Below are 127,009 nucleotides of genomic sequence, written 5' to 3'. Positions count from 1 at the left end.
GCATAACAACGGATCCACAGATCTGGCAGCATAGAACAACATAGGGTCCCCTTATCTTGCGGATCCCTGCCCTGCATAAGCAGGTCCTCTGCCCCGACTCTCAGTGCAGCAGTCCATGTGTTGGTGGCCCGCGTGTCCATCTGTAGGCTCAGCTAGAGAAAAGTCTGCCTTCTGAGTTGGCCCTATGAGTTCTTGTCACTAGATGATAAGGGCCCTGCTTTTTGTGGGGTTAGCCTGAGGCTGTCCTCAAATCTTACACTGCAGGCAGCTCTTTACCCCTGGAATTTCTCAAATGTGACTGCTTACTTCAAGGAGGCAATGACAGTGTCTCAGTGCAATCTGATAAACTGGTCTTAAAATCACTGGAGGCTTTCTCTATCCTTTTTGCTGAACAGTATTCTACTGCTAAGTCACAGGTCCTACCCTCAAGGACAGGGGATGATGAAAAACATGAACATGGGTGCAGGCAATCACAGGAATCACCCCAGAGCTACTCTGTCATATCTGCAGTTTAAACAATATATTTGATGTAAACTATAAAAGCACACACAGCCATTTAGTGATATGCTTGCATGCAATGAAAGTATAGAGGTGTGAATACAAGCTCTGTTCTCACGTGAGGCGGGAAGGTGATATGGAAGAAGGGAACGCGATTGTGGAAGCCTTCAGAAGGACTCTGAATGTATCTCAGGGTTGTATTTCTTAAGCTGTTGGGTATGTTCATGATGTCCACTAGGTTGTTCTTCAAAATGTTTTTCATTTGAAAATGCTTGAATTTCCAGATTAAAAGAAGAATGATGGGGGTAGAATGGGTACAGTACTTGCCTAACGTGTAATGCCTTGCCTGTTTCATTTGGCCTTTCATTTCACGCTAGCATAGGGTGTTTAGAAGGTGAGTGTAGGGGGAGAGGAAAGCGGTGATGAAAAAAAAGTATCTGCAGGATCAGCCTTCAAACTTGGCTGGCTTCAGGCTCCAGAAATCAACTTGTGGGCTGGAGGTGAGTTCAGTGGTAGAGACTTGGCTAGCGTGTGAAAGACCCTATGTTTAACCCTTGTAAGACCGGTGTCACGAAGAAGACCCCAAGGACTCAGCTCTCATGTAAGAACAAAGGGGTTTTATTTTCCGTGCGCACAGGGTCCTCCAAACAGGTGGGAACGGAGAACCCCTTACTCGAGCAGGGCTGTGCCTTTTAAGGCCTAAAACCACAAAGCAAGCAAGCGTTGTTACAGAAGCCAATCATAGCGATTAGAGCAGGGCTGATGGTGAGCTGTCCTCAAGGGATTGGGTTTCTTTGTGGGGCGAGGGGGGTGTCTCCCGAGAAGGGGTGGCACTTCTTAGGAACGTGCGTGTGTCCCATGACTGAGAAAACAGACTGTTTATCTCAAATGGCCCGGAAACACTGGGTCCTGTGGGGGTGGAGCTGCACATAGTTTCGAAACTCGCACCACAAGGCCTCCTGAATAGAAAAGTCTAACAGCAATTAACAACCTTAGTTACCTTACTTTAGCACCACAACTGTTCTATTTGTAGAGGGCAACAATGGTTAGCATATCAATTAGGTAAGATTTTACAATTCTTTACAGAGGAGAGCATTGATTAACATATCAATCCTTTGCCCAGAGGAAAAGGAAGACACACATTTACAGTAAGGCCAAGTTACAGATATTGCTATGATATAAACGAAGCTATTTTTGTGAAGAATGTACAATCTAATACAATCTGATGCAATTAACACAGTTTGTGACGGGGCTACCGGGTAGGGAAGACCTGGGTTGTCAGGAGCTATTACCTCAGGCCTTTGTTTTATGGCCTTTAGGAAGTTAAAACTTAACCTAGTTAGATTTGAAGGGAGAAGGGGAGGGGAAGCAGCAGATGGAACGAGCTTTCTTGGTCTCTTCACCCTGAATACTTCCAAAAATAGAACCTTAAAAGGAAGACAGAATTAACTTGTCAACTCAGTTGTCTTTGATAACACAAAGCAGCTGCACTAGAAACTCAAGGGGCAAGGCTCCCGTTTCACTCCTTTATTAACGGCCGGATGTGTTAGACATTGCAAGAACTTATTATAAACCTAAGCCCCTCTAACTATGGCGCCATGAAGCCTGTTCTGTATAAGCACCACCTACTGCTTCCCCTCCCCTTCTCCCTTCACATCTAACTAGGTTAAGTTTAACTTCCCCAAAGGCCATAAAACAAAGGCCTGAAGTAATAGCTCCTGACAACCCCCTTCCCTACCCGGTGGCCCATCACAAATTGTGTTAATTGCATTAGATTGTATTAGATTGTACTATTCTTCACAAAAATAGCTTTGTTATATTTGTATCATAGCAATACCTGTAACTTGGCCTTACTGAATATGTGTTTTCCTTTTCCCTCTGGGTAAAGGATTGCTATGTTAATCAATGCTCTCCTGTGTAAAGAATTGTAAAATCTTACCTAATTGATATGTTAACCATTGTTGCCCTCTACAAAGAACAGTTGTGGTGCTAAAGTAAGGTAACTAAGGTTGTTAATTGCTATTAGACTTCTCTATTCTTTGCTAAGGAAAACAAGATTTCTTCTTATCTAAACTTGCTTGTATGCAGGGAGACTTGCTTGTTGGCACAACCCTTACCTGATCTTGCTCTTCCCAAGACGTGTAATCACCATTTCTGTTTTGTAGTGCACCACACCCCCATCCCCCTCCTTACATTGTGTGACCAGCAGCTGTTTGTGGATTTACAAGATAAAAGCCCTGACTTTTAGCTGTCAGGTGCTCAGTCTCCAAATTGGCTCCTGGAGGCTGCGTCACCAGGCCTGGCTTAAAATAAAGCCTTTGCTCCCCAAATTTTAATTTCTTGCTTCCTTGGATTTTATACTGGGGTCTGAGTTGTCACAAACTCATGTGAGAAACACTGAATCTACTGGAAGAGAAAGTAGGTAGAAATCTTGAAGACATAGGTGTAAGTAGTGAGTTCATGAGCAAAAGCCAGAATGCATGGGAAATACTTTAAAGAATCAACAACTGGGATCTCATTTCATTAAAAAGCTTGTGCACAGCTAAAGAAATCACCAAAAAAGTAAAAAGATAACCCACAGGGTGGAAACAAAATTTAGCTAACTGTTCCTCAGATAAAGGATTTATATCTAGAACATGTGAAAAATTGACCTCTTTGTCCAATCAAGGGCCTGTATGAGCACCCAGAGCTCAGCCTGTTGAACTGACCAACGTGGAGGAAGAGATCCAGCTGGGAGCATCTCTTTGGTTGTAGCAACAGTGTAGTTGGCCCTTGTGTTGTCCATCTTTAACAGCGTGACTTCTGTCTGTGAACAAGGTGTGCTCATCATCTGCTGGAGACTCCATCTGGAGGTCAGGGTGACTGGTGAGGCAATGCAAGGCAATTGTGGTCAGGCTGTCCGAGCTCTATGGGCTTTATTATGATACACAATTTCTTTGTTTCTGCAAATCTGTTCAAGACTAGGCCTGTCAATATAAATTATGATTCAATGCATGTAACCAATTATGTAATGTTTTGTTACTTACTTTGCACCCCCTCCACACACACTTCTTTTTTTTTTTTTTTTTTTTTTTTTTGGTCTTTTTCCTTTTTATCGGTACCGGGGATCGAACTCATGACTACCTGCTTTCAAGGCAGGCACTTATGCCACTGAGCTAAATCCCCAGCCCCTACACTTCTAAATTGTATGTAAGCTAAGCTCTCTCTCTAAATTCAGCACCTTTGTGGAATTATCCTACAACAGTCTGCTGTCATGAAGATCCAACAGCTCTCTTAAATAAAGATGAAATGCTACCTTTTAAAAAAAATTGAAAAAAATCAGACTTGCCAAATCCAAAGGCCCAATCCAAAAATTGATTTCTGAGATGAATACATATTTCTTGGATGAAGACATAACAGATGGCAAATAAATATATGAAAAAATGTTCAACATCAGTGGTCATTGAGGAGATGCAAATTAAAACAGCACTGAGATTCCAGCACTCCAGAAAGAATGACTGTTATCAAAAAGAAACCAATATAAATGCTGGTAGGGCTGGAACTCTTCTCCACTGTTGGTGGGAGTGTAGACTGGTACAACCATCATGGAAATCAATATGGAGATTCCTCAATAGGATTACAGGTGCCATTCAACCCAACTATTCCCCTTCTGGGTATATCCACCGAAGAATTAAAAAAAATCATACTATAGCAGTATATAGGCACACACATTTATGGCAGCAAAATTTGTATTAGCTAGATCTTGGAAACAACCTAAATGCCTATCCACTGAGGAATGGATAAAAAAGATGTGGTATTTGTATATGATGGTGTACTACTCAGCCATAAAGAAGGATAAACTGGAGACTTTTATAGGTAAATGGATACAACTTGAGACCATACTACACAAAATAAATGAGACCCATATATGTAACCATTGTATTGTCTCACTAGTATGAGAAACTGAATGAGTAAATAGGACCCAAAATGTACAATAGATATTGTAAATTGAGAAGAAACTTTTCAAACGAAATGACAAACTGTGATGAGGGAAAGGGGAAAGGAAGAAAGGAAAAAAGGAAAAAAGAAAAAATATATTTATACACAAGATAGTTAAACAACTAGTTTCTCTTAGTTCACTGAAAAGAAAGATTTGTGCTAATATTGTTAGGACAAGATATCACGTACTCTGAATAATTACTAGGAAGATAACAATACACAATGTATTAATTATTGTTACTCTCCTACTAATCTGTTTTGAAACTGCTTTATTGTTGTTTTTATTTTTTTCTCTTTAAGATAAAACACATACTTTATTTGGGTCCTTCAAGATCAGTATTATTTCTTCTACTTTTATGGATAAGGACACTGGAGAATAAAGTGAATGCTTTTTTCCAAGATCCTGAAGGAAGTTAGTGAATGGCTGTAACTTGAGACCCTTATTAGCTACATAAAGTCTGTAGCTATAGGCATCTCACTGCTGCAGTGAAGGTCAATTTGGAGATCAGATAGTTCTCCCAGATTAATGTAATTTATTACTTGGAGAAGTCCTTGAGCCAACTCCCAAGATCCTGCTCTGTTGCCACATTTCACTCTTTAAGCCCTTCTCTTGTTTAAAAGCCAAACAAATATGGACCGCTCAGAGAAGTTCTTTGTCTCAGCTCCTACAGAATCTTAAATTTTGCTTAGAGGATTTTATTCCGTCTGGAACCCTAAAATCATACCATTTATCTCTTTTATTTAAGCCTTTGCTGTCCACTGGTTTGAGAGGTTGCAGGCCTGATCAGTCCGAAATAGTACTGTAATTGTAATATGTTGTCTTTTGCTTTTTTTGAAAAGATACCTGAAAGAGGAATAGCTAGTTAAAATGAATTTCAGTCTCAAGTATTTAAAAACCAACTTTCAAAGTGATTACACTAGCTACCTTTCTCCCTAGCAACCTTGCCAATTTTTGTTTTGTTTTGATTTTGAGTTCTTGATCTTAAGCCTTCTTCTTGGAGAAATGGGATTTCAATGTTGTTTTGATTTCCATTTCTCACATGGCCTAATTTTTTCATTTGTTAAGTGGGAAGAGCAACTTCTTCATAGATTTTGGATGTAAATTAAGTGACATGACTTCATGGAGTGTTATGACCTGTGTCTAGATGTCTCCCCTGAAAGAGTTTTAGGCACCATGAAAGAATATAAAGTAAAAAATAGCCTTTATTCCAAGGACGTAGAGAGGAGCCCATGACCATAAACAACCTGGGTCCCTTTGACCTGAACGTGGGGCATGGGATATATATATATATAACCTCTGACTGGGTGGCACTTAGGGCAGGCATTGGTGATGCACGAGGAGCTGATTGGACCTTTCTTTGTGTGTAAACAAGAAGGGAAGTTGCAATTAAGGCTGAGGAAGAAGCAGGAAGTGGTAAACGTTTCTGTGTTAGACCACCGCCATAACAGCACAGTAATTTTTTCTACATCAAGAACCTTTCATCCCCAAAGCCTCATGCAGCCATAGATGGGGTTTATCGGAGGTGGCTGGACCTAGGGTGTGTGCTGCTGGGATCAAGGATGCTATGCTAGGATGTGAGGGCTACCAGCCCTAAAAGCGGGCAGCCTGTGTACACTATATGGGACAGAAAGAGCTGTGATTGTCCCTTGCTGCTTACTGACTTCTGCCTGCCAAGAACTGTTTGTCCTCTGCAGTGCTCCTCTGCAATGCAACCTGGCTGTGGAACTGGCTGACTGTAAATTGAAACCTCTATTAACTGTGAGAGAAATAAACCTTTTCTCCTTTACCTTTGGGTTTTGGGTATTTTGTATTGCAACAAGACAAAATAATTAAGACATGGACCATTTAACAAAGTGCTTGACATGTGGTAAATACTTGATACATGCCTCCTGTCATTTAATGACTAATATTAACTAGGATGGAAGGATGGATGTTGGGCTTGGATAAGGATTATTATATTGTTTACATTCGGTCTAAGTAATCTAGCACAGTTCCTATATGGAACAATTAACTTACTCTCTTTACGTTTCAGTTTTCACAGCTGTAAAAAATAAAAAACCAAACCAAACCAAACAATCCAGGTGTGCCTTTGAGTAATTGAGTTCACAAGTGGTTGTATGGCTTCTGTTCTTGAGTCTGCATGGTTAATGGACTTTTTATAATTAAGATATTTTAAAATCAGTCTGTTAGTGTCTGCTGACTGATCATCAGTCTACTTGCTAATAGATTTGGCATCATGGTGTAGAGCCGGGAACTGCAGGAGTCTGGGCAGGCTGTGCTCTGGGGATTTGGTTGCTTTGAAGCAGAGGCTCAGCCGCTGGTCAGATGGAAACTGAGCAAATTCTTTTCCAAGAAGAAATAGCAATTGTTCGGGTGTAATGGGACTTGTAGAGAAGAAGCATAGAGAGATTAGTTTTTCAGAGCTCATCCTTCTTGTGTTAGGTGTCATATATTCTACACGGGACTTCTTACATAGTTCCTAACTTTTGAAATAAGAAGACTAGTGCTTGTTATGTTTTTACTCTTGTCCTAACTGACATCTGTCCTACAGATTCACGGGGCAGGAGCAAAGGAACAGGTGCTTTGAAAGTCAAGTATTTCAGCACCTGACCCAATATGACAAAGGGTGCAAGCAGCAGGTGGAACACGAATATTGAACTGAGCTTCATTTAAGGAAAATTGACCTCGAGTGTTTCCCACTTCTGTTGTTCTATGTTTGGAAGACAGAAGTCTTAGAAGAGAGGCCTTGAATGCAGTACAAGTACTTGCAAAGCCCCCGGCTCTGTCAGTCGCAGCCGGCTGTGCAGGAGTGGTTTTGAAATAGCAAAGCTGAAGATCCTCTTCAACTGACACTTTGATCTCCCATCCGAGACCCTTCACTTTGAGAGCATTCTCACGGCTCCCGGAGTCTCTCAGTAGAGTTCTTCAAAGTGCTTATGAATTTAAGAGCAGACGAGAAGTATAATTTTTTTTTTTTGCAGTGCTGGAGATTGAACCTGGGCCTCAATCTGCCAGCCAAGTGCTCTACCACTGAACTACATTCCCAGTCCACAAGGGTTTATATTTTAAACTCCAAGTGAAGCCACATAGTTTTCTAATAAACACATTGTTTTCTTCTTGATTATATGCATTTATATATTATTCAATAAGCATTAAATGTTTTTAAATGTTCAAGTCAGGTAAAATAGCCTATGCTACTTAAATGTCAGCTTTGAAAATGTATTTCTTCCCTCTCTCCCTTTCTTATTTCTTTCTTTTTAAAAATTCATTCCATTCACAAACTACTACACCGAATAGCTACTACATGCCTGGCACAGTTCTGTGTGCTGGAGATACAGATTTGAGTGAGATGAAGTTCTTGGTCCTGGGGAAAATTCCAGTTTGATGGGGCAGATAGACACAACAAAGAAACAAACACATTCCATAACATCAGGTTAAAGGAGGACTGTGACAGAAAATAAAACCTGACAAGACTGTGTAAGTGCTGGGGAAGGGAGACTGTTTTAAATGAGACGTCAAGGTCGGTCTCTCTTACCAGCATAGTAGGACAGGCACTGGAAAGAAGGAAAGCGTGAGCCCTGAAAATATGTGAGGAAAGGCCCCTCCCAGCCCATGACAGCGGAGCCCTGCATTTGAGGGACAGCAAAGAGGCTGAGGAGAGTGGGGAGCAACAGGCAAGCCGGAGGGTGCTGGGGAAGGAGGCTGGAGACAGAGAGCCAAGGGCCCAACCTCCCTGCCCCACCCCCTTTTACAGTGCTGGGCATTGAACTGCCTGCATTGAGCTGCATCTGCCCTGTCCCCCAATCTCTAAGAGAAGTTCTTGGTAAGTTGCCGAGGCTGGCCTTGGACTTGGGAGTCTCTTGCCCCAGCCCCTCATGGGTTGGGGTTATAGGTGTGTAACCCTGTAAAGCCAGAGGACTTAGGACCTAAGTTCATGACTGATTTAGGACTTACAGTTCATGATCTTATTCCATAGGGGCATTTTTTCCCCTGGTACCAAGGATTGAACTTGCAGCCTCATGTTTGCCAGGCATGTGTTTGTGCCGCTGAACTATATCCCCAGCCCCCATGTGGTTTTTTTTTGAATGGCGCATTAGCGTGATCTGGTTGATGATGCAAAAAGCCTACTCCGGCTGTCACGAGGAGGCAGTGCTGAATCAGGGAGAACCATCAGGAAGGCCTTACAGTAGTCATGGTAGCAGGGGTTAGGCAAAGATGGTGGAATTTGGGAGATGTTTTGAATCCAGAGCCAACATTGCCTAATCTATTAGATGGGAGGTGTAGGGAGCAGCTGAGCTGGAGATCAACTACACCTTAGGGCCTAGGACAAGGGGCTAGAGAACATGGAGCTCCAGAGGTGCATCATGTGAACAGGTTGTTGGGACTAGAGCAAAGCCAGTTCAGCAGGTGTCCAGCCGTGTGCTCCTCCCTGTTACCTACAGTACTGATAGCTCTAAGAATGTTTCCTTTCAGTATTCTCAGCAAAACACAGGCCTTGCACTTTCGGGCCCCACCACATGCTTCCCCATTTTACTGTGTATAAATAAGGATGCAGGGTATGCTGGGTTGTCACTGCCTCTCCACTGCGGAGCTCAGGCCCCACCCGGCCCCAGCTTTCCTTTTAATGTGTGTCTAGTTCTCTTCTTACTCTTCCATCGCCACCTCTCAGAATCTCACTGAGTCACAGCAGGGACCACTGAAAGAAAAAGGGAAATCAAGATTATTTCTGAGTTGCAAAAATTCTCAATCTATGTCTCCCTTGTGTTACCATGTTTTTTCCTCTGTATTCCTTCATTTAATTGTGGGTGCTACAGTCAGACAGTCAGATGAGGACACTTGTACTTGCATGTGTAGGTGGGATTCTTAGAAGCAGAGAGCACAGCAACTGCCAGGCCTGCAAACAGACGTCTCTTACTGCTCTTCCAGCTCCTGCTTCCCAGGGAGGGACCAGGGCCAGTGCCACAAGCTTAGACTTCCTTAAAGCAGCAGGTGCTCTGAGATGCCAGTTTATCAACAGGCTGTTGCTGTGTAACAACTCTCTTTCCTATGACTTGAATGTGTTCCCCCTCCACGAGTTGGACTCCTAGTCCCCAGATTCATAGGTTGATGGTGTTTGAGGTGGGGTTTGCAGAAAGAATGAGGATGGGATGAGTTGTGAAGCTGAGGTGGGATTAGAGGCTTTTTGAGAAGAGTAACCCAAGTTCACAACCCTCCTGGCTCTTCTTATGCGGTGTTCTCTCCTGATTATGACACGAGACCTTATCAGATGTCATCCTTCCCGATTCTGTTATTTATAAATTACCAAGTTTGTAGTATTTTGTTATAGCGACAGAAAAGGGGCTCTCTGAAATTCAGTGGCTTAAAAGAGCAAGTATTGATTATTGCTCAAGGCAATGGCTGACCTGAGTCCGCAGTCAGTCGGTTGGTTACTGGCCTTCTGCTGGCTGTTATAGATCAGCCTCACAGATCACAGGTCAACTAGCTCTCGGCCAGATGACAGGGCAATTGAGCCATTGTTCTGGTCACCCAGGAAGTTGTTCTGGTGTTGTTCTTATGGTGGCTGGGCAGGTCCTTAGGCAAGGACCTTGAGACATGGGCATGGGACTGTTCCCCATCATGTCAGCCACACTGTGTGGCAGAACATGCCACAAAGCCAGCCTTACGTTTTCTTCTTTGACCCACATGTTATATAGGGGTGTCAAGTTTGATGTCCATAAATTTGAGGATTTTTCAGTTATCATTCTATGATCGCTTTTTAGTTAAATTCCACTGTGGTCTGAAGGCATTATTTGTATGGTGCCTATTTTTTGTTTATTTTGGTTTATTTGGTTTATTTTGTTTATTTTCTTTATTTTGTTGAGACAGTCTCACTATGTGGTTCGGGCTGGCCTTGAACTCACTGTGTATCCCTGGCTGGCTTCAAACTCACAGTGATCCCCCTGCTGCAGCTTCCTGAATGCTGAGATTATAGGTGTGTGTTAGTCTCAGGGCCCTTTCCCAGGCGTCACCCCTGGGGAATCAGCCCATTCCTCCACTCAAGATGCCACTTGTAGTGACTTTGTCCACTACTTTATTTCCCTGACCTGAAAGGCAGATGAAGATGAATGACAGGCACAGAGTTGGTTTAGAATGTGGGCAGCCAGGCGGTGCTTGTTCCTTTTTTTTTTTTTTTTTCTTTTTCCTTTTTTTTATTGGTAACGGGGATTGAACTCACGACTGTCTGCTTGCAAGGCAGGCGCTTATGCCACTGAGCTAAATCCCCAGCCCAGCGGTGCTTGTTTCTAAACAGAAGAGTCCCAGACCTCTGACTGGTCTACTTTTATTCACTCAGACATGGGTTTAGGCAATTAAAGTTACATAAGATCCATCTGTTTCATATTATCGATTAATCATTGCTCAGGTAAACACCTTCATCTCAGTTGTGTAAGCTTTCCATGAAACCTCCAACAGGCCATCACCCCTGAAGGTGCCTTTCTCCTTTGTGCTCACAGGGCAGGCCAGTTAGGTCTTAACCTTCCTTTCCCATTTCCCATATCTGGTGATGCCTATTGTTTTAAATCTGTTGAGGTGCATTTTAATGAGCATATGTCTTCTGATGTGTGTGTATGCCTGTCTATTGGGCACATACCTAGGAATTTCAGAGTGACAAAGCATATGTATATTTAGCTCTAATAGATATCAGCAGTTTTCCAAAATAGCTGGGGTAATTACACCCCCACCAATGGTGCCTAAGGGTTCCATACTCCATAGCTGTGCCTTTGCTTGGCATTGTCAGCTCTGAACTTTGTAGCATTTTCAGTGTGTGTGCAGATGTACACTGTGCTCATTTGCATTTCTCTGGTAACTGAAAAAGTTAAGCAATTTTTCATGCACTTAAAGGCTCTTTGGATTCTTCCTTGGTGAAGTACTATATTTACTGGATTGCTTATTTTTCTTATTGCATTGTAGAAATTCTTGGTATTTGAGACATGTATCAAATGCATGAGAATTGAACCCAAAGCCTTTTGCACCGAGTTACATCTCCAATCCTTTTTAAATTTTTTGAGACAGGGTCTCACTAAGTCACTAATTGCCCAGCTGAGTTTCAACTTCTGAGCCTCCTCCTAGAGTGATTGAGTTTCAGGCATGTGTCACTGAACTTAACTCTTGAGCTATTCTTTTTTTTTTTTTGTCTTTTTCCTTTTTATCGGTACCAGGGATCGAACTCACGACTGCCTGCTTGCAAGTCAGGCGCTTATGCCGCTGAGCTAAATCCCCACCCCTTGAGCTATTCTTGATAGGAATTCTTTTGTTAGGTGAAACTTTCCTGAAAATATCTTCTCTCACTCTAGATTTTCATTTCATAATGGTGATTTTTTTTTTTTTTTTTGGTACCGGGGATTGAACTCACAACCTAGCGCTTGCCAGGCAGGCACTCATGCCGCTCAGCTAAATCCCCGTGTCTTTGATAAACAGGATTCCTTATGTTTCATGCTATTCAATTTTCAACTTGCTCTTTGTGGTTGATGTTTTCTAGAAGCGGGCACTAATCTTATGAACCATTTTTACGGAGGTGCTTGACAGGAGCTCTGCAGGGCCAGGCTTTGCAGGAGGCAAACTGGGGCCAGCAAATCTTACCCCACTGGCCCTATAGCTGCCCCACAGCACTCAGGACCCGGTGGGCACCTCTCAGACTTGGACAGAGGAAGTCCGCTCCCCACCTCTCCCTGGTCCAAGCCCTTCCAAAGTCTTAAATGACCACCCTTAGTTTATCACCTAGACAAGGGCAAAATAACTTTAACTGGGTTATCTGGATTTGGAGGGCAGCACTCTGGCTGTAGTTTTACTTCAGCACTTATGTAATATGAGAAAATGCCTTAGATTGGTTAGTTCATAAACAACAGAAATTTATGGTTCACAGGGAAACTGGGAAGCCCCCAGATTCACACTCGTAGGGCGGAAGCCATCCCTACCTTGATCCTGGGAGCGAACCAGGGCCTGGGGCATACTGAGCAGCAGCTCCCTTTTCTAAAGCACTAACCCCAATGCGGAGGACCCAGCCCTTTTGACCAAACCACTTTCCAGAGCTTTTCCACCCCAGGGCACCAGAAAGTAGGACTCAGCATGGAAGTTTGGGAAGATACAAATATTCAGACCATAGTAGTCAACAGAAGTAAATGATTGTTGTAACTTATATAAACTCCCTCATAAGTCTCCCCGGAGGCAAGAGAAAAATCAAAGATAACTCTAAGAGCAGAAGAGGATGTCTGCCTGATCTAAACTTGCTTGTTTGCAGGATAACTTGCTTGTTTGCAGGATGTGCCTTCCCCAGAGGATGTCTGCCTAATCTAAACTTGCTTGTTAGCTCAACCCTTACCTGAACCTTGCTCTTCCTGAGAAATGTAACCGCTGCCGTGTTCCTGTTCTGTAGTGCACCGTGAAAACGATTGTGCATTGTGAGACCAGCAGATGCTTGCGGTTTTACAGGATAAAAACCCTGCCCTTTAGCTGTTAGGCACGCAGTCTTCCATATTGGCTACTGGAGGCTGTGTCGCCAGGCCTGTGCCTTAATAAATTAATTTTTTCTTCCCAAATTATTTTGCGGGCCACCACAATGATCATGTTGTTCAGTCTCCGAAGAAAACCTTTTATCGATGCCCAATCTCAGCTTAGCTTGCTCATAAAAAGCTCAAACTTTCCCCAAACAGTTGGCTCTAAGATGCAGTCCTAGTATCCTGTCCTAGTGTCCGAGTTTCCTGTGATTTCAGAAGAGGGCCTCAGAGCCGAGGGTGGCGGTCCATGCCAGCAATCTCCATTGCATTCTGAGAGGTTGAGGCAGGAGGATTTAAAACCAAACCCAGCCTGTCAGTGACACCCTGTCTAAACAAACAAATGAACAACAACAACAAAGACAACACAAGAAATGGGCTTTCTAGAGGGGCTTTCTGGAAGAACTTTCCAAGAACTTTGCAGAACTGTGTTCGCAGGCCGGCTTCCCGGGATGCGTCCGCGGAGGGAAACCGCGGTTCCGGCAGACGAGGGTCCCCTTGGGTTTTAAACAGGGCGTCGGTGAAAACCTGGATCGAGGATCTAGAAGCCTGCCTGGCCCGCGGGGTGGCGGTCTCTGCCTGTTTCATTCCCGGGCAGCCTTTCCCGGTCTTGCCTGGGGCCGGGGCGCGCCCTGGAGGGCAAGCCCCGCACTGAGCTCCGGTTCCGGTCCGGTCCGGTCCGGTCCGGTGCGGATCCGAGGTGACCTGGCGGGGCCGGAGCTGAAGGTGTCTTTTCTGTCCCGCGGCTCCGGACGCGCCTGCTCGATCGGCAGCCGGGGACCCGCCTGTGCCGGGAGGGAGTGAGTGTGGGGCGGCTCGGAGCCCACGAAGCCCGGCCGCGCGCTCGGGTGGCTGCGGGGACCCAGCTGGCAGAGGCGGGGAGGACCTCGCGGGAGGGGAGCACGCGGGCCGGGGAGCAAGGCCTCGCTCCCTACCCCGCTCCCCCCAACCCCGGCCTGCGCGCACTGCCTAGCAGACAGAGTCTCTTTGCCCACTCATGCTTCTCTGCTGATCGCTGGACTTTCGCGCTGAACTAGGCCAGTTAGTAGCTTCCACTTGTGCCGAGGCGGTCGTAGCAGGCGTGGTAACTTGGAAAGGCCCCAGTTGCAGGGCCAGTTATTCACAGCCCCGCCAGGACATGGCTGTTTGTATACCCAGTTAGGGCCCACAGAATACAGCTCACTTGTGCAAGATACAGAACATTGCTGTGATATTCAAGACAGTTTCTCGGGCTTTTTAAAAATGATTCTTTGGTACCTAGCAAATGTCATACAAGTGACTTTTTCTTAACACTGTTGCGACTCACCGCCCAGTGACCCTGACTCTGTTGGGCAGAACACGTGGTGTGACTTGGATTATTGATTTCATTGTGAAATGTGTGCAGCTCTGGTTGAGTACATGGTGTTAATTTTGTCTTGGGGACCTTAATGCCTTCACACGCGCTGCTCTATTATAAATGTGGCCCACTCTCCCTCCTTCCCCAAAACTTCTGAACGGTCTTGGGCTTGCTAGTGGTGCCACAGTACAAGGTAGGATCTTGATTTCTCCTCAAGAGGAGGCCTGGCCGTCTGGGTTGAATAAACAGCCTAGATAGTTGCACACGAAGTTTCCAAGCCAGCATGAAGGCAGCACCTTATCCTCACTCAGTCTTAGAGCTTTCTTCTCCTGGCTCCAGCCAGAGGCCGTGTTGCAGCATCAGAGGATCAAGTCGGTTCCACTTTTGGAACTGCGGTGCTAACTCTTCACTAGCTAGCTTCCTGCTAGATGGCAGTATGTAACAGAGGATTAGCTGTGACCTGCACCGTTCCCGCCCTACTGTCACTTATCTTTTATTTTTCAGTGAGAAAGAGAGCAGTTGTGAGTTTCAAGCTTCTTGTTATAAATAAAACATTTTTGAAAGCTTCAGATTAGGGTTACACTTAGGAAATAAGGAAAAAATAGTTTGGACAGTGTTATATATCTGTAAGTGTTGCTCAGGATACACCTATACAGTATGCAGTATTCCAAGTATTTACAGTATACAGTATATACAGTATACAGTTTTCCAAGCTGTACTTAAATGGATTTTTTTATAGTATTCGGAATGTAAAGAGTTAATTTCATCAAGAAGCGCTCTATCTTACTTTATTATCAACATTCTGTACTAAGTATTTGTTAGAGTGGCCCTGAACAACTGTTTTTGGAAATTGGAAGAAGAAAAATACATTTATTTACAGTGTTTTCTAGATTTTTAAAAATTGAATAAAATCTCAAATTCCTAAAGGTAATGCTGAATTACTGAGAAGAGAATGGGCTGGCATTGTAGTCCAGAGGAGGAGCAGCTGCCTAGCAGTTAGGAGAGCCTGGTTTTCATCCCCAGACCAGACACACACACACACATGCAAAATAATTTTGAACTTGTTATATTCAAATATGTTTTATTTTTTGTTTCTTAGTTTGTGTTAGCTTTTTGTATCAGGACAAAATATCTGAGAGCCAGACTTCAAGGAGAGGTTTAATTTGGCCCCTGGCTCCGAGTTCATGGTGGGTTGGCTTTGAAGCAGAGATTTTGTGGCAGAAGAAGCGCACGTTGGAGTGAAGTTGAGCCCCAGCGATCAAATTATTGTGATAATTGTTTTTTTTTTTTTGTCTTTTTCATTGTTATCGGTACCGGGGATAGAACTCACGACTGCCTGCTTGCAAGGCAGGCGCTTATGCCGCTGAGCTAAATCCCCAGCCCCAATAATTGTTTCTTTGCTAGGTTAATCTTTTTTCTTTGAAGAGCTTCTGCTCCTGGACACAATTCACAGGCTTAGAGAGCTCCCTTTTGGGAAGAAACTTTAGAACACTGCCTGGTCTAGCCCTTAGACATGCGAAATATTAGCCATATTATGTGCTGTTTCACCAGTCTTTCACCTGAGCCCTCTTTATGGAAAAACTAATGTGCAGCAAAAGTAAAAGATCCATTATGAAAGAATGAAAAACATATTAATGTGAGTAAATATAATAAAGAAAATCGGGTCAAAGTGGAGACTGGTACCACCCATCACGTTCATCAGGTGCCCTAGGGCAGGCATAATTAAGGGATTCTTCACCAAATAAGCACATAGGCTGGCTCTGTAATAATACTCCGTGGCTGTTTTCCACACACCGTGAGGCAGCTGTGGAAAGTTTCCCGAATGTCAAGGGTGGCAGTGCACTACTGTACTTGGAGTTTTCGGGGAAGTTGGGACAGCAGGATTGAAAGTTTCAGTCCTGCTTGGGCAAATTATTGACTCAGTGGAACCCCGTGTCAAAAGTAATAGTTAAAATAGAACCGGGGATGTCACTCAGTGTGAAAGCCCTGGGTTCGGTCCACAGTATCCCACTGCTCGCCCAATCCTCCAGCTTCTTGCTTTCTTTCCTTGCTGTGGCAGAAATATGTACAGGATGATGTGAGTCTATAAACTGACTTGGTCTCAGGAGAGAGAGGGTTTCTGAAGCAGCCTCAAGTCTCAGAGGGTGACCACATCAGAGAAGGAGGTATCTCAGTGGGCAGGGAGCCCTGGATGGGAAGCTGCATTGCAGGATTAACAGGAACAATGAGGAGGAAGCTAGAAAGGAAGCCAGACAAACAGGATCAGGTTCCCTTAGTCTAGTTTTATATCTTTTCTTTTGTGGTACCAGGGATTGAACTCACGACCTTGAGTTTGCCAGGCAGGTGCTTATGCCGCTGAGCTAAATTCCCGGCCATCGTCTAGTTTTGAAGCTACCAGAGTTTGAGCTTTATCTTTGATCTGGGGATCTTCAGGAAGCTATCAAAGGATTTCACTCGGGGTGAGATGCCCAATCAGCGCTCTAGGGGACATCTCAATATATCGGGATGGTGGAAAGAGAATCAGCCTGGGAAGAACATCGGTCTTGGACTTCAAGAGTGACTAGGCAGGAACGAGTGAGGGGTGACGATGGGTACGTTGAAAGGAGGTAGTTAAATGTGCCAGAAGCGTGATCCAAAGGCTGTAGACATCTTCCCATCAGCCCACCAGCCTCACCTTTTTCCAAGACAGCCAGGCCTTTACGGGATGTTCTAAAGATTTATACATTGTAAAGACACTCCTTGGAAGAATCAAGCCTATTTGAGAAATTACACATTGGTGTGTGTAAGTTAAACTCGATTATTAGGCACAGTCCGTCTGAAAGCCCTCCTTTGTATTATCTTTAGTTCAGTGATGAGAATTTCCTCCCCAGTTCCTAGAGGAGACCCAAGTAAGGGAGCTTTCCTAGAGATCCCTACCTTCTGCCTGGCCTTTTCTGTCCATGGGAAGAAGAAGGGGAGGGGAAAGACACACCAGCAAGGTTGGGAGCAGGTCTGGGTGTCACATGGTTCATCTTAATTGGTTTCTCATTGTGCACGCGGAGACCCAGGGCAGAAATCCATCTCCTGGTTCCATTTTTCATACTCTTTACGTATGTTTCAAACTGGTCCTGCACCCTTGAAGCTGGCAACCTTAGCCTGAGTTCTCTTTGAGATGCTCAGTCTCTCTTTTCTTCTTTTCATCTTGATTTAAAGTCAGAAACTGGGAATTATTTTTAGGATGAGAGTGCAGCTGGTTTTGGTGAGGTGATACTTTCAGAGCATGAGGTAGATTTGCTCAGCTCCAAACCTCACTCACCAGGAAGCAGGTGGCCAACCCCAGGCAGTGCTCGTAGGCTGTGTAGTCATTGCCAAGTTGGTTACTGAGAGTTCAGTTCAGACATTATCTGCTTGGTTAGCTGAACAAACACATCACTGTGTCCCAGAAAGAAATATTCTGGGACCTTTTCTTGAAGGCCTCCCAGATTCATCCTGCAGGTGATGAGGGAACAGAGGAAGCTTCCCTCTTGGAGTGCCATTGAGTTGGACATTGCTTATCTTCACGGGACTGTCTGCAAGGCCATCTATCCCTCCAGAGGAGGGGGTGGGTGACAGCCTCCTGGGTAATTAATACCATATACTAGATTGACTGCTCTAATGTAAAATACATGTTACTGTGTGGTTATAAATTAAAATAACATACTGGGATCTACTTTCTTTTAGTGGGTACTTTTGATCACTGCTTGGTCCCTGAGACCCCACTACACTTCTGGCTTTGGGAATATAACCCAAGGGGAGTTTCTCTGGATACAAGAAAATTTATCACCTTGAATTTTTCTATTGAGTTGATACAATCATATAAAGATCTTAGAAGGCCCAAGCTTTTATGGTAGTATTAAAAATGTCCAAAACTCTATCCTCAAATTCTCTCTACAGCTTTTGTTTTCCCTTATCCTTAACTTTTTGTGCTCTTAAAATCCTGTCACTGTTCTGCCATCTCTTTCTTTTCTGCCAGTCTTAGAATTAGGTGACCTGATTTCTGGCAGAAACCTTAAAAAAATGTGAGCATATGCAAATTGCTTAAACTTGCCGAGGGTCTGTTTCCTTATTTGTGGGAAGTCTGAATAATAACGTTTACCTTGTCTAGTTTTTAAATTGATTATAAGTAAGATTAAGTGAAATGGTAGATCTAAAAATCTTTTGAAAATGGTATAATTAAATTCTGAGTTAAGGTGGTAATACTTTATTACTTAATCTGGGTTACATTAATTACAGTTGTATTGCAGCTGTACTAATTATAGCTGTATTAAATTGCTTCAGTACATAAAATAAGCATCTGATAACGTTTCTGCTGTAAGGAAAAAAATAATGAGGCAACATTTTTTATTTACTACAAATAAACTGACACTTATGAAGACTTAGTAATGTGTCCAAATTTATGTTATGTATAAGTGACGGAACCAAAATTGGATCCTAATATAGTAGTTCTGCTAGCACCTACTGTATAGAAGTTAAGGTACATTTCAGCTTCTTGGGGTTTATGTTCCTTTTTTTGTCTTATATCTAAACCGACATCTATTTTACGCAGACCTTTTCCCCCTCTGATCTGTGGTTCATGAGGGCAACCTGTGATTGTGATTCCTGGGGGGAATTTTATACTACTAAGATTGAAAAACAGAAAAGGGTACATAAACTTCAGAGCCATGCTGGTTTCAATTAGTGCTTTTCAAAGTCAAGTTCTTGCAAAAAGAGAATTGAGATGTTCTGTATATGTACCACTTCCCCATGATGAATGCAGTCGTTATGTACCACAAACATGTGCTGAACTAACAGCACCTATGGCAATGTCATGAATTTTAAGGAACCCAAATTTTAAAAAAAGTTAAGATCTTGGGAAAGTTACTTTACTGTTTTCAAATGCAGTTTTTTTTTCACCATGAAAGGTGAGGATAGCACTTCCTGCTTCACAGGAAGATGGGATCAGCTCATGCCTGCTGTGAGCTTAGGAAAGGCTTTGCTTAAAATAGGTCACTCAATAGTATGTAACAACCTTTCTTCTTTTTGACATCCCAGGTGATGAGGAAAGACATTTTATATAAATTCAACTAGCTTGGGCTGGGGGTTTAGCTCAGCAGCGTAAGCGCCTGCCTTGCAAGCAGGCAGTTGTGAGTTCGATCCCTCCTAGCGATAAAAACGAAAAAGACCAAAAAAAAAAAAAAATTCAACTAGCTTATACTTAAAGGCACAATAAAAATCATATTTCAATAAAACAGGAATAAACATTAGGCATTTATTATGTTCCATGATATGAAGTAAGTATTTTGTCAATTTTTTTTTTTTTTTAATGGGACCACAGATCAAACTCCCGACCTGACGCTTCCCAGGCAGGCGCTTGTGCGGTTGAGCTAAATGTGCAACCCCCTGTTTTGCAATCTTGTAGGACTTCTCACTAATTCTGATTAGGTCCTATTCATGTCTGCTTTGGAAATTGTGTTATGGAGAAGCTAGGTTAAGCCACCTGGGGAACTGAGATTTGAATCCTGGCAGGCTGACTCTGTAGCCCATTCTTACGGTTACTATAGTTTGGTAATTTCATAGGTGAAAGAAGAAAATATACTTTCGGTAATTTCTGAGAGCAAGAGACATTGTGGTGTCACAAGAGAAAAATATCATGGATTTCAAAGGAAATCAGAGCCACGAGAGAAGAGTACTCCGGAGTTTTGTATCACTTTTAGAATTCTGAAATTTTGCCCATGACGTTGGACTTTTCAGAACCATTCAGTGCCTTTTAAAAATTTCTTTATGAGGTTGTGTGCTTCAAATGTGTGAAACCCTAGTCATGTTGGCCAAACAACCCACTGCTTTATTGCACTGGCCATCATCGAATTAACAATAAATGAGTAATTGGATTTCTCTGCTCCATGACCTTCAACGTATCTTTGGGGTGTATTGGGGTGGTTGATCATTATCCAATTTTGTTCAGCCTGAGCCTTTACCGTCTTCCTAATTTTTGTGGGAGCGGTGGGTGGTCCTGGTACTTTATTTTTTTCCAGGCCTCCTTTATGCTAGCTGAGTAACCAGCCACGGAGCCACACTGCAGCCTTGGGTCCTGGTGATTCCTACTCTGCCTCTCTACTCCTTTGAGACTTAGGAGGAAGCAAGTTCACATAAATGACTTCTGGGATTCCATCTTCTGATACAAGAAAAAATGAAATGAAAGTAGAATTCTAGATTTTGGGTCCTGCCTGTAGGGTAGGCATGCTCTCATGGACTAGGTGGCCTCTAGCAAGTCACTCCACTACCCCAATCTCAGTTTCCCTTCTCTGTGCACGAGGTGCTAGGAATCTGTGATCCCACAAGTCTGAAACTTCTGTGTTCCTGCATGCTAGCCCTGGGAGACCACATTTATTCAGTCTTCTGGAGCATGGCTCATGCTAAAGTTTTCCTGTTCATTTGTTACAGCATTTGTCAATGCCTTCTTGCCTGAAGAATCTCCGGCTGCTCTGATGATGGTTTAAGAGGACTGCATGCTGTTCTTTCTCGATGCCACTCCGGCCCCCTCGGAGCTTCAGATCTCAGTCCTTCATGGAGACCAGGTCCCAGCAGGAATGGCAGTGCAGGAAATTGGCACCCAGATGGCACCTCTGCGTGAAGTCATCTCGGGCCATGGGCTGCCACATGGACACCTGCTAGGGGGGCCAGTCCTCTGTCAGCCACGCGAGGCCAGGCAGCATGGCACGCATTCAGAGGAGGAAGCTTTTGGCCTTCTGCCTGTGCGCGACAGCTACTGTCTTTATGCTCGTCACACTCCAGGTACCAAGGATTCGGGGTGTGTAGTGTGGATCCTTCATTGTCATCCCAGTTCCGTTCTTATGAAACTTTAGGTGCTTTACTTTTATGATTAATCCTTTAGGATCAGGGACTTTCTGTAGAGTAAGGCAAGGAAAAAACATCTGTTTTAAACAGGTCAAACTGAAGTTTATTGAATGAGTGTGGCAGGTGGAAACAAAATCATTGAGCTAGGATGTCAGTCTGTGTGTGACTGGTACAGCACTGGTTTAGCAGAAATTATAGTTCACTCTATCTTATGGCGTCAGGGCTGGGTGGCTCCCTCAGGGTCTCTTATGGTCATTGCTTCAGAAAATGACAGTTTTGGAGAAGCAAGGACTATTGTGAGAATAGTATTTGGAAGATAGTCTATATCTTATAATAAGTACAGAATACAAACAACTGCATGTGTAAATTTATTGACATGTGAACAGATCAAGGACTGTGTTAGGGTGAATGAACGGGAAGTATTTCTCTATTTTTCCTACTTAGTACTTACAGTGAGTTTTTTTTAATTAAAAAATCTTTTTCACTAAAGAGAATAAAACCAAGCAAAGTAAAACACAATAAAGCCAATCAAAATAAAATAGTGAAAGTTATATAGGGCTTCAGAACAGCATAATAAGAAGTCAACAATGGTTACCATAATGCCTCTTGTTATTTCCAAAATTGCTGTCCATACTATTAGCATAATAAAACCAAACAAAACAGAGCAAAATAAAACCAATCAAAAGAGAACATTGAAGAAAACAAAACAATATAATGGAACAAAGCAAAAAAGTGAGAATAATACTGGATTTTAAAGACAAGACAGAAAGAAATCCCCCATAGATGCTATACTGTGTATTGTTATCCTCTAAATAGATGCTCACAATACTGGCTTTAGGGCCATAAAGTCAGTCAAACAATACGAGCATTAAGCTGTTTTTGTGTCTGAGTTGCTATCAGCTCAGCCAGTTGCTTATGGGAGTGGGAGGTGGTGTCTTCTTGTCATCCAGCTTGTGTGCCGGCTTGCTCATGGGAAGGACAGACTGGCTTCCTGTTTCCCTTCCCACCCCAGCATGGCTGAAATGGGAAGGGCAGTTGGCTTCTTTCTTACAATAAGTTTTAACTTTGTTTACTAATCTAAAATCAAAATAATTCCATAGTGATAAAAGTGTATATATATATATATATATACACACACATACACATATATGTATATATTAGATATATTCTTCCTCTATTCAAACGCCAGCTGTTCATTTCACAGCCTGAAGTACTTCTACAGATGATTTATGGATGTGAGTAGTTCAGGTGTGGGACTGATGGCAACTACAGTGTTCTCTGGGCTCTTAAGTCTGCAGCAGCTCCTTTTTCTGATCAGGATGGAGTAATGCAGTGCTGATAAGCGCAGGGTGGGAATCCAGTGAGAGGAAACGTTTGACTGCTTCATGGTCTGTCTTGGAGATACCTAGGGGCTGGGAAGGAGGAACTAGGGTTGTCGGCTTCTCTCAGTGGGAAGTTTTCAGGGGGGGTTTGATCTTTCTAGACATTTGCTGTGGCACTTTACCCAGTTCTGAGAAATGCCTGCGTCTAAGCTAAGGACCCCTCTTTTCATGTCAGAATAGGTTTCCTTGGTTTTTTTTTTTTTTTTTTTTGTCTTTTTTCCTTTTTATCAGTACTGGGGATCGAACTCACGACTACCTGCTTGCAAGGCAGGTGCTTATGCCACTGAGCTAAATCCCCGGCCCCTAGTTTCCTTGTTTTTGAAGGGTGTGCCAGTTCTAAGTGTCCAGAGCATGAGGAGTCGGCTTGAACCTTGGAGCTAAACCGTAGTGTGGCCATCAGAAGGTTTCTCAGTTCTCACTGGCACATTGAGTGTTTCAGTGTTCAGCCTGGTGGTAATGTTATCATAAAAAAATTTTAAAACACCCACCAGTGGAAAAAGAAAGAATGGTTATACATTCAGAGCCACATCTATTCTTAATAGTTTATGAAGTAGGTAGATAAAATAACTTGCCATGGGAAGTAGGATAAAGGAAAGAAATATTAAAAATAAATCATGTTAAGGATCTTCATTGGTTTGCTAAGATTGTCCTAACAAAGGACTGCAAGACGGGCGGCTTGAACAACAGACATTAACTTCCTCATTGTTATGGGGGTCCAGGAGTCACGTTAAGCGGTTAGCTGGTCAGTTCTTCTGAGGTCCCTCTCCCCTCTCCTTGACCTACAGATGGACATCTTCTCCCTGTGTGACCATCCTGTTGTCTGTCTGGACTGGTCCATGTCTAAATTTCCCTTTTTTTGTGGGGACCCTAAGTTATATTGGACTGAGGCTCTAATGATCTCACTCAATAACCTATTTCAAGACCCAATCTCCAAATATATCCACGTGCTGACATACTAGGAGTTAGGGCATCAACATGTGAATTGTTGGGGTATACAACTTATCCCTCCACACGTCTGTGATATAATTTAATGATAGCCTAAACATGCAAATGTATGGTTACCTAAAGTTTAGCTGCAAGGTTATTCTCTAGAGGAAATCATTTGTGGTGTATAGATTTTCCATCTGCTTTTAACTATATTTTGTGTATAATGTCTATAAATTCTTTGGGGTATGTAATAGATATATATTATCCTTATTTTTGCTTACTTTTTAGTTGTACAAATAGTTCATGAATTTTGGAGTTTTTCAAAGCAAATCCTAGGCACTGCATTTCACCTGGACATATGTTAGTATGATTTTGTAACACATAGAAACATTTAAATTTTCACATAACCACATTATTAGTCTCTAACCCAACTAAATTAACAATAATTACTCACTAACTTCTATATCCTGGGCATGCTAAACTTTTCCTAGTTATCTTTAAAAAGCCTTTTTAAAGCAGATTAGTTTGAATCTGAAATAAATCCAACACATTGTCTTAGGTTGATGTCTCTCAAGTTTTTTTTTTTTTTTTCTTTTAGAAAATTCTTTTGCCTTATCTTTTATTTGATGTCATGGATTGCTTGAAGAAACGAGCTTATTTTTCCTTTTGAATTGTCTAAATCATGGAACTGTCTGATTTTATCCCCATGATTTCAATATTTTCTTTTATCTACCCCCATACTTCTTATAACCTGGTAGTGCTATCTGTGGATAAGTATATTTTTGAAGGCTATTTGTCAGAAAAATCTGTTCATAACACAATCCTTATGATTTGTAAGTGAAATTATACTTTACATAGGAGACATTGATCAGAAGTGTGGAACAAATATTATCTTTGAAGTTATATCCCATGGCTTTTTAAAAGCCTTTTTTTTTGGTTGCTAGTACTGCAGGTCAAATGAAGATAGTTTGGGACTGTGAGTCAGCTCTCTTTCTGTCAAGCTTCTGGGGAAGAGCCACCTTATTATATTATAAAAATGCTGAGAAAGCTATTGGCAAGGGTTAAACTAATAATTTTCAGGACCATTTTGCTGTTTTAATGCAGATTTGTGTCAGAGGTGATCCATGATTTTTTAAAAGCAAATATAATTTCTTACTCCTTTAGGAGTACTGCTAAATGGCTCTCCCTCAGTGGTTCTGAATATTTTTATAGGCCTTGGGTCCTTTTGAGAATCTAACGAAAGTTAGGGCTTTCCCCAGGAAGTTACAGACTCCATTGCCACATCAGCGGCCGACCAGTGGCTCTTTCCTCAACCCGCTGAGTTGCTCATGGAAAAGACATGGCCCCAGGTTGTTAAAGAAGGACTCCAGAGGGAGCATTCTCTTTGGCTGGAGGAGGAATTAGTGGCCATTCTTGGAGTCCTTAGCAGTGATGGTGAACCTTTTAGAGACCCAGCGCCAGACTACAACTCAAAAAACATTTATCATAAAGTGCCAACATTGCAATTAAACCTGAATACTGAGGTTTTACTTTAGGAAAAAAAAATAACTCATACATTAACATCCTTTATCTTAAAAGAGAAAACAATAATGCACATATCCCAAGTTGGCCAGCATGGCCTCAGAGGATGGTTCTCCATTTACCAAAACAGCAGATCCCCGAGTCTCTGCTGTAAAATGGCTTAATATTTGCATATAACCTATGCACCTTCTTTGTATACTTTAAAGTATCTCTGGATTTTTCATAGTACCTAATACAATTGAAGTGCTATGTAAATAGTTGTTACATTGTTATCATTTAAGGAATAGTGATAGGGAAATGCATCAGTTGCATTCAGTATAGTTGTGATTTTTTTTTTCTTTTTTGACTTTTTGAGACAGAGTTTTGCTATGCAGTTCAGGCTGGCCTTGAAGTGACTTTATAGCCAAGTCTGTCCTCGAACTCGTGGCAATCCTCCTGCCTCAGCCTCCTGAGTGCTGCGATTACAGGCATGTACCACCATGCTTGACCCTAGATGCAGTTCTTTCTTTGAATATATTTGAGCCATGGTTGGTGGAATCTGTAGATAAAGTAACCTGTGAATATAGAGGGGTTGACTGCATAAAAGTGCTTAATCTGCTCTCTGGGTTTCAGTCTGTCTGTCAAGGGTTCAGGTACACATAAAATGAGGCAGCCTTTTGCTAACACTGTAGCAATGCCATGTCAATGTCAAATTTTAAAATTTAGCACAGAGGTAGACCTTTGGAGGATGGCTGCCCCCTAGTTTGTGTCCCATTCACTTTGCCCTCCCCTGTAGGGTGAGCAGTCATAGACTAGCCTGGGATAGTTAAAAACTGCAGTCTGATGTGGAAAGGAGTGGGAGGCTTGTTCTCAGTGGACGGCTGGGTCCCTCAGGACGACTCTTGGGAGTGTGACTTTGGATGCCACTGCATAGTGTCAGTGCTGTGGTGGGTACAGTTAAAAATGTTACACTCATATTTGACTTCTTCAATAGTAGTAAGAGAAGTCAGTCGGTAATTTATAACTCATTTTCCCTAGTGTGTAATCTCTGGTAGTAGACAGGCAAAAGCTCATTTATGATGAATTTCAAGGGACAGACCCATTGTGGATACTGTATCTGTGTATGAAGTTGGGTGGATGGATCTGTGATCCCATGGAACTATTTGGCATCCCCGGAGGTATACGTTTTGGGGGCTGCATCCGTGCTGTAATCCACAGACCTGTGGAGATGTCACTTACGTGGCAGAAGGGACTTAGCAAGTGGGGTTAATGTCACGTATCATGAGTTGGAGCATGGCTTGGATGTCAGTGTGTCCCTCCCAGTTCATGTCTGGACGTCAGCATCCCCAGTGCAGCAGGGTAGACAGGTGGCCTTGATTGCAGGATCGTGCGAGTCATCTCGGGAGCGGGTTTCTAATAAGAGCATGAGTTGGCGCTCCTTCCTTTCTCTTGAGCTCCTCAACCTTGGACTTCCCAGCCTCCAGAACTGTAAGAAATAAGTCTCTATAAATGATTTGACTTTGGAAGGAAGAAGAAGAGGAGAAGAAGGAGAAGTTAAAAAAAAAAGATGTGTTATGTACATGTACTGTCTCCCCATGATAAGTGTAATCATATATGCAAAGATGTACTAATAAAAATATAAACAACTAAAAAAATTCTAATCTTGGCTTTCATTACAAATGTAATGTGTAATGGAAGTATTTGTATTTCATTGCAAGTATGGAAATTATCCTGATTAAATTGTGGTGCCCAGTATAGTCACATGAATCGTTAAGAGCAGAAAACCTTCCGTGGCTGTGGTCAGAGAGGGGTCAGGATGGTCCCAGAGGGACGTACTGCTGGCTTTGGTGGGGAGGAAGGGGCCACAGGCCAACTTTAGGGTTGGCCTCTAAAAGATAGAAGAGTCAAGAAAATGGATTCTCCCCTGGAATCTCCGGAAAGGAACGTGGCCCTGCTGACCCTTTGATTTCAACTCAGTGAACCCCATTTCCAGCTTCTGACTGCCAGAGTTGTGTAATAATAAATGTTGGTCGTTTCAAATTTCAGATTCAACAGAAAGTGAACAAGGCACTCCGTCATCCAGGTGACTGGCAGGTGTGCAGGAAGAAATTGATAATAACTGTCTTTGACTTTCAGGTTGTGGTTGAGCTGGGAAAGTTTGAAAGGAAGAAGTTTAAAAATTTCCATTTACAAGATGGACGTACCAAGGTGGAGGAAGAGTCTGACCATCTTAATGTGTTTTTTAAGAAACAAACACTGACCTTGAATAGGAAGCAAAAGTTGGAAGTTGGCGACCACCCCATCATGCTCTGGTGGTCCCCTCTGACTGGGGAAACTGGGCGGCTGGGCCAGTGTGGAGCAGACGCTTGTTTCTTCACCATCAACCGAAGCTACCTACACCATCCCATGACCAAAGCACTGCTCTTCTATGGTAAGTAGGCGTTCTTCTCTCTCCCTTTGCTCTCAGCTGACCCTACAGCTCTGACCCTGCTTGTCTCCCAAGTAGGAAGTGTTGGCCTGGAAGATGGTTTGGGCCACGTGATTTCCTGTGTTTGCTCTGTGGAAGGCCTGATCATTTAGCAGACACAAAAACTAAACAAACCTGGCACATGTCTGTAATCCCAGCACTCAGAAATCTGAAGCAGGAGGATTGCTATGAGTTCAAGGCCAGCCTAGGCTATATAGCAAGTTCAAGGCCAGCTTAAACTACATTATGAGATTCAGTCTCAAAAAAACCAAGCTAAACCCAAACAAAGCCACAAAAACAGAAAAGAAGAACTAAATGAGTCTGCCCAACATAGAAGCGGTTAGCTCAGCTACTTCGGTTTTATGAAGAGAGACAGGATGTTTTCTCCTGTCTTCACAGTTAGGTCTTCTGCTTACTGATTTTGCTGTGAAATATATTGGGTAGTGCTGATACTGTGAGATCTATTAAAAATGTCACTTGTAATGAAAACTATGTGCTGTGGGTAGTGAGAAGGAAGAAATGGAAGGATTCTGGCTCAGGGAGCGGGAGGGAGCGCACTGACACAGGAGATTCAGGCTGGCCATTACAAGGTGGCCCGCTTTCACAGAGTGGCTGGTAGGCTGGGGTCTTGTTCCTTACAATCTCAGTCCCAGTGTCGTAGCTCTGATTCAGTCCTAGCTGCAGGGTGGTCTCATTTTCATGGAACGATCCTAGGTTCCCGAAAATGGCTGGAGACTTCCAGGCATGATTGAATGTCTGCACACTTCCCATCCGGAAAGTCTCAATCTTGACTGGATAAGACTGTATGTCCACCCAGGGCTAATTAACATCATTTTGCCAGCTTTTAGACAGACACTTCCTAAATGATTAACATATCTGTATGCAGAGCTGAGAAGAGATTGGACCCAAGATTCGCAGTAACAAAGCATAAGACTTGGAAGACAAAGTTTATTTTGCTTTTAGTCATATATTGGGTGAGCTCAAGTAAAGCAGAGTAGTTCATAGCAAAAATCAAGGAGATTTTGATTGTTATGGCAGATGTTTAATTGTTTGTAAGCCAATCAGAACACACAAGATAATGCTATATTTGTGGATGTTATTTTCAGAGATCACACATAGAAGAGTATCAGTTGTTGCTGGAGGGGAAAAGCCAGTTGGGCTCATACTGCCTGTTGGACCCCTCACACTCAGGCCCATGCATTGTCTTGTGTGGTGTGATGTTTTGCTCTCCACTCCATTCTCTGGAAATGTAGTGTGGATAGCCTCGGTTTGGTTCTACTTTTTACTGTGGTGGGGACTCAGTATATGTGGTTGCCAGGAAACCTACAAAGCTATATTTAGCTTGTTGACTTTTCTAGGACTCCAAGTCTCTACCTGTTCCTGCACTTAGTTTCCTTAGCATCCTCAGAGTAGGTGTTTCTCTCAAGGGTCTCCTTGTCACCCAAATTCCTAGCACACTGACGTGTCAACAGAAGATCTCAGGCCCAAAGTAAGTCTGAAACTTTTGTAGAACTGAGTGTGTACCCTGTTTATTGGTAGGACATTTGAGTCTCTGCAGTCTGGCTCCAACCTGCTTTTCAAGCCTAATTCCTGTGGTGCTACCAACTAAACCTTATGTTTAAAAATCAATGGAATGGTGAAGGAAACTGGTTGGGTACAGCACAGTTCTGAGTAAAACGTAAATAAGGACTGAAGGATATGTTAGCACCAGACCATAGAGGACCTTGAATGTTGGCTCGTGACTTTGTCTTCAATTAGAGGACAGTGTTGGGAGTCACTGAAAGTTGAGTCACCTTTAAAAGTTAACTTGTTACATCTAATACCTGTGAAACATCGATTTCTGATCCCCCTCCATCACTGGATGTTATTACACTGTGCATCCACTATACGCCAAGTACAGTGGCCAGCATGGATAGACCAGATAAATAAGGTAACTATGACATTTGATTTTGTACTCTATGGTCTTCTTTTCACTAGTATATTATATCAGGGACATCAATTCATCTTTGCATCTCCCCCCATTCTTGTGTATCTAACAAGGGGCTTTGTACCTGGGAGATATTCAGAAATACAGTGTCTTGGAGTTGCAGAACCACTGAGAGTGAAGCCTTTCTTTGTAAACATGAAAAGACGGAGGCTTAGGAAAGGGAGGCGTGTGCCGGGGTTGCCAGTGGTCAGGGATAGAGCTGGGCAGGGAACCAACAGACTTTTTTGTCTGAGGGTTCCACATTCTTTTTTTAAAAATTAAAAAAAATTTTTTTAAACTAAAAAAAGTTTTTTTTTTTAACCACCAAGTACATCAGAAAAGAAAGTGACAAAACACCCCCACATCTTTCCTTGAGAAATTAAAAATAAAAGGCAGAATGAAACCAAAAACAAGGTTCCACATTCTTACTAAGTAGGTCATTTAAACTGCAAGTGGGACTCTGGTGCAAGCAGAATTAAAAAGAGGCAGGAAAAATGATGGAGGTATGCAGAGCTGACCTAATTACAGGAAAATGAAACTCCAAGCATTATGGGACCGCGGAACTTCTTCGTAGCCTGCTGTCTCTGTGAAAGTTACTCCCTCTGTGGGATAGGTGGAATACTTCCGTGATAGAATGAATTAGAGAGAGAACTGCTTATCTTTTCAGTTAGTTTCTGTACTTTTTTTTGGTGGTACGGGGTTGGACTTCTGACCTCACACTTACCAGGCAGGCGCTTATGCCAGTGAGCTAAATCTCTGGTCCTTCAGTTGGTTTTGTAGAAAGGTCCTGGAGGGAAAAAGAAGTGAGTTAGTGCTGTGTCTCACTGGCTCAGGAATGCGGCTCCTGGCTCCTCTGCGTGGACTGTGGAGGTTATGGACAGGAAGAGCATGGAATTGGGTTTCTTCCGGGCAGGACCATAGTCCAGCTGGAGTTTGACCCTTGGGTGTTGGCGGGAGTCATAGTGTTTCCCCCAACCTGTTGGAGCAGACTCTGTTTCCCTACCCATGGTTTCTGGGTATATTCTTAAAAGTGATTTCATTTGTCTTCAAAACAGCCTTGGAGGTAGGAATTAACAATATGTATTTTAGCAAAGAGGAAACTATGAAGCCAAGTTAAAGGGCTTCACCTAGATCACATATGCGGGTGGTAGAAACTCAAACTACTCCTGATGGAGAAGTAGAAGATAATATAATTCAATTTATATTTTTAAACATGTAAAAAAGCCAAGAAAATATGAATTGATTCCTTAAGTCTTGGAAAAGGAAGATGAAGATATGCTTCTGTTACCTCCGGGGCTGGATACCCAGCAGGGATGGCAAGTGTCTGGTGCTGAGCTCCAGGAGGTCAGCGTGGCTGCTTGGGGGCTGCGGGTTTCAGCCTGTTTTGTATCAGTTGGATGTGATTTACTGTCACCTTAGCTAGTTGTAGTGGATTGGTAACTGGTGGTCAGCTTAAACACCAGCTGAACTGAATCTGCATGGTAATGAGTATAGATGGCCCATCTGAGCACTGCTGCCAGCATAAAAAGGAGACCTGGAGAGGAAGGACAGCGTTGTGGGTTCTCCTCAGGGATGTTGCTGCTGTTTGGAGCCATTGGTTCTCCTGGAGAAGCTTGTCACTCTGGCTTTCTGGATATGAACTTAGCTGTTATCATCAGAGGAGCTTGAGACTTGTTGAGAACAGTTGCGGTTCAGTTCAGGGGAGCTTTGGTCCTTGAGCATTGCTTCCTGCCTCTAGAGGGAAAGATGTGTGCTGTGCTGTTTAATCTCCAGGAGAAGTTTGTCACGCTGGTTTCCTGATGTGTACTCAGCTGTTGTCGTTGTCAAAGGTGCTGAGGACCTCATTGTAGCTAAGGATGGCAGTGGGCTCTCGGTTTTCAGCTGAACTCAGACAGGTTATTGCCATGGAATCCAGGCCCTTTGCAGCATGCTTCTCAAACCAATCTCTCAAGTGGACAATCGATATAATCTGACAGATTATGGGACTTGGAATGCAGAGGTCCAACATGAGTAGTTTGGAGAGGGCTCCAGGAAAGATGAATGTGTAAAGAAAATCTGGCATTAACACATAATGGAGTGCTAATCGGCCATAAAAAGGATAAATCTGAGTCATGTTAAGTGACATAAACACAAGCTTAAACATCACATTACTTCTCTTAGATGAGAAACAAAAAATATACATAATTTAAGAAACAAAATAAAAGATCAACAATAAGATTCTTTGTAAAGGGAATTTGGAGATAGAGGGACCAGGGAGGCAGGGGAAAGGAAAGAGAAGAAAAAGAACTAAGACCTGTTAAGTACATAGGTCTACTCTTTACAAGAAGATAAACATATATTCAATATGCACTAATAAAAAATAAATATTTTGAAAAGATTATATACCTGTGTCCTCATGGCAGTCTTTTGCTCACATTATTACCTTGGCTGCCACATCTTACCTAGAGCTGTAGTCAGGGGTTGCAAGGAGGACAATTATATACAGGACACATAATTTATAGAATTATTTACAATGGTCACCCAAAGACTCAAATACAAGAAAGTGCAGGAAATCTCTCCATAACACTAACCACCTATAAAGTCCAGCCGAGGGCCTGGATTCCATGGCAATAACCTGTCTGAGTTCAGCTGAAAATCGAGAGCCCACAATGACTCATGCAAGTCTATTTCATGGATCTGTGCTTGGAAAGGAAACACAATCATAATGTACTGGTTCAGTGCCGCAGTAAACAACATTTATATTTGTAATAATGAAAGCACTGGACACAGACAATAGAAAAATGAGTGAGGGAGGAGGACCAAGATGTAGAGCAGAGCACAATAAGAAATAGTTAAATCTGTTTAGAACAGCAAGACAGTAGGACTGAGAAATCAAGAAATAGCATATTGATTGAAGTGCTATTTTTGAAGTATAAATGCAGAGACGGGCCCCCCAAAGAATTGGATACTACGCTCTGGGGAAGGGACGGGGAGTGGGGCTCAGGCAGGACATCACCTGCAGAATTTCACTTTCAAAGCTCTGCAGGTATCCCACGTATATAATGCATTGATTAACAGAGACATTTTGTTTGAGGAGATATTTCAGCGCAAAGGCAGTAACAAAAATTAGTTATATGATTTGTAGGCTTTTTTGCTTTATAAAACACCTTTCAGGAAAAGTGTTAATCAGGTATAGAGGGTAGTATTTCTTACAACTAACATACCTGTTCCCTCCCCTAAAAAGATGGTGTGTTACCATTACTTGATCTTTAGTTTTGCTATTAAAAGCAATTCTGTGTTTTGTTAGGTTTAGTTTTATACAGTGAGGAGGGCTTTAGGAAGTTCTGGGTGTCACGCTGGGCTGGGGATTTTCTCAGCCTTGTTCTGACCTGCTGCTTTCTTCCTTCTTAAGTGCTCTGTTCTGTATTTCTTGTGTTTCCCTTAACAGTCTGGAAGGAAGCTGAGAAGTGAGGAGTGCAAGACTGACCCAGGGGCTGCTGGGCACATTTCTCCGTGCCAGCCTCAGCCATTCCGGCCAGGGAGGCGGTGCTGGCACTGTCCATGGCTGGCAGGTTCTCTGATCCCTGCAGATCCTCCGAGGCACGCCGTGATGTTTTGGCGAGCCTGCCTTTCCGGTGGATGGCACTTGGCCGCAGCGTTCACCATGGTTTTGATCACACCTTGTAAAAAACACAGAAGAGAACTTCTAGACCTGCTCCCCAAAGTGGCAAGATCCATGGGATCTGTGTTTTTAAAGTGAGGAGGATTATTTTGAGGGAGATTGATGGCACAGTGTCTTTCACTGTGAATTTTTAAAAAAGGTTTGAACATTCACTATGTATTTCAATCACATCTCCTACAGCTAGCATCGAAGAAATGATTATTATATTCGTAGTCTCTGTCAGGTACTGGGATTATTAAATAAAAATTTGCCTTATAGCATGGAGCTTATGAAATATGTAAAAAGGGTGCTGCCAGAGAGGGGTAATTTTTTTCACTGCTGGGCATGGAACCTCAGGGCCCAGTTGGAGCCTGAAGGAGGGCATAGTGGTGAGGTTTGAGTTGGAGGCCAGCAAGGCCATCAAGGGTGTCATCTCATGAAGGAAGAAGTTGGGTGTTTTCAGTGGTGGGATTGAACTCAGGGTCTTACGCATGCTAGAGAAGCATTGTGGCTGAGCTACACCTCCAGCTTCAAGAGGTTTGATATATTCTGAGTGTTATCAGGAAACGTCAGAGGGCTTTAATCAAGGCTAATGTGGTTTGAGTTGTATTTGGCTTGGTTTTAACTATGTTTCAAAAACCTTTCTCTGGGTTTCTCCTGGAGGCCAGGTTGGAATGGGAGAGCAGAGGCAGGAGAGTTTCTGTGAAAGCAGTGGAACTGGTGATGCCCTGGATTAGGTTGGGGGCTGTGAAAGAAGAAAGCAATTGGTCGATTTGAGATGCGAGTTGAAGTCAAGATTTGTGTTTTACCGACGGCTTATGGTGCCTGTGTTCATACATGCAGGTGTTCAATGAGAGAAATTAACTGAGTTTGTTTATTTAACTCCTTGGCCTCTTGGACACTTTGTTCAGCCTCACCACCTCTGATCCATTCAACTTATAAATGCAGTCATTATTTTCCTTTTTGGCAGGTGAAAAAGTCAGTAAATTGTTGATCACTAAATATTTTGATTCTACAGACATGTACATATTTAATATGTCACTTTCCTGAGTATGGGCATCTAAATGTGACATCCACACATGTGGTAACTGTATTTCAGTTGTATGTGCTTAAAATTTAAGTATGCATCTGGTAAGGAGTTGTGCAGTTCACTGCCCACAATTTTCTTCTTTTTAATTTTTAAAAGGAATGTGATCAAGTTTTTATTTTAGTTTGTTAGTATATGTTTGGTGTTTTGTTTTTGATTTTTTTATCGGTACTGGGGATTGAACTCACAACCACATGCTTGCAAGACAGGCGCTTATGCCACTGAGCTAAATCCCCATATACCCCTAGGGTATATGTTCATATTTATGCACTTTACACTTATCTTGGGGAGTGGTTCCATGGATGTATTACGCCTTGTTTTTCTTCTTTTTTCTTTAATCCCCTTTGCCTTCCCTTTCTTGCGCTCCTCCCTCCCCCTGGTTCCCCATCACCTTTTTCTTACTTGTTGATCCTGTTTGTTTGGATACATGTTGCGGCCTATAGTATTTACATTGATGGGGTTATGGGTTCCTGAATTGCACATGTTTTTATTCTTCTCTGTCCCCCTTCCCTACCCCATCGCTCCTGCCCGAGACTTTCAACCTCTAAATATATTAATATGGATTTGTGAGATGCCTTCATTTTACTAATGAAGCTATTGGCAGTTTATCAGTCTAGAAGAAAGACATCTATACACATTATGTGTGTTTTAGAAACATTAATTGTGTGAGTTTATGATATTTTTCTTAGTAAGAGTCTTTTTGAAAGCATGTAGACTTGCTTTAGTTTTTTTTAACTGAATCTCCTTTCTGAGCACCTGATATTCCTTTCTTTGTCTTGGCCTGGTTCACTACAGCTAAAGTTTTTTTAGGATGTGGTCCAAGGAAGCAAGAGCGGGTGATACCTCCCGGGTGTCACCTGGGAGGTGTCACCAGGAAGTTGGAAGAGGAATGCAAGATGGAATAATCTCCCCAGAAAACATAGCTGGGGGAAGACACACGGAAACATGTCTTGGAGAAGGAATACAGGGAATTTATTTTCCATTTCTTTCTTGTCTTATCACTGCTCAGAATGTGCCCGGCACTTTGGGCCATGTCGTTTGGTCCCTTGGGCAGGCTGTGGACAAACCAGACCCAGGGCCAGCACCTGCAGCGCCGTCAGCAGGCCAGGCTTGGGTGCATGTGCTGGGCCAGCCTCTTGGCAGCTGCCCTTCCGTGTTGGCGAGGCAGCTCCCAGAAGAAGGAAAAGCCCTGTCAGGTTAAATGTGAGCCCCTCAGCGTACGGGGGGCAGTGCTGCCGGGGCGGTGCCACCATAGAAGGTGGGAAGACATCAGTGATCCTGCCCAGGGGCTCAGAACCTCTTCTCTCTGGCTGGGGGGAGCATGCCGGTGCTGGCACTGGCGGTCTTCATGGAGGCGTCTGTGACACCAATCAGAAAACCAAGGTCTGGTCTGGTCTTTCTTCAGTGTTGACAGGCGTCAGTGATGATGGGAAGGAAAAGAGAGGTCACTGAATTTCTTCCGTATTTATTTACTTGTTTGTGGTGGTGGTGGTTGTCCTCCTGTTCCTCCTCTTCATTCTCTTCCTCCTCCTTCCTCCCCCTGCCTGGAGCTGAATTAAACCCTAGGCTGTAATTAGCAGGATGCTTCCTGGCCGCTCCATCCTCTCTCACCCCACACACTGCCGCCTTCTCTCCTCTGTGGTCGCCCTAGGTGGTTTCAAGATAGTGAGTCTAGTGGAGGTGACTTGGAGAGAAAGAGAAACAGAAACAGGGAAGAATGAAGAGCAGGTGAATCAGAGGATGAGATTCAAGGGACTTCTTTAAGTACTGTGCCTCTTGAGGACCTGCTGCAGGGCTTACTTTTTGAAAAGAACACTCTGTGAATGATTTTAAATGCACCCTTAAGCTACAAGGCAATTCATCAAAGTTTAAAGCATGGTGAGTTTGTTTTGAAGGGTTTACTTAAAGATGTTGGTTATCCTCTTTATCACCCAGAAAATACTTGTTTAGTTTTAAGAATATAAATCAGATTAACCAAACTATGTTAACTAATGTTTGTAATGGTAAACAAAATATTGCAATTTGGACAACTTTATAATAGGTTATCTTTTTAAAAGTATTCTAGTAGGCAAGCTTTTGTTGACACTTTTATATAAGCAGTATGGTCAGAATTTCTGTATAGCAGGCACTGTGACGTGGAAGGAGCATTGGTCTGGGAATCAGGAGGTCCCAGTTTGAATTCCAGCCTTAATACCATTCATGTGACCAATCTAGAGTAGCAGTTTCCAAATTCAAATCCAAGTATATATCTGCGAAAAAATATATTTACCTGGAAAAAAGAAGAGAAAGATATTTTATCTTTCATCCTCTACCAAATCAGAATCTCTAGAGGTCTAAGAACCTCTATTCTTTATGCAACTTTCTAGGAAATGATGCGCTGGCAGTCTGTGGGGAGATGCTGGGGACAGTTCTTAGGTGATCTCAAGGCGGCCTCCGTGGCTAATGTTTTTATGACTTAATACAAACTGTCTAAGTTTCATTAAGGGAATTTGTAGAAATATGTTTGGCCTTTCCTCTTGTTGTTGCTCTTATATGTCTGTGATTTATTGGGTGCTATTATTTGGTAAAAAAAATTGTAGTATTATGTCGTGTGAAAAATAAAATCCTTAAAGAAGGCTTTTGCCTTCTGACAAAGTTTCCAGGAATTTTTGTGTTGAAATTGAAAAAGTACAACTGGATCTATGAATTTTATAGATTTTCCCCCTAGGAATTATGCATTTAAGGCCTTCTTTTAGCTCTAAAACTGTGCAATTTATTCTTTTTTTTAAGATGCTGGGGATTAAACTGAGGACCTTTTGTATATCTAGGCACATGCTCTACTGCTCAGCTACATCTCCAGACCTAAACAGAATGTATTAGTTTTTCGTCACTATGAAAATGTTTTGAATAACTAATGTGTAAGGACAAAAGGTTTGTTTTGGCTCATGGTTTTAGAGGTCTCAGTCCATGGTTGGTTGGCCACAGTACTTGTGGACCTGTGGCAAGGCAGTACACTGTGATGGGAGCAAATGAGAGAGGAATCTGCTCACCTCGTGGCCATCAGAAAGCAAAGAGAGAGGCAGGGGGAAGGGCCAGGATCCAAATATCCCTTCGGAGGGCCTGGCCTCAGTGGTCTAACTTCTTTGCACTAGGCCCAATAGCTGTGTAGGTGGTTGACTAGACCATCCACATGAAGGACTTTGGAGGATCCTTACTGAAACCATAGCATAGCATCTGCTGATTTCTAGAAGTTCAGGACTAGCAGCCCCTGCTTAGAATAAGGTTCCTTTTTTTTTTTTTTTTTAAAGCCTACAGCACCCGGTAGTCCCAGGCGGTCTCCCATCCAAGTACTAACCAGGCTCGACCCTGCTTAGCTTCCAAGATCAGATGAGATTGGGCGCGTTCAGGGTGGTATGGCCGTAGACTAGAATAACGTTCTTAATGCTTAACTGAGGATGAGTGGAAGCATGTGGGTGCTGGAAGGAAGGGCTGCAATTTCTCCCCTACTATCCCTACTTAGACCTGGAATGCATAGTCTCTTGGGGGACTTGTGCTTGTGCCTGTGAAAGTATAAAACCATTGAAACTCTGAGGTGGGAGACATTTGACTCAGCTGTCTGCCACAGTGTGCAAGTTGCTAGTTTCCCTTGGAACAGTCTCTTTATTCTTCTGTGACCAAAGACTATCAAGTTCTTGGTTTCCATGATACAAATGTGTAGCAAATGATTGACTTTCGTGACTAATATTCTTTTTATTCTCAAAACAACTAAACAGAAGTGTATCTTTCATACCTGGCATCCAGAAGTTCCCAAGCTTCCTACTTAGACCCTAGTTTGAAGCAAAGGCCAAAGATTACACTCTTAACTTCCCAAACTTTCAGCCTCTAAATTCAGTGTTCCACGCACTGCATCAGTGTGTGGAGAAGAGGTGAGGGTGTAGAGATGAAGTGAACAGTTTTGATTTTTATGGCAATCTAATTATGCCCGTTTTTCTCACCTCCTCCTTTTTTTTTTTGGTACTGGGGATCCAACTCCTGACCTCACGCTTGCCAAGCAGGTGCTTACGCCACTGAGCTGCAGCCCTAGCCCTCACCCCCAAATTTTTGATCTCCTTAGCCAGTGCTGCGTCTTCAAGGATGACACTGACATGTCTGGGGTCTGTGCACCGTTATGCTTATGGAAGTAGTTGGTTTTCTCTCACACTTAGAGTGGAATGGTAGCTGGTAATGACGTTGGGGGTGTAGGATATGGCGAGTTCTGTCACATTGGAAGATTCACTAGGTTTCAGTATGAACTGGGTTGATCCTTTTCTATTTCAGTTAAGATCAGGTGTTTCTCTTCTTCATTGTCTGTACCCATACTGCCCCTCTTTGTTTACTGGTCAGTGTTTTTGTCTTTTTCTCCCCTCTTCTTCCTTTTTCCTCAGTTCCAAGTAGTGTTATCATTAACTATAGGAAGTATATATCTTCTTTGGACACCCTATCATGCTGTATGTCACATTATCACTTGCAAGCAAGAAGATGAAAGTTCCTTCACACTAGCTAAACTGTTATTAAACAGTCAAACTGTCAGAAAAAGCTCGTTCCTGATGGATGAATGGAAGCATTTCTAATTTGATGTTTCCAAGCTTAGCAGAGATAATGAAGCATGTTTCAGCAGGGAGTGGGTGGGGTGAGGACTCCATAACTAAATCTTATACTCCAGATAACTGGAGAAAGTTGATGGTTTAATGAAAAAACTTTAGGTCTAAGAGTCGGGAAGCACAGGGCTAAATTCATGTCTGTAACAGTGACATTGCCACGGCTGCTTAATCTCTTTAGCTGTCTACATTTTTATAAAGTGAAGGTAGTAAAACAGATTCTTCAGGGTCTTTGTGAACTTTAAAGAAAGTTCCTGAAAAGTGTACATATTGCAGCAGGCAGTGCACAGGTCGAATGCATCATATCCTGAGACTGAATGTTGTATTTATATACAGGTAAACTGATATATAATAGTAAACAGCAGTGATAATGGGATTCTATACTACTGTTTGAAAAGTAAACTAATTGAGTGTTTGTTGTGAGTGGGTTGCTGTCTCTTCTGTTGGTCCTAGGCATCTACTGTTTTCAGAACAGGACTGTTAGTAAAGAAAAGTTTGACATTTGTAATAATGTATTTTCTGTAGGATAATAATGGGCACCTAAATCCAAAGTATTCTTTTTGTATGTAAGAGAGAAAAAATAAATAGAAACAATGATACAGAATTTCAAAATAGGTTAACACGAAATGAACAATGGCTAATATATTGCATATTGTTATCTTTGAAGTAGTTGCTCAGATTATAAGATATAAGCAAGCAAAATTGATCAAACAATATAAGCACAAACTATTCAATGAATATAAAGTAACTAGTAGTATACTTACCTTAGCTATCTTGTATATATATTTTCTTTTTCTTTCCTTCTTTTCTCCTTTCCCTTCCCATTTGTTCTTTCCTTTTGAGCAGTTTCTTTCCTTAATACAATATCTGTTGTAGATTTTGGATCTTATTTACTCTTTCAGTTTTTTACACTAGGGAGACAATATGATGTTTACACATTCCAATTTAATTAATTTCTTTTATGAGAATGATTCATAGTTGCATCCATTTTCCTTTAAAAGTCTCAGCCTAATCCTTCTTTATAGCTGAGTAGTACTCCATTATATAAAAATACATCCTTTTTTATCCATTCGTTAGTTGATGGGCATTTGGGTTGTTTCCAAGATTTAGCTATTACAAATTGTGTTGCTAGGGCTGGGGATTTAGCTGAAAAGCTCAAGTGCTTGCCTGATAAGCATGAGGTCATGACTTTGATTCCTGGTAAAACAAAACAAAACAAAACAAAACAAAACAAAACAAAACAAAACAAAATAACCCAAATTAATCACTAGCTACAAATCGTGCTGCTATAAACACAGGGGCATATATATCATTGTGATATAATGTTTTTAATTCTTTTGAGAAAATACCCAAAAGATGAGTAGTTAGATCAAATGGAACCTCTAGTACTAGTTTTTTGAGGAATCTCCACACTGATTTCCACAATGGTTGCACCAGTCAACACTTTGACCAACACTGGAAAGAGTTCCTTTTCCCCTCACAGCTCTGCCGGCATTTGTTATAGGTTGATTTTTTGATGATAGCCGTTCTTTCTGGCATGAGATGGAATCTCAGTGTTGTTTTAATTTGTGTTTCTCAGATGACCAATGATGTTGAACATTTTTACATACATTTATTTGCCATTTGTATTTCTATATCTCAGAAGTGTACATTCATCTCAGATGCTCATTTTTGAATTCGGTCTTTGAATTTGGGGGCCCTAATTTTTTTCAGTTCTTTATATATTCTGCATAGAAGTCCTTTGAAGGACAGTTGACTATTTTTTTTTTTTAATTTAAAGAGAAAGAAAGAAAGGAAATAAAAAAAACAAAGCAATAAAAGGGTACAAATAATACAGAATTTCAAGAAAAAAATAATACAGTAAGATATCACTAGTTAAAGGACAGTTGGCTAATTTTTTTTTCCCACTCTGTGGTTTTCTTTTCACTGTGTTGTTGGTTTGATATGCAAAAATTTTTTTAATAAGATGAGTTCCCAGTTGTTGATTCTTTGAAATATTTTCTGTGCAGTTTGGGTTTTGTTCATGAATTCTCTGCCTACCCCTATGTCTCCAACACTTCTACCTACCTTGTCTTCAAGTAGATTTAGTGTTTCTGTTTTATTATTTTGATCTTTGATCCATTTTGACTTTAGTTTAGTGGCTGGTAATAGACATGGGTCTATTTTCAGTCTTTAGCGTATGGAAAGCCAGTTTTTCTAACAGCATTTTTTTTTTTTTTTTTTGGTACCGGGGATGGAACTCATGACTATGCACTTGCAAGGCAGGCTCTTATGCCACTGAGTGAAATCCCTGGCCCTAGCAGCATTTATTAAAGGGGCCATCTTTCTTCCAGTGAATGTGTTGGGGCCTTTGTCAAAGACAAGGTGGCTGACTATGTTTGTAGTTGTGTTTGCACTTCTGGTCTGTTCCATTGATCCCCAGGTCTGTTTTTTTTTTTTTTGCCAGTATCATAATTTTTTTCTTTGACACTGGGAATTGAACTCAGGACCTCATTCTTGCCAGGTGGGTACTATGCCACTGAGCTATATACTCAGCCCTTACCACACTGATTTTATCACAGTAGCTTTGTAGTATAATTTGAAGTCAAGGACTGTGATGCCTCTTGCCTTGCTTTTGTTGCCTATGATGGCCTTTGCTCTTCTAAGTCTCTTCTGTTTCCAAATGAATTTTAGAAATGTGTTCTCTAGATCTGTGAGGTATGCTGATGGTATTTTGATCAGGATTACATTAAATTTGTATAATAGTTTTGGGGGTATGGCCATTTTCACAATTGGTTGGTTCTTATCTGTGAGCAAGGCAAGGACTTTGCATTTTCTGATATCCTCTTTGATCTCTTTTTTTCAGAACGCTGTGGTTTTCATTGTATAGATCTTTTATTTCCTTTGTTAGACTGAGTCCTAAGTGTTTCATTTTTTCGAATGCTATTGTTAAGGGTATGGTTTCCCTAATTTCTCTCAGCGAGTTTGTGGTTTGTGTATAGGAATGCTGTTGATTTTTGAGTGCTGATTTTATATTTAGCTATACTACTGAATGTGGTTATTAATTCTACAAGTCTGTTGGTGGAGTTTTTGGGGTCGTCTCTGGAGAGTATCATGTCATCTGCAAATAATAATTTAACTTCTTCTTTTTCTATCCTTGTTCCTTTTATTTCTCTCTCTTATCTAATGGCTTTGGCTAATGTTTCTAGAAGTATACTGAATAGGATGGTGATAGTGGACATCCTTGTCTTGTTCCTGATTTTAGAGTCAAAGCTTTAGTTATTGTCCATTTAGTGTGATTTTGATTGTTGGTTTGTCATAGATGACTTTTGACAAATTGAGGTGAAAACTGTTCCAATTTTCTGTAGAGTTTTTTTTTTAAAACCATGAATGACTATTGGACTTTATCAAAAGCTTTTTCTGCATCTATTGAGATGATCATGTGATTTTTGTCTTTGGCTCTGTTGATTTGTTGTATTACATTTATTGATTTGCATATATTGAACTATCTCTGCATTCCTAGGGTGAACACTTGGTCATGGTGTATAATCTTTTTGATGATTTGTTGTATTCTGTTTGCTAGTATTTTGTTGAGGATTTTTACATCTATGTTCATTAGACAGATCTTCATGTAGTTCTCTTTTCTTGGTTGGATCTTTTACTAGTCTTGGTATCAGAGTAATACTTGCCTCCAGGAATAAGTTAGGGAGAATTATTTCTCTTTCAGTTTCATTAAGGGGTTTGAGGCATGTTGCTGTTAAATCTTCTCTAAATTTCTTGTAGAATTCAGCCATGAATTCATCAGGACCTGGAATTTTCTTTGTTGGTAAGTTTTTTCTCATTACATTTTCGATTTCATTTACTGATATTGGATAATTCAGGATTTTTATATCTTCTTAATTCAGCTTTGGTAATTCCTATGTTGCTAGGAATCTTCTCATTTATTGTGAGTTTTCTATCTTATGTAAATAAAGAGTTTTGAAAGAGATACTGATGACCTTCTAAATTTACACAGAATGTGTAGTGATTTCACATTTTTATTTCTCATTGCATGAATTTGAATTTTTCTTTCTTTTTCTTGATAAGATTGGCTAGGGGTTTATCAAATTTATTTATTCTGTCAAAGAACCAACTCTTTGATTCATTAATTCTTTGTGTTTTCTTAGTCTCAATTGCTTGAATTGCTGCTCTGATCTTTATAATTTCCTCCCTTATATGGACCTCGTTCTTGACTTGCTTTTCTTTTTGTAGAATCTTGAGGTGTAGTACTAGGTTGTTTATTTGTGTGCATTCCATTTTCCTGATGTAATAATTCATTGCTATAAATTCCCCTCTTACAACTCCTTTCATTGCATCACACAGGTTCCAGATGAATTTACATATTCATTTTATTTTAGATAGTTTCTTCTGTGACACTTTGGCTATTCAGGAGTGTGTTAATTTCCTTGTGCTTATGGAGTTTTTGCAGTTGCTTTTGTCATTAATTTCCAATGATCAGGTAATATGTATGGGATAATTTCAATTCCTTTGCATTTACTTAAGCAAAGCCATATTCTGTGGGCTAGTATATGGTCTATTTTAGAAAATATCCTGTGTGCAGCTGAGAAGAATGTATATTCTGATATTGTTGGGTAGAACAGTCTGTAAATGTCTACTAAGTTCATTTGTTCACAAGTTTGGCTCAGTTCTGTTCTTTTTTTGCTGATATTTTGTCTAGTTGATCAGTTTCTTTGTGATGATAGGGTATTAAGGTCCCTGGTTACAATCATGTTATTGTTTATTGATTTTTGTGTCTATTAATATTTGTTTTGTACAGTTTGGTGGTCCTGTATTTTATGATTGCTTATCATATATATATATATATATATATATATATATATATACATATTTATGATTGTTATTGCTTCCTCTTGAAGCTTTCCCCTAATAAGTATGTAGTGATCTTCTTTATCTCTTTTGATCATTCTAGGTTTAAAGTTTACTTGTGTGCAAACAGAATAGATCCCCTGTTTTTTTCTGAGTTCCTGTTGCATGAAGTATTGCTTTCCATCCTTTGACTTTTAGTCTGTAAATTTCTTTTTGAGTTAAATGTGTTTCTTGTATATAGCATGTTGTTGGATCTTGTTTGTTGATCCATTCTGCAAGTCTGTTTCTTTTGATTCGTGAATTGAGGCTATTTACATTAATGATATAACTGATGTACATTGGTTTGACTTTGTCATGTTTTCCTTCTGTTGAGTCTTTACTTTTCCTCTCTGTTTAATTGTTTGAACTTCTTGGTGGTTTCTGTTGTTGTTCTTAGAATTGTGGTCTTTTTTTTCCCTCTGTCTAGAATATCTTTCAGTACTCTTCATAGTGTTGGTTTATAGGTCATAAATTTCTTCAGTTGTTTGTTGACATGGAAGTGTCTTATTTATTCATTAATTTTGAAAGATAGTTTTATATGGAACATCAGTCTGGGTTGGAAGTTGTTTTATTTCAGCATTTGAACTACTTCACTCCAAGTTCTTCTTGACTTGAGAGTTTGCTTTGAGAAGTTTTCTGTGATTCAGATGGGTTCTTTTATAGATGGTTTGTTTCTTTTCTCTAACAGTTTTTAATATTCTGTTCTTGTGCTAAATTTCTGGGATCTCGATTCTTCTATGAATGTAGGTGTATTGTGTTATGGCTATTTGGAGTTCTGTATGCCTCTGCTATTTGTATGTCAGATTCTTTTCCCATGTTTGGAAAATTTTCTGCTATTACTTTTGCAAATAGTTTCTTTTTATGTCATTTGTATTGACTCCTGGGTTTTCATTGACACTAATTATTCCTATATTATTTTTCTTTCCATCATTTTGCAGCTGCTGAATTGTTTTTTCCTGATCTTTTGTTATTTTCAAGAGATCTTTCATGACTGCTAGCTGTGATCCTGCTTTCAAGGTCTGAACGTCCATCTTCAGTTTCATTCAAGTGATTTTTCCAGATTTCAATGGAATTTTTAATTTCCTGGATATCTATTTGAATCCATTTCATATATTCTGGTTCTTTCCAGTATGGGATCATTCATGGTTTCCATCCTTTTCCTGTTATCATCTATTTTTTAAAATGTATCTCTAGATTTGCTGATCAATTTCTTTATAAAGATTGACATTTCCTTTTTTACCTGAGGAATTATTTCTGATTTCATTTCCTCTATTGCCTCATGGATTTGTTTCTTATTCTTCAGGGATGTCTTCTGTGTATAGGAGATGTTTTGTGTGAGTCTGTCACAAGATCCTACCTTCCCAATTAATTAAGAGTGGGGTATTGGTGTCTCTTGGCCTCAGTCCTCAGTCCTTTGTAGACTGGCAATAGCAACTGTGGAGTAACCTTGATGCCCATCAAAAGACAGATAGATAAATAAAAATGGTGTACACACAAAGTGAATATTTTTCAGCTGTAAAGAATGAAGTCATGTTCTTTTTAGGAAAATGAATGGCACTTGAGACCACAGTGTTATGACAAATAAATAAGTTAGACACAGAAAGTTAAATATAGCATGGGTTTCTCACATGTGAGAAACATAAAATATAAATAAATAAAAATGTAAAGTCAAAGAGAGATGGTAGGAAGCAAAAAGGTAGCCCTTTTGGAAATGGGGAATGGGATTGGGGTAAAAGGAAGGTAGGGAGGAGGGGTAAAGGAATGGAAAATAATCACGTGCGTGCTCCAACATGATTATAACCATTTTGAGTTGCAAACATAACATTCATTTTTAAACAAGTTTGTGCTGGAAACCTAGCCCCTGTGCATACAGCAGTGTTGAGAAGTGGGATCTCATGAGGGACAATAAGGTCCCAAAGCCCCTGCCCTGGTGAGTGGATTAGTGTCACTGACTGAGGAGTGGGTTAGTTATCTTTGGAGTGGATGTGTTGTGAATGTGAGCTCAGCCCTGTCTTGCTCCATGCTCTCCCTCCATCCGTTGCTTACTTGCCACGTGGAGCCTCACTGAGGGTAGCCCAGCCCTTTTGGACTTCCTGGCAGCTCTGTGTAAGCTCCTCAGTTCGTGGCATGCTGCTCGAACAGCACAGAATGGACCAAGAACATGCGGGGTTGAGAGTACTGCCTTGGAGGTGACCCAGGCTGGTGGCCATATGCAGATCACATAGACTTACAGCCTCGCTCCACACCTCTCTCTTGAGCGCTGTATCTGAGGCACTGCTGTGGGTCTTGGTACCCATTGGAAAGTTCACCGTCACCAGTGTCCAGCTGTTTATGTGAGTCAGGAAACTTCAGAGTCATTGAGGCCTCCTCTCCTCCCCACTGTGTGATTTCTAATCTACCATAATGTTCTTTTCATTCGCTGATGTTTCCTAAATGCTGGAGGATGTTTCCAAAATGTCTTCCAATAGCTTCTCTCCTCTTAAGCTCTACTTGAAGCCTCTGCCTGCAGACTGCTGTGGCCTTTTGTTGAGACCCCCAGGGCCCACCTGCACAACTCCGCTGCTGCTGTGCCTGCTTCCTCTTGCATCTTCTTTGCTACCCTGGATTTCTTTTGGTTCCTTGCAGTTACCTTGCTCCTTCCCACCACACAGCTTCTGACAGCACACGCCGCTTCTCCCTCTGGAAAGTTCCTTCCCTCCCTGCTCTGCCATTTCCACTTGTCCTTCAGTCTCAGTCTGTGTTACCAGCTCTATAAAGCCCTCTGCAGCTTTCCTGGCAGCCTCACACGCTCTCCTAGCATTTTGTAACACTTCTCAGGTGGTGTTCCGCTTACTTACAGGATTGTTTGACCAGTGACTCTCTTTTCTAGGGTTTTGCAAGCTCCATGATAGAGGAGGTCCTTCCAGACTAGCTGACTAGTGCATTCTGTAATTTGTGTCCCCACTCCATCCACTAGGAACTGGCTCTATGATCTTGCAAAGAGCTACCTCCTCAGCTCTTTTGGTACAGGATCTGGCTAACTTGCCCAGGCTGACCTTGAACTTACGACCCTCCTCCAAAGCAGCTAGGATTACAGATATGTAGCACAATGCCCAGTATCACTACTGTATTTGTAAAACTGTGCTCAGTTTTACAAATACAGTAGTGACTTTTTGTTGTAAAAGCAGAAACCTGACAAGAGGGGGCAGCAGAGAGCTGCAGGAGTGCAGACCTCTGTCTCTGAGGTTAGTAAATCAGGTTCCTCTGTGCAGAATAATCTGGTGAGGTTGGTATTTTCCTCATTTGAAAGATGAGGGTGCTGTGCTGAGTTACAGTAATATGTTTCAAATCACAGTCAGGTGGCTAAACTACATTTTTAACTCTTAACTCCTTTGGTTCAAAAGCTCATGCTCTTTTTCTTATTTGCTAGTGATTTTTTTTGGGGGGGGGATCAAACTCACGACCTCACATTTGCGAAGCAGGCACTTACACTGCTGAGCTAAACTCCCAGCCCCTTGCTGGTGATTTATAAAAAGATCTTGACAGTGGCTGCTTTTCACTTATTGTGCCTATAGATAAGTACTCTCTTTTTACCATGTCAGTCAAGTAGTGTGTGTTTTCCTATGCCTGAAGGCAAATAGACCTCTTTAAACTATGTGTCAGTTGGTAGGTTTGGAATTATATGCCAGGGGCTGGGAATACACAGCTCAGTGGTAGAGTGTTTCCTTAGCATGCTTGATACGCTTGAGGCCTTGGTTTGGATGTCCAGCACTAGGAAAAAACTACTAGAATTTGTTATCCCTGTTCATGTATTTATTGGTTTTTGAGACACTGAACCACTGTTTCAGGTTGATGGTTTGTAATCACTGCCAGCCAGGACTCAGAGTTTGAAATGCCCATGTTCTCTGTGGCGTGCCTCTGAGGTCCAAAGTTGTCAGACTTGTACTCAGTTTTTATTGTGAGGTTTTCTTGGCCTAAGGGGATACCAATGTGGGGGACTAGGATCTCTGCTCACAGAGGAAGAGCCAATGTTAGACTGACTTTGGAGCTTATTATACAGCTACCGAGAAGGAAAGCTTTTGTGAGCTTGTCTAAGGAAAGAGTTTGGGGTGGGACAGCCATCCACTCTTGCAGAGGGCACTGACCATCCCGCCCTTGTGATTAGTTAAGCTAGAGGGGAGGTCTGCAGCCTTGGAGCCGCACAGCGACCACTGAGAAACCAAAGAGCTGGTCAGTGGCAGCCAGGTGCTTGCTTCACCTTACAGCAGAAGAAAATGTCCTGGAACTGAGTGCCCAGCCTCTCGGGAGGGACACCTGTGACTTTACCCAGTACTGATTAAAGGAATACATTCTTCTCATTGCAAAGAGAGAGTGGTGAAAAGACGGTGGCTGTTACCATGTTTGGGTTTTTTTGTGCTTTTTTCCCTTTTGGGAGACAGTGGGAGGCCTTAAGGTGGGTCTTTTCTCATTTACTTTGCCTTCCCCCCCAGAATGACTTAGGTGATGTCCAGCTGTGTGTCCGTGTCTGTATTCATTTGATAATTTGGTTAGAGAAGCTGTACATAAGAACTGTCACTGTCTTATAGGAAGAGCACTTCCGGTTGCCCACAGAGAACTGGATGAGACCGGACGGCCAGCCTGGCTTGTCCGCTGAGTGCCCTGTTGTGGTGGATGTCCATCCGGCACTGTATTTAGTGCTGGAAGCAGCTACTCTCAAGGAGCTGAGGACCAAAAGTCCTTTTTCTCACCTGAAGACCCATGTGTTTGGGCCTTGGGACACATTTCACTATTATTTAATCACTAATTAGGTCACTTACCAAACCATCTGAGTTCATCACTGAGCTATGAAACTGTGAAACTAATGGTTCCCGCCTGGATTCCTGGATTCCTGTAGGAGCCTGGCCACACAGGGACAAAGATGACCCAAAAAGAAGCTAGAACTGGGCGTGGCAGTGGCACAGGCCATTAAGGTCAGTATTTGGGAGGCAGAGGATCTCTGTGGGTTCCAGGCCAGCCAAAGTGAGTTCAAGGTCAGCCTGAGCTGCATATTTAGAAAGTCTGTCTCAAAAAGACAAAAACAGCCAAAACAAAAATAAGGGAAAACATGGTACTTGAAGATGTGAGTGAGTAAATTTCTAGCATATGCAGGCTTAAATTACAGGGTGGTTTTTCTTGCATGAGAAACACATGGTAAAAATAAAGAGAAAAATAAAAGTAATAGGAAGTAGAGACAGAGGTCATTCTCAAAGGGGATTGAGAAATGGAAGGGGAAGGATAGGGGATGAACAAAAAGAATCAGAGTGTGTTAAGTACACATGCCTACTGCAGACGAGAAGTGTAAATATTAGGTACTAAATACATGTACTAACTAAAGTAAAATTTAAAAAATTTCTGGTATACAATATTCAAGATGGTTTCCCATGAGGTGGCACTAGAGGGCGCTGTGCGTAATGAAACATCGTGATGGAGCGGGTGGCTGAGCTCTGCCCTTTCCAGGGATGCTTTTCAGATGCTCCACTGTCGCTCCTTAGAACTTATTTTGTTAGACGGAGGAAAAAGGTTGTTAAAGTTGTTACCATAACAAAAATATCTCTTTTTTTTACAATTTTTTTTCTTTTTTTATCGGTACCAGGGATCGAACTCATAACTGCTTGCTAGCAAGGTAGGCGCTTATGCTGCTGAGCTAAATCCCCAGCAACAAAAATATCTTGAAAAGACAAAAAATTGTATCAGTTTAGTTTCACCAAAGTGATACTGAAAAAAATAGCTTTAAATTTAAAAAGCAGTTCATTTTCTTCTGGAATTTATGTTCATATTTCTAAATGTGTCCATACTTTTATTCCTTTTTGTTTCTTTGCTATCTTGAGACAGGGTCTTGCTGTGTGATGCAGGCTGGCCTTGAACTCACCCAGTAGCCTAGGCTGGCCTTGAATTATTTTTTTATTTTTGATACTATGAATTGAACTCGGGGCCTTGTGCTTGCCAGGTAGGTGCTTGTGTGGCTGAGTTTCCCTGGCCCCATACATTTATTTCTTAAGGCAAATAGTTGTTTATTTTTAATAAATTTCCTCAGCCGCATGTATTTCTGCAGTCCTCTAATTAACATAGACAAATTATATTACATCTGAAATCCTTGATTACGATATAAATGGTTATAATCTCAACTTTTCACGACAATTTTCATATACAAACAAGAACAGATGGGATGATAAATGTCATTACATTCTTCACTCAGTTTCAATAACCATCAGCTCCCTCTTGTTTGTGTTTGACTATTCCTGGATATATCCTGCTCCTCCCATCACTTTAAATAAGTGTTTAAAGTACATACATATAATGTTTCATAAACATATCACCTCACCAGTGTCATTTACATTATTATTACTATGAAAATATTACTTGGTACACGATTGCATTTCCATTTTTATATATTTTATCTAAAGTTAATCATTTTAAAAAACTTCTGAGATTTTTACTAATTATTTCAGTGCTCTATCAGATAGGTCACACTTATAAATATATTTTAGATAAAGTAGTTACAATTAATAGTCTAACGTGCTCACCTACCAATTTTATTTTACCCCAAGGGGTGAGTGGTGCTCAGAACTCCTCATTAAAGTCCCCCTTCTTTAAACTCAATGTATTACTCTGTGGCCATGATGAGCCCTGGAGCTTCACCATCCTGAGGAATTTCTGTCTTGCGCTTATTCTGTTTTGTGATGGATCCCCCATACCCTCAGCCTCACATCTTCTCCTGCTTTGATTTACTCCCTGTGAGTAATGATAGCTGGTCTTCTAATCATTTCCTCAGAAGGGTGGAAGGGAAGTTTGGAATCAGACATTGTTTTCCTTGGGTCGTCAAGGTTTTGCTGCAGTCTTCTAGATGTGCAATGTCGTTTTGATTGCATTTTATTTATAAGTGAACTTCAGGTGAGTAAATCACACAGGCCACTTTAGGTAAGGTGTTGGGAGCCGCGGCCGAGCCCGGTCGCCTTACTTGGCGGACGTGAGGCCTGTAAGAAAGAGCAAAGCCTGAGCTAGATTACCCCTCCCATCGAGTGTGCTAAGATGGTGCTTATCTCCTGCTTCCTGCTTGGTAAACAACCCGCTCTGTAAGATAGTCTGCCTAGCAACAACTGATGTTAGCCAATCAGCCCGCATCGCGCGCTTTGAACTGATTGGCCACTGTAACCCTATAAAAGTGAGTGCCTCTCCCGCCACGAGAGAAGAAGCACGGAAGGAGCCGCGGAGAGCGGACCGGTAGAGGCTTCGGGACAGACTGTAGAAAAGAAGCACGAAAGGAGCCGCGGAGAGCAGACCGGTAGAGGCTTCGGGACAGACTGTAGAAAAGAAGCACGGAAGGAGCCGCGGGGAGCGGACCGGTAGAGGCTTCGGGACAGACTGTAGAGAAAGAAGCACGAAAGGAGCCGCGGGGAGCGGACCGGTAGAGGCTTCGGCCGGGAAGAATCCCGGGGCAGACTGTACGGAGAGGGAAAATAAAGAAAGCCCAGCCACTGCCAGATCTTGTCGTGTGTTCTTCCTGCCGGCCGGGAGCGACACCGACAGTAAGGTACATGGGGTTGTGCATTTGGGGTCGACCTGCTGTCTGTGTTGAAGGAAAGGCACCGTATATACTAACTAAAGAACACTGGTATCCGGAATTAAATTAATCTTTATTTCAGTTCATTGCTTTCTGTACCTGGTAGTATTCTGCTTCTTATCCCTTTCTAAATAACCAGTTTCCTAAAAATTCATGCTGACATGATGTTACTTTTTGCCTATTTATTTTTGTTTTTTTTTTTTGAGACAGGGTCTCAACATACAGTTCAGGCTGGCCTCATGCTCACATGTATCGGAGGCTGCCCTTGAACTCATGGTGATCCTCCAGCCTCAGCCTCCCGGTGAGTGGTGGTGTTATAGGCCTACCACCCACCCTGGCTGGTGATGTGATTGAGCTCTAAAATGGCCCACAAAACCTCATATGTGTGGCAACTGACGGTATTATAGAAGCTTAGGGACTGACTTTATATTAGGAGAGCAGGTTACACGACACAAAAGGGTGTATCTCCCTTCCTGTCCCTTCCTATGACCCTGTCTCTGTTTCCTGTCCACCACCTGAGGTGGGCACCTCTCCTCCACTCAGACCCTCCCACCGGGCCACTTCTGCCTGAAACCAGGCAGCATGGAAGGACTGAAACTCCTAAACTGTGAACCAAAACGAACTTCTCCTTTTAGTTGTGGGTGTCAGCTATCATGTCCCCGGATGAGACAGCGATTAAGATACACAGCCTCTTTTGAGTCTTTTCCTTCCATGGCATTTAGTAAATCCTTTAGTCTGGTGGCTGTGTAATTCAGCCCTGAATATGTATCTACTGGTGTGTGCTTAGTCATGTCTTCTTAGGGTACGTATGGGGGTAGAGATGGGGAATTGAACTCAGGACCTCACACTTGTCAGGCAGGCGCTGTGCCACTGAGCTAAATCCCTAGCCCCAGATACATATTTTTGAAATTATCAAGTGGATTTGAGCTCTTGGTTAGTTCCCTACATTTTTAAATTTTTTCCTCTTTTCTATCACTTTGTCATTTTATTGTGCTTTCTAGATTTTTATTTTTCCTATACTGCCTTTTTTATTTTTATTTTCTCAGAACTAGAGATTGAAACCCAAGGCCCTTGCACTGAGTTATGTATCCCTAGGCCTTTATATTAAATTTTTTATTAGTTACTGAGTTGCCCAGGCTGGGCTGAAACTTGGAATTTTCTTTTTTCCCTCGGCCTTCCAGAGTTCTTGAATTACAGGGTATCACCACCACGCTCCTATATTGCTTTTAACTTCTTTAATTTCTTGTATTTTTGTTTTGTGGATGTAATAAAGCAACGGCTCTTTGGTAAAATCAATTCTAGTACTTAAATTTTTCCCTGCATTCTCTCTAATGGGTTTTGGGAGAAGCTGACTGTGTCTGCTCTCCACGCAGGAGACTGATGTTGGTACAGTTCCTGTGGGTATTTCTCTGTGGCGCTGTTTCCCAAGGGAAGTGTCTGTGTCACACATGCTGGGGACTGGTGGGGGAAAGTTCCTGAGGCTTCTTCTTCTCTTGAGCCTTCTGTTTATAGTTTTGTATCTCAGCCTGCCTCAGACTGTACCTGATTTAACCGAATAAGGAGACTGGTTCCAGGACCCTGCGGAGTAACTGTCTCCTGGCTGGGAGGTGCGTCGGTCACAGGCTGTGGTCATGGGCACTTGGTTCTGCAGCTGGATTTTTTATTAACCTAACCCTTTATCACGCCACCCCTGCCTTCGTGGTCCCGTCACTGCCTGGTCCTCCACTTGTCCAGGCTTCCTGGGGTGCATTCACCTCCTCTGCTTCAGGGTACTTTCCGCCTGTGGATCTGCCTGCTCCATCATTTAAAAAACACAGTGAAATCTCTCGCCTGAATCTCTTCTCTGTAGTTCTGTGTTCTCTTTTTTTATTTTTTCCCATGTGTGGTGGCTTTACTGGGGTTTGGGGACGAGGAGAGAGATAACTAGTACTTTACTGGGAGACTGAAACATGCTAAGCACCCTGAACCAGGCACCGAGTTCAGTACCGGTGACTGACTCAGCTGTGAGGAATTGTTAGAAATAGAAGGAAACAATTTAGTGTTTGTAAAGAGAAGAAAGAAAAGTTTAGTCAAGTCAAAGGAGATTAGACTGTTAGATTTTGGTTAATAACTCTAGAGTTTATAACCCCTGAAGGGAAGCGACTGCTATAGTGTGGTCTTGGGGGCCCCCACGGAGGCCCACATATTTGGTCCCTATTGTGGCCCTGTGGAGGTGGTCGAGTCTCCAAGGGATAGGTAATAGTGTGTGTGGGGGGTCTCTAGGTCATTTCATGATGTGCCCTGCAAAGGGAACCCAAGCTCTTTGCCTTGCGTTTCCTTTGCTTCCCAGCCATGAGGTCAATGGTTTTGCTGTGTTGTATGCTCCCACCATGAGGTGCTGCAACATGCCCAAAGCAACATGGCCCCCCAGCCATGGACTGAAGCCTCTAAAACTGTAAGCCCAAGTCAGCCTTTCTCTTTGTAGGTTGATGATCTCAGGTGTTTGTTGTAGTAGTAGAAAGCTAACACAGATACTTATAAAACAATACGTAAGAATTGAGTTTATCCTTATATCATATTCTTCTATTTAGTCCATTTTATTTAATCCTTTTTTTTTTTTTTGACATTACTAGGGATTGAATTTACAGCCTTGCACATGCTAATCAATTGTTCTGCCATGGAGCATACCTCCAACACTTATTGAGTTCATTTTAGAGGATGAGATGTACGTATGGTAGCAATTATGTTTATGTATTGGAAACAGATTTTTTCCAATATAGCATTATGGCAGAGTGTACTGATACCTTTGCATGGCATCACTGCTGCATTAGTCACTTAAATTCTGACTTACTTGGTTCAGTAAGGATCTTTGCTAGAGTAACCAGAGAGGGATAGAGATGGTGGAAGAGAAGGGAGACATTTAATAGTTTTCAACATATGAGTGGATCTTAGTCAGCTTGGGCTACTGTAACAAATTACCATAGACTGGGTGGGCTGCATAAATAACAAGTACTTGTCTCCCTGTTCTAGAAGCTGGGAATGCCAGTGCCAGTGTAGCTACAGATCCCACCTCTGCTGAGGGGCCCCTTCCTGGCCTGTGTTCCTGGTGTGACCTCGTGCAGTAGAAAGATCGAGAGCTCTCATGTCTCATTTGCTTGCAAGGACACCAATCACATCCTGAGGATTCTACCTTCATGACCCTGTCTAAGCCTAATGACATCTGATAGATCCTTACCCACAAGAAGCATTGCCCAATGGCTTAACCATGAATGGGGGAGGGGCACAGTATTCAGTACTATACTGCCAACATTTTGGTTTTGAAAAAGAAATATAAAGCTGGGCATGGTGGCACACTCCTGAAATCCCAGCACTTGGGAGGCAGATTGTGGCAAGTTCGAGACCAGCCTGTGTTACAAAGTGAACTAAGGCCAGCCTGAATCGTATAGTGAGGCCCTGCTTCAAAAGCACCAAAAAAAAATTCTATATCTATATCTATATAAGGGGGCAAGATGGTATGCACCTGTAATGCTGTAACATTGGGAGGCTGAAGTAGAGGAGGATCACACATTCGCCAGGCTTCCTGAGCTCAAATCCCAGACTGTGCTCCTGCGGTGAGGCCGAGGCCTGGGACAGAGCGGCTGGTATCTTCAGATTCTTGCTTTCTTGCGTGACTCTGAAGTAGCTGAGGTGTGGATCAGATGGCTCAAGGTCCAGTTCAAGTTGCCCAGTCTTTACTGAATACCAGTTTGGGGGTTTTTGACCCCCAGTCAGCCTTGACTTACCCTTAATTCTCAGTGCTTGCCTTTTGTTTTCCTTGGCCCTGTGTCTAATGTGGATGATAAGATTGGAGACCCGTCCACAATACTTAAGTTGGTAATGCTGATTTGGAAGGAGCAGCGTTTGGGGGATGTGGAGGATTTTGCCTTCCCAGGTCTCCGCACTGCAGAGGGCGCACGCGGGTTCTGGAAGGCTGGGTTTTAAGCACAGTGTGCCGTGATTCGATCTGTGTGCTGTGCTGAAGGCGCGGTGGTGTCTGCATGGTGTGCTTGGGAGATGTGACCCTCGCTCAGTGTCTCGATGTCTGTCTGCAGGGAAAACGCACCCAGCTGCTGGCCAGAGGTGTGAGCCGCCGGGCAGTTGGGCGAGAGCGCCCAGGCCTTTGCGTTTCAGAGCTCTCTGCTGCCGCCCAGCGGCAGACAGTCCCAGAGCCTCTTTTCCAGCCTGCCCTAAGCCGGGATGGGGTCGTTACTCAGCTTTAGTTTGGCCGTGTTGTTACTTCAAATCCACAGTGAAGATTTTTTTTTTTCCTTTTAGAAACACAGATTCTGAGCCGGGCGTGGTGGCGCACGCCTGTAATACCAGTGCTTGGGTGGCTGAAGCAGGAGGTTCTTTGCGAGTTTGAGAGAAGGTTGAGCCACAAAGTGAGTTCAAGGCCAGCCAGAACTGCATAGAGAGACCCTGTCTCAAAACAAAACAAACAAACAAAAAACAAAAACAAAAACAAAAAACCACAACAACACGCCCCCCCCCCCAACCAGATTCTATTTTCTTCCTAAGTAATCATGCTAACGCAGTTTTTCTTTGGCTGTAAAGCTATTCAGTACAGTTCAACGGGAACATCCTTTCAGCCTATCTGCTAGGGAACAGATGAATAGAAACCTGCAGCTGTAGCTCCCTGCTTTACCTCGGCCTCGTCCCAGGGTGCTGTAGATGAAAACTGCTGAACATTTCCCTGCCTCATGCCTCTATCCTGGTTTTGTTATTCTGCCTTAATTTTCTTACCTTGGATCAGCAAATGTGGTGCTTTTCACATAACGTCACTCAGCAGCTCTAATCCGCTCATTCCTTTCATGCAGACTGCGTGAGATCTCCATGGTGCAGTTAGCTTTCCTAGCCGCTAGCTCCGAGCTACTCGGGGAGGATTCGTTTTCAAGGTCTGGCATCTGCATGGCCCAGCCCGTCACACCCGGCGCTGCCCGCTGTATTATTAGACCGAGGGGACCCGTGGACGTTACCGTGGAAACCCATGCTGCGTGGCCAGCTTGGGGTCTGGCCCAGGCCTGCGTGCCAGCCGGCTCTGGGATTGCAGAGGGGAGGCGGCTCTGGTGCTTTACTGGGCCAAGATCTCTTCCGTTCGATTGAAGAGTCAGTCCAATAACTTCCCATCTCCATCTGGGAAGATGTTTGGCTCGATGGGTTCAGTGCAAAGAGCTGCTTTGTTGGCTACGGGAACCTGCGGAGAGGAAGTGTATGTGCGCGCACACACCCAAAGGCTCATGGGTCTCCTCCCTGCCAAATATGTATCAGGCATTTTTACTTGAGAAGTTTTCAGAACAAGTTCATAAAAGGTTCCCAATGTGCTGCTGGAAGGTCGGACTCCTTTCCTCTCCCACAGTCCCCGCAGCAGGCCGCAAACCTCTCCCCTGGGCGCCCTAAGTTCTCTTTCCTGCTTAGCAACACAGCGGATTCTGCCATTTCCAGCCTCCCAGACCACCCAGCCTCTGGGGAGTTAGGATCACAGAAGAGGCAGAGAATGAAATGTGATGGTGTCCTTGGATCAGAGAAGCTAACGCTCTGAAAATCAAACGTTTAAGGATCGTTTCCCTAAGGAGGTGCCTTTTGATTCACTGGAGGACATGTTAGAATTCTCTGGTCCCCTACTGGGTACTTTTGTCCTTCTATCTTGAGTCCATACCTTTATCCTAGTAATTAGCCAACATTCAGAGTCTATTTTTTTTTTTTTTTTTTGTCTTTTTCATTTTTATTGGTACCGGGGATCGAACTCATGACTGCCTGCTTGCAGGCAGGTGCTTATGCCACTGAGCTAAATCCTCAGCCCCAACATGTCAGAGAAAGTGTCAAGATCAGAGCAGAGACCACCTCCCGCACCAAACCCCTTAGCGTTTGTTTGGGTGAGTTCCCGCAGGTGGGATGATCTCTGTTTTAGAAGCTGCCTGTGGGGTGTTAGACACAGTGGTGGCCGTGCCCCTCCCCTCTTGTGTCTGTGCTGTGCTAGTCTTTTTATGAGTTCTTAGATGCAACAATGACAAAAAAGCAAGACAGGGCGTTAACTGTGCTTTTCCAGAGATATTTCCAGAGAAGGATTCTGTAAGCTTTCCCTTGTTGGAGCACTGCACAGATTCAGGGTGCATTTTGGATCGATTTTGGATGAGGAATTGCGTAATGTGCTGCTGTCCTTTGAATTCTATAAAAGTCAGGTTGAAAGTGACTATAGCTTTCATCTGCCCACGCCACTGCCTTACTCAGGAATCCTGCCCACAGCATCCCTGAAGATGCTGCTCCAGACTGTCCTGTATCATTTGAGTGATGGACCATCTCACTCCTCTTTCTAAAACCCAACACTTTTTTTTTGAAAGAAATTAAATTGTATTTTTAATTGATAATATTAAAAAACAAAATTGTACCTAGGAATGGGAATAGCATATTTCAGTGCCTATAGACATTGTGTTCACAGTCAGATTGTTTAAATCATATTAGTGTTTAAGTTAAACCTGTTTCCTCATTTGTCATTTCTGGATGGTGAAAGCATTCAAAACCCTGTCTCCTAGCTTTTTGCAGTGTATAGTACATTTTCATTATCTGTAGCCATCCCATTTGAAAAGCTCTAGCTCCTTATTCTTCACTGACTCAGCTGCCGATTTCTCTTTCCCTCTCTCTCCCTCCATCTATTTTCCCTGCCTCGGATAACTGCCATCCCACTCCCAGCTTCTGTGAGAGCAGCTTTTTTTTCCTAGTCCACGTATGACAGTGATCTTGTAGTACTTATCTTTCTGTGCCTGGCTTGTTACATTGAACATAAAGATCTCTGTTTCTACCAGCCTTGCAGCAAAGGATAGGATTTCCTTCTGTATGACTGAAAAGTCACCCGTTGTGTGTATGCACTACATTTTCTGTGTCCCTTCATCTGTTTCTGGCCACGTAGCTGATTCTGTATCTTCCCTACTTTGAATAGCACCTCAGTAAACATGTAGGGGAGGCACCTTTTTGGTTAAAATGTTTTTAGTTAAAATCAGCTCTTTAAAGGTGAAGTGTATGTATAATAAGTGAATGCATTTTAAGTCTACTGCTAGACAAATACATACTGTTTGCATTTAGGTCTTGTATTTATTATAATATTGTAAGCACTGCTCCCAACAAGATACAGAAAATTTCTCAGGAAGTTCTTGAGCCCTCTGTGAGACCATCTCCAATTTTTCCTCCCCCTCTGTAGCGTGGGATGGGGGCTGACCACACCCAGCCCAGCCACGGGCTTCTCCTGGCTGCACTGAGGTTACCAAGGGGCCAGGCAGTTTTCCTTGCTTTGGCTGGAGTGTGAGCCTGGGAATTGCTAAGTATCCTGAATTGCCTAGGACTCAGCATTCCTTGGTTATGGGATTTTCAGTGGTAAAGCTGGGTAAATCCTAGCTTGAGATGATTTGGGTCACCCCACCTCTTTTCAGGAAATACTAAAAAAACCATTAAGGTAACAGGGTTGGATCTTCTAGTGAAAGAGCCAGAGAAATGGGCATTTTGTGACTCTTTTACCTTACATCCTTCAGCTACAAGGGTTCCAGATTGGGAAGAATCCTCTGGAAATGAAACCCAGTTATAGAATTTGCTAAGGGCTTATGCTTACCCAATTTCAACTGGGTTAAAATTTTTCTACATTCTTTATAGATTAGTTTTCTATTTTATTAGAGACATATTATGTTTTATTACTTTTCTGCCTTCCAGAGTACTATTTTTTAAGAGTCCCAGCTTTGCCAACATTTAGTTTTTACATATAATTGAGGTTAGGAAGTACGTATTTGGAAGCACAACAATTAATAAATTAATGTGTTGCTACTTCAAGGTGCTTAGTTTGATGAACTCCACCTTGATTATCTTTATGTCAATTTAATTCTTTAAAATCCAAACAATTTATAAACTAAACTGTATCAGGCATGTTTTGGTGAGGGCACCTCAAGTGGATGGGTGCTAATCTCTCTTTTACCTCTGAAATAATCCATTAGGTGTGTTAGTAGAACACATTCACCTGCTGATGATGGTAAGCTGTGATCTTCCCGTTTCTCTTGGGATGGATGGAATCTCTGGCAGTGTACTGTGCCCCGTAATTTCTTCATAAATTCTGAAATACGATAGTCACATAGGCAGGCGGGATTCCAAGGGCAGTATTTCCCAAGGACCAGTAGGGAGGATGTGGCCATTTTAGGAGTATATATGTGTCTTTACATGTTTTATTAAGTTTGTGAATCTTTTACGCTTCTCTTCAGAGAGATGTTTCTGTGTTTTAAAATTTTTTTCGGTTTTTAAAAAATTACAGGAATAATGCATGAATATATGGCTTGCAGCAAAACCAGACCAATGAAGAAGTCTCTCAGGAAAAGAGGAAATTTCATTGTCATTTGCACAAGCTTCATCCTGTTCCAGCTGATCACTATCCTTTAAGAATTTTTATGCATAATTGAGTTTAGCCTGTAGTTTTGTTCATTTTTTTTTAGAACTGAATCCTACCACATATATGTGTGTGTGTATTATTTTCAATTTAAGCATGCTCTGAAGATTTTTTCCTGTTGGTTTTCATTTTAGTTTATTATTTTAAAAGTATGTTGATTCTATAATATAGATTCACCTAGATTTATTTAATCATTCCTCTATCAAGGTTTTTTAGGTTATTTTTTAAAATTACGTTGTGAGTCAGCTATCTTTGTGCCAAAATACCTGAGAACAACTTACAAGGCTCATGGTTTTAGAAGTTTCGGTTCCTGGTTGCTTGGTCCCATTGCTTTTGGGCAGTGCTGAGGCAGAACATCTGGTGGGAGCATACATTAGAGCAAAACTGCTTACTTCATGGTGACCAGAAAGCAAAAGAGGAAGAGGAAGGGTTCAGGGTTCCGTGTTTCCTCCAAGGACCTGCTGCTAATGACCTGACTCCTTTTCATTAGTTCCTCCCTGGGTAGGAGCCCACACTTCCAAGTAGTGCCACAGGCTGGAGACCAAGCCTTTACTTAGCAAACCATAGCAATCACTGTAACGGTCTCTGCTCACAGGTGCTATTATGTCTCCAGATATCTGAAGTGCTGTGTCAATGCATAAATTAAAGTACAGTTTTGATACCTACTGTAAAATTGGCCTCTGAAAAGACTATACAAATTTCCCCTCCATTTCTGAGTGTTGTTAACACTTAAAAGTTTGAAGTAAAATAAAAGTAGATAATTAAATTATGCAAGCTCAAGCATCAAACTGGTAACTTTCCTTGCCTTTAACATATTTGGTTACTTACTTATACATTTGACAAGCTTACAAAGCTTGTCAGATGAGTTTAAGACATTTCACTTATGATTTATTTGGTAGTTGTCGTTTCATCGACTTAGCATGAGCTCAGGACTAGAATGTATCAGTGTTTTCCTGTGTCTGACTGCTAAGATATTTCTATAAGATAAATGAAAATGTGATCATCATGGAATAATCAAGAAATTACCTCCAGCCAAAATGTCTTCCATAGTTCAGGTTGAGTCCAATTGTTTAGCATTTCTTTAGTATCTCATTTTCCATTCTTTTAACTCATTCATTTGCAAATCATTGACTTTTTATATTTTTTGCAAACACTAACTGGATACTAAAGCATTGCTTATATTTTATTATTTTTAATGAGACAATAGTATGACATATGAGTCTACCATCAAATATTATCATAAATAATCAAAATGAAAGTGTCACCCTTAGAGTAAATGACATGATAGAGTTCCTAAAACAAGGTAGTTTGTTATCAGTTTGTTTCACCACTTTCTCCTCAATGTAATCTTTCCTTTCGTGTTCACAAAAATCCGTTGCCCTTGTTGGGTGGGAGCACATGTGGTGAATTCTAACAGCTAGGAATGTGAACTGAAAGTTTTCTTTGCTTGTAATGAGACTGGCAGAACTTTCAGATGACAGTTATATGGAGACTGGATCCATATGTCAATGCTTAAAATTAATTTTAAGATTATTTTTAGAATTCCCCGTGAATCCACATTTGAGCTATGTCCCCTTGACAGGTAATTATTGCTAACATACTCTTCTACTTGTACTCTTGCTTACACCTTACATCTTATTGCCAGAATGTCTTAGTTTTTTTTTTTTTTTTTTGTTACTGAGACAAGGTACCTGACACCCGGAGTTAAAGGAGGAAAAGAATTATTGTGCTGCTCACCGTTTGTAGATGTTTCGGTTTCTAGTTGGCTCGCTCCAAGGCAAAGTGGCATCTCAGAGGAGAAATGGTTCATGGCAGGCTGAAGGCAACAGAAGCAGCAAGTGACAAGCGACACAGCAGCCCTCTTGTTGGCCCTTATATTCTGCCCAGGGTCCCGGCCATCAGAGTGGTTAGCACTCACACTCAGGGAGGGCTATCTCATTATCCACACCCAGAACTGTCAGTGAGTCAATTTAGGAATCACACACCCTTGATCCCAGCATCACATGCTTAATTCCAGGATCACTGTAGATCCAGCCACCTATGGAAAGCCCCACCTATGACTGCATGAAGCTTTGGGGGACATCTGGGCACAAACCATGACGTAGATTAAGCTAAGGTCTTACTGTTTTATGAAATAAGACCTGATGATACATTTATTTATTTTCTGAATATCTTTGACTGCCTAGTGTATTGCTGGAAGCACGTTAATTTCTTCAAGTGAAAATGAACACATTGAAAATGAACACATGGATTTCCAAGGAACTTCATGACTGGTGGCAGCTAGATGCACACTCGGTTGCCCTTGAGCATACAGGTTTTCATGAGAGAATGGCATAGGGAATAGCCAACAGGAAGTATTGTGAAACTTAGGAAACTCTACCTACAGAAATACGAGCTTCTTGGAGTCTCACAGCGGTAGCAGCTTAGCCTGTTTAGAAAAAAAAGCAGAAAAAGTCTTTTTATTTTCCAGACTGCTTCTTTTATTTTATTGTGTTTTTGAGACAGGGTCTCACTATGCATTTCTGGCTGGCTTTGAACTCACTCTGTAGCCCAAGCTGACCTCATACTCTTGTTGATCCTCTTGCCATAGCCTCCTGAGTGCTGGGATTACAGGCATGAGCCACCATGCCTGGCCATGCTTCTTAAACACCAAAACATAACATCATACAGATACTCCAAACATTGGGCCACCATCTAATGCCATCATCCTTCAGATGCCCTAGGCTCCAAGAATCAAAACCTTGACTAAGAGTGGCTTAGTGATACAAATATTTGTTAAGTAACTCAAAAATTTAGGCAGCCTGGTCTGTTTTGTTCCGTGCTCCAAAACATCGTTGAAGACATGGTTTTCTGCTATTTCCCCTCAGGCCGGTGAGGACTTTCCATATGGTGACATGACGGCTGTGGTAGGTGAAAGCTCTGTGACTTTATCCATCCAGGAACGTGCAACACACCCCAAACTTTGTTCCCTCTCCGTGAACCTTGCTCTTCGTCATGTGCTGTGCACCGCCCTGTGTGCCTGCAGCTGCTTCCTGTGCTTTGTATCACACAGGAGCTGTGGCCTTGTCTGACAGGGATAAACTGACCATGGAGCAAGGAAACTTGTGTATTAGTGTCCCTTGATCAGGGTGTGTATGGCAATTTTTCATTGTTTTTATTATTCCTTTTTTGGTACTGGGGATCAAAGTCATGACTTTGCATATGACAGGCAGGCATTTGTGCCACTGAGTTAAATCCCCAGCACTTTCATTTGTTATTTTAAAGCTTATTCTTTTCTTTTTTTGAGCCATAACCTTTACAAGATAGGGCTTGGGGGACAAATCTCATCTTACCCATACTATTAGCCATAAGAATAAATTGATCTTACTGTAATTCCTTTTTTTCAAGACATGTTGGTAGTGCTCTATCGGATTGAAATAAGCATGATCCTATTTAATCCTGCTCATACATACCACACACTCACATGCACATACTTGTTCATACACACGCCTGCACGTGCTCCGTAGAAGCACAGGTGCACGTGGGGAAAGCCGCCTGCACTGAATGCTGGTTTTCTTTAGGAAGGTGCTGGGAATGGCTGCTCTTCTTCCTCTTGCCTTCTATCTCTTTCTTTATGTTTTTGAGTTCACTACAATTTCTTTTATTGAGCATGCATTGTTCCTAGAAATTTGATGAAAAAAGCTTAGATAAAAGAAAAAACATTGGAAAATATTTATGTCCTTTACTTTAGGCTTTTACTGTCTTACTTTTTTTTTTCAACTACTCTAGGGTAGTTGAATTTTGTTTGTTTACAGAATTGAACTTGTGCCCATAAAATATAATTTATATGTTGTATTTCTAGAGATCCTTGATGTAGACTTAACATCCATGGTCAAAGTTTTTGTTGCTGTTTCATTCATGAGACAGGTATGTTAGGAGATCAAACTCTGGACAGGGAGCATCCTAGATGTGGAGGACTTTGGAGGTCAGTGCTGTCCTTTGTACCCTCCACACTCTCTCACTCATCAAGTAGACAGGGATTCTCAGATATTTAAATGCAGTGGAAAACAGGTTTAAGAAAGAGTTTATTTTTCCAGGTCATAGCTTCCAGCTGAGGTCAAATGTGTGGTAAAGTGATTTGCCTGTTTTCATGTACCTGGAGGTAGGCATGCATTGAAAAAGTATTAGTATCTTAGTCACTAATTTCACAGAAAAATCCCTCGATTTAATTAGCTTGAAGACTGACTGCTGCATTCACTATTGGCTTCTGCAAAATGCCCTTCCAGCCAAGGCTCTAAGGCAGACACGCGGATAGTATGCCCAGAAATTCTAGTTGCTATTGAAGATGTCAGCGGTATTGAGTGACCTTTAGCATCTTTGAAATCAAGATGTATTTGGCAGTTGATATGCCACCTGTGGATTTTGGTAAGCTGTGCAGCAGCAGTGATGTAACTGTGAATATGTGAGCCAGCACCAACTGGGTTGCTCTTCCATCTGGTCCAGTGGAACAAAGAGAACTTTTGGTATTTCCATGAACAAAGTATTTAGGGACTAATTGAGGAAGAAATTATGAGTGCAGTTGGTGTTTTAAAACTTTCTTTGACAATTTCTGATAACATCAAGAAAGCATTAATATTAAAATTTTGTGATTAGTGTCAGCATATTAGTAGCTTTCTCATTGCTGGAAATAAAGGAGGAGAGATTTAATTTAGCTCATGGTTTCAGGGGACTCAGTGCATGGTCAGATGATTCCAAGACAAACATCATGGTGGCTGGGAAGCAGAGTAGGGGAACAGTGCCAGAGAGAAGGAGGCCAGGGACCAATGCAGGGTAGTGCTCAAGGTCACGCCTGTGGCCTCCTCAGACACGCTAGAGTGTGTTTCATCAATATTCTGGGAGGCTTCCACGCCAATTGAGTTGATACTATCAAGGTTAGCCATCATAGTGGCTTAGAAGAAAATCTCAGAGATGGTAGTAAAGCACTCTTCCAAGCAGTGCTGTGATGCTGTCTTAATGTAGAGCAAAATATTGTAAAGGAAAACATAAATGTCAATGACTTTTTAAAACATTTTTTTATGAGACTGAGTCTCAGTATATGGTTCAAGCTTGGCCTCAAACTTGTGATCCATTTCCCTGAGCTTCCTGGTGTGCCCACCTCACTTGGTAGGGATTTAAAAAAATGATTCAAAAGAGTCAGACACTAAACAAATTTTGATCCTTTGATCAATTTAATGTATTTTTCTAACTATTCACAAAAATGACGATAAATGGTTAAAAAGATCAATCAGTAAATTTGAAAGGGCTCTTTCAATAAATACAAATAAAAATACAGATATAGTAAAACACTGTATCATAATTTTATCGGAACTTTCCTGCCTTTACTCTTTCCTCCTTCTCTCTCTTCTTTTTTTTTTATCCTTTCTTCCTTTCTTTCTTTCTTTCTTTCTTTCTTTCTTTCTTTCTTTCTTTCTTCATTCTTTCCATTTATTTTTTAAAATGAACATACAGGAACCTACCACCTGCACGGTTGGGGTATGGGCAGGGAGGTTTACTTTTCCTGTGTAATTTTTCATTCACTTTATTTTTAATCAAGGCTATCTCTGAGGTTACTGCTTTTCAAGACTTTTATCTGACTGTTGGTTGATACTGTAAGTGACTTATTGATGGTACGCTCTCTTGAGTTTTCAGTGTTAAGCGTTATTGTTGACTCCCTGTCTTGGAACACGAGCCCTTGTCTCTGCTGTCTCCAGCACACCCACATGGACCCTTCTTGTGTTTCACCCTCCGCTTACATCACCAGATTTGATAGGTCAGTGTTCAGTCTTTACATTATTGTGTCTTATACCAAGGATATTTACAGATGCAACTGAGAACTCAGTGATTACTTTTCTCATGTGCCCTGAGTTAGTAATTGAGCTTTACTTTTTTGATTGCTGGGGTTTATATGTGTACTTATCGGTAATTCAGCCCCAAACTCTTTGATAGGCAAATCTAGTCACTCCTCTCCTTCTCCTGCCATGACTGTGTGACCAGTATTACTCTGGTTTCAATCTCAGCTAATGGCTTAACATTCACATTCACAATCATGAGTTCTCTTGGGGCTTATTTTATTTATCTTTAAAGTTCCAGAGTTCCTAGCTTCATGTTTCCTGAACAGCAGAAGTCGGTAATATTGTGGTAATATCGTGCCTTTTAGAAATGGCTGCTGGTCTCAGCTCCTAGTGTCTGTAGTAGAGTCACCAGAAAGAGACACACGGAAACACATTAACTTGGCTTTTGGTCAACTCCCTGGAAAGAGATTCCTCAGCCTTCAAAGCTAAGCAGCCTTCTTGGGAAGGTTTCTTGTTAGAGTCCAGCAGAACGCGATGGGCCTCTCAGAGCTGGCTTTGCCATTCCGTAGATGTCCCCTCAGCCACTTTCCTAAGTAGAGGCCAGTGCCTGAAGCTGGAAACTCTTGCTCCTGCTCGCCTTCCAGCTTGTTCTGTTAACAAGACTGAATTCTAATTTTTCTAATCATTTGAAGAAACAACTGATTTTGTGCTTGCACTTAGAAGCTGTCAGAAGTGCTTTAATTTGCTTGCTGGCTGTAACAGGGAGGTAGCACTTTTTAGCAGAGAGCTCAAACACTGAGAGTTTGAGCTCTGTGAAACAAGCAACTTAATTCACAGCAGGAAATGAGACTTAGAGAGGTCACTGTGAGTTTAGTTACAGCTCAGGTGACTTACAGTTGGAATAATGTGTGAGCTGTCATTTTCTTATAAGTCGTAGTTTGTGAATTGCGTCATAAATTTTAACATCTTTTGACCATGGAAGTTTTGGGTTCAGATGAGTAAAAGGCTCTGTAGTAAAATCTTTCAGCAACAGGAAAGTCCTCATCTGTTTTCATATGTACATCTCAAGAAATACTGTGGAGAGGATTTGAAATTCATGTTAAAACTTAGAATGTGGTTAAACACAGGGGACCTTTCCCTGGAGACCTTTATCTCCACCTGACTTTTCTTTGTACCTATGTGGGTCTTACTGTTCTGTATACTTTATTTCACAGCACAGGGAAGGAATTTACAACACAGTCTGAATGAAGAAAGTGGTTTTGATTTCAAGTAATTTTAACAGCCTCATTTTCTGATTTTATATTTTTTCTTAGGAAGTGTGCATTTTTATGTTTTCACATTCTCACCAGATGGACTAAGAAATAAACAGGAAGGTGACTCTGAGGGAAAATAGAAACCTAAGATTATGGTTAGAAAGGGATAGAATTTTGAAAAATGCAGAGTATTTTTAGAAATTTAAAGGAGCCAAACAACTTGAAATAAAAACTTGCAACCAGAAGTCCTAAGCTTTTGAAGTGGGCTTCTGTACTATTCAAATTCTTACAAGAAACAAATTTAGGTATTTCAAACAGGAATGTATTACAGGAATAGGCTGTGTAGAGGATGAAAGGCTGTTAGGGCAGAAGAAGGAAGGAGAAGAATGTGGTATAAATGAGTACTGGGGTAAAGCACTGCCTCCCTGGGCTGGAGAAGAGGCCAAGTAGCCTTTCCCGGGGTGCCCAGGCTGGCTGAGCCTGAGTCTCTGCTGTTGGAGGCTCCTTCTCTCCCCTCCCTCTAACTGCAAGCCAGTTTGTTCAGGGAACCTGAGCAGCGACGACGTACTCAGCCTCATGCAGTATAGAGCACAACACAAAGGGTGGGAATGGAGTGGAGCAGCTGATAAACCAGTGAATGGCCAGCTTGAGAAGTGCTGCCTGAAAAGGCCTGCGGTCACTGTGCTGTTAGAAAGCCAGGTTTACCTGGTCGTACTATAATCTTAGGCAAACACCATTACAAATATTGAGCCTTGTGTTTGAAATCCCAAAGGAAGTCATATCAGGAGATACTTGGTATACTTGCAAGAAGTTAATCTCCACCAGAAGACATCGACTTTGAATTCTTTGCTTTAGTGATGAATTTATATAAAGCCCTGATGCACTAAATCACTTTGGTACATTTTTCTTTTTCAGCAAGATTTTTACAGCAAGATTTCCCATGTACTTCATTATGTTTTGGCCCTCACAGGAATTTCGAATTGCTACCTTTCAGATCATTGAAAATAGAATTGTGAAAAATTACTGCGTATAGCATTGGCCCACGTGTGAAAGCTTAAGGGCCTGGCAGACAGTGTCTCCCCGTGGCTGTTCTTCCATGGGGTCTGGAGGCAGGTGTTGCAGTGGCAGGAGTTTCTGCAGGTTTTTACTCGCTTCATTGAGGTGAGGGTGCTGTCTACCAAGGTTTGTGATTATCTCGTTTCTGTGTACTTGAGATCTATTTAAGAAAGGGAAACACAGAGGAAGAGTTATGCTCAGATGTGGATCATCTAGTTTAAGAGATTCAAATCAAGTTTGGTGCTGATATCAATGGAGAAAAAGAAAACCAAAAAAAAAAAAAAAAAAAGATCAGACTTGGGGAAAGATGATTATTTTAGTCATGATAATTATTTGTGTGCTTGTCTGTGGAATAGGATACTTCTGAAAAGCTCTTAGATGTCTGGTCGAAGCTTCACTTCAGGTCAGAGTTTGGATGACCTATAAATTTAGGATCTAGTTAAAATTTGAGCAGGGGTATAACAATAGAGTACTTTAGAATAAATCTCTGGAAAGGACAAGAAAGCCTCCAAAAGAATTAATTGTTCCACCTGTTCCTCTCCTCCAATCAGATTGGATCCCATTCCTTCTGAAGTTTCAAATCAGAATTCATGGTGTTGGTGTGAAGCATCGCTAATATGTGTCAGGTCCCTGTTTAGTTCTTTGCATGAATTCGACCTGCAAGTAGCTTGAACTACAAAGTGGAATCTTTGACCTTAGCCAGGAGAGTTTCCCATGGCTTTCCTCCAGCCATGCTTCTACACAGGGTGAGGGGTCCAAAGGCTGATATCTCATCCCCACTTGTGGCCAGAGCCCATGCCTGTGTTTGGAGGTTCCCACCACATCCAAGTACCCAGGTCCCAGGATTCCTTGTCCCAATGGCCTGGTTCCACTTCCAGAACCTAAGCTGGCTTCTTCCCTGGTTTATTTTCTTAAAGGCAGACTGGGCTGTGGGTGCGTGTCCTGGAACTTGAAGGTTGGCCAAGTGGTGACTGCTGTCGTGTGAATTGTGAAACAAAAGCGTACCAGGGATGTTGAGCATTTTTCATATCAATACTGAGATTGTGTCTTACTCCAGAATGAATGGTAGTGATCAAAAAAATCAAAAAGTAAATGTTGGCATGGCTGTGGTCAAAAAAAGTTGCTCCTGTGTGTTCAGTGGGTATGTAAACTTGGTCAGTTATTATGGAAATCAGTATGGAAGTTTCTCAAAGAACTAAAACTAGAGGTTGCATATGACCCAGCTGTCCCCAATGTCCCCAAATCACTGAACACATCATCCTTCAGTGATACTTGCATACCAATCTTCATAGCAATACAATTCACAGTAACTGGATCCTGGAAGCAGCCTGTATACCCATTAACAGACTGGATAGGAAAACAAGGTGTCTATATATAATGTAACACTACTTGGCTATTGAGACATTTGTAGGAAAGTGAATGCACCTGGAAAATACAGCGTTGTGAAATAAATCAGACACACAAGCATGAATACTATATAGTATCTCTCATTTGACGAAGGTAGAGTATAAACTAAGAGAAAAATAAAGGAAGGAGACAAAGGGATGGGTCTCACCCAGATGGAAGGGGTCTGGGACACTAAGGGGGATGTAAGGGAGGGGATAGGAAAATGGGTAGATAAACCAGGAACAGGATCCTAACATGAATGTGGACATTATCTGCCATAAACATGAACTAGATTATTAATATCAATAACAAGATTATTAATATCAACAAGAATGACAAGGGAGAAGGAGAATTCGAGAAATATGGAAGGAGGGAGGAGGGAAAGAATTGAAAAATAAATAAGCTGTATTATATACATGTACCAATTCCCCAAGATGATTGTAAAACGCGTGTACTGCAAACATGTACTAATAAGTAAATAAGAAAAGCTTTACCAAACACTTGTTAAAACAGCAAGACATTTTATTTGTGCTACTGCAGTGGGACACACACACACACACACACACACACACACACACACAGAGAAAGAGAGAGAGAGAGAGAGAGAGAGAGAGAGATTGCAGTATGAAACTGACCTCAGCTCTGTATACAGCAAAGGCACCAGGGAATTTGTAGTCAGCCAACAGAGCAAGGAGGCCTCCTGCATGGAAAATTAGAGTACATCAAGCTTAGTGGGGTTGTCACCAGACAGGCCTGGGCTCGGGTAGTCTGTGTAGGAGACCAGGAACTTGGACAAATATCCAGGCTCAGAGATTCTTGCTCAACTAGTGTAGCAGGATTCTTTCTTAAAACTGGTCTCAGTGGAACAAGGTTAGCTGTGGAGGGCTTTAGAGAGTCTGACTGACATTTGGCTGAGGAGGAGGCAGGCTTGTTGGGATGGAGGAGGACTTGTCCTGGGGTGTCCCTGTCTGTGTGCATGGACTGATCCCTTGCAGCCAGGACTGGGCCTGGGAGGTGGAAGGGGGCACCATGTAACAGCACATTCTGCCTTAGGGCCCTGCAGGCTGAGAGGCCTCTGCATCCATGCCTGGCCTGCCAGTGCAGCAGGCTCCTTAGAGGAAGGCAGAGGACTCGTGCCAGTGGGAGGAAGCAGAGCCTCCAGGAGATCTGTAGCACAGGGAAACTCAGAGGCAGTGCCCTGGGAGCACGTGGGCCACGGGGAGAGGAGAAAATGGATGGATGGCTCACCCGTGGAGGTCCTGAGTGCTGGAAGGGAAGCTTTGCCTGGCTGGGTGAGAGTGAGAGCAGTCCCATGTCGAGCCCCTGAGAGAATCATCATCTTTGGCAAAAACGATACTGATTTTTAATGTTGCCCATAACTATTCAGCTTCTATGGCTTTACATAAATACATACACAACACACATGTACTTTTAATCATGAATGCACTACATGCAACAATGGAAGCATAAAGCATTCAACAACTTGTTAGATTGATTTATAGCTTTTACATATTAGGCATGTGGTATGCAGGATTCTATATGTACTCTTCTTGCCTCTTTTGCACGTTAGGAAGGGGACTAAAGTAGTGACTGGCCCACTGAGCAGGCTCAGTGAGAGTTTTACAGGCAGCTGAGTTAGAAATATTATAGGCAGTCAGACAGGGCTGGGCCCTCAAAGGAGCGAGTGCAGAAGTTGAGATACCTTGCAGCTGTGGGGGAGACAGACACCTCCGCTGTATGCCAGGCCTCAAGAGAAAAGATGAATAAAATGCACCTACATACTTTCTAAGGATAAGCATCAGAAATTGGTATTGTAAGTAGGTCTCTATCACTCTGAGGAAGCCTGGAGTCATCATCCCAAACCCCCTACAAAAGACTCACTGCTCTTTATGCATGCCCATTTACTATATGACTGGCTTCTCTATTTGTCCCTGATTTAATCAGTTTTACCTGAACAATTAATCTTATTGGTTGGCCGTAGTTCTGTCCCACCTTATGCCCATCTGTCTTGCGAGTTCTCAGATGGAGAAACCATCTTGCACCTGTCTCCATGATTTTTTCTCTATGAAAATCCCTAGAAAAGACAGTCTTTGGCAACCCACTCAGGACCCTTTCTGTCTGTCAGACAAAAGCTTTGTGTCTCTCAATAAATATATTTTGCTCTTAACTTTCATTGGTCCTAAAATTCATTCTTTGATTTTTGAGAACACGAACTTGTGTCTGATGTCTAGTAGGTTGGGAGTAGAACTGATTTAGCAGTAAGCAGAGGATTCTTGAAGAAAAATAATGTAAGGAGAGGAAAGACACATGGACTCAGGTTAGTTGGAAAGCCCTTGGGGTCTGGTGTCTCTGGGGCCTGTTTCCTCCAGTAAAACCATATGCCTGCAGAGTTAAGCATGCCTAGTTTTTTGATTTGGGATTTATCCTCGGCCTTTTTCTGTTACTGGCACTACTGTTTCAGATTTTTAGTTCACCTGTATAAACCTAGAGAAAAATAAATAGTGTGATGGGATTTGTGTGGATTATAAAGATAACAGTGTATTCTATAGTCGCTAGTTGATAATACAGAAGGCAGATCTCTAGTCTACATTGCTTTTTCTCTAAAATTTTAATTTTTTGTTGGAGGTTATTTTTGGCAGCAGCATATTTTTGTAGGTCATACAGTTTCATAATAGAGATATTCTTAAAACGGAAAATACCTTTGGAGACATTTTTGGGATGCACTTCTCTTTCCAGAACTGAGCTATGCTGTCTTCATGAGCAGTCGGGGTTTCCACATCATTACTGTGCTGAAGCTGGCTGATACTTTTGTGAGTGTCCTCAGAAGGACCCGGATTCTGTTCGTTCCACAGAATCAACCTTATAGCCATGGCACTGACCTCTGGTCCTTTCCATGAATCAGTCTGAAATTCTGGACCCCTCTGTGGTTTTTAGTTTGAGATAAAGAGTTCCAACCTTAGGAAAGTGGGATGAATGATATAAATTGCCTTCTGTTTCCCCCAGTTTGTGTGGGTACAGCGAAAGATGGGTAAGTGTGCCTGCAGCAGGAGGCTGCAGATAAACACTTCCTGTAAAGTGTGATACTCCTTGGCTTATTGCTGTTTCAGATTCAGCCTCTGTGGTCTGCAGCCTGGTGTGGTTTGCCCGCATTCATTTTATGCCATCAGTATTCAGGTCGCAGTTCCTTTTAGTATGCATTTTCGTGCTGAAGTTCTATTTCTCAGCTGTTGTTTAAAGGAGCAAATACATTTGTCAGGATTCGGTAAACACCGAGGAACCCAGAGAAATGCAAGTTTGAATCGAAGTTGTTAAATGCGTGGAGGGAAATGACTGTAGAAACTAATGAACCAGGGCACACAAGTTAGTCACGTTTTATGGATTTACTGCAGATTGATTGATTCCCACTTGCTTAAAGATCTCAGTTCCATCTTTTGTTATCGTCAGCATTGTCCTAGCATCCAGGGGCGCTGAGTTGTTTGCTGAGCCACAGCCAATACCTTTTAGAAACTGCCTGACACTGACACATTGTAGGCGAGGGCGGCCTCAGGCAGTCGTGGTTCTAAGTTCTTTTTTTATTTTTTTTTATTTATTTTTTATTTAAAAGGAAAGAAAAAAAAAAACAGAAAAAACCAAAACAGTGTAAGGGTACAAGTAATACAGAACTATAAAAACAAACAAACAAACAAAAAAAACCCAGTAAGATATCACCAGTTAATAGATTACACACTATCATTTTTGAAACGGTTATTCAGGTCACAGGATCAAAGCATAAAAGTGAACATTCAAACAGTGAGACTGCAAATAGTTGTGTTCAATGATCCAAACAAAAATATTAATATGGTCATCTATTTAACACACCTAAACACACTTGCTGTTGTATCCTTTAGGGCACTTTTTTTCCTCTCTTTATTACAACAAATTTTACACATTTTGGGTTTTATTGCTCCCATAGATCTTATTGCTTTTTTTTTTTGTAAGAGAATAAAATCAAACATGATAAAACAAAGCAGTCAGTCAAAACCAAGGATAGACATAGCACATGATGTAAAAACAGAGTACAAGGTTATCAACACCGGTTACCATAATGCCTCTTGCTTCCTTAAGAAGAATTGTCTATCTTATTAGGAATTATAAAGTTGAACTAAACAGTAGAGAATAAGACCAATAAAACCTAAACATTGTAAACCTTACAAAACTTCAAAAGAGGATAATAGTCAAACCAGAATGGGCATCTTGTGAATCTTGTTGCCTTCAAAGTAGTTGCCTATACTCTGATAATACAGAGTGGAACAGAGTGTAATCAGTCAAAATAAGATAGTGGGAGTATTACAGGACTTCAAATCAAGTTAATAGGAAATCAAAAAAGTTACTATAATATATCCTGCTAGTTTTTTCTGAGTGTTTTCCATCTGAAGCTCTAGGCCTGGGAGAGAAGCTTATAGGGTAAAACTACTCTTTAAATCTCCAGACAATTTTAGTTTGGGAGCCTAAACTGCAAAATGCATTGATAATAGAAAATGTTTGTATGCAGTGGATAGGGAACAGGTTGTGTTTTGTGTGCATCTCAGGGACGTGACTAGGAAATACTTTTTAGAATAGTAAGTATGGGACGTATTTCTGGGAAGCTGGGTGCCTTTAACTCTCTTCTCTGTTAGAAAGGGATCCCCACTATTGCAAACACTGAAATTTGGATGGTTTGGACAGGAACGTTACACTTGCATTTTTTAAGAAGTATCTTGCTGCTGCTGCTCCTGCTTCTCCTCCTGTTCTTCCTCCTCCTCCTTCTTCTTCCTATTTCCCTTTCGCTTTCTTCCCTTCCCCTTTTCTTTTGTTTTTGTGAAATAGGATCTCACTGTGTAGTTCAGGCTAGCCTCAAACTCACTGTGTAGCCCACACTGGCATCAGACTCACCGCAGTCCTACCGCCTCTGCCTCCTTAGTGCCCGTATTGCAGGCACGCACCACTATTCCCAGCTCAAAGGTGTGCTGCTTCTAAGCACACGAATATAAATATCCCTTGCTCAGATTTCATAGGTTCTTTATTTTCTGTTTTTGTTTTTCTACTAGAAATTGCACGTACAAGGAATCCTATCCTTCTGTTCCTTCCAACATGGAGATTTCAGTAGCAGATCGGCCGAGGTATAGTGATCCTGTTAACATGCATTTCTCAGTTATCATGAATGACTGGCTTATTATAACTCCTGCCAGGTTCAAGTCCCGCTGCTATTACAGCACAACCTGAGGAACTCCTTAGTTGCCACAAAAGTGTGGACACAGCCATTTTTAGTTCTCTTTGCACTTCATAGATATACACGAGACATGAAACTCACCCACCCGCATTCTCTGAAGCACCAGGACAGGCTTCGCACCTGTAAGCCCAATGCTTCTCTGCTCTGCATTTGGGGCCCCTGCTGCGGTGCATTCACAGTTAGTCAGATCCGTAGTCACTTGTGTGTCACCTGGCAATTAGCAGACAGCCACTGAAGTTGGGGCCACTCTATTAAAACCTCTGTGTGGGTCCCGCTAATTAATTCTGGACAGCTTTTGTTTTGCTTTTTTGTTTTTTTTTGTTTTTGTACTGGGGATGGAACTCACGACCTAGCTTGCCAGACAGGCACTTATGCCGTGTTCATGCCGCTGAGCTAAATCCCCAGCCCTCTAGCCCTTTTAAGTTTTATTTTGCTGAAGGGTCTTGCTAAGCTGCCCAGGCTGGCCTCACACTTGGCAATCCTCCTGCTGTGCCCTCCCTTGCAGCTGGCATTGCAGGTGTGTATCATGGTGCATGTGTCTCCTTCAGCTCTAATCTGCTGTTTTTATCTCTGCCTCTGATTCCTATGCATTGGTCTGTTGCACTTTCTCTTCCAGTTAAGTGTGTTTGATTCTGTGTTGTATTATAGGGGAAACTTTATGTTTTAACTCTGTTTTGTGAGTTTCAGTTCTCATCACTGGCCATTGACTAATCCAGACTCTCCTGAGCAGCAAATACTTCAATGCAGTGACTGTCCTCCTTCCCAAATGCTCTTATAAGTCTTCTTTTTCTAACTTAATGACCCTTTTCCTCGGCCAGCCGTCTGGCTCTACATGCTGTTACATTTCAGGGTGTGGATGAGTATTCTTTTTGATGCTCAAGGTCACATATAGGCGATGCCAAACAAACACACATTAGTTATTTTTACATATTCACTGCTGATGACTTGGAAAGAAAACTTGTTGTGGAAACAGAGGTGATTTTTTTAAAAGCAGTTGCTTTATGATCAGTAGTATGGATACTTTAATAGTCTTATCTGATTTTTGTTTAAAGGCCTTTGTGATTAACTGATTGTTCAATACTGTTGGTACCAAAGAGTATATTTTTGTGCACTGGCATTTAATAACTAATTTTTATACGCTCTACCAGAGAATATGTTCTATTCTGTTTTAAGTACTTATTTGGTGTTTCTCTCCTCAGTGGGTGCTGGGAAATGGACTTTTTTCCTGTTGCCTTTTATTGATTGTTATCCACAAAATCATGCATCAAGAATATTAAATTCCATGTTACCTATTGTCATGATGTCTTAGTTCTTCCTTCTCAGTCATAGAAACAGGTTCTTCCTGAGCGGATCTCCACCCACGTACCCCGGAAACAGTGGCTTCCCACATCCGTCACTTCTGTCTGTACATTATCATGTTTCAGAGGTTTTCCAATTAATCCTGTGGAAGTTAGAATCACTTCTAATTATAATCATGTTAGGCATCTTTATTTCTGGATGTCTTGTTAATTCATGTCCATCCTGCAGCAGTCTGTACCATAGTGCTATTATCAGCTCTTTTGTCTTTAAAAGCTTCTTGTCTACCATTTTGACTAAGATTGATTAACTGTACTTTGTTGAAATTGATCATTTTAGATTAAAAAATCCATGCTCTCTGTTTCTTCTGGCTGCTTTTGCATAATTTTGCTTTTTTTTCCCTTCTAGTTAATCAATCTGAAAACCCAGTTGCTTTTTTCCTGTTTGCTTCCTCTCTTGCTATTTTTGTTTTAAAGAACTCTATCTGACTCTCTTTATTTTCCCTGCTTGCTTCTAGACAGCATCTCCAGGATGAAAAGCCAATTGTAAGAGGCAGTGGAGTGCGTTCTTCTTAGAATCTGGCTAGAAACTGCTCCATCTCCTTTTCATAAAATGAGGAAGATCTACTTGGTGATCTCCTGGAGCAGTTGTTTAGGATGAAACCAGTGATCAGCTGGTAGCCAATTTACTGTGACACTGTGATGCATTTTGCTTATATCCTCTGACTTCTCTGTACTCAATTTTAGAGACCAGAATTCTTTTGGACGTAACTAACAATTTATTTTCTTTTTCCAGGTACTGACTTTAACATAGATAGCTTACCTCTGCCTCGGAAAGCCCATCATGACTGGGCCCTTTTCCACGAAGAGTCTCCAAAAAACAATTATAAGCTCTTTCATAAACCAGTCATCACCTTGTTCAACTACACGGCCACATTCAGCAGGCATTCCCACTTGCCCCTGACTACCCAGTACCTGGAGGGTGTAGATGCCCTCAAGTCACTCCGATACTTGGTTCCTTTGCAATCCAAAAACAGCCTAAGGAAAAGACTTGCTCCACTGGTGTATGTGCAGTCAGACTGTGACCCACCATCAGATAGGGACAGCTATGTTCGTGAGCTAATGACTTACATCGAGGTTGATTCCTATGGGGAGTGTTTAAGAAACAAAGATCTCCCTCAGCAGCTGAAAAACCCTACTTCTATGGATGCTGACGGCTTTTATAGGATCATTGCCCAGTACAAGTTTATCCTTGCTTTTGAGAATGCAGTTTGTGATGACTACATCACAGAGAAGTTCTGGAGACCGCTGAAACTGGGGGTAGTCCCTGTGTATCATGGGTCCCCCAGCATCACAGACTGGCTTCCAAGTAACAAAAGTGCCATTCTTGTATCAGAATTCGCTCACCCCAGAGAACTGGCAAGTTTCATTAGACGACTGGACCAAGATGACAGATTGTACGAGGCCTACATAGAGTGGAAGCTAAAGGGGGAGATCTCTAACCAGCGACTCCTGACAGCTCTCACGGAACGGAAATGGGGAGTCCAAGACCTCAGCCAGGACAATTACATTGACGCGTTTGAGTGTATGGTGTGCAGCAAGGTGTGGGAAAACATCAGGCTGCAGGACAAGGTAAGTGAAGCGAGGTCCGGCCAGGGAGCGCCAGGCTGGCCGTCACCACAGTCTCTGCTGTGCTGCGTGGTGCTGCCTTTCCCACCGTGGCTGCTGCCTGCCTCTCCTCTTTATTCCTAGTGGGAAGGGTGGGGTCTGCACGAAGCCTGACGGTCTGTTGCTAGCATTTGGGCTGGGCACGAAGCCCTTCAGTTCCCCTTTCTCATTGCCTTTGGAGGATGCTAGTGCTGCAGGTGCTGGGAAGTGTTGGAGGAAAATGCAGAAAGAGGGAAGAAAGCTCAAAAATAAAATTTAAAGGACTGGGGACATGGTTCAGAGGGAGAACACTTGCCTAGCATGCATGAGGCGCTGGATTGCATTCTCATTGTTACACACGCACACATAATAAATAAATAAAAGTTACAAGTTCTGCCTGTTGTCCACGTGGTCAGCCCTTTAACGTTCCCATCTTCCCATCGGTGCTGCAGGAAGGGAGTATGGGATTTTTTGCCCGGCCCTTCCAAGGTAGCTTGCCATCTTGAAACTCATTTGTATTTCACATATAGAGCTACCTCCATTCCTTTTTTATTTCATTATTATTAGCATTATTATTAGTGGACATGGTTTTGGGAATTGAACACAGAGCCTTTGCACTGGGATATATTCCTCTTTTTATTTTTATTTTTTGAGACAGGGTCTTGCTAAATTGCTAAGTTGCCCACGTTGGCCTCAGACCTGTAGTCCTCCTGGAGTCCTGCATGAACCTCCATTGTTGATCTTTCTTGAAGTCCCATATGCTTATTAATAAATATTCCTTATCTGGAATGTTTGGGACAGAAGTATTTTAGATTTTCATGCTTTTTAAATTTTGAAATATTTTTATAGTTGAACTAGTTGAACACGCCTACTCTAAAAATCCAAAATCTAGATTGCTGCTAAACCTGAAACATTTTTTTTCTTGGTGCCTATTAATTTGTTTAAGACACTAGGTTTCAGTGCATCTATTTTAATCTCAGCCATCATCCCGTCACTCTCTGTAAGGCCCCCTCCCCTTTGTGCTCTTCCTGTTGTCTAATACTAGTCTCCTTTTTTCTTTTATGTCACCTTTATTAGATTCCAGATATTGGAGAGAACATGTGATATTTGTCTTCCTGAGTCTGGCTTATTTCACCTAACAGGGTAATCTCCAGCTCCATTTACTTTCTTGCAAATGACATTTCATTCTTCTTTATGGCTGAATAATTCTGCACTGTGTATACACACACACATCCACTGCATATCGCAGTTTCTCCATCCTTCATCTGGGTGGGCATCTACACTGGTTCCCCATCTTGGCTACTGTGAACTGTGCCACAGTGAACACACGTGTGTCGGTATGCCCAGAGTATGCTGACTGATTCCTGCGTGTGTGTACCGAGGAGTGCCACATCTGAATCAGATGCTAGCTTGAGATGTGGTTCTTTGAGAAGCTGCTTTGCTGATTCCATAGTGGCTGTACTAATTTACATTTTATATTTCCACCAGCAGTGTGCAAGTGTGCCCCAGCATCTTGACCAATATTTATTTGTTGTGGTGTTGTTTTTCTTTTTGTAGCTCCAGGGATGTTTATACAATTTTAAAAATTAATTTTATTCGTAATGTTTTATTTTTGTGGTCCAAACATGTTTATTTTCTCTTTAAAAATTTTTTGGTACATTTTATATGTACATAGTGATAACATTCATCACATGGAATTTGTACCTGTGCACAAAATGTCTTGCTTCTTTTATTTCACATTTCCTTCCCCTCCTTCAGCCCCTCTTCCTCTCCTTGTTTATAAAACTTCTGTTTCCATTTTTTTCTTCTATTGTATTTTTCTTTCTTTTCACTTCCTTCCTTTACCTCTCCCCTCTCTGTTGTTCTCCTTACCATTTGAACATTTTCTTCCTATTTCATATCTGTCATACATTTTGGCCCTTATTTACACTTTTGGTTTCTCACACCAGAGAAACAACGCAGTATTTACTCATGTGTCAAGCATATTTCGCTTAAGCATGATTTCAAAGTCCATCTGTTTACCTAGAAATGTCTCACCTTTATGCTTCTTCGTAGCAGAATAACACTCCATTGTTATGGTTCGCATCTGGATGTCACCCCAGAGCCTCATGTCATGGGGTGGGTGCCTTTTGGAGGTGGCTGAATCTAGAATTTGTGATTGGTCCATTATCTAGTGCTGGGATTGGCAGTGTGAGTGCTATTTCCTGCATACAATTAAGGGAGGGAAGGAGGCATACTCCTCCCTTTTGCTCCTTTTGGCTCTTGTTTTTGCTGTCTTCTGCCTCTGTGAACCATTGCCCTCTACCATGTGCCACCCTGCTTCAGAGTCAGTGAATTATGGACTAAAACCTGTACAAACTGTGAGCTAGATAAACCTTTCCTCTTTTTATTTTGGGCATCGAGTTTTTTGTCTCCACAATGAGAGAAAAGTAACCAAGGATCCATTATATTAAAAAACAAAACAAAACCTCACATATTTTTTATCCATTCTTCCACGAGTGAGCATTTGGGCTGCTCCCAAGATTTAGCTATTATACATTGTGCTGCGGGTGTGCATATATAACTGTAGTATACTTTTAATTCTTTCAGGAAGATACCAAGAAGAGTAATAACTGGGTCAAGTGGAACCTTTAGTTTTAGTTTTTTGAGGAATTTCCACACTGCTTTCCACAGTGGGTGTTGGGGCGAGATGGGATCTCGTTGTTGTTTTAATTTGCGTCTCTTGAATGATCAGTGATGTTGAACATTTTTCATATATTTATTTGCCATTTGTCCTTCTTTATCTGAGAAGTGTGTGTTCATTTCAGGTGACCAGTTTTAGATTAGGTCCTTAAATTTGGGCACTCCGATTTTTTGACTTCTTTATATATTCTACATAGTAGTCTTTTTTAGAATAGCTGGCAATTTTTTTTTTTCCCACTGTGTGGGTTGTCTCTTCACTTCATTGGTGGTTTCTGTTGCTGTGCAAAAGCTTTTTAAGTAAGATGAGATACCACTTACTAACTTTTTTATATGTCCTATGCTATCCAGGTATGGCTCATAAGTCTGCCTACATGTCTTCAAGAATTCTACCTATTCTATCTTACAGAAGATTCAGTGTTTCTGCTTTAATGTTTAGGTCTCTGATCCATTTCAAGTTTAGTTTAACATATGGTGAAATATGAGTCTGGGTTTAATCTTTGCTGCCTTTCTTTCAGTGAAGGTATCCGATGCTTTTGGCAAAGATAATGGTTGAGTGTGTTTGGAGTCATTTCTGCAGCTTTTAATCTGTTCGATTGATCCTCAGTTCTAATCTTTTGCCAGTACTGTGCTTTTTTGTCATGGTAGCATTGTAATATAATTCCCAGTCAGGAAATGTGATTTCCCTTGCCTTGCGTTTTTTGCCCAATTCTGGGTCTCTTCTGATTCCAAATAAATTTTAGGATTGTTTTCTCTAATTCTATGAAGTGTGCTGTGGGATTTATTTATTTATCAGGATTGCATTAAATCTGTATAATAATTTTGGGAGTATGGCCATTTTCACTATGTTGGTTCTTCCTACCCAAGAACAAGGCATATATTTTCCATATTCTGATATATTCTGATTGCTTCTTAAGTATTTCATTTCTGGATGCAATTGTGGAAGAAGGTATGGTTTCTAAGATTTTTCTCCCAGTGAGTTTGTTATTTGTGTGCAGGAGTGCTAAGATTTTTGAGTGTTAACTGTTTCTAGCTATGCAACTGAATTTGTTTATTAAAACTAGACGTCTTTTGGTGAAGTTTTTGGGGTCTTCTATGTGGAATATTGTGTCATCTGCAAATAATGATAACTTTTTCTTTTCTATCCTTATTCTTTTTTTTTTGTATGAGGGATCGAATTCATGACCTCACACTTACCAGGCAAGTGCTTGGGCCGCTGAGAGAAGGGGTAAAATGATATTGATAAACAGCCTTTAAAAAAATACTAGAGAGTATGCTGAATATGGTGAGGCACACCTATAATAATCTCAGCTTTTTGGGAGGCCGAGGCAGGAGGATTGCAAGTCCAATTCAGTCATTTAGCAAGATCTAATCTCAAAAAATATACAGAGCTTGAAGTATAGATGTAACACAACGTGAAGGTTCAAGATTCAATCCCCAGTACTTAAAAAAACAAAAAAATTCCTACTTTTCCAGCAAAAACAGCTGATTGTGGTATTTCAGAGGAGTTGAGGGTGGAAAATTCTGTCCTTCCATTTGGATGTACTGAGGAAAACTAGATAGTGTGGGTTTCCTCCAGTGTACCCCAGTTCCTCCTAGAGAGGTGATGTATAAAGATGACCGGAAGACTCTGCTTGCGTTTCGGTCAATTAGTTACGATTCTAAGCTGCTGGTGTCCTCATTGCTAAAAGGCAGAACAAAACATATCACTAAAGTAAAGTAAAGTAAAGGTTGTTAGGATGGTTCCATGTGCATCTATTTTATTAGGTTGATTGTGGCTTATATTTGGCATGACTTAGTATAAGCTAGGTAAGTATAGGTTTATTTATTTTTTCTATTTCAGCCAAACAAAGTTGAAAGAAATAACATGGTTTCCTCAAACTCTTGATTATTATTATTATTATATTATTTTGTTTTTTTTTGTTTCAACAAATTTAGAGTTTATTATCATTTAACATGGCACCAAATGGAATGGATTTAAATATAAACAAAGAGAAAAATCAATTTAAAATGCTGTATGTACATTTAGCCCACTATGTTAAAAAAATCTAATGTATTTGAGTAGTTCATTAAAATACACAAATATGCATACATGTAAAATAATAAAATTTGAAAATGACTAAGAAATTTGCCTTAATGTAGAATAACATATTAAAGACCTCAATGATAATTGCTGAGTTTTTAACTTCTTTATCATTTTGTATTTCTGTAACTTTTTAAAAAAATTCGAATCCATTTGGACATTAGAATATTAAATACTTTTATACATAATACCAGGTATGCATAACTTGATTATGTTTGTCTTGCAGTTGCTAATAGTTTAGATACTACTACAACGTCATACGAATTTCCCATTTCACTCTCCCGTTTCCCACTCTCTCTCACATGTGCACACAGTTTAGTGTGTTAGTTGTCTGCTCTGTGTCTGTCATCTCATGGCGTTTGTGGCTCAGGATTGTGGTTGTGGCTTAGCTGGGTCCTCCGGAAGCCTGCAGTCAGGGTGTCAGGATGCTCATGGTTTTGGGCACATTCAGTTTCTTCAGACCGCTGGACTGAGAGCTTGGTTTGTTACTAAAAGAAAGCGGGGGGCCTGCCCTCAGCTCCTAGAGGCCATCCCCCCAACTCCTTGCCATATGAGCTCTCCAGCACTGGTACTGGCTTCCTCAAAGCCAGCTGGGAAGCCAGAGACTGCATCCGTGCAATTGCACACATCTCTTCACTGCTGCAGTATTTTATCAGCTAAAAACAAGAAGTGACACCCACACTCACAGGGCTAAAGCGTGTTTGTACCCTTCTACATTCAGCTGTGGAAACCTCACTCCCAGGGTGGTGGTGAGGATACCACTGGGAGGTAATTAGGTCATGAGAATGGAGACTTCGCGCTCGAATAATGGGGAGCTCTCCAGCCTCTCTGTGCACTAAGAGGGAGGCCTCTCTGACACCGAATTTTCTGACACTTGATCTTGTACTTCCCAGTCGCCAGAACGGTGAGAAAAAACGTTTATTGTTTAAGCCACCTATGATACCTAGCTGGCCAAACAGACTAAGACACAGCAGAGGAGATTATGTAGACGTTTATACCAGGAAGGGGTGATTAGGGGGATACAAATCAGGTACCAAAATGTGCTTACTTGTGTGTCTGTTGATGGTCATTTGCACTGTTTCTAGTTTTGAGCTATCATAAATAATGGTGCTGTGACCATTCATAAAAGTCTACATATACAACTCTTTGTAAGGGCGTAAGTGTTCAGTTCTCTTCCGTAAATATAGAGGTGTACGATGGCAGGGCTGTGCAGTAGATGCCTGTTTAACCTTTTGAGAAGTTACCAAGTTTGTTTGTTTGTTTTCTTTTTGACTTTTTAAGACAGAGTCTCGCTGTGCAGTTCAGAAAGGCTGGTCTCAAACTCACAATGATCCTCCTGCCTCAACCTCCTGAGTGCTGGGATTACAGGCCTGCACCACCACGCACAATTAGGTTGTTATGGTGTCTTTGAAAGTGTGAAGTTTTTTTTTTTTTTTTAATCGGCACTGGGGATCGAACTCACGACCGCCTGCTTGCAAGGCAGGTGCTTATGCTGCTGAGCTAAATCCCCAGCCCCTGAAGGTGTGAAGTTTTAAATTTTGATGAAGCCCAACCTATTAATTTTTTCCTTTTGTTCTCTTGTGCAGTGTCCTGCTTTCAAAAATGCTCGTTTAACCCAGGGTCATCAAACTATGCATGTTTTCTTTTAAATATTTTATAGTTTTAACTTTTCCATTTGATCCTTTGTTCTACTTAGAGTTAATTTTTGTAACAGTGGGAAGTAAGAGTTGAGATGCATTTATTTGGGTATCTATTTTTTCAGAATAATTTGGAAATATTATACTTTCTTTATTGAATTGCCTTGGCATTTTTTTTCAGTAATTGGCCATATATTTATGAGTCAGTTTTTGGATTCAAAATACATTTATATTTATGCTAATAACATTCTCTCTCAGAGTATTGTAGCTTTATAAAAAGATCTTGATGGGGCAAAGTCAATTCTGTTCATTTTAAAACTTGCTTCACTATTTTAATATTTTTGCTTTTAAACATAGATTTTACTAGGGTTAATTTGTCATTTTCCACAAAAATGCATAATGGGATTTTTTTTTTTTTGTCTTTTTTGGTTTTTATCGGTACCAAGGATCGAACTCAGGACTGCCTGCTTGCAAGGCAGGCGCTTATGCCGCTGAGCTAAATCCCCAGCCCCCATAATGGGATTTTTATTGGGATGAATTTTATGTATCAATTTAAGAAGAAAGGGACAGCAACATTGAGACAATCCCTAGGCATAGGCATGATTATGTACTTACTTAGATCTTAATTTCTCTGAACAGTATTCTGATATATATTTTATATATTTTTTCTGGTGTTTATATTTTATATGTATATGTTTTATAATTCTTTGATCAGACTTATCCCTAAGTAGTTCAAAGGTGTTTTTGTTTGTTTTTTTGTTCATAGTTTTTGGCATTATAGCAAGTGCTTCTTTTTACTGGAGATGAAACTCATGACCTCACGCTTGCCAGGCAGTGCTTGTACCACTGGGCTAAATCCCCAGCCCCCTAACAAGTGGTATTTTTAAAAAAGATTTATTTTTCAGTTGTTTATTGGTAGTATATAGAAATAACTCATTTTTTATATCAACTTTATTTACTTCTATGCTGTAACATTCACTGTTTAGTTATGATAACTTTGTTTGTCGAAGTCTTAAAATTTTCCTACAAATGACCGACAACTGTCTACAAATAAAGACAGTTTATTTTTTGGTCTCTATTGAAATCAGAGTTTGCAAGGGAAACAATTTAATACAGGACACATAATTTATAGGATTATTTTATGATAGTTACCCAAAGAGTCAAATACAAAAAGAGTACAGAAGATCCATCCACACACTGAAAACCCAAAGACTCCAGCTGGGGGCCTGGATCTCATGGCCGTGCCCTGCATGAGTCCAGCTGAAGATCTAGAGCCTATGACAATGCCCCTTTGAGTCAAGCTGGAGGCCTAGAGCACATGACAATGACTCATGCAAGTCCGTTTCACTGGGGATGTGGCCTAGAAGGGTCTATCTCTCCGCCTCCACTCTGGACTCCCCCCTCTTCTTCCAGCTGCCCGGCCATGAGCAGCCCTCCTCTGCCGTGCTGTCCAGCCATACAGCCAGCTGGGAATATGGACTGAAGCTTCCACAAACTCTGAGCCAAAAGAAACTTCCTTTTTAGAGCTGTGTGTCAGGTATTGTGTTTCGGCAACAGGAAAGTAAGTAAGACACTGGCATCTTGTGAAATTAGCATCCTTAGAATAACTGATTCCAAAATGGGAAACGATGCGATATCAGCACTCTGATGGTTAGCAGAGTCAAGGAGCAATGCCAGGTCAGCTGGGTGTTACACGTTGACCATTAGTTAATCTGCCATAGGAACCTACTGTATGGTAAAGAAGATACCAGAATAGATATAGAGCACCATAGAGACAGAATGTGACAGTGGGTACAGGATAACTGATTTTACTGTGGACTCCATCACTTAGAAGTAGCTGTGGAATAGGCAGTCAATAGTTCAGATCCAGGGCCAGCTGAAGGACAATGCTCTACAGGTTTATCAAAACAGTAGTCCATATATGAGATTTTACTCCAAAAAGTTAGACAGTTACAGGAATTAACCATTTGAAGTATTAACTAATCTTCCCATCATTCCCATATTTTGTTTATTGACATATTTTGCTTATTTTGTGCTTCTCATCTCTGTAACCTCAGGTTTTGCTAGGTTCCTGGGTTCTCAGCAGTCAGAGAAGGGAGGTACTTTTTTTCCCAGTACAGACATTGGAAGGCTCCTACTGAACTTGAATTTCCAGATCTCCAATTGCTACCTGGTTATTTGACTTCATGCCAGTAGACCAGCAGGAAAATAAATACATTATTATACTTGTGATGGGTTAATGAACTAACATTGCTGCTGCACGGTAGAGGTCAACAGAGCAACTCAGGATGGACACTTCCTTCAGTTCATACTGTGAAATATCTTGGCAGAACCTTGGAGTGAAGAGAGTCTGTTCCATAAGGTTCTTTCCCCTGTGATGTCACCTTCAGATGCAACTTTATCATGCACTAGAGTGGCTCCTTCTCCTGAGCACATAGGCAGGAAAGCAGGGTGTACTATTCTTCACTGTTACATGTAAGCAGTTAGGCAGGGTTAGGATTGGGAAGGAAACTGAAGCTTAGTGATCCATACAATAATGAGCTGACTGATGATTCACGTAGGGGCAAGTTATCTGCTAATTTGTGCTGGAGCATTTCCAATGCTGGTAATTTTTTTTTACGGTAGCCTATTTTTAACTTCCATCAGGTTTGACAGTTATGTTTTTCTGTATATTGAAGCAATCTTTTTCTGTAGTAAAATTTTAGCTACCTACTTGTGATTATTCAGTTCATTAGGACATTATCTGACCTTTGTACTTATCACTCAGTAAGTCTCAGAAAATCGCCTTCTTCTCTACCATCACTAACAGCTCCACTTCTAACATTACTACACTGGGGACCAAGCACATGAACGAGTCAACTCATGAATCTTCTGGGGACATTTCATACCTACACTGTAACACACAGTTATCTCTGCTTCAGTCTAAGCTTCTCAGAGGTTTTCTATGAGAGTTTAAAACTACTTAAGTCACACAAAATATTTTATTTCCAAAGTGGTTTTACTCTGCTTTCTAAATTTGAAATATGAAGATTATAATAATTATAAACCAGATGCATTAATGTTACTGTCTCCCCATTAAAATTTTTATTTTTAGAAAAAGATGCACATAGATGAAAGAACCAAATACTTCTTCAAAGTTAGTTGACAAAAATGGCACTTTTCCAGTTCTCTTTCCTTTTCCCATCTCAGAAGTACCCACACTATTTAGCTATTAATTATTTTGGTATTTTCTTGATCTTTCTAAAGAACATATTCATACCTCATGTTCTGATATTCAGTGTTTACATGATTAGGACTATATAACTTACTTACAGATGAACTATACATTATAATGTATAATATGGCACTCCCCTTCCGTGTACAATTTTTGTTTCCTTTTATCAGTAATTTTCTTATTCCATATTTGGTTATTCTTGCATGCGCTTGTCATTGACTCAATCGTTGCTGAATGTTTACATCTCTTCTACAAGATGTTCAGCTGTCAAGCATCAGGTTCATTTCACACCATGGAAGAGATCTCTCCCAGTGCCCCGCCTACTCCCTATGTGTACAACATTAGCTTACGGTCTCCTCCAGCCTTTTAGTAATCTTTTTTTTTCTTTTTCTCCTGTGTTGCTATCTCCATTTGATGTAGTTTTTAAAATCTATTTTCTTACTTTACGTTCTTGTTTGAGGCTGTGCATTATCCTTTTTCTCTTTGAAGTTTTACCTACTAAAGTGGCATTTATTAATAAACTTCACTATTGTCAACCTCCAGTGTTGCTATGTGGGAATCCAAAACCAGCCGAACTTTTGGTCCTAGAATTGGACGTTTTCTACCAGGGAGGTTATAGACTCTCTTCTTTATTTGGTGTTCTGAAATGTCATAAACATATACTTCGGCAAGAGACGGTTTATCATGTGGAGCCCTCAGTGAATCCTTTCTGTCTGAAACTGAGGTCCTTGCATTTGGGGACATTTTTTGAATTATTTTCTTGGATTTTTTTTCCTGCCCTCCCTCTTTTGTGGAACTCTTAGTATTTATATTTTTGACCTGCAGGACTAGTTGTCTAATGTTGAACAGATCCATAGGACAAGGATAAGTGGTGTTTAATGCTTTTTCCACTCCTTTATTTTTTGGGGGGTGGGCAAGGGCCTCACTGTATAGTCCAGGCTAGCCTTAAACTTGCTGTGGAATCCATGTAGGCTTTAAGCCCATGATCCTCATACCTCAGCTTCCTGAGAGCTGGGATTATAGGCACCACTCCTAACTTGCTTTTTCTATCTTTTTTACTTTCTGTAATATTTCTCAGCTGTATCATTCAAACCTTTTGTTGACTTTTGCATTTCAGCTGTTAATTTCTCTAGTCTCCAGCAACTCATTTTTTTAGTACCGAGAATATTTTTCTGCTATCTGATCCTTTTGTTTTCATCATTCGTCTTCTGCATCTGTTAAGAACATTATGCAGTTTTTTAAAGTTTCTGGAAGTTTCCTCTCTGTGCGTGTGTCTATTTTTCATGTTGATAACTTTTCTCAGATATTTTATAATCTTGTAACCTGCTTGTCTGGGAGCTCTGAGTGCGCATGCAGTAGGGCAGAATGGTCCTGGGCTTCATTGTCGAGTGTCCTGGCTGGGTTGCTACCTAGGTACATCTGAGTGATGTCCTCTTGGATTTATCACATTCCCCAGAAGAAGCACCTTCACGTGCCCGCCTCGATGGCGAAGCCGTAGCTGCTGTGGGGATAGATTACAGGGAGAGGGCAAGGAGTATGTTGAGGCAAGGGGCTCAGAGTTTGAGCCTAGTCATAGTGACTGAGTGAGACCCTGTCTCGAATATAAATGGTGAGAATGTAGCTCATCAGAGGATGTGGCTTCAGTCCCCAATACGGAAACAAAACTCAATCCAGCCTTTGTATGTTCACTGAATACTTCAGTGTTCAGTATCATTTTGCCTGCCATTCTCCAGGAAGGTGATCTTACATTTTACCTTTCCAGAGATAAACCTCTAAGTTGTTTTTATTTTTATTTTTTTTGTCCAGTGAATCTCTAGCCATCAGGAGTAGAGGAGGAGATCTGAGAACCTGACTGCTCCTTGAACAGACTTTCTGCTAATTCTTTTTAGTTTATTGCCCCTTTTCCACTTCCAAGCCTTTCTGGAATCTCTTACCCTATGAGGATCTGCAGTGTAAAATAGGCTGCTTCTCAGCTCCTGGTGCTGCCTTAGGATCCAATGCTTTACTCTTTCCTCTCTTCCATTCCGTCAGTTCTTTCAGGTTAGCAGCTTCTGAGAAAGCCCTCTTACTCTCACATGAATGGCGTTTCATGAAAGAATAAAGTCAGATGGGTGTGTGTTTAGCCTGCCATTCTGGAGTATGTCTGTCTCTCTCTCTTACTTTCTTTTTTCCTTTCTTCCTTCTTCCTTTCCTTTTTCTCTTAGAAAATTAGTAGAGGGTCAAATCTTAAACTCTGGACTACTACAAAGACTTGAACTTGAACTTGAACTTGGAATGCAGAGGGCTGCTGAGTATAGCCTGCAGTGGACCAAGAGCAGACTCCAGAGAGCTAGTTAGAAGATCACAGAAGTAAATCAGGAGAGATCATGGACCAGGCTCATAGCAGCAGAGGTCTGTGTGGAAACATTTTGAAGCTGGAAAGTACTGTGCAAAGGTCAGGTAGTTCTTGCTATTGCAAGAAACATCTCTAGCATAGGGGACAGCTTAGTGCGGTGGAAATACATTAAAGACAGGGGGTTAGATGTGCAAATGACAACGTGAGCAGATGTAAACACAAAACTTGGTGGAAAAATAGCAAGTGGAATGGAATATGCAACATATAAGGAAATAAAAAAATCAGTACCCAGAGAATGAGAACACATTTTGAGATAAGACACTGAAATACCTAAACTCATATTAAACACGTTAAAAAGTCTTCCTGTGGGGAGGAGAGTATACAGTGACATACAGGAGACATATGTCATTTATTTATTTTCCTTTCTCCTGTATGTCATGGCATACAGGAGAAAGGAAAATAAATAAATGACACAACAAACATGACAGAAGGAGAGTGGGCCTTAGCATCTGGAGAGAAGGAGGTTCAGTCTTAGGTACGAAGCTTTGTCTAGTTCCCACCTGTGTAATTAAGGTAGTAGTTATTTCTTTCCTTTACTTGCCACGAGAGTTGAGACAGTGTATGCAGGTGCCACAGAGTGGTCTGAATGCCTGGGAGACACTTTTTTCCCTGCCGCCCCTCAGCAGCGTTAGGTATGGAAGGATGATTCTTGCTTTAAGGGAAAGTGCACCCTGGTTCTACTGCGAAGCTGAAACGTGGGGATTGTGCTTGCTTGTGGTATGTGTTATATTATTCTTTTCCTTTTTCTCACTGCAGGGCTTACCACCCAAGAGATGGAAGGCAGAAGGGACCCACCTGAGCTGCCCAGAACCCACCCTGTTTGCCTACTCGTCGGCTTCCCATTGCCCTCATTGCCTGCCAGCACCTCGTAGGAACTCTCTGCGAGAGATGTGGATTCTAAGCTTCCAGCAATCCAAAAAAGAAGCCCAGGCGCTGAGGTGGCTGGTTGATAGGAATCGGAATTTTTCAACTCAGGAGTTCTGGGCCCTTGTTTTCAAAGACTAATTTCAAAATGGAGTCGCGTGTCATAGACTAGATAGGGTTTATTTTCTAGGTTGCCTTAATATTTGAAAATAATAGCCATTTTGTTGACTATACTCAAGGATGAGAAATAATTGCTGCAGTTTTCATGATGAGCCTTATCAATTAATAGATAGGAATTATCCTTACAAGTTGCCTCTGTATTTTTTACACTAAAAAGTAGACATCTTTTATGGACATAAGTCAGGTCCAGTTCCCATGTATAGGCTCACATACCCGCTGCCTCTTGTGTAAGTTCACCTAATGTACAGTGGCGGTTTCCCTTGCTGCAATGGAACTAGAAGATCTAGCTGGGGGTTTTTAGCGCTCATCTCACTATCAGCAGTGGTCTGTTTGGCAAGCCCAGAGTCTCAGTGCCGAGCATTAGAACTTGGCAATGAGAGAGTCCATCTGTTTGCTTCCAAGGATGTCAGTAAGAAAAGCTGCGTCAAGCTTATCTGCTCTCTACTCTTTAGCAATAATAGTAATAATACCTGACAAGCCAAAAAAGCATAGGCACGTCTGCCTTTTCGATAACTCTGTACCTTTTTTATATTCACCTTGCCCGTTAACCTGCTCCTATTTCTACTCCAAATTGGGAGGTGTGTAGAGAGGTAGCTCCTCTGTGTGTTGTGTTGTGCTGTTTTGTGTTTGGAGACAGAGTCTCACCGGATAGCCTAAGCTGGCCTTGAACTTGCAGTCCCCCTGCCTCCGCCTCCTGAGTGCTGGATCTGCAGGCAGGTATTATCATCCCTGGCCTCCTTGTGTGTTTTGATCAGTGAAATGTGAAATATTGTAGATTGTTCCTTATGTTGATGAATAATAGTGATAGTCAGTTTATAGATTTTAATCAGTGTAAGAGGGCAAATGAATATCTCCAGGCCGTTTTGTTACATTAATTTGTCTGTAGGATGATATGCAGCCCATCATGATGGGCTGCCCAAAGATTTCACTTTGTGAGCAGTTCTTCTTTCTGATCCTGTCATAGAGAAGGTTCAGCTGTCTTGTTTGGGGCATCTACTGGAGGTCCACACAAGACAAGAACAAACAATGCTGGCTCATATTTTCCTTTCATGACTTCTCTGTGACACTACAACCTGTTGCTACCTAATGAGTCACAACTGTATTCTGTACTGTGGAGAGGCACAGGCCATAGAGGGCACCAGGGGACATGGCATAAGGGGAAATTGCAGGATGCGCTCTGGATTCCAGCTACCCTTAATTGCCAGTCAGTGCTTCTGTCATACGTGCCAGGAGCAGTGTCTTCACTGTGTGACCTTCACTCTGGCCGTGGCAGCCAAGTGTGAGAAATGAGAGCCAATCCTGCCTATCCCTTGGGAGCAAGAAGGGCCATGTTGCTGGTATCTGTGATTCGGTTCCTCCTAATCCCAGATTTAATTAAATGTGGTCTTGGACAAATGTTTTTACCACTCTGGGCCTTGGTTTTTTGCATCTAAAACAAAATGATAGGGCTGGATTTTTATATTGTTTCTTGTGTAATGTTCTTCAATTTTTTATCAAAATTTAAGATGTTTAATATAGGTTGTTAAAGACTATAACAGACTATTTCAGAGCAACTATATCAAGGGAAGTGTGCTCTTCCTTGGAGGAAGGGGTGTACCTACTGGGTAGTATTGGAGATGGAGGGGCTTATTTCTCTGCCACTTAACCTGATGTAATAAAAGTGGAAAAGCTTAGAAAGGGAGATTATTTGTTAAAGACCAAGTTTTAAATTGTATTCTAAATGAAGTGGACCACTTTCTGCACATGAAAAGAGAGCCCATGAGATGATTTTGGCCTATGACAAGATCAAACAGTAGCTTCAATGCTTTTGTGTAAACGTCTTAAAAAGAAGCCATGGTGTATATACAACACATATGTCTTATATCTCCATCTTTCATGCATCTTGTTTCATCCTGGCTCCTTATCAAGAGGTCATAGGTAAAAATTTCCCCAAACTTTTTGAAGCATAAACCCATAAACAAATTTAGTGAAACATAATTGTCGATTGTTTAATAGAGATAAAAACTTTGTAGGGAAAGAGAATGAAAAAGAAGGTGTTCGGCGGACTTTAAAGTAGTTGTATGTTAAAGAAAGGAAATTAAAGGTTCTTTGGGATTCTGAGTACCCAGGGCTTTCATTGGTGAGATGATGCCTTCTTGTCTCTGATGACTGCTGTTAGAAGTGTGTCCTCCTGTTGGCAGGATTCTTATTGGCAACTAAGCTGTGCTTTTTGAATGCTTTAGTATGTTTTGTGTGGTCTGTTGGCCCCATCATAGTATGTCTTTTTCTTTGCCTTTCTGTCTCTATTTGTGAAATATGATTAAGACAGTGACCTGCCTCACAGGGCTCTCGTGAAGAATGACCAGAGTATGAACACCTCTGTATAGTGTGCCATTTTGTTTGGTGTTACATTCACTTGAATTGTTCTCAAGGATAAATTTTCTTTTTTTTGGGGGGGGGTCTTTTTCCTTTTTTATCGGTACCGGGGATCGAACTCATGACTGCCTGCTTGCAAGGCAGGCGTTTATGCCGCTGAGTTAAATCCCCAGCCCTAAGGATAAATTTTCAAAGCAATGTGACAGGGTAGACAGAAATGGTTACAAATTTATTGGAGAAAATGATTATTAATGCTAATCAATAGTCTCTATTTCAACTGAAAATGGAGGTAACTTTGACTTTTGACTATGTAACAAATCTAATTATTTCAGAACCTCAATACTGTCATATTTTTTACTATTAAGGGCTAATTTCTAGTAAGTAGAACATCAGATGGGGCATTCTCATTAGAAATGAATTGGATGCAAATCATATACTGTGTGCTATTCAGAAAAAAAGCCACGAACAAAAATGAGCATCATCCTCTCAGTCTACCTTGCATGTTACACATAAGAGAACCAGATCAATATTTGTAGATCATTTTATGAAACCAAACAAGTACAGACCTGAGCTTGAAATGCTTAGTGTAATATGCATTTAAAAAATCGTTAGCAAAGCATAAGTCCTGCAAAGGATGACAATTCATGGGAAAAATCCCATTGTCTTATTCTGTGTAGGCGGTGGTAACAGAATACCATGAATCAAGCTACTTACAAAGTGCAGAAACTTGTTTCTCGCAGTTCAGGGATCTGGCAAGTCCAGGACAGAGGTGTCTTCAGATTTGGTGTCTGATGAAGACCTGCTCTCTGCTTCATATATGAATATCTTCATGCTGTGTCATCACTTAGTGGAAGGATGGGAGCTTTCTGGGGTCTCTTCTAAGGGCCCTAATCCTATTCACAAGGACTCTACTTTCATGACCCACTTACTCTTGAAAGATTTCACCTCCTAATCCCATTAGGATTTTAACGTTAATTTGAGGATCAAAAGAATTACATTCTGCCCTTCAGTCTTCCAAAGTCGTTTTCCTTCTCACATGCAAAATATATTTATACATCCAGACAGCCTCAAACATGTTAAATAGTTCCAGCATCAACTGAAAAGTCTGAGATCCAAAGTCTCATGTAAATACCATCTAAATCAGATAGGAGTGAGTTCAAGATGTGTTTTATCTGGAGATAGGCTATGAAGCCAAGTATGTTCTATATATCCTAAATATTATGGTGGGATAGGCATAAGATTGATATATCCATTCTAGAAGGGAGATATGGGAAAGAAGAAAATGTCCTGGTAAGTCCACATCATCATCTTTCTTGGCTTTCAGCATTCTCCCTTTCAGGAGCAATAGAATGGAAGCATCAGATCCAGGCTTGGTGAGACAGTTCCATGGTAGCTCTGCATGGATATCCCTTCCCTGTGCTGTAGTTCTCCCTGATTGGGACTGTTCACCCTTGGCTGCAGTCCTTTGAAGCCTAGGAGGAGGTAGATGTGTTCTCCAGTCCTGCGTTGTCTGTGTACTGGTGGACACTGCAGGAACCTCGAGGAAGATTCCTTCCTGCTCCCTCTGGAGTGGCCTATACTGCTCCAGGGTGACTGGTGCTGCACTGGAGCGGCTGAGGATCATGGGGCACAGTAGGTGGAGTGAAGCCTTTGATGCGAGGTGGTACCAGGTAGCATGGGGCCACATCCAGCAGATGCCAGTGGTTCACTTCTTTGAAACTGTTCAACTCCCTTCTCCTTTTTGTGCTCTAGATGCGTGATGGGTGTAGCAGTTATGATATTCTCTTAGTCACTTTCAGAGTCATTCTTTCCTTGTTTTGGAGAATAGCTCCTGGCTTCCTTTGAGATGGATGGTCCATACTAGCCTCCATTATCAAAAGCTGGGCACACCCTTAGTGTTCTCATTTTTTTTCACTATGCAGTAGGCAGAGAACTTTCTAAATGTTTTGTACTTAAGAATTCTGTCTTTAAGTTACTTCTGTCTTTTTGAGTTATCAGTAGTCAAGAGAAACCAAAACCTTTTTGAATAAGCAATACCTTGCTTAGAAATAGCTTCAGCTAAATATTCAGTTTCATTACTTACAATTTCTACCTCCCATAAAACCATAGCACACAAACATGATTCAACCAAGTTCTTTGTCACTTTATAATAGAACCAGTTTCCAATAACATATTCTGCATTGTTACATGACAGTTCATCAGAGGGGCTTAATGTTCCTAGAAATCTTCTATTTAGGATTACTGCAGTGTTATGGTTTAGATCTAAAATGTCCCCCAAAGTCTGATGTGTTCAGAGATGGGACTTTTGAAAGATAGTTGGATCATGGGAGTGATATACTGACCAGTTAATTCACTGATGAGTTCATAACTTATGTGCTGGGAGGTGGAGTCTGGTTGGAGAGGTGGTTACTGGAGGTGTGACCTGGAAGGGCATATTCTTGCCCCAGGCCTTCCCTCCTTTCTGTTCCTGGCTTATTTTTTCTGCCATGCTTTTTCCACCATGCCATTCTGCCTTGCAGTCAGCCAGCCTGAATTCCTCCCAAACTGTGAGCTAAAGTAAATCTCTTCTCCTTTAGTTTGCCGATATCAGGTGTTTTGTACCAGCAGTGGGGAAGTATCTAATATTGAGGTGTTCTCTAAGAAAATTGAAGCTTTCTCTATGGCTCTCATGTTTTCTTTCTGAGTCCTCATCAGAATTACCCTTAACTACTTGTTATGTTTGTGTCTAGATGTCCCCCGCAAAGCCTCGTGTGTTAATAGGTAGACTTTTTCAGAGATGGCTAGATCTAGAGTATGTGATACTAGGATTGAGTCATGGTGCAAAGCTAGGATCAAGGACATTAGGGTTAAGGCTATGAGTTCTATCCTCCCTTAAGTAGTCTAGAAAAGATATTGTCCCCCTTGCTTGCTTTGCTGCCTTCTGCCCACCATGAACTGTTTTTCCTCTGCGATGCTTGTCCCCATTGCTATCCTTTCTTGGAGCCAGCCAGTTGGACTGATACCTCTATAAACTAGAGCTAAATAAATTTTTTCTCCTTTAACTTTGGGTATCAGGTATTTTTTGTCAGCAATGAGAAAAGTAATTAAGATAGAGAAGTGGGGCTGTTGCTGTGACTGTACTTGATCATGTGCTTCCGGAACTTTTGGAACTGACTTGTGCAAAGGGTTTGGAAAGGTTCAGAGATGTCCACTGGAAAAGGTAACACTGCAGTGCGTTAGGCTGTACTTGATGGAAGATTCTTGTCAGAGCTCAGAAGACCAGAATGCTGATAGAAATCCTGCTGGTAAAGACCAAGCTCTGGAGGTTTCTGCTGGGGAGAAGGACTGCATTGGCTGGTAGACTCCAGACAATTTGTGTGTGATGTGGCAGAAGTTTTCATTTTGCTCATGTACAGAGACTGCCTGAGACTAACGGTGGCAGTCTAATTAATCTGGTAGAAGAAATCTCAAAGCAGTCTAATGTTGAGGCAATAGCATAGTTACTGTTGGGAACATTTTAGTCAGACTTAGGTTGAGAATTAAAAGCAAAAAAATAGCAGAATGATTAAAAATGTAAGTTTGGCCAGAAAGGAAGCTCCAGCAAAATTGTGGTGTGCAAAAAATGAAACAGAAGAAATTGGTCACTAAAAAGACTAGCAAGAAAAACCAGAAGAAGAAGTCGTCCAGAAGAAGACAACAGAAAAGATGAGCAAGGACACTGAAGAACCAATAGGACTCCAACCTTTGCAGCCTCAGAGTTGCAAAGATGGAAGACTTTGCTTTGAGAAGAGACCCCAGAGCACCATGTTCCATAATAACAGCAGCCTAAGAAAATTGTTCCTTGGGATTGGGTTTATAGGCATGCAACTTCTCCAGCCAAAGGGAAGGAAGCCTGGTTATTGCTCCAGCTGGCAGCAGATTTTGGCACCACCCACATAGTGCTGGCTTCAGGCACATGCAGAATGCAAGAGTTTTGGGGTCATGCAGGCTTCCACCCAGATTTCAAAAGAAGGTCTGGGAAAATAGCCAGTGTGCTCCTGAGAGCATAGTATATGAAGCTGTGAGTGTGAACCTGAAGGTGTTGTGGAAATCCCAAAAGTTTGGAGAAACCAGGAATGTGGATCATCTGAGGAAAACTGCAAGGAGAGAGCAGAGCATGCCCTAGAGAGAAATGATAGGAGCTAAAATCACCAGCAGCACTGTAGGGAAGAGCCACCCAAGCCCTTTGGAGTTCATATCTTGCCAAAGATTGTTGGAGATACTGGATATGGAACTACAAGATTTAATGTTTGTCATGTTGGGTTTTGAACTTACTTTGGTCCCAATCCCATTTGTATCCCTTATTTGTACCTTTTGGAATGCAAATGTCTATCTTGTGCCATAGAATGTTGGAAGTATTTAATTTTCTCTTCATTTGTACAGAGATTCACAGCTAGGAGTGCCTTAAATCTATGATGAGACTTTTGAAGTTGGACTTTGCAGGAATTCTGAAACTATTAGGACTTTGGCAATTCTTGCAATTGGACTAAATGCCTTCTGCGTAAAGGAATATGCATGAGTCTTTGGGGAACCAGAAGCTGAATGTTATGATTTGTGTCTAGATATCCCCCCTCCAAAGCCTCACGTTTTGGTAAGTGGGGCTTTATCAGAGGTGGCTGGATCTACAATGTAAGATGCTAGGATGGATTCATGGTGCATTGCTAGGATCAAGGGCACTAGGATTAAGAGTATGAATGTTACGTGCTCTAGGTAGTCTGGATAAGATAAAAATATAGAAAGAGCTATACTTGTCCCCCCTGGCTTGCTTTGTTACCTTCTGCCCACCATGAACTCTTTCTATGATACCTTGCCTTGGAGCTAACCAATTAGGGACTGAAACTTGTATAAACTGTGAGTCAAATAAACCTTTCCTTCCTTAACTTTGGTGTTGAGTGTTTTGTCTCAGCAACCATAAAAGGAACTAAGAACTATTCATGGTAATGTAGGCTTTTCCTAGAAAGTACGTCCAAACCATCTAAAGTGTGTTCTTTGTCTGATTCCATAGACACATCTATATTTTAAAGTATGTATTTTATAGCAGCACACAACTCATGATACCAATTTCTGGCTAGTCTATTTCTGGCTAGGTTGCTACAATAGAGTGCAATACATTTGCTGAATTATAAACAACAAAAATTTATTTTTCACAGTTCTGGAAGCTGAGAAATACAAAGTCAAGGCCCTGACATATTGGTATCTTGTGAGAACCTACTTTCTGGTTCATAAGTGGCTATCTTCATGCTGTGTATTTACCCAGTAGAATGGATGAGGGAAAACTGAGGTTTCTTATAAGGGCCACTAGTCACATTTGTGAGAGCCCCACACTCATGACTTCACCTCCCAAAGGCCTTATTTTTAATGCTATCATATTGAATATGACTTTCTACCTTCTAATTTGGGGGAAGGGCCACAAACATTGACTCTAGAGCACTAATATAGAGTTGGTTTTCAGTGAATAATGTCGATTACCTTAAGTCAGGGTGAACCCAGCTCTGCAGAAGTTACATATACCTTTCTTGGGTTCTTCAAAGTATTCAGTGTGGAAGTATACAGATTACAAATAAGGCTGATTAATTTATGTCTCAGGTAAATTTGCAACCTTGAATATTGTATAAAAAGTGCCCTTGAATATTCTATAAAAATTTGGAAAATTTTCCTTTCTTTTAAATTTTCCTATTGTAAGTTTATATTACCTTTACAGTACAATTCTGTTAACATAGTATCTTACATTTTTTGATTACAGAATCTTAAAAATATGTCAGAAACTCACAGGAAAGATAGAATTATGAATTATGACTTGAGAGTAAGAGAGACCTATTCTTAGTCACCATTCTGCCGTGTACTGTCTGTATTATCCTTCTCCACTTCTTTGGCCTTTCTAAGCTTTATTTTCTCATCTATAAAATGAGTATCCTCATGTCTACTATAATATTCAACCCCTGTGAGGAATTATTAACTAAATAGATTAATGTTGATACTTGGCTCAGTAAATGCTGGCAGTAGTGGGTACAGGTGTCTGTAGCTACTGCCTTTTTGTTTTTGAAAGCCTTGTTGAAAATTTGTCCAGAAAAGAGGAATGATTAATGATATCAGGAATGATACCCTTCTGTTCTTTATTAGTTATTTGATACATATTGTTGAGTGCTATGCAGTAGGTATTGTGCTAGGCACCAGAGCCAACATGAATGAGATATGAGAGCGAAGGTGTGAAGGGTTCTGGGCAAGGTTTTGGGTTTGATGATGTGATTAAAACCAGAAACTTAAGAATGCACAGATGATTCCTCAACTCTGTCCTTCATAGAATTTCTCAAGGAGTTTACACACAGCTCCCAATCGCATAATGACGATGCTATAACAACCTCTTCATGGTAACTGTGCAAACCTGAATGAAACCCATGCAGTCATCTCTGTAAAAGCTTGATTTGAGCACAAGGTTCAGACTGGAAGGGAAGGAGGATCTTTTGCCATTTTGCATTTCCCAGTTCTGATTCTTTGGACTGCTCAATGTGCTACCCCAAGAGACAGGAGGGAAGAATGACTAGAACTGGAACTTTTGACCCCGCTTCCTAATTATGTAAAGATAAGAGGAGGAAGAAGGGAAACCTGATCAGGGCTTCTCTGAGGGGGAAACCCTGTCCTGCTGCGAGACTATAGAGTAGAGTGAGGCAGCTAGCTTTTAAGTCCTAACGACCTATTCTATGGCTGTGAAATGTGTTCCCATTAATTTCCTAGGCTCCAACCTCCCAAATTCACAACTGTGGTGATGTTGGTGATAGGGCTTGTTAAGGAGATGTGGAAAAGACTGAGGTGTGCAATGGCATGACTAATGCTCTAGGATTTTTATCTACTCAACACATTGGGCCCAACAGGCAGACCAGTGGTCGATCAGAGGTGCAGCTGTATGCTGCAGACAACTCACCAGGCGTGAGCAGCAACAGATCTTTCATCTCCTGGGGCCTTTTCCTGATTATCTTTTCGTGATTATTGCTGAAGCTTCTCAAGCGAGTCAGAATTGGACATTGATTAATGCCTCCAAGGCATTTTGAGCATTAAGCTACAAATTGGTTCCTTATTTATCATGCAGAATGTGACCACATCACTGCACTTACTCCCCAGAGGGGACTGTATGACCACCCCAGATAGACTACAGATAGTTGAGGTTTTACTATCACGAATACCTTAATTTTGAGAAAAAGAAATTTAAAGACTATCAGGGTAAGGATGGGATTTTAAGGCAGAGCCTTTATCCCAGGGGCTTTTGGAGTCAGCCTAATACATTTCTTCTCTGTACACAGCATGAACTCATTTGATAAGTCTACTTATAGGGGGAAAATACAATTTCATGTAAAAATGTCTTTGTGAAACAATAAAAATGATTAATTTTCTTAAATCCTGACGTTTGTATCTTTTTCAGTCTGTGTGATAAGACAGGTGGTATTATACCCAAAACATTTCTATGCTACGCCAAAATATGCAGAGCTCTTGAGGGAAAATCTTTGTATGATTGTTGTGGGCTGAACTAGTCATGTTTTGCATGGAACATTATTTTTACTTAGAAGAACATCTGGCAAATGATGCTTGTCCAGTCGTGGATTTTTATCAGTAATTTTCACAAAAACAAAATCAGCCTGTCACTTTAAAAGATTCACAGAATTTGTCTCCAATGAAAATCAGAATTTTGGAAAACAATTATTTTGAGCCTGACAACCTCCTAATACTTAGATTTTCCTGATGAGCTTGGTAGTAACATTAAAAGATGCTATTTTTTGATACTGAATAAAAGCAGTGAAGACTAATTGTTCTATGTTTGTTTGTTTTTGTATATCTAAGAAAGGAGGAAAGAGTATTATATACTGGAAAGAGAATTTTGACAATGCTAATATGTATTTTTTTTTAGTTGAAAAGTTCCATCACTGAAGGCTTTTAAACACTGTTAATATTGGTTACTTGAAAATGGGTAAAGGAAGTGATCATCGAACTATCAACATGGAAAAGAAATATTTTAGTTTTTTTAAGGCAGAAAACAAAAAAAAATATGACTTTAGGAATAAGAACATTTTAAAAATACATGTGTATAAAGAAACTGATCATTGTTTTGAGTCAAGCAACCTAGAACTGATAAATATTTTAAAATATTTTTATTGTGTGCCAGAAATTTTCATGGGCTACAAGAATACAAGCAGTGAATATAATGGATAAAACCCCTGTTTCCAAAGAGTTTCTAATTCTACTAGGAGATGAAAATCAAAATGCTTTAGCACAATGTAAAGCACGTCATGAAAGCCTTTATTGCTTTCTTTTGTAACTCCCATGAGATACAATTTGCCTTCTCTCTTCTGCTCCGTCTGAACTGTGTAACATGATATAAATGGATTATATTTATAGAGTGTGTGAAATGGTCTATATTAATAACAAGATGTGTTATAAGTATTAAAAGTTCAAATCTGAAGTGGGCTGGCAAATGTAGAAGTGAATCCTTTTTCTGTTCTTCTCATTCCGACCTGAGTGTTTATTCCCGTTGTCCAGGAGAAGGACATTTCTTCTCTCCACACTGGGCGATTTCTCAGGAGAGTAAGAATTCTTTCTTGGGGAAGGGAAATAATCAGGGGGAGCCCAGTAGTACAAACAGTTCTGTTCTGTTTACCTAAGTAAGGGGGCTGGAGTGAGCTGGCGTGTACTAAGCCACAGGGCCTCAAAACGAGAAGAGTTTCGTCTTACGAGCTGTATTCAGTCACTGTCTATATAGTTCATGCACCATCAGTAGGAGAAGTCATTTGCCATTGAAATAAATCTACTGGGGAGAGAATGTGGGTCACTTAGGTGAGCACCTATAAGTGTTCGGGTATATCAAAGGTCTAAACTTCCTGCTTAAGTATGCGGTTGCCCTGGAAGGGAGCAGCAGAAACCGTGAATTGAAGTATGCCCTCTATAACCCCCCTACCCCCCACAGCTGTGTGTTTCTCTTATTTAGTGATTGAATGTCATACTGGAGGTTGAACCTAGGGCTTCACACATTCTAAGCAAGGTTTGACCTCTTGGCTATGCCCCTCGCCTTTATTTTTTGAATTATTGAGACAAACTCCTGCCAAATTTCCCAAATTGGCCTCAAATTTATCATCTTCCTGCCTCAGCCTCTTAGGTAGGTGGGAATAGAGGCTAGCAATGCTGTGCCAGCTGTTTTGTTTATTTTTGCATGAACTCTAAGGGATATTGTTGGAAACTCATTTTGGTAATTATTGTTAGGAAAAATGAAGCTCTCTGTGCTCTCTAGCAGGCTATGTTTTGACTGTGATAATAGGGTGCTCTTACAGCCTATCTTCTGAATTGGGATATCTCAAGAGTGAATGGGGTTGCTGTTGATAGACTGGGGATGAAGCATCGCGGACTTTGGGGGGTGTCAGGATCACCGAGTATGTTGGAATCACTGTTCAGAAACAGGCTGTGAGGGTGGGGTGGTTGGATAAGGAAAAGCTAATGGATGTTTCATGAGGGTGTGGTTGTAGTCATCTATAATGACACTTAAATGTCACAGTTACCATGGAAGGTACATAGTTTTTGCTTATCCTTGAATTTATAATACAAAGCAAAATTCTATTGTGGTGTGGTGAAATCTGAACTTTCTGGGTTGTTTTGAGTATCTCCTCTTTTTAGTGGTAGAGAGCCCATATGTCCTGGATGGAGACACTCTTGCTGTACCAGGAACCTCTTGCATGGTCTCTTCACCTATGGTGACGGGGGTACTGGGGCCCCTCCCTTTCTTGTAGAGGCAGTGAGTAGTTTTGTCCTTAAAAAGGATAGCCCTTTGCCAAACACTATGAACCAAGATGATTAAACAGCATAGATACACAATGTATCCAGTATTATACAACAAATCCAAATCTCAAACTTGAGGTTGATTCTTCATGATAGCATGTAGTGGTTAATTTTATGTGTCAAGTTAACTAAGCCAACAGATGCCCAGATAGCTGGCCAAAGAGTACTTCAAGCTGTATCTGTAATGGTGTTTCTGGATGAGATTAACATTTGAATCTGTGAAACCAATTTATAGCATCACTGTCTTAAACAATGTGAGCAGGCATCATGCAGCCCATTGAGAGCCTAAATGAACATGAAAGCAAGCATGTGTGAATTCTGTCGGTTTTCATGGGCTGGAAGGATGATCATTTCCTGCCTGTACACCCTGATGCTCCTGATTCTTATGCCTTTGGACTGAGACTGGGAATCTTCCCCCACCTCTACCCTGCCTTTCTCAGGCCTTCAAACTTGGGTCCAGAATTCCACCAGCAGCCTCCCTGGTTCTCCAGCTTGCAGATGACAGCCATGGGACTCCATGCCCAGTATGCCTGTAAGAATTCACCTCATCTGTGTCATCTATACCTCCTATTTATCTATTTCTCCAGATAAACCTTATGTGGCTCTCTAAAACCACCTTTTATCCTACCATTTGAAAAGCCAAAATCTCTAATTAAACATTGTATAGATGCATTGTGACTTAAAATGTGGCTACATAACCTCATCTTAAGTTTAAACTGGCTTAAGTTGGCAATGCATTTCACAGCTAGACTACTGAATCTTTTGCTTAACAGGGCAGCACATGGTGGCTTCTCTGTTGTTTGGCCTCTTGACCACAAGGCTCACTGGCAGCTGTGGCTCGCTGCCACCACCCAGCCTCTGGAAGAGAATCACTTTACATATCTGTAGTGAGGAAGATCAAAAGTGCACCCTCTACCAAATGTGTATTCCATACCATCGTAAAGTTGAAAAATTGTAAATGAAACCTTCGTAAATCAGAGACCGTCTCTATTGTATTTAGAGGTTTTCAAATTTTCAAGACATTTGGGGAATAATAGTGACAGGGAGCAGACATGTATATGAGGGATTAAGACAACAAGTTTAGAAATTACCTTCTGAGGAGATACGAAATAGTGTTAGGGCTGTGGCCCCTCTAGGGGGAGAACCACCAGCGGCTCCTGATATCCGCGCCATCTTGGAATTTAGGATGCTGGGAAACGAAGCAAGCAGCTACCCTCCCTGGTAAGCGGCTGTGGGTGGCAGGCTGTGTCCCCTCCAGGGGGAGAACCACCAGTGTCTCCTGAGATCCGCACCATGTTGGTATTTAGGACACTGGGAAACCAAGCAACCAGCCTGTCTCCCTGCTAAGCAATAGTGAGTCAATCATCCCACTTCCCCTCCCTGCCCTTCTCCTGCGCGGGGGGGGGGGGGGGGGGGCGTTAGCAAAGCAAATAAGGAGGATTTCCTTCTACCATCTCTTTGAAGGCAAATATTTTTATTATTGTTTTGCTTTATTTTGATTAATGGTACTGCTCTATTCAATATTCTGTTTTGATAAGTTCTATAATGTTCTGTATTTCATTTTATTTTGATATACATGTTTGAAAGTACAACTATTGTGAAGATAATGAGATATACTGTGATATCTATTACTGTTATGCCAGTAACCTGCTGTGAAGTTCTGTATCAGTTTCAATATACTGTCTCAGTTGGCTTTATTCTGTCTTGTTCTGTTGTATTTTACTACCTTCGAAAATAAAAAAAGTTATCTTCTTGATTCTCTATCATCAGTGGTTTGGAGAATCAGGAGAACACTGTAGTATTTTAAAATATAGTATCAAATCTAAAACCCCATCTTAGAAATAAAAACATTTGTTTTGTTATCCTTGACTAACCATCTAAGCCTACTGTAGAACTACAGAATCAAAATCATGTTCTCCAAGATCTAAAGTTGTTTCTCAATTTTTCTCTAATGTTCCATCTTTTTGATAAATTCCTGATACTTAACTTCTTTGTATTGAATTATTTTTCTTCCTTGAAGCTAAAAAAAAAAAAAAAAAGAAATAGTGTTAGGCTGAACAACTGCATCTAAGATAACATTATGCAATATATTAACGTGTTGATTTTTCCTATTTTTTTTTGAAATTCTGTATCACTTCTATCCTTTTTTTCTGTTTTGCTTTTTAAAATAAAAAAAATAGCGTGAAGTTGGGGAGGCAGAGTGTAATGTATAGAGTGAGGCTGATGTACACAGTTATCCTTCCACAGGAAAAGCCTGCCTGTGGTTCTTTACAGAGGCCAAAATCTGTGCTTCAGTTTCAGGAAATCCCCAAACAGGAAACAAGATGTTGCAAACACTGCTTTGGGAACAGACTCAGGAGAGACAGACATTGGCTCCTGAAGCGATTTAACTGAGCCAAGGTGTCTGCACTTGGCTCCAATGCCCCCATCTCACCGACCTTACCACCCATCCCTCTAGAAGTGGTGTTTGATCAAAACAGCCACGTTTCCTCCGTCCCCCTCAGGTGGCCTCAGTTGAAGCTGCACAACCCATTTGCAAACCGAAGGTTCATTGGTGGAGAGCACTGAAAACAGAGAACAGGCCCTGATCTTGTGTGGATGAGAAGGAATCTGTTTGGGCGGTAGTGAGGAGACAGGTTGCTGTAGAACGAGGGGGTTTAAATAGTGACCTCAGTGCTGGCAGCCTCTGGGATGACCTTGAAAAAGATTTTTAGTCTGTGTCAACTTGATCAGAACCTCCAGACAAAACATTCGCATTCGGCCAAGCAACAATTCCAGCATTCGTCTGTTTGACATCATTTAGGCACAGTCTTCATTGCACTGGGCTTCAGTTTTACTCCCAGAGAAGCTGTTCAGAAGGGAGCCCTCTCCGTCCCCATCCTGTCCTTCCTCTCTTCCTAACCACTCACACAAACAGATTGTGGGGAAACCATTCAACACCCCAGATACACCATGTTCTTCTGCAGTGTTCTCTACGCTTGCTTCTTATCCGGTCACAACAGAGGACTTGTTCTCTCGCTGTGTGCAGCTTCTCTCCAGTTACATGTGGCCCATATTTCCTCCGGCCACTGCCCACTGGGAAAATTGATTAATCCAAGATAGTCATTAATTGTTTGATGTCCGTTTTATAGGAGGGAGGATGACCCAGGGCAAATCTAATTTGAAAATAACCAGGGGTGAGTGACAGTATCTGTACTCTCTCATCTCCCACTGACTCCAGACATTCAAAGCAAGCTTGGCAATTAGCTAAGAAAGAAAAAAGTGACATGTTGCTTTTCCCGATGGGGGATTTATTGTCCATTTGGGTCCCTATGTTTACTGGATTTCCAAGAAACCATGACAACTACGTTTGTCTCTATTTCCTCTCCCCTAGATATTTCTAGTTCCATCTGTTAGCTATTCACAGATGAGGTTAACTTTTCCTTATCCTTTCTCATTATAAGTGTTCTTATAAATACACATAAGCACACTTATGTGAGTTCATTTACAAAAACACAAAAATTTAAATGTGCCACTTGGCTTGGTAAATTGTTAAATAACTTCTGCACACTTCCTGTTAATATTCACTGCCGTGCAAACATGTTCATTTATTTGGCTTTTGATAGCTCCTGTGCAGTGTGCAGAGATGTAGCACCACAGAGGGGCAAATGCCTGCTCGTAGGTATTTATGTGTGTGATGGTAAAGTGGTTCTCTCGTACTCAAGCCTAGAGATACAGATCTTATTTCTTTCAGCCTCCAAAATCTCAAGTAGTGGAAGCTGGAAGCACTTCTATTTTTCCTTATCAGGTGGCTTTGTTGTCTATGGACACATGACTTTCATAAGCACTGTACACAGCAGTGACCATGACACATGGTCATATATCTCTTTTTGTGGTATAAAGTTTCATTACACTGACACCCTCTCCTGAAACAGTCCAAGACAAAACCATGCTGAACCCAGGAGTCCTGGCTTGGATCTACTTTGCACCTATCATCTCATGATGAACCCAATTCCTTCATATAAAATGAGGAGCAATTATAGGGCAAACAGTTCACAAGGGCTTTCAAATGATACTGCTCTATTCTGGCTGAACACTGTCAGCTACTTGGCTAGTTTTCATCTCCTACCCTTACATACCCTTCTAACCTCTACCCTCTTTTTATCTTACTCTGTGGCTCTTCTCACTTATCTTGTCTATTTTCTGTTTCACACTTGCAACTCTTATTGACGTACTTATGATTTAAAATGTTTTCATATTTATCTTGCACATTTTAGCTATGTGAAATTCCCATTCACTCATTTCGGGCCCAGAGAGTTCTTTTGTGTATATGCAGTTGTTTACCCACCACCACTAACTGGATTTAGAATACTTATTCACACCAAACATTTCCCTTTGTTTTGCTTTATAGCCAGTACTCCCTGTTTCTGGACCCTGGAAGTCATTTATCTGACATCAAACATTGCTTTGTCTTCAAATCTATGCTTTTAATCTTGATCCAAGTATATCTCTTCAGGTACCCACTGGGAGCTATGACTTAGACGCATCATAGGCTCGATGACGTTAGCCAAATGGAAGTCAAGATCTTTCTTCATAAACTTTTCTATCACCAAAATCACACATCTGTGAATCATCCTGTATTCCTTTCTTACCATTCAGTCCCGTGTTGTTGAATCCTAAGCTGTAATCTACGCCCTGAGAATACAGTACCGATTACCAGAGGAAGAAGAGATAGAGAAAGGATGGTTAACGGGTCAATGGTGCACTCAGACAGGTGGAATGACTATCTCCTAACGTTCTATAGACACTAGGATAGCTGTGGTTGACAACAATTGACTATTCATAGCTATTAAAGAGAATCCTGAATGCTCTCAACACAAATAAATGTAAATATGTGAGATGACAGGTATGCTAATTACCATGATCTGCTTATTACACATTGTATTCATGTATTGAAAGGACGTACTGTAGCCTCTAAGTGTGTACTGTGACTATGTGTTGATTGAAAAACTTCACTTCCCTAACATATTCATATTTTCTGTTCCTTCTATTACTATTTCATTGTTGGGGGTCTCAACAATTGCAGTCTAACCTTGCTCAGTTCAGGAAGTGACTGCAGATCCCTTCTTACCCCTGTCCTCCAGAATTAAAGACACTGCCTGCTGTTTAGGAAGCATATGACTCAGGGCATTGGAAAATTATGTGGACATACTGGGTCACTGCACATGAGTAAACCCACAGGACCAGGTGAATGTCACATTTAGTGGTCCACAGACAACATGCAGAGGGATCCTGAGGACAGGCCCTAGTTACAAAGCCAGGGGAAGAACAGGGCAGGGCAGGGAAAAGGCCATAGTCACCAATGGTCTATGCTCCCTGGCTCAGCCCCTACAGCACTCTGGCACTGGTGGCCAATAGAGCAGACAGACTGCTATGTAAACGTCCTGGCACCTGGAAATGCACTGAACTAAATCCTCAACCCTTTTGATTTTTTAAAGTTGAACCAGGATCTCACTAAGTTGCTCAGTCTGGGCTGGAATTTGCTACCCTCTTGCCTCAGCACTGAGAATGTGGGCACAACCATGATGCCTGGCAAAGTAAAGAGACACTGGACCCTGAATTTTCCTTCCCATTAGTTTCCCCTGAGCATCCACCCCCAGCATCAGGCCTGTAGGTTTTCTCCTTAGATCATATCCACATCTTCTGGTTTCTATCTCAGATGACTTTTGCATAGTCTTTTTTTCCAAAATCTTTATTTAAACTAAACTTTTTATTGTGCTTATCTAAGGTTCTTCCTTGGTAGCCAAACCATTCCTTAAAAGTCCTCCTCATTCACTTACTGCCCATTAGCCGCTCATCACGTTTAGGATAAGACTTTCTTATGCAGCCCTTGCCTTCCTGTCAGGCTCTCCGCTTCCATTTCTCTCTGCCCTGTGCTGTGCCACACACGTTACGTGTAGTCCACGCACTCCTTGCTCTCCACGTCCTCCACACCTTTGTGTACAGCGTTTAGTTCCTCTGCATGGACTCTCAGTTGGACGACTCCCTGCTTATCCTGAAAGAATCAGCTCTAACGATTTTCTCAGTGAAATCTGCCCCAATACTCCCAGGGACTGTTAACTTCCCTCTTCTTTTGGTTTATTACACACCGTGTACATCTGCTGTGTGACTGCCATTGTACTTCAGTATGGAAAAGGAGGGCAGAGCACACCCTTTCCTCAAATGGTCTCGCTGATATATTGGTTGAACACCTGTGTGTATACTTCTGTGCACATCCACACACCCACAAGGAACAAAGGTAAACACACACAGTGCCCTTGGACTTTTCATTGAAATTCTTCATTCCAGTTTTTAAAGTTTTTACAAGGACTTGGAACTCCAGGAGTTACTCTTCTGCCACATTTTGTGCCTTCCCTTCTCCAGTTTCTTTCACAGGTTCTGGGTCAGTATGTTTGTTTTCTCAAATATTCTAGCCTATATAATACCATGTGTTCAATAGATTTTCTTCCTCAGATATCACCTTCTATCTGCCCTTACATTAACCTGACATGCACCTAACTTTAGGAGAAAGATCATATAGGAAATATCACTCCTTTGATGGCTACAAAATATTTATTATATTATTGTGTTTAGAATATATTTACATATTACTCTCCTGCAGACTGAGTTCTTTGAAAGTCAGAGTCTTTCCCTGTTTACATTCTTAGTGCCTCACATAGTGCCTGATAGAATGAATCCATGAATAAATTTATGAATTTGACTTCTGCTTGTAATTCTCTTACTAAAGTTAATGGCTCACATTAAGCGCATGTTCTGCCTTAATGAAAAACCTGCTTATGAGGAAATGAAAATGCACTTGAATTCTACAAATACTTTTGAATTTTGGACAATTTTCCATTTAAAATTAGCAACCAGTAAAAGCAATATTTTTATGAGCTGATGCTTTTAATTCAATGCATTATACTTTAAAATAGAAATTAAGCCAACCCTGGATAATTAATTTGGATAATTTCCCAGGTTTTACTGCTTGGTCTTATAAACATAATGTGAGTCTGAATTGCCTGTGGTGCCTTAAAAGGGACGGAAATAAACTATCTGAGGAAATGCAACTAAACAAGGTGCACTTATTTCCTCCGCCTTTTGCAAAGAGGAAGCAGTGTCTATGCAGAGTGTTGGCTGCAGACATTCAGGTGGGCTGTGCATTTTCTCTTGGACTGGAAGAGCTTGGAGTGCTTCTCTGTTTCTGTGAAGATGCTGACAAGTCTGGGAGGGTCACCTGAAAGCCAGTTGGTTTCTGATACATGCTTTGAAGAATAGGCTTTATTGCTAACTGACAGAGACTTAGATAAACTATTCAGGAAGTTCTTTGGAGGGATATATGCTTTACAGTTTCCAAGAGCATATTATAATTTCAAATTTGGTGGAGTATTGTACTAATTTCAAGAGAGGCTAAAATCTCTTGCAAGTTTTTCCAACTAACTTAACTCTTGATGACCTTCACTTGCTTTGAGAAACAGTAATGTTCATGTGGGCTGTCTCTGTTGTGTATTTATATTGTATATATTCACATGCTGCCTTAGGATAATCCCAAATCTTACCCTCGCCTCCTTGTCTCATCCTAGGGGCCTATGTCATTCTTTGCATTCTTTCTTTAGAGCCCCTATTTATCTACTATGTTCAAGAAAATTTTTAAATGTATGGCTGTGGTGTGATTTGAGTCTTTGAACAAATCTATAAGGTGGAAATACCACCATTCTGCGTTTTGCTGATGGGAAAACAGAGGTAGAGTATCAAGTGACATCCAAAATTGCACAGCAAATAAGTGGCTGAGTCCAAATTTAGTGTAAATTTATGATAATTCTGTAATATACTTTTTAAAGAAACAGAATTGTTCCAAAAGATATTATTTTGTGGTCCTTTAGCTCGCAAAATAAAATGGAAAGGCAGCATTTTTGAAGCATGGATTTGGCATTTTTTTAATGAAGTTGGTCATTCATGGGGTGTGTAATCCAAGGATCTGGATTTAATTAGCAATTAATAGAGATGGGCTATGGGCTAACAATGGGAACAGTATGCTTGCATGATAGAAGAGACAGTTCTCTTTTTTCTTTCTCCTGGACTAAGTCATGTGCTATTGTATCAGTCAGGGTTTTACTAGAGCAACAGATATAATACAAGATACACAAATGTATAAGAAATTACAAGGTTGGCTTATAATGGTCAGCCACCAAAGCTGGAGGAGGAAGTGTGCAGAGGGTGTCTACACATGGGAGGCTTATGGGTCCAGTCTAAGCTTTGGCATTCACACAGTGTCCCATGCAAGGCTACATCAGGAGGCAGATGGGTCTGCAGTGGAAGGCTGAAGAGTCTGTGCTAGAAGTCTAAAGGATACAAGATGGAAGACAAAGAGTCTGCACAGAAGCCAGGAGATGATGTCCAAGCTGAAGGCAAAGACTGGTGCCCCTCTGAGGAATAGAAGCCCATCCATTCTTCCTCATTTCCCTTTTATTCTACCCAGGTCACAAGCTCCCCTAGCATGGATCCTTTATACCCTGAAGTGTAGAGTTGTGGAGCCGATTTAGTTAAGCTTCTAGCTTCTCAAGTTGGCACAATCAGTCAGTCACTACAGTCCACCCCTTGTCAATTTGGCAACCAGGCCCATTTCTTTAACCCAGTCTCCACATACAAGTCATGCATATTATCATACCTAACATGTTATAATTATGCTGTGTACAAATGGAAACACACTAATTCCCTCACCAGAATAGAAGGTAAGTTTTTTTTGGTTGATGCTTACTCTTATCATTTCATAACTTTTAACACAGGTTAGAACACAGGTTTAACAATCCTTAAGAACCAATGTTAACTCTATCAATGATATATTATAGTAGAACCATATTAGGAGAGAAATAACACAGTTACAATTCTATTTTCTATAGCTGATCATGAGGACATAGCTGATACTTAGAGCTACCTTCTTGCATTACCCATTCTGTATTCCTTTGGCCTTCACCAAGCACCTCTGCAAGTCTTGGTTCCTTCCCTGAAGGAGTGACCCATACTTTCATTCCTGAAGGCTCTGGGCCATTTGTCATTCTGCCTACATTATGTTGCTGTAGTTTCCCACTGATTGTAATAATGGGGCATGGTAGTACTAAGAGGCAGCCTGAACTCCACATATGTTCTTCCTTTCCTCCATTGTGGAGTGGTACTCCAATTTCCCCTTGATAGTCTGGGTCAGTCACCCCTGACAACACTGTGACTTCCTTTTTAGATTGTTTCCTCAGAGACAAGAGGAGACTAAAACAACCAAGGGAAGTCTTAGTGTGCAGTTCAATGGTATCATTTTTGTGCTTCCTGGCACAAGTCTTCCCCTCTCTAGAGGAGATTGGAACTAAGACTTCTAATCCAGTAGAACATAAGGTCATGGGAAAAGGAAGCAAAATTTTTGTTAGTGGATCACTAAGGGTGATGGTGAGAGGTACCATTCCTACTTCCACCCCTTGATTCCTGGACCCATGAATCTGGCTATGGCAGATAAAGTACCATATAGTGGATGCTGAATCACAGCATATACAGTCATTTGAAGTACCTTACCCCAACCCTGCAAGCTATTGTAACCTCGATGGCAGTGCAGCTGTGTCTTCAAAGAGAGTTCCATCTTTCTATCAATCCAGCCACTTCTAGATGGTGAGGTACAGGGTAAGACCAGTGAATCCCATGAGCATGAACCCACTGCCTCATTTCTTTGGCTATAAAATGTGTTCTTTGGTTATAGGCAATGCTATTTGGAATTCCATGATGGCGGATAAGGAATTCTGTGAGTCCACGGATGGTGCAGTGAAGGTAAATCCATATCCAGAAATGTCTGTGGCGGTGAGGACAAAGTGAAGACCCTTCCATAATAGAAGTGGTCCAATAAAATCAACTTGCCACCAGGTCACAGGTTGATCACCCCAGGGAATGGTATCATATTGGGAACTCAGTGCTAGTCTGTTCTGCTGGCATATTGGGCATTCAATAGCTGTAGCCAGATCAACCTTGGTGAGTGGGAATCCATGTTGCTGAGCCTGGGCATAACCTCTATCCCTGCCACCATCGGCTCTTTGGGCAGTGACAGGGGTGACTAAGAAGGAAGTTGGTCAGTATCCACAGACTGGTTCATCTTTTCTACTTATTGAAGTCCTTTTTTGCTGATGTCACATTTTGGTGAGTGTTTGCATGGGAAACAAACATTTTTATATCCTTTGCCCATATGGAGAGATCTATCCACACAGTTCTTCCCCAAATATCTCTGTCACCAATTTTCCAGTTATGTTCCTTCCAAGTTCCTGACCGTCCATCCAGTCCATCCATGAATCAGAATACAGCCTCATGTCTGGCCATTTCTCCCACCATGCAAAGTATTCTACCAAGTGCACTGCCTGAAATTCTGTCCATGGCAATGATTTCCCTTCACCACTGTCCTTCAAGGATGTCCCAGAAAGGGGCTGTAATGCTTGTGCACTTGTCAGTGATGCCTGCATAACATGCAGAGCCATCTGTAAACCAGGGCCTAGCTTTCTCTTCTTCTGACAGCTGATCATATGGTACACCCCACAAGGCCAGAGGTGCATGCTGGAAAACAGAAGGCAATGTAGCAGGAATGTGTAGGAACCATTGGTATCTGGGCAGCTTCCTCATGTAATTTACTTGTACCCTGTGAACCTGTCCTGGTTTGGTCATGAATACAGCATTTCCATTTAAGAATAGACTGTTGCTGTGCACAGCTAACCTTTTTGACTTGATGGATCAGATAATACCAAGGCCTTGATAGGCAACTCAGGTTTCAGGGTAACCTGGTCCCATGATCAAGCATTCAGTTTCTACGAGGGCCCAGTAGCAGGCCAAGAGCTGTTTTTCAAAAGGTTAGTAGTTGTCTGAAGGTGATGGCAGAGCCTTTCTCCAAAATCCTAAAGTCCTCTGCTGCAGTTCACTTGAGGGCCTTCCAGGAACACCAAACGGCATCTCTACTTGCCACTGGTACTTCAAGTACCAGTGGATCTACTGGGTCACATGGTCCCAGTGGGAGAGCAGCCTGTATAGCAGGCTGAACCTGTTTCAGAGACTTTTCTTGTTCTGGGATCCCACTCCCAGTACCAATTTTGTGGTAGTCAAGTTTTGCAGAGAAAAGACATAAATTATAGGGTTATTTTAAATTATTCACTCAAAGAATCAAATGCAAAAGAGTGTGGGAGATCTATCCACACACGAGAGACCCAAAGAATCCAAAACCAGGGCCTGGATACCCTGGCAATGTCCTACATGAGTCCAGCTGGGGTCCTAGAGCCCACGACAATATGCCATGCAAATCTGTATCAAGGATCTGCACTGTGAAGGCCCAAAGGTCAGTGGTGGAAGCTAGCAAGTCTGCACCAGAGGGATGAAGGATCTTGCCAGCAGGCTGAGGGATCTGCACTGGAGCCAGGAAGCAATGCTCAGTGTAAGGACCAGAGCTGCCCCAAAGTAAACCACATCCATTCTCAGGACCATGAGGTCCCAAACTCCTCTGACAATGGATAGCTGAGTTCATAGGAAAACCAGTGTGATACGCTTCTCCAGGAGAATCGACAGCACACCTTCTTCTCTAGTTCTCTTTTTAAGCTGCTCATTTGGGCCCTCCACACTCAGCACCACGCTGATTCAGTTTGGCTGGCTGACCACTGCACCAGTCCACCACAGCTATTTAAAACTGAACAAACACCAGTTTCTTTAATTGCCTTTTTTCTGCTTTCCTTTGGTCACTGTCCCCTGGCCACTATGATGCCATCTCTTTAAGGTACTCACAAATTCTAAACCTTGAAATTGGAGTATTAAAGCATTAGCATTGTACATGGTGATTAATTGTCAGAAGAAAATTACCCAAGGTTTTGATCTCAGACTGTGTTTTAAATGGCATAAATCCAATTTCTCTTATTCTCTTTGAATTTTAGTGTCTCAACCCCACGGTAGTATTGCTTTTTTTCTTCTGGGCAATTTAATAAAAAGATGAAATTACTCCATGGACATTTTTAATTGGATCTCTTTAGATAAATTAGGTTGATGTAACAAGAGTCTTCCTTCCGTGAATTAACTGCAAATGTGCTTTTAATACAAGCTGTATTAATCCATAAGAAATCTACTGGAGCTATAGAATGCTCATGAAAAATATGTCCTGTTGGCTATATTGTGAGTCCCAATTGTATTAGACAATTTCACATTAAATCTTTGTTTTGTTGCCTTATATTACTCTGCATTATTTATTTTTGGGACCAATAAAGGATGTCATAGTTATAAAAAATGTCATAAAACCAGGCTATAAATGATACTATCTTAGATACAAAGTAGCTTATCCATGATGTAGAGGTAAATTGCACTATTAACTTATACCTGTCAAGGGATTTGGTAGGTAATCTCTGGGATAATTTGTCAGCACTTAATTTGGGTTGTTTTATTCCTTTCAAAAATGTGTCCCTAGCATCTGAGACACCTTAGATTTTAGCCTGGTTAGACATTGTAACTCTGAAATGAGCTAATTCATTTTTCTGTGCCGCAACCTTCGTCTGTGTTTTTGTTTTGCTTTGGTGAATGAAGACAAAATAATCTGGTCATTAATCTCTCGATTAGAAGGATGCATTTCCGTTTTTATACAATTAGCTGCTGTAATTTGAAGCTTTTGGTGCCTGCTGATAAGGTAGGAGGCTGGCAGCGGCAGAGGCCATGGAAAGCTTTCCGAGGGCAAACTGTGAGCTGTTTGTGTGAGTTTCACTCAGAAGATCAAGTGTCACTCTGCTCAGCCAGCCTGGTCCTCACATCCTTGTGTAATCATCAACCATCAATATGTGGTTATGGAGGAGGCGCACAGCCATACATCAGACTGTCAGGTCTGCGGGCTCACAGTGCCCGAGCAGATAGTAATGAACTCAAATCCCTTCACACAGCTTCTTCTCTTTAGTGAAGGATTCAAGATACTTGAATCCTTGCTCCACTTTTTTTTCCATATTTTAATTTGATTTCATTTATTTGTTCTTAAGGGTTCTCCTTGGTAGTATCAAGCAAAGGAACTAGCAAGGAGAAATGGAGTCTGTTAATTTTGAGGCCTGAAAACACGGGTAGCACAATGGGATGGTGTAGGTAAGAAGGCCGATCAGGAAGGGCGAGGTGGAGAGCCCCAAACCCGATTGCCTCTAGAATTTCCTGCAGTGTGAGCAAACACAAGCTCTTCTTATAACCAAGCCAGATATCCTCAAAATGCCTTAGCCTGACTTTCAAGGAGATGAATATGGAAGGATTTCTGCTTGAAACTTTAGAGTTGAATATTTTCTAGAATGATCATCTCCCATGTTTCCTAGGATACATTAGAGTAAACATTAAGATGTTTGCAAGAAAAAAAAATTGTACAAGTAAATGCTTTCACACAAAAAGAAAACTCATGGACTAGACACGTACAGTCCATTGCTTCTGTGAGCAAGCCTGGGCTTACGCTGAAGTATAGATGTCAGTAAACTTGGGGTCAGGCTTGTTTCTTTTTTTTTATGGTTTACTCATTGGCCTAATAAAGGGGTGTAACTGGTAATCATTTTCATGTCTGAGTATTCATGATTGTAAAGCAGCATTCAGCACATCTTAGAGACATTGTGGGTTCACTTCCCAATCCAAACAATAAAGCAAATATTGTAATGAGGCAACTCACATTTATTTTTGGTTTCCTAGTACATGTGAAAGTTAGGTTTATACAATACCATTGAGCCAATGTAGTCTATCGAGGGTGCTATAGTATTACGTCTTTTAAAAAGTACATACTAAAGTAAAATACTTTATTGCTTAAAAATGCTGGACCTTCATGGAGTCATAACTGTTGCTGGTGGAGGGTCTTCTGTTGGTGTTTATGGCTGCTGACTGACCAAGGTTGTGGCTGCTAAAGGTTGGGATGCCTGTGACCATTTCTTAAAATAAGACAGCGAAGAAGTTTGCTGTATCGATTGATTCTTCCTTCCGTGAAAGGTTTCTCTGAGCGTGTGATGTGGTTTACCCACAATAGAACTGTTTTCAGCTTCAGTCCTCTGAGCCCTGTGACTGCTTAATCAGCTGTTTCTATAATAGTGTCAGTCCTTTGTTAGCATTTCATTAATGGTCACAGCATCTTCGCCAGGTGAAGATTCTGTCCCAAGAAACAACTTTGTTTGCTCATTTTGCTACTACTTACTTACCCCAGCACATGCTTAAACATGTGATTGCAACCGTTCTGCCTCATCTGCAGGCTCTGTGTCTAATTCTAGTTCTCTTGCTGTTCCTACTGTGTCTGCAGTGACTTTTTCCATTAAAGTGTTGAGTTCCTCAAAACCATTCATGAAGGTTATGATCAATTTCTTATGAACTTTTGTGAATGTTAGTACTTTTAGTGTCTCCCTTGAATTGGACAAATTCTCAATGGCATATAGAATGGTGAATCCTTTCCAGAAAGTGGTCAATTTTCCTTTTCCATGTCCATCAGAGAAATCACCATCTGTGGCAGCTATTTTTATGAAATGAACTTCTTAAATATAAGGCCCAAAAGTTAAAATTACTTCTTGATACACAGACTGAAGAATGGATTTTGTGTTCAGTCACGAAAACACTAGCCTTGCACATTTCTATCAGAGCCCTTGGGTGAACAGACGTATTGTCGATGAGCAGTGGTATTTTGAAACAAATCTATTTTTTCTGATCGGTAGGTCTCAGTGGTGGGCTAAATTACCCAGTAAACATGTGCTGTCTCTCAGGCTTTGTTGTTCCGTTTACAGAACACAGACAGGATAGCTTTAGAACAATTCGCAGGAGCCCCAGGATTTTTTTTTTTTAACTTTTTATCAGTACCAGGGATTGAACTCACGACCGCCTGCTTGTAAGGCAGGTGCTTATGCCTCTGAGCTAAATCCCCAGCCCCCGAGCCTTAGGATTTTCAGAATGGCAAATGAGCAATGATTTCAGCTGACAGTCCCTAGCTGCTTTAGTCCCTCCCAAGGCTGTCCGCCTGTCCTTTGAAGTATTGAACCCACACCTTTCTTCTTCCCGCTTGACCATGAAAGTCCTGGATGACATCTTCTTCTAAGAAGACTGTGTCTTCCAGCCTGAAGATCCGTTGGTTAGTGGTGGCGTCTTCATGAGTTATTGTAGGCAGATCTTCTGGATAACTTGCTGTGATTTCTGTGTCAGCACTTGCTGCTTTTCCCTGTACCTTTATATTATGGGACGAGGAGTTCTCGAAACCAATAACCAACCTCCGTTGCTTCCTTCATCTTTTCTTCCTCACCTTTTTCATTCCTCCCAGTTTTCATAGACTCAAAGGGAGTCTAGACTGGGCTTTGTCTTAAGAAAGCCTCGTCACTGGTTTGACCCTCTAGTCACATCAGGACTACGTTCTCCATATCAGCAGGCAGACTATTTCATTTTATCACTGATGCACAGGCCCGATTAACACTTTTAGTTTCCTTTAATAACTTTCGTTTTCCATTCAAAGCTTGTGTGTTTGGCACAAGAGGCCAAGGCAGGACATATTTTAGCTTCCAACATGGCTTTCACACTAAACTTAATCATTTTAAGTTTTTAACTTAATATGAGAGATATACTACTATTCCCTTCAGTTGAACACAAAAAGACCATTACAGATTATTCCCTGGCTTATTTTCAATGCTGTTGTATTTTAGGGAGGCCTGAGGGGAAGAAAGAGGGAACTGATTGAGTGGTCAGCAGAGCATGAAGAGATGTAATATTTTTTTTCTTTTGTATTTTTGTATTTTTACCGGTACCAGGAATTGAACTCACAACCACACGCTTGCAAGGCAGGCGCTTATGCCGCTGAGCTAAATCCCCAGCTTCAAGACATGCAATATTGATCAGTTAAGTTTGATGATTTATGTGGGTACAGTTCTTAGTGCCCTAAAACAATCAGAACGGATACATCACAGATCACTGATCACAAGTTACCATAATGGATAATAATGAAAATAATTAAATACCATAAAAATTAATAAAATGCAATGCAAATCATGAAGTAAACATATGTTGTTGGAAAAATGACTTTCATAGCTTTGCTTGATATAGAGTTAGTAACCTTTAGTTGGTGAAAAACTGCCTGTGAAACACAGAGTGGAAACATACAATAACAAAGTATTCCTATACTTCAATTTAGGACTGAGAAATATCATACTAGCAAATTGCAATTTCTGCTGATTTTGTTTATGAAGACACCTCTAATCAATGGTGAAAATCTTTCCTGCTAATCTTGGAAGTCTAGGGTCTGCTCCTCCTGCCCCAAAAGATTCTAGCACCTCTATTATTGGTAATTGCATCCATTTTTAAATTTCACTCACTTCGAGGACTTATTGGTATAATAAATACTACTACTAATAATATATATGTTATTTAATATGTAATATATATTATATACCTGGGCATTTAAAACTTATATCTCACTATGTGGACCTCATCTGAATCTTTTTGCTTCAGCTGACATTCCCTCTCCCACTGCTCGCTAGTTGTAGGTGAAATACTGGTTTCTCACGATGCCCTGCAAGGAGGTACCGTGCTACTGATCTCCACAGTGCTGTGAGAGTATGAGATGTTTACTATTCAGTGAGGCTAAAACCACAGCTACCTACTTTGCCTTGTCTGGCCCTGTGTGGGCTGTTGTGGTACCTCATTACAGCCTCCTAAGAGTGGATCTCTGGGTTCTTCACTGGCAACTGTTTCTGAAATGAATGGAGCTGGGTCTACGGATATTTTATTATTTATTGTGATGAAATATACATAGAAGTTACCATTTCAGGTGTATAGCTCCGTGGCCACTAAGGGTCAGAGCTCAGGACAAAAGATGAGATGAATGCATCCACATACTTCTCCTAAGGATAAGCAACAGTGACTGATATTCTAAATAGGTTCAACCACCTTGAAAAAGCCAAGAAGAGCCACTGCCTCACCCCACTACAAGAAAAGGCCCTGTTCTGTGTGCGTGCCTGCTTGCTATGTAACTCCTTCCTCTTCGATCCTGATTAAATCAACACTCCCTGAGCAGTTATGCTTGTAATCTTACTGGTTGACCACAGTTCTGTGCCACCTCATGCCCACCTGTGAGGTCCCATTTTTCCCCATGTTGGACCCATCTCACTTTGTGGTTTTAAATCCCTAGAAAAGGCAGAGTCCTTGATGACCTGTCTCTCTCTTAGACAGCTATCTCTCAATAAATATATTCTGATCTTATTCTATTCCTAAAATTCATTCTTCAATTTTATTTTATTTTATGTTTTTATTTAATATTAAAAAGACATGGAGAAAAAAACCCAAAAAGCAATGCAGACAAACAACAACAAGAAACCAAATACAGTAACAGTATAGGTTTACAAAACAAGATGATAGGAATTTGACAATGGCTGTACTATTGCATATTGTTACCTTCAAGAAGATTGCTTAGATTAACAGATCTAGACATGTAAAACTGATGTAAACGTATGAGTATTAACTGTTCTTTTCCAAGAACTAATACAATTAGTAGCAAAATCAGTTTAGCTATCGTGTGTGTACACACATACACACATTTATGTTTATTTCCTTTCTCCCTTCCCTCCTTTCCCTTATCATTCTTCAATTTTAGAGAACACAAACTCATAGCAGACATCTAGGAGGTTGGGAGTTTCCCCTGTACTGGGTTTAGTCTATAATAAGCTGTATCCAAGGCAGGGTGGCGTTGCAGAGGGCCATCACAGAACAGAAACAGTCCGTGCAGTAGGCAGAAGGCAGAAAAGCATCAAATAGTGAGGAAGCAAGCAGCAATCAACAAAGAGTGACACAGAAGATCTTTCTGTCCCTTATTTTAGATCCAGGGAACCCACCCCTAGGGCAGGTAGCACTCACACCCAGCTGGTCCACCCTTGACCCTAGCATTGCCTCATGAATTAAGCCCAGCATCACAGTTGAACTCAGAGTCACACACTCTACATCCAGGCACCTCTAAAAGCTCCATCTATGACCACATGGGGCTTTGGGGGAATATTTGGCCCAAGTCATAATAAGAGCTCAACTTCATTCTTTCCCATGTGAATGTCTAGTTTTCCAAACACCATTTGTTGAAAAGACTTGACTTTCCCCACTGAATAGCCTTGGCACCCTTGTCAGAAATCATTTGACCATATATGAGAAGATTTATTTCTGGGCTTTTTATTGCATTGGTCTGTATGTCTGCCTTACTGCCAATACCATATTGTTTTGATTGCTGCAGACTTGTAGTAAGTTATAGAGTTAGGAAATGTGAGAATTCCCACTTTGTTCTTTTTCAGAATTGTTTTGGTTTTTTGGAGTCCTTTGAGATTTCATATGAATTTTAGGATAGATTTTTCTATTCATACAAAAATGTCATTAGGATTTTTATAGATATTACAAAGAATATAATGATCACTTTGGATAGTACTGACATGTTAACAATATTAATTCTTCCAAACTTTGACGACAGGATATATTTCCATTTGTTTATGTCTTCTTTAATTTCTTTCAACAATATTGTGTGGTTTTCATTGTACAAGCTTTTCACCTTTTTGGTTAAGTTTATTAAAACTTTTTGATGAGGTTGGAGGAGGAATTGTTTTCTTAATTTCCCTTGTGACTCATTAATAATTAGTGTACAGAAATATAACTTCTCTGTGTTGCTAGTATATACCATTATCTTGCTGGGTTTGTTGGACAGTTTTAAAAGTCTCTCTGCCTCTCTCTCTCTCAAATATTACTTTTCTACATCTATGTTCATGCAATCTTTGAACGAGTATTGCTTCTTTCAATTTAGATTCCCCTTCCTCCAATTGCTCTATAAAAGACCAGAACTTCTAACATTGAGCAAAAGTAGTGAAAGTGAGCATTCTTGTACAGTTTCTGATCTAAGGGGAAACTTCCAGTGTTATACCACTGGATAAGACGTTAGCTGTGCATTTTTCTCTGTAGCCTTTATGATGTTGATGTGCTTTGCTTCTATTCTTAGTTTGTTGGTTTTTTAATCACAAAAGGCTAGTAAGTTTTGTCAAGTATTTTTTGTACCTAACTGAGATGATCATATAATTTCCCCCATCATTCTGTTGATTTTTTTCCCTCCTCTTTCATCTCCTTTCTTTCTTTTCTTTCTTTCTTTCTTTTTCTTTCTTTCTTTTTTTCTTTCTTTCTTTCTTTCTTTCTTTCTTTCTTTCTTTCTTTCTTTCTTTCTTTCTTTCTTCCTTTTTTTTTTGGTACTGGGAATTAAACCCAGAGCATGTTCACTAAGGTACACTATTTATTTGTTTACTTTTGAGATAGTTTTTCATGCCTTAACTTCTTGGAGTAGTGGAATTACAGGAATCTGCTGGTTTTCATATGTTAAATCATTCTTAAGTAGGAACAATATCTTTCTGTCATAGTATATAATCATTTTAATGTACTGTTGAATTCTATTTACATCAATATTTATTAAGAATAGTGGTCTGTAGTTCTTTTCTGGTATTGTCTTTGCATTTACTAGCAGGGTAATGCTGGCCTCATAAAATCAGTTGGAAGTGTTCTTTATTTTTCATATTTGAAAGACGTGGTGCTAGTTTTTAAAACACATTTTGTAAAATTCACCAGTGAAGCCATCCAGAAAGTTTTAGGGGAGTCTTTTAGTTACTCTTTCCTTATCTTTACAAATTACAGGTGGCTACAGACTTAATTATGACCCCTCTAGTCTTCTTCATATATTGAAGCCCTAACCTCTACTACTTCAGAATGTGACTATATTTGGAAATAGTTTTATTTATTGATTTGTTTGTTTTCTGAAACAGTATCTCACTGTGTAGCCCAGGCTGGCCTCGGACTCACAGCAATCCTCCTGCCTCAGCCTCTTGAGTGCTGGGATTTCAGGCATGTGGCACCACACCAGTGGATTTTTTTTTTAAAGTAGCTTCTAATTCTTATTGTGAAAAACTTCAGAATTAGAACAGCATACAGAATAGCTAATTAAGAGTACACAGAATAATAAATTAACCTGTTATGTCTATAGCTAGATTTAATAATTTATATTTTTCTAAGTTTTTCTTCCTTTTTCTTTACAATTTCCAAATAAACATCAAGGCATTTCACCTTGACTTACATCAGCACATGTCTCTAAAAAATAACTTTTTCCTACATGTCGACAATTGCGTTATTCCATTGAATAAAATTCATGATGATTTCTCAGTGTAATCCATACTCACATATTTCAACTACTGCTACAGAAATGTCTGTGAATACATTCACTATGGGCCGTAATTCATAGTCTCTCTGCGGGGCGGCTTTAACCTCTGTGGCACATGTCTGATTGTTCTCTGCCTGACTGCAAAGCTTTCACCTGCGGTGGTACCAGCTACCTGCCCATTGCGCATGCTCTGCCAGTGGTTCAAGCCGGTGGGACCGGGTTAAAGTTTGGTTTGTTCCAATTAGGATCTAAGCAAGGCTGTAATGCTTATAAATCTCCTAAGAGTGAGTGCATCCTGCTCCTGACTTGTTGAAATCCGGTTTGTGTCCCGGTAGAAGACCCCACAGCACACATGTATCTGGTTTCTTCAGTTACCAGTTCACTGGTATCTTCTTCAGATGTTTTAGCCACTGGAAGTTGGATATAAATCTTTGGTTAGGTTTATCATCATTATTTTGGGCAAAAACACTTCCCACCTGAGAGACGCTCCATATTATATCACCCTAGGTGATGCATCTATCTGGTGCCGCTATTAGGGCTAAGTATGATGAGGTGGGGTCACTCCCATTTTTCCACTGGTTATTTTCACTTTATCTTCCAACAACAAGTAAACTGTGGCCTGATAACTTAGAACCTGACCAGGATTGAATTCCCCAAGAACCACCACCAAATGGCTTAGCCACTGGCGATCATAGCCTGAAATAGTATTTCATTAGGGTAGGCAAAAGGTGACTTCTTAGGTTTGTAATTCCTTCTATATTTATTAGTGAGAAGACTCGCCAACAAAGGATAGCTATAATTTCCTTTAAAATAGAGTTCCCTCTAAAAGAGAAGAGTAAGTGCTTAGTGCTTTCCTCTTATTTATCCAGTGTCAGAGTGAGTGGCTGATACAGTGATGACCTCCCATGACAACGGATGAGGCTTCCCTTTCTTCTGCCGAGAGTCAGTACAAATTCTTATATTTAAAATATTCAGTGCCTTCCAATCAATGTTCTTTCTGATGCCAAATCCTGTGTAGAAACTTTAAGCTGGCTCTTATATCAACTAGTTTTTGACAATTCCTCTTCGCTGAGGCACAGTATGATGATGCTCCAGCTTCTGCCCTGATCCAGATGTAAAATGTACCATTTCTCCAGGCAACCTCAGTTGTTTTGAGGGGGGACAATATTTTAAGACCACAGTCTGTACATGTTATATGGAAAAGCTGAAATATGGAACAATGTATTCTGATTACTTATTCTGTTCTCTGATCCTTGGGCTTTCCCTGTGTGCCAGGGATCAAATTCAGGCAAGTTTTTGTGTCTTTCTGGGAGGCTCACCCAGCAAAGCTTTGTTGAGTCCCTCTATATCACAGTTGCCCCAGGGCTAGAAGGAGTCAGGATGAAAAGGATTGGGTTCAACTTCCCTGGGGAATCCATGACTTATACCGTAAGTACCACTGACTCTAGCATCCCCAGCAGGACATTCAAGTCTCTCAGGAGAAATATTGCTTAAGAACCAAAGAAGTAGTACAATAGAGATCCCATCTCAGGGAGTGAAGAGTATCTTCTGGTCTGTGTGTTAGGGAGACAGGAGGAGTTACATAGTTCTGTGCTAGCACCCATAAAATACAGTGTCAATCTGGAAGGGGAGCAGAGAAAGACGCTGTGCTTAAGGGGAGCAGAGGACAGGACTGCAGGGAGTCATCTGCAAGGGTGAGAAGGAACAACAGCACCATGACTCCAGGAAGTCTATGCTTGGGGCCTCGCAATCAGGGAGCACCAGGCAGGGACAAGAGCCAGTGCAAGGTCACTGTGGTTTGTCTCACTTATTGGTTACTTGTTGTGGAGTAACACCCTGCTAAAGCTGGTGGTTTAAAATTATAAGCACTTATTATTTATTGTGATCTTGTAAATCTGTGGAGCAATTTCCTGGTCAGGACTTGCTGAGCTGATCTCTGTGGTAAGCAGGTAGCTGAGCTGGTGTGGATGGTGGTGGATGGCTTCCCTCACCTGTAATGTAGGTAACTTGATGTTAGCTGCAGTGGCAAAGATGTTTCGGCTTCTTATCTCAGAAGGATAGCTGAGCCCTCTCTCTTGCTGATCTTGGGACCCTGAAACCAGCTGAGGGTTTTTCACATGGTTTCAGGGTCCCAAGATCAGCAAGAGAGAGGGCTAACTCCAGTCACAAGTGCTTTTCCAGTTTCTGCTTGGATCACGTTTGTTTTCTGAGACTGGGTGTTGCTATGTGGTTTAGGCTATCCTTTAGCTTACTAGGTAGCCTCAAACCCATGATGATTCTCCTGCCTCAGCCTCCTGAGTGCTGAGATTGCTTTGTATCACTTTTGTTGATGTCCTGTTGGCCAGAGCAAGTAACATGGTCAAGTCTGGAGTCTGTCCTGGCCTCATCTTCACTCGGAGGGAGCCAGACCCTTGAAAGCAGGAACTCACATCTGTCTTGCTCACCTCTGTGGTCCGGTACCTGGCACAGGTAAGGGAGGCATTACAAATATTTTTAAAAATGAAGAGGAAAAGATGGAGGGAGGAAAGGAGAAGGTAAAGAAGAAAAGAAGAAAGGAAGAAAGGGGTAGGGGTTATTTATTTTATTTTAAAGAGAATAAAACCAAGCAAAATGGAACAGAATTAAGCCAATCAAAACAAAACAGTTGACAGTGATACAAGACTTCAAAATAAGATAATAGGAATCATCAATGGCTACCATAATGCCCCTTGTTATCTTCAAAATAGCTGCCCATACCATTAGACATAATAAAATCAAACAAAATAGACTAGCATAAAACAAATCAATGCAAAACAATGAAATCAATACAGGACTTCAATACAAGATAATAGGAAATCAGCAATGTGGGGGTAAGGGTTTTAAAGTAATACAACGTGGTCAGTGGTGGCCACTAGTATGGCTGGTGTCTTCATAAGGAGAGATTAGGCTAGATACGTACATATGAAATATATCAAAATGTGAATGTTTACATTAAAAATTTTACTACAGCAAAAGACATATTGTCATTAATTCTCAAAATCCTCCCCCTTGCTTTGATATACTTGTCCCATTAGTCTCACCCCTTTCTGAAGCTGTTCTGTAGGTCTTCTTTTATGAGTCTCTTTAGTAAGTGACATTGTGGCTGCCTTGATGTGCCAAATCAATTCATAATGTTTCTCTTCCACGATAATTTTGACTTTGGGGAAGAGCTGTAAGGTCACACAGTGCCAATGCAGTGAAGGTAGAGGACACACTGTGTGTTTTTATTTGACAGCAATTGCCATACAAATTTTGAATCAATTTGGGACATCAAGACAGTTACACAGAGATGCTTACAAAAGAGGACTTCGAGAACCACCTCCAAACGTGGGAAGAATGATGGTGTAAGTGTGTTTGAAGCAGAGAGAGCTTATTAAGAGAAATCAATTGTGGTGTGTCTTTAACTGTACAATATATTTTTATGTTTTTATTTAAAAGATTACTCTAATTTTTGACCACACTGCATGCATAGAGGAAAGACTATGTGAGAGCATAATGAGAAAGTGGCCATCTACAAGTGAAGAAGAGAGGTCCTGTAAGAAACCAAACCCAAACAGCTTGATCTTGGACTTTTGGTCTCCAGAATGGTAAGAAAATACATTTCTATAGTTGAAGCAACCTACTGTGTGATACTGTATTTGATTATGCTAAGCCTAGCAAACTTGATGCATATGTCTATTTAAATTTTGCGTTTCTTCATGACTCAATATTGATAGGTTTTATATTTATGGTAATTTATCTATTATCTAGGTTATTTAATTTGTTGACATATTATTGATCATAGTACTCTCTTATTTTTATTTCTATAAAACTGGCTGCAGTGTCCCTTCTCTCATGTCTCATTTTAGTTCGTGTGGTTGTTGTCTTGGAAGGTTTTGCTCTTGCTTGGCTGAGACTTTCTGGTCCTGTGTCCTGCCTCAGCTGCCTGTATGTTCCTCTCCAGGTCTGGACTGTAAGCCAGGGAACCTTCATGCACATCAGTCACTGAGTCCTGGTTCCTCTACCAAGTATAGCTTCCCTCTGTCTTTCTGCAATTTGTTTTACATAACATACGAAGGGTAAAATGTTATGCTTTTTCATGAGTAATATCTTCCTGGGTCCAGAAGTCTTAATTCAGTTTGGTATTTACCTGTGAGCTGTGAGGACTTCATTGAATGATTTTAAAAATGCTCTTTCTAGTCCA

At 41.2% G+C, this 127,009-nt stretch overlaps 2 protein-coding genes, 1 long non-coding RNA gene and 1 other non-coding gene across 12 annotated transcripts; 1 reads left to right on the top strand and 3 right to left on the bottom strand.

The window, feature by feature from the left end:
* Positions 1 to 6,265: 6,265 nt before the first annotated feature.
* LOC134473976 (transcription initiation factor TFIID subunit 4-like) lies at positions 6,266 to 19,882 on the bottom strand. Its single transcript, XM_063239978.1, has 3 exons — positions 19,871 to 19,882; positions 12,834 to 13,974; positions 6,266 to 9,173 (listed from the first exon to the last, which is right to left on the bottom strand). The coding sequence occupies exons 1-2, from the start codon at positions 19,880 to 19,882 to the stop codon at positions 13,234 to 13,236; spliced, it is 753 nt and encodes a 250-aa protein (XP_063096048.1). The 3' UTR covers positions 6,266 to 9,173; positions 12,834 to 13,233.
* Positions 13,670 to 97,675, top strand: Fut10 (fucosyltransferase 10). Of its 8 annotated transcripts, none has more exons than XM_063240052.1 (5): positions 20,871 to 21,130; positions 27,139 to 27,433; positions 76,520 to 77,355; positions 85,183 to 85,330; positions 90,135 to 90,313. In XM_063240052.1, exons 1-4 carry the CDS (start codon positions 21,050 to 21,052, stop codon positions 85,291 to 85,293), a joined length of 1,323 nt encoding a protein of 440 aa, XP_063096122.1. In that variant the 5' UTR covers positions 20,871 to 21,049; the 3' UTR covers positions 85,294 to 85,330; positions 90,135 to 90,313. The 8 variants fall into 8 exon arrangements, with proteins under 8 accessions (XP_063096121.1, XP_063096126.1, XP_063096122.1 ...); XM_063240053.1 differs by having other exon boundaries at positions 85,183 to 85,306; positions 90,135 to 90,260; XM_063240051.1 differs by lacking the exons at positions 27,139 to 27,433; positions 85,183 to 85,330 and adding an exon at positions 13,670 to 13,805 and having other exon boundaries at positions 20,780 to 21,130; positions 90,135 to 97,675.
* Positions 37,448 to 37,566, bottom strand: LOC111758294 (5S ribosomal RNA). The gene has a single exon (XR_002792492.2). It is a non-coding gene; the product is annotated as a 5S ribosomal RNA (ribosomal RNA).
* On the bottom strand, positions 49,779 to 56,386 carry LOC134473988 (uncharacterized). Of its 2 annotated transcripts, XR_010044511.1 has the most exons (3): positions 56,003 to 56,386; positions 54,741 to 55,663; positions 49,779 to 50,654 (listed from the first exon to the last, which is right to left on the bottom strand). It is a non-coding gene; the product is annotated as an uncharacterized LOC134473988 (long non-coding RNA). The 2 variants fall into 2 exon arrangements; XR_010044510.1 differs by lacking the exon at positions 54,741 to 55,663.
* Positions 97,676 to 127,009: the final 29,334 nt, after the last annotated feature.

The sequence above is a fragment of the Cavia porcellus genome, unplaced genomic scaffold, assembly GCF_034190915.1.
Source record: "Cavia porcellus strain 051 isolate PalLab524CR breed Dunkin Hartley unplaced genomic scaffold, mCavPor4.1 scaffold_29, whole genome shotgun sequence".
NCBI lineage: Eukaryota > Metazoa > Chordata > Mammalia > Rodentia > Caviidae > Cavia > Cavia porcellus.
The sequence above is the reverse complement of the archived record's forward strand: the minus strand, read 5'-3'. Positions and strand labels throughout refer to the sequence as shown.

Excerpts from the sequence above, each read along its gene's own strand:
- Fut10 (XM_063240050.1), top strand. The coding sequence starts at position 21,050 with ATGGCACGCATTCAGAGGAGGAAGCTTTTGGCCTTCTGCCTGTGCGCG. Across the intron at positions 21,131-27,138 it reads TTATGCTCGTCACACTCCAG|GTTGTGGTTGAGCTGGGAAA; the intron begins GTACCAAGGATT and ends TTTGACTTTCAG. Across the intron at positions 77,356-90,134 it reads ACATCAGGCTGCAGGACAAG|GGCTTACCACCCAAGAGATG; the intron begins GTAAGTGAAGCG and ends TTCTCACTGCAG.